Source organism: Pinus tabuliformis, chromosome Q, assembly GCF_031772625.1.
Source record: "Pinus tabuliformis cultivar Carrire ecotype Pingquan chromosome Q, CPIR1, whole genome shotgun sequence".
NCBI classification, from domain to species: domain Eukaryota; kingdom Viridiplantae; phylum Streptophyta; class Pinopsida; order Pinales; family Pinaceae; genus Pinus; species Pinus tabuliformis.
In genome coordinates this window covers 26675676-26819854 of record NC_142296.1, presented here as the reverse complement: position 1 = coordinate 26819854, position 144179 = coordinate 26675676, and positions in this window count along the sequence as shown.

Genomic DNA, 144179 nt, shown 5'->3' with positions numbered 1-144179 from the left:
TGTGTGTAGGAAAAATTCATGAGATAGGGAAGGGTGTGAGGGAGGGTTAGGAAGTGAAAGGGAGTGAAATGGGTGGGGTATTAGGGACTTTAGGGAATATATATGAGTGTGTAAGAGGGAAGGGAGATGAAAATGAGAGGAAAGTAGGGGTTTGAGGGTTTAAAAACCAAGAATGAAGAGTGCTATAGAAAAGCGTAGCGTAGGGGAAAAAGAGGAGGTTTACACCATAAAAAATATGAAATAAATTGATTGGAAAGGATGTGAGCCTTCAACTTACTTGATTAACCCTTTTGGAGACTTCATTTGCCCTTGAAAACCCTTGGAAATTCACCTGATGACCCCTGCAGAAAAATGCAGTGTTCACAGGAAAAAAGCATAGCGTTCACTGCAAAAGGCGCAACGTGCAGGAAAAAGCGTCGGGTGCCCAGTGAAAAGCACAGTGAAATGGATTAAAAATGAAACAAAAGAGCTGGAACTCAATTTTTGGAATGTCTTTGGTCCTATAAATGGTGAGGAAGTGATTGATGATGAGAGATAGCTTCTTTAGAAATGAAATAAATGAGAGAAATGGAACAATGATGGTCTTGTATAACTTGTAAAGTTGATTCCTTTCATAGTAATGGGGTGGCCCACACTATGCCTTTCTCACTTTTGCATTGGAAACCATGTAGCTTAGGAACCTTTGAATACAACTTGAGATTATTTGAAACTTATTACAAAATATTCATTTGAAATAAAACCTTTTTGAACCAATTTGTATCACTACTCCTTTACATGCCAAATTTATGAATGGAATGAGAAATTCAATGACTGAAACCCTAGTGACCTAATGGATGATAGTGAGCTGGATGAAGACCATGATAATGAAACTAAGATGACCATAAATATTTTCAAAGATGGCACATCCAAATGTATGATGACAGTGACCAAAACATGGCAATTTGTAAAGGAGTAATTGACAACCTAGACACACTAACTAGTGACCAAAGTTTTTGAATGGAAGACCTAGTGAAATGATAAAAACTTGACCTTAAACCCTAATGGACATTCTGAAAGAGAACATTTGATCACTGGTGGAAGGAAAAATTGACTGACACTAACACTTTCTTCATAGAAAACTATTTATCACATATCTCTCACATAGATCCCAGTCCCGACAACAAAACCATTTGTTGGCTTAAGGGGGCCTAACCCATGTTTAGAGTTTGTCGTGCCAACCAAAAAAACCCTAATTGTTGGCCCTTTCAGCAAAAACCTAAATAACACATGTTGCAGTCTCACCCGAAGCAGTATTTGGGGATACTAGAACTAGGTTTCCGCATCCAGGGACATGTGATAAACGGTTCTTAAGCTCTGACAATTCAGATTTTCCTTCACATAGATTGGTATCCTTCTAGTGCTTGCTACTGTAACTCTATGAAAACAACTTCTAGACCTTGAAAAGGTCTATGATCAGTCTTTATGGACCTTAAACAGGCAGCTTATCTACTTTTTCTCATCAATAAATAACCCTAGATCTGATTTCGTGAGGGTCTATCAATTCATCAAAAAACATAGCAGAAATAACCCTTTATCTTCATGAAACTAGATAGCTACTTAACTCATCCATAAATAAGATAAATTCAGTGATTTCATGCAACATTCATTTATTATTTCATAAAACCATATCATTAAGAGATAGAATATAACATAAACAGATTTGACAGAAATGCACAGTAATTCTTCATAACCAGTGTTTATTGATCTTCAATGTACATATTACAGACTCTTTTACCCTGCGCACTCAGCTACAAGTGTCCACACACTCAAATGCGGACTTACCAAGGCCTCTAGTGCACTCAACTGTAGGAGCCTTCCCCTTCTTGTCTAAGTATAGGAAGCAGAGCCTTCTTGCCTTAGCACTTTTCCAAAACAACAAAAACCATTCACCATTCACAATTTCTCATTCTAAGTTATCTCGAAGACTCCCTATGACTCAACTATTTATAACTTGCTTTCATACAATACCATGGTCCACAGACCATGGGAGAATCTTAAAACTGACCCAAAACAAGGGGCTAAGACCCCTTTGACTCCTATATACCTACCCAATCCGCATCTACATTTCATAGAGACTTTACATATTTTACAAAACTTATACAAAATTTGGGTTAAATACCCCCAAAGTTGACCCTAGGGACCCTATCCCAACAAAATTCCCACCTTCGCAAAATAGGTTTTGATACCAACTGTCACGACCTTAGCGATGGTGTTACAGGGAAAAGTGTCTACTCAGAACTGCTTATCCCACTAAGGTGTGATAGCTGCCTTAGAAACAAACAAAGTAAAGCTACTTTCGTTTTTCCTTTGTGAAGTATAGATAGAGAAGAACAAAGAAGACCAACCTCTGTCTTGCACTAATCTCCTGGTTCAATTCCTCTCTTTCTTGATAGTCTTTCGCTACTTATTCCCTTGCACGCCCAGCTTCACAGAGTACCTGTAAGATCACAGTAGCATAGCACTATACAAGAACATGGATCTATAATCATAAACAATCTAGGATCAGATGTAAATTGACCATACAAATGCAGCAAACATGAATGACACAAGAGTATGGAGGAAAACTTGAATAGCTTTTATTGATAAACAAGAAAGAGCCAAGGGGAGTTACAACCAGTTGTTCTGACCCAGCATCATCCTCTCAGCAAGGAAGCCCCTCTTCACCTCATACAAAGCTTAGATCACCCAACAATCTGATGTTTTATCTCAAGAAACCAACAACAATTCCTTACAATATGCAAAATTCCAGCCTCTGGATCTCTGGGATGAGGGATCCATATATAGATATCTGTAAGGGAGATGATTCAGCTTGTGATTTGATTAGTGTCTTCCCTCTGATAGTTCTTGCTTCCACTTGGAGATTGATGATCTCTTACTCATCCTTGGTCGAATTCAGAGAGGCAAGTGTCACAGGAGAAGTTTCTAGAAGTTTCCATGCCTCTCCACCTCGCGGAATGACACTGCCATTTGTCACTTCTCGCCCATCGCACCCCATAGAAGGGATTTTTGAAATGCAACGCACCCACACATTGTGTTTAGGTGAGATGCAACGCACCTTGCCTATGGAGCAGTTGAAATGATCCTGTTTTGACCAATTCTGAGCAGTTTTTCATGGAGAACTTCTGGGAGAAGCTGTAATCAGTTGACCTTGTTCCTTTAGGGGTTAGAACAACACTTTTAGGGACTTAGGAGCCCTTGGTTTATGGACATTTCATGCTTGGGGTTGTAGTGCCCAAAAATGTCTATAACAGTTGTCCCCTAAAGCATGAGGTCGTTAATCTTTTGATGTCGAGTGAAATGCTTTATTATGAGGATCCGAAGTTCTTTCAAGCTGGGAGGAGACCTGTAATAAGATACAATACAATACATTATCTTCATAATATTTTCATGATCTAGCTGAGGCGGGCATTCCCATGCTTAGCTTTACAAATTCATTTTCATGTACATAGGACAGACAATCGTTTGTGTGTATACTGATGATTCTGGTAGAGCCATCATCCCTTTAATTGGATGATTATCTGTGCAGCAATGATGTACATTTGATGTCTTTATTTCCCTGAATATATATCGCAGCCTGGATGGATGAAACTATATCCGGGGTCTTCAATCTCATTTGATCTTCGCTCGAAGTACAAGTCTATGCATGTGAGAGATGTTCTGGAGTCGAACATGGAAAGACATCGCTTGATTACCAGCCAATGATGTAAGTTGTTAACAAGCGCGAGAGGAATCACCGATAATGATAATGACCCTCAAGGTACTGCAGTAAAATTCACGTGGTGTGAATAAAGGACTTGGCGTCGAAAACCACGCAAAATATTTCGGTCTAAGGTCATTGATGTAAACCTGTCGTCGGAATTGAGAAACTTGCCCTTGAGGCATGCAAGCTTCAAAGTATTGAATGGGGTGTTCCTAGATCGACTTCTTGGATAATGAACTGATGTCGACAAGAAGCGATCCATCACAGGAGGGCCTTAATGAATCCCACATCAATGACACGGAACGGAGCAAATGATTTTAATGGAGGTGAAAACGATCTGGTGATATAAGGTTCAGGGTGGCGGTCATGAAAGAATGGAGTGTAAATGTATTGTAGCGGGTGAGACATAGGTGAATTCTCTGAATGACTTCTCTTGAACATATCGGCGACACTGACATGATGGATTGGTAGCATTAACCCCAAATGTGGATGGTGTGATGGGACCATGGTGATGTGACCGGTGAATGAAACAACCCAACCCGACTTGGATGCGGAGTGAAAGTGTCATGTTCAAGAGCGACTTGCTACCAACAAAGGTTCTTCAAGTTTTCTTCCCAATTTTTCCCTAGTCATTGCTGACCAATACCTCTTTATTTTTGTCAAGCTTGAGGAGGATAACATATGCTTGTTCTATAATTTTCTCTTCGGGCAAACCCATCGCTATGTTTTAACGAGCCTAGCGATAGTGAAACTCGTTCTCGTCTATAGACAAGTTTGTCGCTATTAAGTTTTAATGAGTTTAACGACAAAGATAACTCGGTCCTTTTCAATTTTAGAGAGTCTGAAAAGGAACGTAAAGGAAACTCCAAAATTCCTTTTTCTTCATCTAATCCCTTAAGTTCGAAAAAGTATAAAACAATACAGAAGGGATGAATTTTCGATCCTTTTAACGAGCCGAACAAAACAAGCGCTCGATCTTTTTGTGTAAGAATCCCTCAGGTCCAAAAATATTAAAATTTAGAGGAGGGATAGCACTTCCGGTCCCTTTAACGAGCTGGAGATGCCAATGGCTCGGCAATCTTTTCATATTTTACGAGTCAGTTGAAAAGAGCTTAAAGGAGACTCGTCTTTTGAGGAACGAGTGATAAAATTGGGTAGCAGCTGATTCCAGGTAAGGTTTAGAATTTTCCAATCACGGAAGTGTTACAAGGATGGCTAGTGAGATCACTCTTCGCAGCTGTTCCTCAAAAAGGGGTAAACAATCAAATGGAGGTGAATGATCGGCCAATACAGAGCGGAGGTGATTATGAGAACATGACCAAGGCTTTTAAAGGCTGAATACTACATTCACGATGGTTATTTACCGGGAAATCGGTTCATTTTTTTTTATTGAGCTTAAACACTGGGGGGAAACATTTGCTCATGACTTATGTTTATTTTTTAACGAGCTTGAAATATGTCCTAAAACTGCTTGATTAAATGGTCACTTCTTGACTTTACCATAAATAGCTTTGTTCTTTCAAATATTGTACTGTATTTTTAATTGCTTCATCAAACTAGTTAGAAATGAACAATATATGTTTGAAAAATGAGTTAGAACACTAATATTTTACTTCGAACTATGTAAAAAGTAATGTAAAAGTGCTTTTACCTCTCATTTTACCATTTCATTCGAACTTTGGTTTGTTGGAGCTTTGGAGGTGCTTTCCCCCCCTGATTTTCATCAGCTGATTTCGGGAGATTCTGTGGACGATTCTCGGCGCCGTCTGGACCAGGTAGGAGCTAAACTTGAGCTCTTTCATTTCATGCTTTCCATTTTGCATTCTGAGCTTGATTCTTGGTTTTTCTGAGCCTCTGGGGTTTGAAAAACTCGCTCTGCCTTCAGCGCACCCTCTGTGTATCGAAAGGTGCGTTGGATGTTGGCCTGTCTACTGGCCATTTGACATGCAACGCACCCAGAGCACTACTGTAGGTGCGATGGGCGCAAAGAAGGAATTTTATGCATAGTTTTTGATGGAAATTTTGCCTGTTTCTTACCAAAATCAGGATCTAACTCTTCTCTTGTTTGTTTTTTCAGAGATCTTTGGAGCAAGATGACTATTACATGGTGAGAACGTGAGCATGAAGAGGATGACATGCTTGCTTTACATGACCCGGTCACAGTAAACGCACTGCGGAACTGTGGCTTGCTGAAGTTTTTCCGCATTTCCAGCATGAGACAATAGATCAACTTGCTGCAGTATTTGCTCGATGCTTGGGATCCTACCAACCAGGTGTTCCAAATTAGAGAAAATCCATCCCCTTGACTGTAGTGGACATCTATTTCTTGACTGGCTTGTCGAGGCGGGGTGCCCCCATCTCTTTATCAGGTTCGGCCTGAGGAGGTGAATCTGTGAGAGATTATGTTCGCCGGTATTGCAGACAGGGATCTCAGCCGAGTAAAGACGGCAAGATCATCATCTGTGATATCACTGACAGGTCCCTTAGGACTATTCTGTTCACTTTTGGTAGGATGGGTGGTGGTGCGGCTCTTCATGTGGCCAACCGACCTTATATGCAGTATGCCTTGGAATGTCTCTAGCCGAAGGTGTTCAACTGGTGTGACGCAGTATTTCTTGTGATGAAAGAACAGTTGACCAAGGTGAAGAGTGGGAGGTTGAAGAACTTTGGTTACGATTCTATCTTGACCTCCTTTGCCTTGGAAAAGATACCACTGATGCAGCCGCAATATATTGCACTCGATTTACCTTCACCGACTGAACCACGTATGCAGAGATGGGTCGACCATATGTCTAGGCATGCTGGTCAGTCTCAGATTTCCTTTTCTGATACCTTCTTCGGGTGGTTTGATCGTCAGGAGATGGTTTATTCCGAGTATCCATATGCCGGTATGGACTTCCAGGGTGATCCAGATTTAGTACTACCGGCTGGCGAACAGTGGGGCGCCATTGGTAAATTCTTTGACCATATCCCTGTTTATCGTTTTTCTTTTATAATGTCCTTGTGCTTTATTCTATCAAGACTTAACCAAACTCATGTGTTCATGCAGATGTTGGTCCCGTTCGGCCAGTAGTATGCCTGAGAGTGCCAGCTGCCGCCCCAGCAGGAGAGGCTGTTGGAAGGGCTATCCTTCGCGACCTCGATGTGGCCGAGACTCTCACAGCATTATAGGAACAGGTTGAGGGCCTCACTCTTGGTATTCCAGATGTGAGGACTGACGAGCTGCCCTTGAGGTTGCAGCGGCATACTACTGGTGTGCCAAGACGATGGACTCGGCTCTTACGCATGATCGCATAGGCTGTGACTTGCTATCACGAGCATCATTAGACTAGGATGCCCCCTAGCATTTTGAGTTTTGGGTGATTTGACCAATTTTGTCTTGGTTATAGAACATTATGTGTAAACCATAAACAATTATATATATATTTGGATTTTCGAAGTTTTATTTTGGTTAAGTTACATGATCGGTGTAAACTCCAACCTTCCACCTGCAACTAGAGCATTGAGAAAAAAGCTATGATGAAAAAACTACATATATAAAGGCCACTACATGGAGGGAGTAGGGTTTGATCCGGGAACCCTAGGCCCTAGGCCTAGGTGATGTAGACAGCGCAGGTAAGGACACGCAGGTACGGGAGCGTTGGGTGCTGGCAGTCTAACGAGGCGTTTTTCTGGTAGACAAGTGGAATAGGAGACAGCTGGATAAAACTTTCCATTTGCAGTCTGGCGTCGGGCCCCGTTTCCGTTTTGGGCATTGTGGGGTTTTTTTACCTGGTGGTTTGTCCGTTTGCAACTTTCGTGGCTTTCTTTCGACTGTTTCTCTCCGTTGAGGTCAACAACTCTGTCTGCAAGCGGTTTTCAGCGTTTTCCCCGGGTAACGGCTGTGAGGAGGTGGCAGTTGTTACGGGGTTTTTTGTGTTTTTACCATGGTAATTCCCAATGAATCGGTGGAGCTTGACCCAACACCGGAGGATATACTCTCGGTCTGGGGAAAGGAGATCACGGAGCAGAATATTGGGAAGTTTTTTGGGAATTTCGACAGTCATGCATCGGCTTTGTTCTCGGCAGGAGGTACGCGAACTAACAAAGGTCTGCGGGACGAGAGCTGGGGTTTTTCAGGCGGGCTCGGCATTGTTGGCAAGGGTTCTGAGGAGGAAAATGCTCAAGCAAAGCTAGACGCATGGAGGAATAAGGCTATCGACTCTCCCAGCAGTAAGTCTTTCTCCCCTTCTAAGGGCTTTTGTCCTTCTGGCGGCCTTGAGGACATTATTAGCTCTGCTCAAAATATAGGGATTTGGAGGCCTGTCGGGGGTATCCAAATCGTCGGGAAAGAGGCGGGCGGAAAAAGCAAGACGACGCCTGTTAACAGGGGTCTCTTTGCCAAAGACTCATCCCAGAAGTCTGTAGGGGCGGAGGGTTTATATGCAGGTCTTGGTAAGGGTTTAAATCAGGGGAATTTCGCTCATCCCCTTGATTCCGGAAAGGCGATAGAGGATGGGACTTTGGCTGAAGGAGAAGCGGGGAGCCCTGTTGAAGGTTTGATTGAATCCCCTCCCAGACCTGGGATTAATCAGTCAACAGTGAATGGTGCTGGTTCGCAAAGGGCGGAAGGGGATCAAAACCTAAACTTCGGAGAAAAGGGTTCTGAGCCAGAAACTCAGAAGAAAGGGGAAAAAAGGAAGAAGCCTAAACCTCTGAAGAAGAAGCGCTTTGCGAACCTGGTCCTCAGGATGGACGTGCAGGCGGAGGATGTTCTTGTTGTGGCAGATAGTACTCTTGTGGGCAGAATAAGAGGACGCCCTATTTCAGGCAAATCTTTAAGGCAGTGGGCAGAGAGCCAGTGGCTGGGAACCCCGGCAAGCTCGTTCAAGACCAACACTCTGGTAAAGGGTTGGTTTATGGTCAGTTTTGACAGTAAGGAGGCGTTGGAATGGGTCGAGGGGAGGAACTGGACTTTCGGAAATCGACCTGTTTTCTTCAAAAGATGGTCCCCCCTCTTCGATGCCTCGAAAGAAAAGGTCGAAGAATTCCCTGTCTGGGTCAGGGCGCCTAGTTTTCCGCCCTTTCTATGGGTGGATTCTGTCTTAAAATCAATAGGGAATCTTTTGGGCACCTATCTGGACGCAGATAGATCGTTTCTCCATACCTATGAGAAAGCTGTGGCAAGGATTCTGGTTAGACTCAATCCGAAAGAAGGACTGGCTGAATCAATTACATTGCAGTACAGGGAATTTGTTTTCGAACAGCCTCTGGACTATGAGCTTCTCCCCTTTCGCTGCCACCGCTGTCACGAGTATGGGCATCTGGCGAGGGATTGCCCACTGGGGAGGAGAAGAAGAAGGACCCATAGCAAAGAAGAGGAATGGGAGGGGTCTCTGGGGAATGCTGAGAACCCTGTGTCGGGGTCTTCACCAAATGGAACTTCTTTGAAAGATCCCTCTCATCTGTCAAAAGAGGGAGACCCGCGGGAGGACGGAGAACCGGTTCGTGCTGCAGCTGATCAGCCACATTTGGATGCGTCTCTTGCTGATCCGGCCCCTGAGCCTGAAAGTGACCCAACCGGTAAGCAGTCATTCTCAATCTTTCCTCCCTTTTCCTCGGATAATTTCGTCGGGGGTAGTCCAATGTTAAATAAATGTAATGATGTTATGCAAAATTTTGAAAACCTTTCAGCTGCTATCCCCTCCTTAAATCTGAACTGTGAGGCTTCCCCCCCGAAACGTCAGGGTCCGGGTCCTTCCTCTTCTGTCTGTCATTATAACCTTAGATCCCTCAGTAAGAAGTCTGTATGTCCGACTAAAGTTTTGGAGCTTGTAGGTGGGCTAGGGGCTGAGGTTTCAAAGAGCTTTTCCAAAAAAGGTAGAGGTCGAAAATCTTTGTTCTCAAAAGCTCAAGCAAAAGCAATATTTGATGTAGCTGATGGTAAACAAATGTCGATTCCTGGGGCGCTTAGAGCAGCAAAAACCCCTGAGGCAGTTAAAAAATGATTTTTTTTTCTTGGAACTGCAGGGGTTTAGCCAGCAAACCCAAAAAACTGGCTTTAAAAGATCTTATTTCTCGTCACAACCCGGATATTGTTTTCCTTCAAGAAACTTTGGGAAAAAGTACTCATATTGAAGCTGCCCTTCGCTCCTCTTTTCCGAGTTGGATTTTTTTTGCTCTTGACGCCTCAGGTCATTCGGGAGGGATTGCTATTGGTTTTAAGGAAGGGAGATTGAAGTTGTTAAATTTCTGGGGTCTGCCAAATGCTCTGGGTTTGGAGGTCATCTCCCCTGATTTTTCTTTTCCCCTTCTGTTTGTCAATGTCTATGGTCCATGTCAAGGAAGGGTTTCTTTTTGGAACAATCTTCTTTCAAAGGGGCTGATAATGGATAAAAATCTGATAATCGGGGGAGATTTAAACTTTTCCATGGGTTTAGCTGAAGCCTGGGGGCCTCTTGCGAGGGAAGATCCTCTGACTGATTTTTTCCAAAATGCCCTTCGCTCGCATAAGTTGATTAATGTCAATATCATAAAAGCAAAACCTACTTGGAGGAACAGAAGAATAGGGGAGGATAGAATTGCAAAACGATTGGATCGATTCCTCATCAGTGCAAGGTTGTCCTCCAATATCCCTTTATTCAGGCAATGGGTGGGTGAAGGGGGGAATTCAGACCATTTTCCTATCTTGCTAGAATTCTCCAATCCCCCTCCTAAGTCGGCTGCTCCATTCAAATTTAATGCCTCTTGCCTACAGGAGGACTCTTTCATTCAACTTTTCAGAGATACCTGGAGACATTCGGGCTCTGGTCATGTGGAGAATAAAGGAGCCTGTTTCATGGAAAATCTAAAAAGACTGAAGAGAGCAACCATTGAATGGGCCTCAGCTAGAAGGAAAAAACAAAATGAAGATCTGGTCAATATTGACGAGGCCCTTCGGGTGTTAGAAGATCTAGATAATGATGCTTATGCAACCCAGGAGTCCAAAGAAAGAATTCTGGCTCTAGAAAAGAGTAGAGCCAAGATTTTATTGGATAGAGAAGAGGAGTGGAGACTGAAGAGCAGGGCTATCTAGCTGAAAGCGGGGGATGAAAACACAATTTTTTTTCATAATTATGCAAAAGGCAGGAGGAATGCAAATACCATATGGCAGCTGAAGGACCCGGAAGGTAGAGAGGCCTCATCTTTTGAGGATTTATCAAATATGGGTAAGAGACATTTTCAATCCCTCTTCGCTGATCTTGGGGGGATCTCATTAGCTGAAATCATCAGAACAGCCCAAGCTTTCCCCCGCTTTGTGGAGGAGGAGGATGTTGAAGACCTCTTCAGGGAAGTGACTAAGGAGGAAGTAGAAACTATTATTAAAGCTATGGCTAAAGATAAAAGTTCGGGTCCAGATGGTTGGACCACCGAGCTTTTCTCCCACTTTTTTGAATCAATTGGGGCAGAACTGACTGAAGTAGTGGAGGAATCAAGGAGGAAAGGAGAAATTTATGGTCCTTTTAACGCAACTTTCATTGCTCTCATCCCAAAAAAAGAGGATCTGGAGACCTTTGAAGATTTCAGGCCTATTTCGCTGTGCAATACGATTTACAAGATTATTGCAAAAATCATTGCGGTCCGTTTGAAACCTATTCTATCCATATGCATCTCAAAGGAGCAATTTGGTTTTTTGGACGGTCGCCAAATCCATGAGGCTATCGGGGTAGCTCAGGAAACTATTCACAGCATCAGGCAAACAAACAAAAAGGGGGTTGTGCTCAAAATTGACCTCTCCAAAGCATATGATAGGATCAGTTGGACGTACCTAAGGTTGCTCCTGACCCATCTAGGCTTTAAGGTGGAGTTTATTCAATGGATCATGGGATGCATCTCAAATGTAAGTTTTGTTGTTCTGATAAATGGGGCTGCTTCCAATTTTTTTAAAAGCCAAAGAGGACTGAGGCAGGGATGTCCTCTTTCGCCTTTGCTTTTCCTCCTGGCTGCAGAAGGTTTAAGTAGGTTGCTTTCTAATGCCAAGAGATCAGGTTTGATCAAAGGTTTGGAAGTTGCTGTTAATTTGTTCATTACTCATCTTCTTTTTGTCGATGATATTTTATTATTCTCAAGTGGGAACATAAATGAAATTAAAGAGATTAAAATCATTCTTGATCTGTTCCTAAAAGCTACAGGGCTTCAAATAAACGATAGGAAATCCCAATTAATTTTTGAAGGTTTCAGTAGACAGGAGGAGATCCTGATTGCTTCTTATTTTCCCTTCGGAACCTGTAATATGGAGCAGCCTTTCAAATATCTTGGGTTTTGGCTAAAGCCTTCTTCCTATAAGAAACAGGACTGGAACTGGTTGGTGGCAAAAATCGAACAAAGAATCTCCCATTGGAGTTTCAAGTGGTTATGGCGGGCAGGTAGACTTACTTTGATAAATTCCGTTCTTCAGGCTATTCCGGTTTTTTGGGCTGCTTTGACTTGGATCCCCAAAGGGATTCTCCATAAAATCAAACAGATTTGTAGCAGGTTCCTGTGGTCAGGATCAAAGGAGGATTCGGTTCTCCCGTGGGTGGCATGGGATAAAATTGCTAGACCAAAATACTGGGGTGGATGGGGCTTAAAAAGCCCCTTTGATTTCAGTAAATCTTTGGCTGCAAAATCTGGATGGCGAATTATAAGTTCGGAGAATCTCTGGACTAGAGTTGTAAGGAGGAAATATATTGACCCTGTCCCTCTTGAAGACTGGATTAGGAGGCCAAACAAAAAAGGAAGAAATTGCTCTGTTATTTGGAAAGCCACTACAAAGGCTTTTAAAGTCATTGAACAAGGTTTGGCTTGGCGGGTTGGAAATGGTGAAAGTTTGAGGATTGGCAGGGATCCGTGGGTAGGGTTTAGTGAAGGGTTTGCTCTATCCCCTGATTTGCTTACTCATCTAGATGATAGAGGAATCACAAGCCTAAATCAGATAGCAAATATGGAACAATCATCCATATGGGGGCAGTCTTGGAAATCTGAGGAAGATTTAGGCTTGGATCCCATCTGGAGGAATGAATGGCAGCTTTTTCTTCAGGAGCTTAGAAGATCAAATGTCAGATTAAAGGACAGACCGGACTCCCTGGTTTGGGCTCATTCTGAGACAGGTTTATATTCCCCTAAGGCCTGGTATAATTTTCTGATGAAGAAAAAAGGATGGGACCCTCCTGTTTGGTGGGCAAAGCCTCTGTTCAAACTGAAGTGCCCCAAAAAGGCTAGGATCTTCTTCTAGTGTGCTTTAAAAAACAAGATTCCTTCTTGGGAGATTCTACAGTCTCGTTTTAAACAGGGTCCTGGCAGATGCCCGTTATGTTTTGCTGATTCAGAATCCATTCCGCATTTGTTTCTCTCATGTCCTTTTACAAGGCAAGTCTGGCATGAAGCGGAAAAGCTATTGAATGTCAAAGTAAGGTGGGAGGGGGAAGTTATGTCAAATGCCTGGGAATATTGGTGGAGCCATTTTCATGAGAAGAATTTGAGGAACCTTCCTCCCATTATTTGTTGGGCCATTTGGTTAGCCAGAAATCGAAGTATCTTTAGAGAAAAATCCACCCCAGCGGCAGCCATTGCAATCCAAAGTTTTGCCATTCTTGACAACATTCCCGAGCCGGAAAGACCTTTAAAACCTGATCATCGGAAGGAGTTTCATATTAGAGATGGGATTCCGTGGGCTTTCTTTGACGGGGCAGCCCAAAATAATTCCACAGGAGCAGGGATCATTATTCACATCAGTCTTTCTCACTCACTTAAAGCCTTTGTGGGTCTTGGAATAGGATCCAATAACTTTGCTGAACTCTCAGCTTTAAAATTACTCCTCTGCTGGCTCATTCACAAAAATATCCTTGCAGTTTAGATTTTTGGAGACTTGCTGAATGTTGTAAACTGGGTTATTGGGAAATATAGATGCCAAAATTATATGTTGATGCCTTTATTAGAAGAAATTCAGAATTTAAAGTTGCAGTTTAATGTTTTTTCCATTGATCACATCTACAGGGACAGAAATGAAGAAGTAGACCGGTTTTCTAAAGCTGGTTTGCAGCAAGCTGTGGGCACATGGAGAATAACTGAACAGTTCCAGGACCAGATCCGTGTGTCGGATCTCCCCCCATATACTTAATGTGTTGTTTTTCCTATATATATATGCACTAGTTGTATCAGCTGTTTATATGATACTAGTGGCATATGAAAACTGTGACTATCTCTTTTTTGTTTTTCTGATATGCTCTGTTTGTTAGAGCGTGTTGTGATCTGTGTCTTTGTATCCCTGTTATGGGTTGTTCGTCCTCTCGAAAGGAGACTCAACTTTCCTTGAGACTTTCTTGTTTACAGTGCTTCTTGGTGTGGCTGTACAGGCCGGGTTCAGGAGTCAATAGAACTCTAGAGATATGTTGTTGATTACACAGAGGAGTTTATGCTCCTTCTCATGCAGATTTTGTAGAATGTTAACTCATATGCTTTGTAACTTTTTTATTCCTAATGAAAAAGTTTGATTTTTTTTTCCTTGGAAAAAAAAAAGTTACATGATCCAAATGCAAATATTGATGGTATGCTTCTTTTTATAAATGTTGCAAATGTCTATCTAACACATAATTTGCCAATGAGTCAGTTAATGTGTTTAAGTTTCTAGAAATATGATGATATTGAATAAAATCAAATTTCCTTTCCAAAATATTAACCCTTAGGAACATGCGATAAATAGCTGGATTTCAGACAGAGTAGATACCAGTGAGTTGTAGTATGACGAGTTGTGAGTCTAGCCTGAAAATCAGTCGGCGTATACCATGTGTGATGGCATCAGAGAGAAGTTCTATCAATGCACTATATTCAGCGATGTTATTCGTTGATCGACCAATACATACCCCTCTGAAACTTACTAACTCGCCGCTTGGATCAAAAATGGCCCAGGCCGCGAAAGATAGGTTCGGCGAACTACGACTCGCTCCGTCGGCATATCCAACACATGACTCCAATAGGTTTGACATCTGCAATAGATGTAAAAAGTGGATTACTTGACCAAAATAAACACTTTAGCAAAAACAAAAACATAACAAAAGCATACAGGTTACTATACTAAATCACGCATAATAACGCTTGAGGTACAACCCGTTACGAGGTTGTGCCAGTGGAATTCCGTCATAATCCATTAACTCGTAGGCTCCTTTTGCTAACACTCGCTTAACAATATAGGGGCCCATCCGTAAAGACTTGAATTTACCTACTCCCAATTTATCGGATTCTTGGTCATAAAGCAAGACCAAGTCGCCTTCTGAGAAGACACGGGGTGTTATGAAACCAGCTCAAGAAAAGATAGAAAAGATAGATCTAAGCCTTAGAATTCAGCCTCTTTGAGGGGGCAACCTCCTTTGCATTACATAAATGAAAAATTCTTGCATGATACAAATGAAAAGACCTCCTTTCTATATATAGGAGTGTAAGGGGTCATAACATAATCATAGCCAACATAACAATAATAATGTAAGGGCACAATAATAAAAATAGTGGGCTTCTATGGGGCACATTAGTAACAATATGGGCACTACATGGGTACATCAATATAATAAGTGGGTTGTACTAATAACAATAAGGGGTTACATTAGTAGTATAGGGGCCTAACATGCCCCTCTCCTTCAAAAAGAGTTGTCCTCAACGCTTGAGTCATTCTTGATGCTTCTGTATAAAATTCTTGTCCTCCCATGTGGAATCTTCAGCGGGTAAGTTCTTCCACTTGATGAGATACTCTGAAATTGATCGATTTCGTAGCTGTCGGGTTCTTGTTTTTGTGACTACTCCAGGTTCCAATATGATTTTTCCTTCCTTTTCAATATTTGGCAATATTGTTTGAATTGGGATCTTTTGCAACTTTTGAATAAGTGGCCATACTTCTTTGTCCTTCTTCCATTCATCCCTTGCTTCGTTTATCCAATCTGGTTGGATAATAGAAATAACACAAAACAATGCTTCCACATCCTCATCCTTGAAGAGTCTTCCCATTCGGTAAGGTCGCCATTTTTTAAGTGCATGTAGTATTGCCAACATTTCCTTCTCATAAATAGCTTGCTTTAGATGTAGTAGTAAAAATACCCAGTCGCCTACATCAAAACATTTTTCACTATGATGTTGATCTACCTGTTGTTTCATTTGATTTTGCACCGAAGTGGCGTTATCCTTTAAAAGTTGGAGAACTTGTTGTTGATGCTCGATGTGATCTTTCACTGCTTGAACCTTTTTCTTCTTGATATGTCCTTCTATCTTTAGAGTTTGAGGAGTGGTAATTTCTTCCAATCCTTTACAAGATATGGTCGGATTCATTTCTTGACGCTCGATGTGATCTTTCACTTCTTGAACATTTTTCTTCTTGATATGTCCTTCTATCTTGATAGTTTGAGGAGTGGTAATTTCGACCAGTGAATTACAAGATATGGCTCGATTCATTTCTTCTTTCTTGATGTGATCTTTCACTTCTTGCACCTTTTTCTTCTTGATATGTCCTTCTATCTTGAGAGTTTGAGGAGTGGTCATTCTTGCCAATAGTTTACAAGATATGTTCTGATTCATTTCTTCTTTCTCTGGGGTCGGGTCCTGGCATATATCCTCTTCTTTTGATGTTTCTTGATCCTTTTCTTCCTCCTCTTCATACTCTATGTAAAAATATTTCTTCTCAGCACACTTATGACCTTTAGTGCATTTGTTGTCACAATTGTAACAAAGCCCTTTTTCTCTTTTTTCTTCCAATTGTTGTGGTGTAACCCTTGTAGGTTGTGGAAGGCTAGGAGAAACAACACGTCCATCTTTAAAGTTGTGAGGGTTAGACTTCCTTGTTGCCATAATTTTACTTTCAAATATGTCACAAGGCCCTTTTACTCTTTCCAATTGTTGTGGTGTTGCTCTTTGTATCCTCATAATGTGCTATCATTTCCTCTGTGAGAATTGACCACGTAACAAGTTGTTTACGAGAACAAAGCCCTTTATACCATAAAAATTGATCCAGTTCTAAATATGAAGATGCAATACATACCTTTTGTAACAGTGGTACACCATGTAGATCAAAATATTGCTCCATCTAAAGTATCCAATTTACCGGATCCTTGCCATCAAACTTCCTCATCTTGCTTTTTATTGATTTTAGGACCTCGATCTTGAAACGACTGTAACTTTGTACTTTCGGATATTTAAGTTCTGAAATTGATACCTGTAGTATCCCTCTGTGTCCTCTTTCCAATGCCACCAGTCTGATCCCAATTGGATTCTCCAAAAAAGAGTTATGCACAATCTCCCAAGATGACCTGATTATAGACCTTTCCAGAAGAGTGAACTTGTATGAAGTGCCACGTGTCAATTTTTCGACCTTTGGCTCTAAAAAAGATATACAAGAAACTATAGTCTGTCCTATTTCTGTACCTTCTTATGAAATTTCAATCCAATGCTCAGAGAGAAAGTTATGACTATTTTCCCCATGTCACCTGTTTGGAATGTAATTAAGGAGTCTGCAAAAATACCAACTTCCTCAGATCATATCTCCGCAAATATAGCGCGAAAAGCTCTGAAATTCGGATCCAAGGTTCAACGCGATTTCTTCTCAAATGGGTTTGTTTTGCAACTTCTGAAACGTTGCAGAAAAAACGTTATAGCGAAAATGCTACGATGACCTGTTTGGAGCAGCGAAACCCTAGAATCCAAAGCTCTGATACCAAATGTTATGAAACTAGCTCAAGAAAAGATAGAAAAGATAGATCAACGCCTTAGAATTCAGACTCTTCGAGGGGGAAACCTCCTTTACATTACATAAATGAATAATTCTTGCATGATACAAATGAAAAGACCTCCTTTCTATATATAGGAGTCTAAGGGGTCATAACATAATTAGAGCCGACATAACAATAATAATGTAAGGGCACAATAATAAAAATAGTGGGCTTCTATGGGGCACATTAGTAACAATATGGGCACTACATGGGTACATCAATATAATAAGTGGGTTGTACTAATAACAATAAGGGGTTACACTAGTAGTATAGGGGCCTAACACGGGGTCTGACATTTTTGTCGAACTGCGCTTTGACTCGTTTCTTATGGGCTTCGTTAGCCAAAGCGGCATCACGATGGGTTTCATCCAATTGGATTAGTTCCAAGAAACGAGCTTCTTCTTCTGAAGTTCCGGGGAGAAGGTCAATTGCGAGTTTGAGGGACGAGATTTCACACTAGATTGGTAAGACTGCTTCCAGGCCATATACCAGTTGGAAAGGTGTAAACCCAGTTGCATTCCTTACCGATGTTCGGTAAGCCCACAAGGCTGAGTACAGGATTAGGTGCCACCTTATTTTGTGAACTCCAATCATCCTTTGCACCATGCGCTTCAGGACCTTGTTGATTGCTTCAACTTGTCCGTTGGCTTGCGGGTAATATGGAGTAGAGTTGTCGTGAGACAACCCTAGTTTGGCAGCTAATTCGACCATCATGTGATTGCGAAAATGCGATCCATGATTTGTGACTATAGTTTGTGGGACGCCGAATCTGGCGACTACATGATTGAAAAAGAAGAGGGCAGTTGTTTCACCAGTATTATCTAATGTAGGCATCGCCTCGGCCCATTTGGTAAAATAGTCAACTGCGACTATGATATACCCATGCCCCCCGATCGAGGTGGGGTTACATGTCATGAAATCGATGCCCCATTTGGCGAATGGCCCGACAACAACTATTGGCTGCAGAGGTGCGGGTGGTCTTCTGGTTTTGCTATCGAAAATTTGACAAGCATGGCAACTTCTGACTGCAGTTATGCAATCTTTGAACATTGTTGGCCAGAAGTATCTTGTTCATAAAAAAATTTGCGCTGTAGCATAACCGGATTGATGGCCCCCACACGCGCCTGAATGGCAATCATTCAGGACTTTTTCGGCCTCCTCATGGGTGAGGCATCTTCTCAGAACCGTATCGATACCACGATGGTAAAGTGTATCACCGACGATCATGTAGTCTTTTGCTTGGTATCGAATACATTTTTGTTCGGAGCGAGAGGTATTTGGCCTATATTTTTGGGTTTGGAGATAAATGATTATATCCCCATATGACTGCTTGCTTGAAGATATCAGAAACAATTTTTCGTCCACGATCGTTTCTTCAGATGTTTCATCGTTGGACGACGATGGGAGATCGCATAATAATCCTGCGAAAACCAGAGCTTTCTTTGACTTGGATTTTACAAATTCCAGATCAAACTCTTGTAGAATTTCTATCCATTTTGAATATTTTCCCCCAGCAACTGTTGCAACAATATATAAGTCATGGGGTTGCAATCTGACAGAATGGTAGTTTTTCGAAAGAGGACATAGTGTCGAAATCTCTGTATCACTTGAACAGCTGTGAGCGCTAGCTTTTAAACATAAGAATATTTGCTTTCTGTATCATTTAAGTTCTTACTTAAATAATATATAGGATGTTCGATTCCGTTGTCTTCTTGAACTAAAACCATTGCAATGGGCGTATCCGCTGCAGCCAGATACAGGTTAAAGTCTTTTTGATAATCAGGAGCGTACATTAATGATGCTTTCATTAGGGATTCTTTTAAAGCATCAAAGGAAGCTTGCGCAACCTGATCCCAGACAAAGGGTACTTCCTTTTTTAAAAGACGTGTATAACCTTTAGCAAGTTCGGTGTAATTTGGAATGAACCTCCTCAGAAAGTTTGCTTTCCCTTGGAGTTTCTGAATCTGAAGCAAATTTGAAGGTGGAGGCAAATTTATGATTGCCTGAACCTTACATGGGTCGAGACGAATCCGTCTTTCGAGACTACAAAGCCAAGTAAACGACCAGAACTGACACAAAATACACATTTGTGTGGATTGAGTCTTATTTTGTAGTGTCGGCAACGTAGAAATATCGCTCTTAAATGCTGCGGATGATCAGTCTGCTTTCGCGAATGAGTCGGAAGGTCGCCAAGGTATGGTTGAACGATGTTTTTGATGTCATGGAAGGCATAATTCATTGCCCTCTGAAATGTTGCCCCTGCATTCTTTAAACCAAAGGGTAATTTTCGATATGCAAACGTTCCCCACGGACAGATAAATGCAGTCTTTGACTGGTCCTGTGGGCGGATGTTTATTTGATTATACCCAGAGAATCCATCCATGAATGAAAAGATTTCACATCTGGCGCATTCATCAATTATCTGGTCGATGAAGGGTGTAGGGTAGTTGTCTTTTGGACAAGCTTGATTTACATCCCTATAAACGACGCACACTCTAATTGTTCCTTTTTTTCATAATAGGGACAATATTCGATACCCAATCGGTTAAAGGAATCGGGTAAATGAAACCAGCATGGAGAAGTTTTTCAACTTCTGCCTTAATGGCAGCGGCTTTCTTGGGGTGCACCTGCCGTAGTCGTTGTCGTACTGGTTTGACGTCTGGATACATCTTGATTTTGTGTTCAACGATACTCGAGTCAATGCCTGGCATTTCACTATACGACCAAGCAAAGACGTCTCTAAATTCGCGAAAAAGAGCGTTATATATTTCCAGTTCTGAAGGAGAACAACATTTGCCAACATAAATTTTCTCTACAACATCTGTTTTGGTTGAGATATTTATGGCGATAGTCTCTTCAATGTTGGACAAGTTTCGTTCGGAATCCACCGTGTTTACAGTATTTGATAGAAAATCAAAAATTGAAGGATGATAAAGGTCATTAGGAGTATTTTCTTCACAATCTGGAAGAAGGGAACGATGGTGGTAATCATCCCATGGTGCTCCTTCAATTACCATTGATTGAAAAATTCCTTCGTCGGTGACATGCACTCGCGACCAAGGATCTGAGGGGTACCATATTCCTCAGACCTATCTATCCAAATGCTTGATGAGCGTTGATTTGGGTTTGCCTCCCAGGCTAGGAACATTGATTGCTACAATATTTCTGTTGGGCTTGGAGGCAAAACCCGCGCATGAATAATGTCGATATCGTTTTCTGAGATCCTTTTAGAAGATATCATGTTGCAGGTTCCTACTGACGCTACTTCCGCCAAATTGATTGGAGGTGGAAGGGCAAAAGTTCCCATTAATATAGGGTCTTTTAGTAGGCCTACTCCGATATTTTGAAGCGAATGGGGGCTTCCATGGATCATAGGAATGCTTCCCGTAACTTGAGAACCATTGGGGAGGAAGTTTTGTTGATCGATGATTGTAATCCCTCCTTGAAAGGGAAATGCAATCTTCCTAAAATAGGTCGACACAACAGCAGCCATAGCATATATCCATGGTCTTCCTAGTAGGATGTTGTAATCGAGATTTCCGTCGATTACCTCAACATCTATTTCTACTGTTTACCCTCCTAGTTCAACCTTCAAGTTACTCAGAATACCATATGGGGTATATGTTCGTCCATCAAATGCTTTTAATGTCATCGAAGATCGCGACAAGGTTGGAGATCCTAAAGTTTTCCAGCAACTCATCGACATAATGCATGTACATGCCCCCTCATCAATAATTGTTCGATGAACAGTTTTGTTGAGGACTTTCACTTGAACGAGGAAAGCTAGTTGAGCTGGTAATTGACGATCGTATCCTTTATGATCGAAGGATACAAGATTGGAATCCTTTGGGTCTATCCCACCAATGGCTGATAACAAAGCCTGTTTTTGGGATGGGCAATTTTGTAGTACCTCAAGAGTCGACATAGCGAATGGCGATTGGGCCAAATCTTCCACTATATTATAATGTTGTGCTGCTCTAGCACGAGGATTAAATGTCGATTTGTGTACTACTCCCTTTGGCGGTTTTATTGTCAGTTCAGGAATGATGGGTGGCGCAACTTCTGTCGAAGTTGTTGTCAAACTACTAGGTTGATTTTTATCCTTGTTGTTCGACAACTGTGGATTCCCATAATCTTTGTTCCTTGTGGATATCAAAGCATCATTTTTCTGTTTTGAAACCGACAACATTAGCACTTGAGACGGGGAAGCATTTCCACTGTCAACCAGATTTGTTCCTGGGTTTGGAAACGGATCAGTTAACACTGCCGAGGTTTTTGAATTCTTGAAGAATTTTTTAAGCTCAGCTTTGTGTGGACAATCTGTTTTCCGATGATCCTCATCACATATCATGCATGGATATTTTAGTTTCCTATTTCAAGGAGGGTTTGCAGAATATTTTTCAGGTGATGATTCTTCCTGTTTCTTCTTCTTCCCCTTGCCTTTCTTCTTACCCCCTGGTTGCTTCGTTTCTTTGCCTTTATCCGTCGATACGGCATTTACTTCTGAGGCAAGAAGTTCCTCTTTTGCATTTTGACCGGAAATCTTACGGGCCTTTTTAGATGTAGCCTTTGTCAATTTCGTGTCTGTTGTGCCAATCATGCCATCACTGGCATGAGAGTCTTTGCTTGATTTAGGAGGAGGAGGAACTGAGAATTCCGGTCTAGGGGCGTCAGGTATTTTATCATAAAGCGTGTCAGACTGAGTGTAAATCAAGTCCAAATATTGCGCATGAGCGATAACTTGCTCTTCTATGACGACTCCCCCTTTTGCCACATCTTCCGTGATGGAGGGCAGTAATGACTTAATAAACCATTCAGCTAAAAGCTGATCGGGAACATACATTTTCACCATTCTACGATGACGTCACCACTCATGTATATGATCAGATATGTGAGTGGCCGTCATTTGTTTAAAGTTGGTAAGAAGTTCTGTTCCCGTTTCGTACCTTATCGGTAACTGAAAATGGGTTAAAAAGGTTGTGGCTAGGGTACTGAAGTTGTCGAATGAAGCTCTAGGCAATTCGATATACCATTTTTTTGCCAGATCAGTTAACGTCCTCTGAAAAAGGCGAAGCCTAATCGAATCATCGTTTAGGGTGTTTTATGAACACCACAGATGAAAGGTCATCACATGATTCGACGAATCTTCACCCGGATTTCCATTAAATTTAGGAATATTTGATGGAAGTTTATGCGGAATCGCTGGCCACCAAGGGGCGTAAGCGATTGGATCGTTTGTTAACCAATTTAAATCAGGTAACTCTAAAGTTGCCACGAAGGGTAACTGTTGATTCAGGTTAGGTGAAGCATACCTAGGATAAGATGGGATTGCCCGAGCAGTTGGTCTTTGCATACCAGCATAATGCATTTGATGCTGGTAACTTTGGTAAGGTTGGTGGGCATGACCATTGTAAAATGGTTGATTTTGACCATTTTGAATATACGGCTGCCCACTATTTGCAAAGATTTGTTGCTCAGAACCTTGGTATACTTGTTGGAACTGCGATTGTTGGTATTGCACTAGCCATGGTTGTGAAGCCATGTGCTGTTGCTCGATACTAATTGTTTGACCAAGATGAGGGGTAATTGTACCCGTTTGAACCTGTGTCATTCCACTAGTCGGTGATTGTGGTTGAGTTGCAGGGTCAAGGGGCTGTTGCATTACAACCTAAGAAACCTGAGGTTGGCATACAACAGGCAGCGCTTGAACTTGCGACACCGTCACAATAGCTGGCGTAGTTGGTATATTTGACATAGGTAAGCATTGTTGCATCGAATATACAACTCTTGGTTGCCGAGGTAGTATCAGTACCCAACCGCTTGAAGTAATTCCAGCACAACCCAAATTTTGTTGTGAACTCCCGTATGGCTGTCCTCCCGGAGGGGATAATTGTTATAGCTCCAAATCTCACTCTTATGGTTTGTGATGCTGTACTCATGGCCTAGGGTAATCCCTCCTTCCAGACCTGGTCCTAAAATTTAAAAAACAATGTTTTATCCCTTATACGCGATATTGCCCTGAGTTAAACGCGTGTATATGCGGGTCTGTGTATATCCAACCCGCGTGTATGTATTAAAACACTTAAAAAATATAAAATTCCTTCTTTTCGGGCGGATATCGCGGGTTTTACTTGCTGATCACCTGTTAGTGCCCGTGGCCCAACTGTTCCCAACCAACTCCTAACTAAAAAACTACTTTGGAGATGGTATAAAAAGACCTCAAAGGGAAGGCCTAAGAGGGGAGAATAGAGAGAAAGGTTATTATGCTGAGATTTTTCCCTTGACCAGGTCTGAAGTCCCTTGTGCCTTCTGCACTTCCCCCATTTTGTACAGGAAACCTTTGTTTCCTTGTGTGTTGATGTTCATCCACCATTTATGACATCATGGAGAGAGTCATGGAAGGAGTTTTGTTAGAGGCTTGAGGCTGGAACGGATCCGGAAGGAAGCTTTGCTTGGAGCCTGCTGAAGGTGACTCAGGTGAACATATTCCTTTTTTATGTACTTTATTTGTCTATAATAAAAGAAACAAATGTATTGGTTCCCGAAATGAATCTTCTTTATGTTAATGATATTCATGTTTTGAATTCATGTGTAAATGGTTGTTTAGATTTCATAACTAACTACCTTTCTTTATAACATGAAGATGGTTAGCCCCAAGAGTTAGCTCAATCGGTCAAAACAGTGCCTCGCCAATCGGGAGGTCACAGGGTCAAATCCCGAAAGCTCTTGGGGTTAGGTCAGTATAGGCCGAGGGTGTGCTCCCCTTCGGGGTCGAGCGCCCAGTTATTTCGTGGACGTAGCGGCTGCCCATTGACCATGGGTATCCGTGAACCACATGAAAAAAAAAAAAAAAAAAAAAAAACATGAAGATGGTTTCTTTATAAGTTTTTGTCCATGTACTGTTGTGTTCTTTGAATTGTTTGTTCTGCAGGACAAAAGACAAGAAGGGAACTCCAAGAAGGGTTTGGACCCTAAAGGCCTTCTCAAACGTAGGACCGAAGGTACGTACCCTTATCACAGAATTTGCTTATAATAGCATAATGGCTGTATGAATGCATGTTTCTTTGAATAGACAACTTTCAGTCTGCTAGGGTTTCACCCAAAAAGCCCTAGGGGAGTAATTCCCTCTACCAGAATTGGCGACTCCACTGGGGACAACACTCTTGTTGTTCCTAGTTTGGGTGTTTTTCAAGCCAATCAGGGCTCAACTGCCTTGTCTGCTTGTTGTTACTGTCTGGTCTGTTCTTGAACTTTAAGCTTTGCCAGTTTCTTCAGTTTGTCTTTTTTATTTTTCTTGAAGCTTTTCATATATGTTGTTTTTCTTAGATACAGAGGCGTATATACGCTTGTTTCTTTGAGTGAACCCGTGTATACGTAGGTTTCCTCAAACACAGTCGTGTATACACGCAATCTGCACTACAGTACAGTCGCGTATATATTCGAATTTTCAAGATTTGTAAATCTTTTTGGCCTCTGAAGGTTTGTCTGGTGGTTTGAGTCAGTCTGAAACAGTCATTTTCCAGTATCAGTTATTTGTTTTACAACGAGCATCTCGTTCTGAATTCTCTCTGATTATAAGGAGTATTGGTCTTGTTTTGTTGATTGCAAGCGTCATCGTTTTTGGCTAAAGCACGCAAGATTTCTTGCTAGGAATCTTGGCTGCTCTGTTTCATCAGGGTAGGAAGATTGAATTCAATCTTTGTGTTAATCTTGCTTTTGGTGACTTTTTGTTTGCTTGACAAAATCGCTTTTTGTGACCATCTACTTCTTTGTTTCATGAAAGTTTTTGTTTGACACTTTCTTGGAATTTGTCTTTTTGATCTTTTTGGTTTTCATTGCCAAGGCTTTCATTGCTGCTTTTGATTGTTAAGAGCAATTTCAAACACATTTATTTTTGTTGGGTTTTCATCCATTAAGTGGTGTTGATTTGCAAAAGTGTTTAATTGCCTATTCTTCAATCACAAGTTTCAGTGTTGTTGAGAGCATTTTTTGAAAAGACTTTTTTGTTTGTTGCTTTGAAGAAAATCTTTTGAAAATCTTAGTTTTTCTTTCTTGAACTTGCTTTTCATTTGGTTTCCTTTTAGAGAAGTGAAAGTGCTTTATGTTTGTCTTAGAACTTGTTTTTAGTGTTTAGACGAAATGAATGGAAACATCTCATATTCCATCTAGGCATCTTAAGTGGCAAGATAAAGTTTGATAAGCAAGCAACTTTCATTTTTGTTTTTCGAGTAGTTTTGAATCTTGCATCCACATATAGTTGTTGCATTAGGATAGATTTGCATCCCCTTTTAGGCATACATAGCTTTGTTAGCTTTTTTGAGTGTGAAGTGTGCATTAACGAAAAGAAAAGAAAAATTTGTTTTATTAGAAGTACCTCTGAACCCTATAGAAATTGCTCTTCATCGAAAAACAAAAAAGTGCATGTGCATGTAGTTAAGTTTTTATTAATTTCTTTTGCATCAAAAAACACCACTAGTTTCACTTCCGTTACCTTGTGACTTAAAGAACAGCCTAATAAAATCAAGCGCTAACTAAAATTCACTAGAACTTTTTGTTTTAGTCAGTTACACCAACAAGATTAGGATTTTAGGGCCTTGGATTAGGCGAGTGGAGAGTTAACTCTCCAAGGCCATATAAACGTCAAACGTAGGAGTCTGAATAACGAGATAAAATCCAATAGCGTTAGGAAGACCAGGAAAGCTCCGGATCTGGGAGTTAAGCACGAGGGTCTGTGAAGACAGGGAAGAGAGATACCCCCTCTCCTACTTGTCTGAACTTACCTCACGACTGTTCCGCCTGGCTTCTGCGACGAGGTTGTATCCATAGTTGCTTCTCCTAGGGAACTACACAGGTGGCTGCGGAGGGGAATCCCGTGGCACCTGAGGTTGACGTTGCATCACTCTCGACAGTACTACTGGAGGGCACCCTTGCGAAGCTTGGGGGCTTGCACCGGCGCAGGCTGTTGTTAGGAGGTCAGCGTAACTTCCTCTGATACCTTCGCTGATAGGACTGGGCCCTCATCATCCGAGACTATCTTCGAAAGGCCCCTTATTTCACTTTCTCGTATTTTGGTGTCCGGTCTTAATCTCCCGGAGCGGAAATACTTGGAAGTTGTTTGACTGGATGTATCTTTAAGGACTTTATAGTGTGTGCTCTGTGCTCCTAGTTGGCCTAGCTTTCAATTTTTTGAGTCTTTAGTTAGATCATAACAAAAAATTCAAAGTGGCTGACCGATCTCCAAGACGGTCTCGAAGACTTCGTGGTCTCTCGCCACCAAGTTTAGAGCCTTCTCCTAGAAGGCGCAGAGGTAATACTACCGGTGGGTTCCGTCCCACGCCGGTTGACGCATCGGAGATTGATCCTCCTCTCGGGGGCCTTAGCGGCCAAGCAAGGCTTGGCACTTCTGAGCAAGAGAGGGACACTCTAGTCCTTTCTCGAGTTCTCTTTCAAGTGGAGAATAACATAGAGGTAGAAGAACTTTCAGAGTCATTAGTGGCTCCAAATTCTCCACTACCATCTAGTCATCCAGACGTATTACAATACGTTGGGACTCCGACACATAGACTGTCAAGTCCAGGTTACGCTACGCACTTACCATTGATGACCACTACTAGAAGCATGGCTTCTACGAGTGCTATGACTATGCAAACCCCAACATCGGTGCAAGGGGGAGGAACCATTGCCATCCCCTCCGCTTCCTTGTTCGGATCTTTTGCTAGCACATCTTTAGTTGGGTCTACCTCCATTCCGTCCACGAGTGGAAATGCCCAAACCAATGCTTTTGGTACTGGATTCTTCCCTTTTGGCACCCAATCACAGGGTATTCCATCAGTTACGTTTAGTGCCGCTACGTCCATGATGGGCGGATCGGCTTCATTCCAAGGTTTTCCTTTCGAAAGTGTTCATATACCACATTCCAACCCGACGGTAGGATCCATGCCTTTTTCTTCTGTAGGACAAAGCAGCAATCCTTTCCAAGGTTGGAATAACCCTGGGGTTAGTAGCGCGGGAACTGGGAATCCGTTTATCGGCCAACAAGGGAATAGGCCGTACTCCACGGTTAGCATGTTTCAAAGTATTCCTCCCCTTGCTTCGGCTTGGAATCCGTATCAGGGGTTATCAACTCCCTACAATCCTTTAGGAGGAAACTTTGTTGGTTATGGAGGTTATACGGCCGGAGTTGGTCAAACTCGGAATTTTGCTGGACCACAAGGCTTGCCTTTCGGTTCAGCCGGTTCTACTGGTTACTTCAGGAAGCCTGGTGCCTTTCAAATTCTAGGACAATCTTTTCAGAGCTTTGGGAGTTCTGCCCAGTCTGGGTGGAATCCAAAAGGTCCTCCTAGGCTTCCGTTTCTGGCAACGTTAAACTTGCCAGATCTCACTAAGTTAACAAATGACCCAATCAAGTACAATCCGACCTGGCCTCCGGTCCCAACCAAACTCCCTTCGGACATTCCAAAATTCGAAGGGAAGAGTGGTGAAGACCCAGGCGACCATGTAACCACATTCCATTTGTGGTGCTCATCTAACTCCCTTATCGATGACTCGATTAGGTTGAGACTCTTTCAGCGCACCTTGACTGGTAATGCGGCCAAATGGTATATAGAGTTGCCAGGGGGCAGCTTTACATCATTCGCTGACTTAGCCAATATTTTCTTAAATCACTTCCAGTTGCCTGTCCGCTATGATGCTGGAACTGAACTTCTGGCCACCTTTCGTCAGGATAAGGCAACCCAAATTTCTGACCATATTCAGGAATGGAGACGGAGAAAGAGGCTCATTAAAGCTAAAATCCCTCCAGAGTACCGTCTCGAGTGGTTTTTGAAGTCTTTACAACCCGAGATCTCCAAGGATGTCTCCATGTCTGGGGTTTATTCTGAGGAGCAAGCCATTTTTAGGGCCCAGCAATTAGAATTGATCTACTCTCAGTCTGGGATCCTACAAAAGTACTTGCCAGATGCTCCTGGATCTAAGGTTGATGTAGCTAAGTCGAAGCCAGGTCCGCACGCGGATGGTATCGTCGAGTCAGTAGACACAACTACCGTGAACTTGTTGAATCAATTGCAGCAGTTGTCCTTGCAAACTGCTTCTAACAACCAAGTCACATCGTCTAATCCCCCCGCTTCCCAAACTTCTTCAATAAATGCCGTCCAATCTGATAATCCCAAAGGAAATCAAAATTCCAGTGGGGAAAAGAAAGGACGAGGTAAGAAAAAGAACCAGGATGGGAAGCCTGATGCAAATAAATCTGGCAACAACGGTGGTGGTGGTAGAAATGAGTCGAGAAAGAAAGTCAAGTTTCCATGCAAGTTGTGCAGTGGAGACCATCTAACTCATCTCTGCCCTAAGATTGAAGACACTCAACGCTTGTTAGGACAGCAAGGGACTTCTAGTTCTCAAGCTGTGTTAACCAACCCGTTTCCCCAAGGGCAGCAACTTCTTGCTGGCGCGAGTTCGAACCCTGGAACCTCCGCTGGGGGCAACCAGGAAGGGGAAAAATCGTCAAATGTTTTCATGATGGGTTCTAACGTCCATGTGGCTACTCGGTCACGTGATTATGGTGAAGCCGAAACTTCCAAGGACAAGACTGTTCCCGGAAGTACTGACCTTCATATTGAGCGACCCCCTATCGAGACTATACCACGGATACCGAAAGGTTCCGCTAAACGCGCGACGATTAATCCTAATGCTAGGGCCGCCCAGAATTACTCCATTGTGGAGGATCTGGCTCAGAGTCCGTGCGCCATGTCCGCTTTAGAGGTTCTCCAGTCGTGTCCAGCTCAGAGAAGCGCTTTACTCTCTGCGATTGGAGCAGTCGATCCAGCTAACTCTTTAGTGCTCACTTTTGACATGTTAAATGTCAAAAAGCGACTCCCTCATCATATGGCTTTTCAAATAAAGTCTACATACCGGAAAATCAATATTTTTCACACCATAGTAGATGAAGGAGCTTCCACATTCGTTATGTCGATGTCATGCTGGAAGGCTATTGGATCACCTTCGGTTTTTCCTTCACACACTATCTTGACTGCATTGGATGGTCATTCTCACAAGCCGCATGGTATTATCCCGGCCTTTCCTATATGTGTTGGGGGAAAGGTCGTCAATATTGAAGTAGAGGTCATAGATGCTAACCTAGACTATAATATCCTATTAGGAAGGAACTGGGTATACGAGATGGATGCCGTTTTTTCGACTCTGTTTCGTGTTATTTGCTTTCCTCATGAGGGGAAAATCGTTAAGGTTGATCAATTGGACTATTGTCCAGTTGATCCTCAAGCAAGCTTTGACTCTATTGTCCCTTTAGTGGATAACCCTCACCCGCCGACTGAGAATTTAGGAGTAGGGATGTATTCCTCATTGATGGGTACATTTGATCTTCCTCTCCTTTCACTAAAATTAATGCTATTTCATCATCTAAGGAGTCTCCTCGAGAAGAGTTCTTCCGAACTCATTATTTTTCAGATCCTTGGACCTTGCCTTCACCTACGATCACATTAGTTGAAGGACAAGTAAATGGAATGGCATTCCCTATATCTGCAGCTGAGCTTAGATATCAGTCTATCGTAGACTCTACAGACAACCATTCTACTCCTTTTTCCGAAGAGGAGTTAGATGGTCATGTGGCCCCGGCTTGGAGCCTTGATTCTACCTCTGCCTTGGACTGCTTAGATTTGGTTCTGCCTTCTGAAGAAGCAATCCTCGAAGTAATGATGGGTATAGATCGACCTTGGGAAGACTTACACCATCGTTCATACTTTCTTCCTCCATTGTAGGAAGTAGAATCTAGATTCTCCGAGCTCTTCACTAGTGATGTTTGTACGGTGTCGAACCCTTTGGCTCCAACACATGTTCGTGCCGAAGGTAATATGTCGGTAATTTCAAAAACGATACCTATAAACATCTCTAGGGACCCTAACGTCATCGAGAATATCTTCATCGGAATTGAGTGTTCCCCTGAAGAAATTCAAATTTACACCGACCTATTCAAGGAATATCGTGATGTATTTGCTTGGTCTTATGAGGAAATGCCTGGCATTGATCCTTCTATAGTTCAACATGAGATCAGGACGTACGAAAACGCAAAACCGGTTCATCAAAGGCTTCGGCCAGTTAACCTTAGGAAAGCAGCGGCTATCAAAGCTGAGGTTGAGAAGCTGCTAAGGGCGGGTTTTATATACCCTGTTCCTCTTACTGATTGGGTTTCTAATCCAGTCCCTGTGGACAAAAAGCAAGGAACAATCCGAGTATGCATCGATTTTAGGGACCTAAACAAGGCTTGTCCGAAAGACAATTACCCCACGCCATTCATTGATCAGATTATCGACGAGTGTGCGGGTAATGAAATTTTTTCCTTCATGGATGGTTTTTCGGGTTATAATCAAATCTCTATCCGTCCTGAAGATCAACATAAGATAGCTTTTATATGTCCCTGGGGTACCTTTGCATATAGAAAGATGCCTTTTGGTCTTAAAAATGATGGAGCCACTTTTCAGCAGGCCATGTCATAGGCTTTCCACGACATCAAACATGTCATCGAGTCATACTTGGATGATCTCGCTGCTCGTTATCGAAAGAGAACTGATCATCCTAGTCATCTTCGATTGGTTTTTGAACATTGTCGTTTTTATAAAATCCGGTTGAATCCCAACAAGTGCGTTTTCGCGGTTACATCCGGTCGGTTGTTAGGGTTCATAGTGTCCAATGAAGGGATTCAGGTTGATCCCTTCAAGGTTGAGGCAATAGTTCAGTTGCCTCCCTCGTCCTCAATTCGTCAACTTCGAAGTCTTCAAGGGAAGGCTAATTTCTTAAGACGGTTTATAGCAAACTATGCCGAGATCACTAAAGGGTTCATGCGTTTGCTACGAAAAGGAGTTCCATTTGTGTGGGACGACTTTGCGCAGCGGTCGTTTGATGCTTTGAAAAAGGCATTAGTCTCTGCCCCGCTTTTGAGTCCACCAGATTATAGTAGAGACTTCCTTTTATATCTCGCTGCAGCAGAATCAACCATTGGTATGGTTCTAGTTCAGGAGGACGATGCTCTTGCCGAGCACGTGATTTATTATTTGAGCCGAGGCTTAATAGGTCCTGAACTCCGCTATTCTCCGGTTGAGAAGTTGGCCTTGGCAGCTGTCCATGCTGTCCAGAGGCTCCGTCATTATATCTTGCTACGCAAAACTTTTGTCTTAGCGGTGGTCAATCCATTTCAATTTGTCCTCAGTAGGAGAGTGATTGGGGGCAAATATAATAGATGGATAGTCATTTTACAAGAATTCGATCTCGAGTTCTTGTCTGCTAAGTCTAAGAAATCTATGGTTTTCGCGGAGCTAATTTCTGAGCTTCCTTGTGGAGAGGATACTGTTTATGAGGAAAGTTTTCCCGACGAACATTTATTCCTCATCTCTTCACTCGACCCTTGGTATGGAGATATCATTGTTTATCTCCAGACTTCGAAGTTTCCCTCTACTTTCTCCAAGGATGAATGTCGCAAATTACGTCACCTGGCTAAAAACTATGTTATCATTGGTGACACATTATACCATCGAGGGATTGATTCAATCCTTCGGCGCTGTTTAACCTTAGAGGAAGCAGAGTCTGTGCTCAATGATTGCCACAGAGGAGCTTATGGCGGTCATCTATCAGGGCTTGCTACAGCCCAGTGCATCTTACGTGCCGGCTATTTTTGGCCTTCACTCTTTAAGGACTGTGTGGAAGCGGTAAAACGCTGTCACCCGTGTCAAATTTTTACTCGCAAGATGCGCGCACATCCAGCTCCCCTTTTTCCCGTTGTCACCGTCGGTCCCTTTACTAAGTGGGGTATTGATTTTACAACTTGTAATCCGCCTTCATCGGCGAATCACAAGTACATTATCATGGCTGTAGACTACTTTACGAAGTGGGCTGAGGCCATGCCTACTTATAAGAATGATAGTGACACGACATCTTTGTTTCTTTTCAATCAAGTTATCTCAAGATTCGGTATCGCAAGAGAGATTGTCACTGACCATGGCAGTCATTTCCAGAATCAACTAATGTCCGAATTGGCTCTTAAATTAGGTTTCCGTCAGGAGCATTGATCCCCTTATTATCCTCGGACCAATGGACAGGTCGAGGCGGTCAATAAAACTCTTAAGACGATACTCCAACGGACAATCGATAAGAATCGATCCAATTAGCACATTACGTTGTATTCAGCTCTTTGGGCATACCGAACCTCCGTCAAAACGGCTACTGGTTTTACTCCTTTTCAGTTGGTTTATGGGATGGAATCTATCTTTTTGGTCGAATGTGAAATTCCATCTCTGAAGTTGGCTGTTGAGCTTCTTCCTGAGACTTCGAGTCTCGAGGAGCGCCTAGTTCACTTGGAACATCTCGATGAGCAGCGTCGAGATGCCGCCACGATGAATGAGGCCCATAAGAAAAGGGTTAAAACGCAGTATGATAAGTCTGTCCGGCCTCGAGTCTTTTCTGAAGGTGACCTTGTCCTGGTCTATGACCAAGATAAGGACGCCTTGGGGGCAGGCAAATTTAAGCCTATGTGGTGAGGTCCTTTCATTATTAAACGAGTTTTAGAAAAAGGATCGTATGAGTTAATTGATTTCGAGGGAAACAAGCTGGCGGAGCCCCGAAATGGGCTCTACCTAAAGAAGTACTTTGCTTAGTTTTGGCCAGGCAATGGCTTCTTTGTATTTTATGTATATTTGTACATATATCATCGAGAGTTTTCTGATATCAGCAATTTTTGGTCTGCTTTGGCAGGTGTTGATGGATGATTTGGTTTATTTTGGGTTTGCCGATGGTGCTAGTCGGCACACTCGGAATCTTGCTTCTGTAGCTTGGGTACTCTATTATCCAACTGGTCAATTGATGGCATCAAGAGGCGTGTGCATCGGTCCTGCTTCAAACAATATGGCCGAGTATACTGCTGTTATTAATTTATTATCCGAGGCAATCTCTCATGGGATCGACTCGTTGGTAGTTTATCTTGATTCTCAATTGATAGTGTCTCAATTAAATAACATTTATCGGGTATGGGATCCATCTTTATATCGCCAGTATTTAAGGGTGAGGTTGTTGCAAAGATAATTTACTTATATTAATTATTTGCATATTCCAAGATCTCATAATTGGTTAGCTGATTCTATCGCTAATCAAGCATTAGACTGGCATATTAATCATTCATCACAATAAAATCAAGCATCAAAAAGTCAAACCGTATATATATATATATATATATATATATATATATATATATATCGTAAAGCGTCTCGAGTGTACATATGTGTGTCCAAAAAATATACAAAATTGGGACTCAAATGCCCATAATCATGTCCGGCATATCTAATGCCTTGGCTCAGGATGAGAGTCTAAGTATGTCACTATAGCATTGGCCATGCACCGAAAGATGCAAACCCAGTCACGTGGCATGCCAACCACATGACGCTGCATATCCTCAGGAAGGTCCTCTATGACGGCCATTGGTACTCGGCAGCTCAGTCTTGCCAAGTGTCGCTGGACGTTGTTTAGAGTCCGTTCTGTATCAGCAGCCGCCTCTTCGGCTCCTCGGCCACGCCGTCCATGCCGCAGGAATCCATCTGGTCGTACAGGCCCAATGTCTGGAACATGATCATTATATCAGTCATTTGAATCTCATCAAAAAATATTTTTCAAAATTCATCATTATATTTGAAAAATCCAAAAAATCAAAAAATCTTACCAATCTCGCCCCATGCTGCATTCAGTGGTAACGCTAAATTAGGATCTCCTTGGAAATCCAGTCCAGCATAGGGGTAGTCATCCACGGCGATGATCTGGTGATCCCACCAGGTGAAGAAGTCATCGTCGAAGGCAGTCCTTAGGACCTCCCCACCCCCCAGACATTTCATCAGATCAGCCCACCGGCCCATGCGTGGATCGCGTGGGGTGCTGATGGAAACTGCTACCCTGGGGCAGAGTGCGGGAACCTTCTCGAAAAAGAAAGTACACAAGATGCTTCCATATCCAAAGTTTTTAGTCTGACCCCTCCTGATAGAAGTGAGCTGGCTCTTCATGTTGGCCAGAAGAGGAGTACACCAGTCAAACACAGTAGTGAGATAGTCAACTGCCATGCTCATGTTTTTCCGTGATGCCTGATGCAGAGAGGATGATCCGTTCACCCGAGCCATGGTGAATAGGATTATCCTAAGTGACAAACTCGCCACATGTGTGATGGAAATCTGGCTCCCAACCTTCTTGGGATGTCCAGGGTAGTATATCTGTACATAGTCCTCTATCGAGAGGGCACTTCGTGACCTGCCCCGGGACTGTACTACCTCTCCCCTTCGAGAAAGGCCCGTGATAAAATAGATGTCCTCCACTTCTACCCTGAGCGGCATCTGATCGATCATAAAAGCTTTCTCATCGACATCCCAATAATCAATGAGCATCTCAAGCAATCGCGTGTTCGCTTTCATATTTGGAAATTTGAAAAATTTAAGCAAACCGCATCCCCGGGAGTGCATCTAATGCTTATATACTGTTCATAACTTCATTGTCTACCGCTGCGTGCTCTCTTTCGCGCCACGTGACAGGCATCCTGAGAAAAAATCGATTTTAAACCGTTAGTTTTTGTTTAAAAATGATTCGCGGCGTATACGCGGGTACCTGTGCACGCAGTCGCGTATAGGGCTCGCGTATACGCGGGTTCAATATTACCAACCCGCGTATACACCGCGAGCGAATTTTTGACAAAAGTTTAACGGTGAAACATCAATCATAAATCTTAAAACCTGTCACAATCAATTGCAAGCTAAGTATAAGGGTTACCTGGAGGTATTCGACGAATTTGAACGGTTGAATCTGGCTGTGGGAAGTTTGCTCCTTTTGCTCCAAATCTTTTGCTCTCAAACTCAAATGGTAAAAATGGTGAGTCCAAAATGCTTTTTATAAGTTTTGAAAATGCAAAATTTTTTCAAAATTTTATTTTGTTTGGCCTCATGTGACTTTTAACTTGGGAGCTTGGAATGTCGAGATTGGTTTGTTTTTCAGGACATTTTGGACGTTTTTCGACAGTTCGAGACGGTTCCATGACTGCTGACCCGTCATGGCAGGTATCGTGTTCTCACTGGCATATAGGTTAGGGACACCATTTTTCCGTTGCATTATGCATACTAGCCTCCATCTGACCGATACATCTGCCATAGGGTCGATCCCATCGTGTTATGGTTCGCAAGCCATCTTCACTCACCGATTCTTTAAATCATGACACGATGGTAGAGCCATCCTTTACATGGGCATCCTAGTTAGCACCTCACTAACATTTGTTGCCCATGCTGCTCTGATTTGAGTAGGCTCGGGAGTCCTCTGTAGTCCCGCCATGACTTATGCGTTGAAGACTCATTCCTCTTAGCTTCTTCGCTTTGTTCTGGCCTTTTACCCTAGAGGCTCCTTTGTGTTGAGTTGTACTACTGCATTGCATGTTGACCACTTGCACCTTTTGGCCTGGAGCCGGCTTCACTTGGACTCGTGTTTAAGCCAACTTTTGACCATGACGTCTGCAAAATCAACCTTGCATACCTTTGACTTCTGCAGCTTGACACACCTTGACCCATGGAAGGAACATACCTTTGAGTGTCACTGACCAGTTTTCACCTCCCTGCATTGAGCATAGGAATGTTCCTTTCCCGGGAACTAGATCATCTGTTTCACCGACACTCGTTCTTTCCACTGTACCATAGCATTCTTTTATTCTTTTTCCAGCTTAACAGAAAAAGACAAAAAAAATAAATATTCCAAAAAGAGCGGGAACGGGACATTATTTCCATTTATTGTTGGCAGCTAGAGTCAGTCGTGTCGCCCTTGAACAAAGCACTCAAAACAAAGTCTCCTCCGCGTGGGTGGGATTTAGTTTGACTTAGGTATGCCATAACCTTGTTATTGAGTCAGTTCTCCCCCGATTGGTTATCTCTTCCAATCATATGGAGGGTTTGTTCGTGCCTCCTGCATGGCGAACTTATACAGAGTCATCATATGCTGCCACACAGTCACATTGAGTCGTGCTTTTGTTCAAGGGAAGTTAGCCTGAGTCGGCCTCTCTGCGGTGTCTCTTGACTCATTTTTCAGTCGGCCATCCCTGGTTGTCAGTGTCATGTCTATCATCACATTAGTTATATTGGTCCTTTACTCGTGCCGGTTTGAGAAGGTCCCCATTGACTTCTTGCTGGCGGGTCTTGTCCTTATCGACGACGACGCCTGTCGTGGCGGAAAAAGTCGTTTGTGCGGACACAACTGACCTCCCTAGGAGTCTAAACTCTCTAGCGACAAACAAGACAAAATGGAGTGATCTTTCTCTAAATATACCTTTTAAAACATGAAAACTACAAGTGTTTAGGCTTACCTTATTCCAAAACGCGGTTGTTGTAGTCCGTCCTTGCCGATCCGGATGAGCTCCTCCTTCAAGTCAATTCCTGCAACCACAAACAATCAAACAATTACCAAGCACTTGCATTTCATATAATAAAACATATATTTAACATGCAGACCAAGGAACACATGAAATAACTCATTAACACAAGCTATTGAGAAAAATAAACCAGTTTGTATTAATAACGAAACAAAGAAACTCTTACAACCTGGCCTTGGTGTTGTGCAAGTTCCTCCCAGGGTCCATCAAGGGTTTTCCTCTACTTTGACAAAGCTCACCCACTTCCAAGTAGAATCAAGCAAAGACAATCTCTCCTCACAAGGTTCTAAATGGGAGTCCTAATTCCTGCAGCATTTACCCTTAGAAATGTATAGCTTTCAACCTCCCCTCCCTCTGGCTCAATGTCTTTATTTATAGTGCTGTAAAGAGGTTATTCAGGTCCACCATCAATGGGATAATCCCCCTCTTTGGGTGGGATAGCTCCCTTATTGATGGGATAAGTTCCCCCTTAATAGAGATACATGAACCAACTGGAGGCGCATCCAAATCATCAAACCGACCTCTAGAAAGTTCTAGAAGTAACCACAAGTAACTTTTTTAAGATGAAACTCGCGCATTTTGCCTTTTACAGAAGGACGCACCTGTCCCTTAACATACAGAGCGTCCAAGGACGCACCTTTTGTGAACATGGTCAGCGTCCCCGCAGGTAAGGCTAGAGAGAACCTGCGACCCTAGAGATAAACATATTTTTGACAAGACTTTCTCTCTTCTTTGAGTTTGAGATGGATAGCAGAGGCATAAGACTTGCCTAAGAGGGTAGCATGACTGTTGATTTGAGCCATACTAACTGTAAGTGGTCATGGTGACATTTTTTAGTGTAACAGATTGCCCCCTAAAGTGCGAAGCCTGGAATAGATTTAGGGTTTTGTAATTCTAGGAAGGGTGAAGCACTTTATCATTTCAAGGATTGTCTTGTGGATGGCCTGGTTGGAACCTGCAATTTTCAACACAAAATACATGGATAAGATTATATCATCACTGAGGTAGGCATTCCCATACTCAGATTCAAAACTTTAACTAATGGACTAACTATTCTGATACAGGAATGATCTTGCAGTACATCATTTTTATAGACTTTTGTAGACACAGTATGGACGCAGCCATCTGTTTATGATTAGTCTACATAGATAATGAATACAAAACTCCTCGCAGCCTGGATGGTAGAAACTAGATCCAGGGTCTTCATTTCTACTTCCCGAATTGGTACGATTCTAGCCATGTGATTAAATGATTCGATGTCGAACATGTTAGAAACCACTTGATTACCAGTCGATGATGCAAACTGTTAACAAGCGTGAGAGAAACCACCAGTAATGTCAATGGTTCTCAAAGTACCAAGCACAACCCGTGAAATGTGAATAGATGTTTTGATGTCGAACACTTCACGGAATCCTTTGATCGAAAGTCAATGATGTAAACTGACGTCAAAGGCGAGAATCCTGCCATTGATGCATGCAGACTTCAAGGTGCTGTCGATTCCTAAGTCATCTTTCTAGATAATGTGTCGATGTCGATAGAAAGCGACCCGTTGCAGGCAAGCCCGCAACACGAAATCATTGTTCAAGTTGAAGAAATGTTGCTGTAAGGACTGACTCAGGGATGGTCAAATGGATGACAAGTATTTTGCAGATGAAAGTTTTTGCTTGCAGACCTCTTGAACACATAACGACACGATAGATGGCTTGGTGACGAATAACTCAAAGTTAATCCCCGGAACCCGGTTAAAGACTTTCAAAGTGGTTTGGTCAACTGTGAGGTAAAAGATTTCCCAACCCAGGTGAATAAAAAGTGTCGTGTTCAAGAGTGGGAATAAAGTTTCTTTTGAGACAAAAGGTAACAAACAGGTTCATTCTTCTCTCTTTTCCCCCACCATTTCTGGCAAGTACCTCTTTATTTTTAACAAGCTTGACGAGGATAACATATGCTTGATTATAAGCTCATCCTTCGGACGAGTCCAACCTAGTTTAAATTCGAACCCTAGGAAGGAGTGGTTCGTTCCTGTTTGTAATTGAACAGGTCCTCTACTGTAAAAGTTTAACGAGCCCAGTATAGGAGAAACTCGGTGTTTTTCAATTTTAGAGAGTCTGAAAAAACTAAAGGAGACTCCACGTTGAACTTTTTCGTACATTTGTGTCCCTCAAGCCCGAAAAAGTATAAAATAATACCTGGGGGAACCGCTTGATCTTGCGACCAAGGAGTACTTTCATAATTAGTGCCACTGACCTAAAAAGTAAAAAGCGATCAAGGACACGTCGTTTTATTTCCGTATCAAGTTTGAAACGACAAAAACCCGACAATCTTTTCCTGATTTTACGGTCAGAAAAGAGCTATAAGGGGACCGTCTTTTAATTCCGTTTTAACGAGTGTAAAAGAAACGCTCGGCAATCTTTTCATGTTTTAGGAGTCTGAAAAGGGCTTAAAAGAGAACTCCAAGGTTTCACTTTTTCGTAAGTTTTAACGAGTTCGAAAAAGGGATAAAATGTACTCATGGTTTTCACTTTTTCGTAAGTTTTAATGAGTTCGAAAAAGGGATAAAAATGTACTCATATGGCCGACTTTCAATTTAATTTACGAGCAGGAAAAGACGGAAAGAACTCGACATTTTCATTTGTTTTACGAGAATGAAAGATAGCAAAATAATCTCGGAATTTTCATGAGTTTAACGAGTCTTGAAAATAACTGAAATTGACTCGAAATAGGTTTCATTTTTACAAAAGCTTGAAACAGATAAAAACTATGCTTTAAAGTAGTTTCATTTTTACACAAGCTTGAAACAGAGAGAAAACTGTGCTTGATGCCCCCTAAGCATAACTGCTAAAGCGCATGCCCCCCAGCTTCATTTCATTCAAGTACGGTGGATGAAATGAAGGTTCAAGAACGAGATCATTTGAAAGACTTGACCTAAAACTGTAAGAAAATTATGCAAAAAACTGAAATAACTAACCTAAAAACTTAACATTTATAAGATCTCGTCAATCTCTCGACTCAAGTAGAGGAGGATTTGTTTCATTTTTTAATGAGCTTGACACAGGAAAAGAACTATGCTCGGATTCAGTTTCATGTTTATGCAAGCTTGAAACGAAAAACTATGCTTGTTATAAGTTCACATGCCCCCAGCATAAAGATGCAAACCAAGGTACATGCCCCCCAAGCTTCATTGCATTCAATGAGGTGGATGGAATGAAGCTTTACTTTCAAGACCTTGGAAAGACTTGTGGGAGTTGTTTCATTTTTTAGTGAGGTTGACACAGGAAAAGAACTATCCTCAAAACCCTTGTTTCATTTTTTAAACGAGCTTGACACAAGATAAGGAACTATGCTCGTAACTACTCTACAATCTACCTAACAAAAACTCTACTCTAAAACCTTGATTCATTTTTTAACGAGCTTGACACAAGACAAGGAACTATGCTCTAAAAAGTTCGCATGTCCCCCAGCATAATGATGCAAAGCGAGGTACATGCCCCCCAGGCTTCATTGCATTCAACCGGCTGGATGAAATGAAGGTTTACTTTCAATATTTAACTTGAAAAGGGAGTTGTTTCATTTTTAAAGAGGTTGACACAAGAAAAGAACTATCCTCATACCTGATTCATTTTTTAACAAGGTTGACTCAGTAACAGGAACTATCCTCAAACCTGATTCATTTTTTAATGAGGTTGACTCAGTAACAGGAACTGTCCTCAAAACGCTACTTTCTACAATCTACCTAGCCTAAAATCTAGCTGATTCATTTTTTAATGAGGTTGACTCAGTAAAAGAACTATCCTCATACTAGCCTGTTTCATTTTTTAACGAGGTTGGCACAGGAAAAGAACTATCCTCGTTCCTGATTCATTTTTTTAACGAGGTTGACTCAGTAAAAAGAACTATCCTCATGCTAGCCTATTTCATTTTTTAACGAGGTTGATATAGGAAAAAACTATCCTCGTACTCACTGATTCATTTTTTAACGAGGTCGACACAGTAAAAGGAACTTTCCTCGTCCTCACTGATTCATTTTTTAACGAGGTTGACACAGTAAAAGGAACTTTCCTCGGACCATCCAATTTTATTTTTTAACGAGGTTGAAAAAGGAACAAACTATCCTCGTTCTCCTTGTTTCATTTTTTAACGAGGTTGATACAAGAAAAAACTATCCTCGCACACACTGATTCATTTTTTAACGAGGTTGACACAATAAAAGGAACTTTCCTCACACTCACTGATTCATTTTTTAACGAGGTTGACACAGTAAAAGGAACTATCCTCACTAATCCTACTTTCCTATATAACCTATCCTTGTTTCATTGTTTTAACAAGGTTGACACAAGACAAGGAACTATCCTCGAACTAACTGATTTATTTTTTAACGAGGTTGACACAGTAAAAAGAACTTTCCTCGGAACTCCTACTTTCTAACTATCTATATGACCTAAAAACTAGCTGATTCATTTTTTAATGAGGTTGACTCAGTAAAAGAACTGTCCTCATGACAGCCTGTTTCATTTTTTAACGAGGTTGATACAAGAAAAAACTATCCTCGTAACATTGATCATGGCTTCCAACTGGAGGAAAGACATGTCAATGGACACACCTTGATCATGGCTTCCAAGAGGTCTTCATCCGAAGGAAGAATACTTCTTTGGAAGGAACACATGTCAAGGGACTCAAAAGGGATAAGAACATCGTGTTCAAGTAATCCCATAGAGTTTTCCATGTCAATTACCGGATCTAAATCAACAGTGAGAGGCTCACTTACATCGGTAACTGAAAACATGGGACCAGTTGCCACATAATTAACCCGTGGCAGGGTAGATACCACTTTAGAATCAGGAACATTTAGGGGTGTCATATTATTGGTAGTTGAAACAAGACTAGGGAACGAAAGCTGGTCAACAGTCACAATACTGCCATTTTGAGGGAAAGACATCACGCGAAAGAGTGTCGATACGACAGCTTTCATTGCATAAACATAGTCTCGCCCAAGGAGTAAATTGAAATCCAAGGGACCTCGAACTACCATAAGATCAATACAGACGGTTTTACCTTCCAAGGTAATAGAAAACTTAGGAAGGATCCCTAAAGGTTCACTAATTGTTCTGTTAAAAGCTTTCAGATTCTGTGTAATAGGCGCAAGCTGAGGGGAACCCAAAGCTTTCCAAACAGCTGAGGATAAAATACTAACAGAAGCACCCTCATCTACCTGAGTACGATGTATGTCCCTACCACCAGCCTTGACAATGATTTGGAAAGGGATGGAGGAAGGAAGACGAGGTTCTGTCAGTCTATTCCAATCAAAGGAAAAGACCTCAGTGCTTGGAGGGGGTTCTATAGAAACAGGTGAAATGCCCCCCGGCATAGAAGAATCTGATGTAACAAGAAGAACCTGAGCGGTATGAAGTTCACCCTCCAAATGGAAAGTGGGATCGACCGAATGTGAAATTGAATCAACCACTTGATCAACTAACGGATCATCAACCTGAGTGACATGAGTTTCACTCTCCAATGGGAGAGTGTGATCGACTGTACTTGAATTTAAATCAATCACTCCGTCAGTTGACGGTAGGTTGGGAGAAAGTTTACGGTAACCAGTTGGAAATTCTTGCTGTGGAACAGTAAGTTTTTCCAACAATGTTGAGGCTTCATCCATGTGAGGGCAAATGTGAGTTTGATGACTCCCTTTGCATAACTTACAAGGAAACCTAACTTTACCCTTTTTCCCAGGAACCTGACTATCACTGGTTGATGGATCAATGGAAAGTTGATGAGATTTTTCTGACCATACTTCCAAGACCTTTGGAATACCAGGACAATTGACAAGGAAGTGGTCACCCTTACAAAGCCTGCAAGGGTATTTGGGTTTACGATGCATGTCGGAATTTTCCTCAACACAACTAACACTTACAGCCATGGTTGGTTGGTTGACTTCTTTCTTATCTTGCTTCTTCTTCTTCTTCTTCTTCTTTCCTTTCTTCTTCTTCTTAGCTTCCTGGTTACTAACATCAAGGCTTTTACCAGGCGAAGAGGAAGAAATGGAGGAAGAAAGATTAGGCGAAGAAGGTAAAGGGTCAACAGAAGGTTGGTGATGTTGAGATGGTGAACTCTGTTGAGGTGAAGCATCCGGTTGAGATGGAACAATTGGAGTATTTTGGGCCAACGAAGTTGAAAATAACCATATCGGTAAACCTATTGTAAATCCAGGTAATGACAAAGTAGCCATATAAGGAGGACCAACATTTCCAAAGTAAGGAAAAGTACTAGGATTCTCATTAGGAGGGGTTCCTAGGTTGATAAATTCCGGAACATTTGCCATTATATTCAACTTCAGTGAATTTTATTAACAATTTATATCTAAAATTAACAATTCACAATTCACACCTAACAATTAAAATTCACAATTCACACCTATGGTCTCTAAAAGTAAAAACAAACAAATTAACACGCGCTATCAAATCTAGGAGTCAAACCATACACAAACAGTAGCCTTCCGGACCGAAAACACTAGTTGGTGATGAAGCCCAACATCGCCGAATTCAGTACAGAAGTGGTGGGTGGAACAGTTACCCCGGCAACCTGCTTAATGAATAGACTAGACCAAGTTCCTCCACTTTAACCGTCTCGAGTGAAGTGAACCCCCCAGAAAATCCAAGTGAGTATAACCGACGTCTGCTCCAGGTACAGTGGGATCTTCCCTCCACCATCACCTTGGGTAGAATCCTAGAGATTATGGTCACTAAGGTTACCAACAGCCACAAGTACACCTGGGGGAACAGTCTAAACTCCGACAGCACGCAAGGGCAGAGTAGCAAGCTCAATCCCCTTACCGGCTCCTTGACAACAATCCAAGGTTTACCGATAAGTGACCCCTGGCTCCTCGACAATGGTTAATCCAAGGTTTACCGTTTGTAATACGTACTGTCTGGCGTTGTTCCCAACGAGGGGGGAATGATCCCCTCACTGGTTCGGACACGAGCTCGTGCTTCTCCTTTAAGAGGAGCTTTCCCAGAGTGCAATTGAAACAATTGGATTTATTCTACTGAAGATAAACTATCTGTTTGGTTTTGTAGTCTTGGAGAGTTAAGTACTCACCTACTCCAAGACACTAGCCTAAGCTATGTTGGTGTTTCAGAGCCCTAGAAATGTAAAAATTACTAGATGAATTTTAATTAAGCGCTGTGTTATTAAGGCTGTTATTACTCAAATGGGTAAATGGAGATGAAACCAATGGTGTTATGACCCGACTCAACTGAATGCAATCGAATATGATAATGTAATCTTTTCAATTCGATGAATCCTAACTAAAGTAAGGAGAGAGTTTCCATTCACTTCCAACAATGCAAAAAATTGATCACTAAGAGAAAATTTAACAAATTCTCTAATGCACTAATTTCATCAAGAAAAACTAATGCAAATCAATTCCAAACCAATTTTTTTATTTTTATTTTTGTGTAAATTCAAATCAAAGAAAGCTGATCTAAATCTACGATTGATTTTTCAGAATGTAAACTATGCAATGGTAATCTAAGCACAATTCACTTGAAAAGTATGCAAATGTAATCTATGCACATTTTTCATTCATATTCTGAAAGTGAGAATTCTAATTATGCAAATGTGATCTATGCAAGAGAATCCTCAAACACAAGATGATTCTAATGTAATCTAAGAACCAATCAAGTGCAAGTCGAGAAAATTGGGCGAGAGTTCCAAAGATCAAAAAATAAAAACACTCAAAGGCGATTAACACTCATACACAATTTAGCCCCCCCCGGCGAATGAGGGGGAATTTTTTTTTGCAAAAACCAAAGCAAAAAGATGCAAAATTGTGAAAAGACTGAGAGAAACCTCCAAGTAATGACCAAAGGAAATCAAATCAAGAATTTCTCAAAAAGAGACTCAAAACACCCAATTGATGAAAGCTAAAAGCAGGAATGCTAATGAAACAAGTTCATGTGAAAATTTTTGACAGGGTACTAAAGGATCTGGGCAGAAAACACTAAGGAAAACCAAAATCTAAAAGCAATTAAAGCAAAAATGGATTTTTCCTAAATTTTTACAGGAAGACGCAGGAAACCCGTTAGAACAGGCGCGGGCCCGCTCTGTGCAAACGGCAACAGCGCGTCCAAAGACGCACTGTGCAGTACTCAGAGGGTGCGTCCTTCTGGAAAAGTTAAGAAAAACCAAATCTAACTAAATCTAAAGCTAAGCCACCCAAATACTAATTCTCACAGTCAAAAACCAGAAAATAAAAATGATTTTCTCAGAGCAAAGTTTACACAAAGGAAAAGACTTTCACATTAATGGATTCCCCAGCGGAGTCGCCAATTTGTCGTGGCGGAAAAAGTCGTTTGTGCGGACACAACTGACCTCCCTAGGAGTCTAAACTCTCTAGCGACAAACAAGACAAAATGGAGTGATCTTTCTCTAAATATACCTTTTAAAACATGAAAACTACAAGTGTTTAGGCTTACCTTATTCCAAAACGCGGTTGTTGTAGTCCGTCCTTGCCGATCCGGATGAGCTCCTCCTTCAAGTCAATTCCTGCAACCACAAACAATCAAACAATTACCAAGCACTTGCATTTCATATAATAAAACATATATTTAACATGCAGACCAAGGAACACATGAAATAACTCATTAACACAAGCTATTGAGAAAAATAAACCAGTTTGTATTAATAACGAAACAAAGAAACTCTTACAACTTGGCCTTGGTGTTGTGCAAGTTCCTCCCAGGGTCCATCAAGGGTTTTCCTCTACTTTGACAAAGCTCACCCACTTCCAAGTAGAATCAAGCAAAGACAATCTCTCCTCACAAGGTTCTAAATGGGAGTCCTAATTCCTGCAGCATTTACCCTTAGAAATGTATAGCTTTCAACCTCCCCTCCCTCTGGCTCAATGTCTTTATTTATAGTGCTGTAAAGAGGTTATTCAGGTCCACCATCAATGGGATAATCCCCCTCTTTGGGTGGGATAGCTCCCTTATTGATGGGATAAGTTCCCCCTTAATAGAGATACATGAACCAACTGGAGGCGCATCCAAATCATCAAACCGACCTCTAGAAAGTTCTAGAAGTAACCACAAGTAACATTTTTAAGATGAAACTCGCGCATTTTGCCTTTTACAGAAGTACGCACCTGTCCCTTAACATACAGAGCGTCCAAGGACGCACCTTTTGTGAACATGGTCAGCGTCCCCGCAGGTAAGGCTAGAGAGAACCTGCGACCCCAGAGATAAACATATTTTTGACAAGACTTTCTCTCTTCTTTGAGTTTGAGATGGATAACAGAGGCATAAGACTTGCCTAAGAGGGTAGCATGACTGTTGATTTGAGCCATACTAACTGTAAGTGGTCATGGTGACATTTTTTAGTGTAACAACGCCTTGCTCTGAGGACAGGCCTAGAGCTGCACCCTGGCCCTATTTTCATTATTGATAGGTTACCTTGTGCTTAGCATCGATCAGTATCATGGGTCTTTGACTGAGTGGTTTCCCTTGTGTTCGACATTAGCTTACATTATCACACATTGGGATTCGTGCAGTACCTTGGTTTCCATTTGACCCTATTGGTGGATACCTCGCCTTTGTGTTAGCTTTCATTATTGGTTGGTTAAGAGGGTTTCTGCCGTGCGCTAGCCACATCTTGTGTACGCCGGAAACGTACTTCGGTTGGGTTACTACATCTTTTTCGTCTGATTCCTTCCACATTATTGGCCTACGGGTTACACTCGCGCTAGATTGATGGAGGATGCCTTAATGCCTTCCTTCTAGCGGATCTTTCCCTATCGACTCCGACTCATTGCTCTGGGGCAAAGATCTAGAGTCCATTTGGCAGTACCTTGGGGTTTGCAGTCATTAGTAGCAGATCCTTCACTATCGACAGTGGGAAACCATCATTGTCTCCTGATCGATAGATTCTTACAGGTGTTCGACTCCAGCTCATCTATTCACACTTGTTAGATTGTACTGGGTACCTTGACGCTCATTATCATTATCGGTGAGAAGTCTCGCGTTTGTTAACGGTATACATCAATGACCGATAATCAAACGATTTCTCACATGGTCGACTTCAGATCATTTATTCCCATGGTGTAGAAATGTACCACGGCGGTTGGTGAAGACCTCAGGTTGTATCAGCATTCATTGGTTCACTTGACAGTTGCTCCTGTTGCTGCTAGTTGATACCACTCCACTTTATATGTTGCAGTCAGTCATGGCGACATTCTATATGCTGGCACCTGAGTTTGCAGTGTAGTACCATCCTATTCCATCATGTTCAGTTGGTACCTTTTGGGATCAGTTTTTGATATCAGTGATCCGTTGCATCTTTCAGCATCATTGACAGTCTTATATGTGATAGTCAGACATTTACTTGTTCATTATGATCAGATGATCCATTATGTATCTTTCAGTCATTTATACTTGTATACTTAGTGGATCCGCTTGTAATTGATATGCGGACATGCTTTAATTTTTCTTAGCATGGGCATGCCCGCCTCAGACAGTGTTTCTTTCTGATCTCCTTTGGTGGCTTGGCAGGCTGAATTCTGGTGAAGTCCTCCATGGTTTTTGACAGACTTCCTTTCCATGTACTCGCATAATATATTTCGGCCATCATGTACCCCTTCTGACCTCATATATTAGTGGGCATCTGTTATAGCTCCAATTCTCACTCTTATGGTTTGTGATGCTGTACTCATGGCCTAGGGCAACCCCTCCTTCCAGACCTGGTCCTAAAATTTAAAAAACAGTGTTTTATCCCTTATACGCGATATTGCCCTGAGTTAAACGCGTGTATACGCGGGTCTGTGTATATCCAACCCGCGTGTATGTATTAAAACACTTAAAAAAATATAAAATTGCTTCTTTTCGGGCGGAGATCGCGGGTTTTACCTGCTGATCACCTGTTAGTGCCCGTGGCCCAACTGTTCCCAACCAACTCCTAACTAAAAAACTACTTTGGAGATGGTATAAAAAGACCTCAAAGGGAAGGCCTAAGAGGGGAGAATAGAGAGAAAGGTTATTATGCTGAGATTTTTCCCTTGACCAGGTCTAAAGTCCCTTGTGCCTTTTGCACTTCCCCCATTTTGTACAGGAAACCTTTGTTTCCTTGTGTGTTGATGTTCATCCACCATTTATGACATCATGGAGAGAGTCATGGAAGGAGTTTTGTTAGAGGCTTGAGGCTGGAACGGATCCGGAAGGAAGCTTTGCTTGGAGCCTGCTGAAGGTGACTCAGGTGAACATATTCCTTTTTTATGTACTTTATTTGTCTATAATAAAAGAAACACATGTCTTGGTTCCCGAAATGAATCTTCTTTATGTTAATGATATTCATGTTTTGAATTCATGTGTAAATGGTTGTTTAGATTTCATAACTAACTACCTTTCTTTATAACATGAAGATGGTTTCTTTATAAGTTTTTGTCCATGTACTGTTGTGTTCTTTGAATTGTTTGTTCTGCAGGACAAAAGACAAGAAGGGAACTCCAAGAAGGGTTTGGACCCTAAAGGCCTTCTCAAACGTAGGACCGAAGGTACGTACCCTTATCATAGAATTTGCTTATAATAGCATAATGGCTGTATGAATGCATGTTTCTTTGAATAGACAACTTTCAGTCTACTAGGGTTTCACCCAAAAAGCCCTAGGGGAGTAATTCCCTCTACCAATAATGAAAGGGCATACTGCCCCCCATACGGTGGCAATCTGGTACTTAAGGGAACGGTTTGCCCTTGAGGGCCAGACTGCCCAAATTGACCTCCAAATGGATCAATTTGTTGAGACTCAACATAAGAGTTTCCGGACATTATTCCGGATGAACAAACAAGAACAGACCATACTGTCGAAATGGCCCCTGAGTGGGCTCCTTCTAGCGATTGAGAGCTAGTTGGGACAGAAGGTATACCGGAAAACATTTTTGGAGTGATAGCAGGGAGTTCTGCCGTCGCTGTGTCAGACGACACAGTCCTAGATGTTGACGGTTGTTCAGACATTTCTAGTCTATCCAAAAGATTACCTAGCAATTCTACAGGAGCTTCCGCTGGCGGTAGACTAACTTCTGATGAAGAAGGATATAGAGTGATCCCGACTCCAAATTGCGATGGAGTATTAGATGGAGGATCTTCCATAATCTCTTCTATAGCAATCAGACCAGGTGGAAGGGGTAGACCGTCAGGTCCGTAGAATATTTCTGGTGCCGAAGAAGGTATGGAATCGGCAGCGACAGATGTTTGAGGAGCAACACTCTCCAAACTGGTTGTAGATGGAACTGGTTCAGTGACACAAGTGTTTACCCTCAGACTAGGATCAGTACCACTATCCTTCTGTGGCTGTTGAACTTATTCTGTAGAGGCAGGGATACCAGAAATGTTTGGAGTAACCGAAGTCTCTGATGTTGTTGGAACACTTGTTCTAACTTTAACAGGAGATTTGGAACCGGTCAAACGAGTTCACTTTGTCCGTACTAGCTTCGATTCCGGAGACAAAGACGGTTGACTCGTAAGCCTCCGCAAACGACTGGGTTTCAATTGACTTTCTTCCACGATTGCGGATTACTCGATCAACTAAAAATAAAGGGGAAGTATGTTTCCGAATTAGATGAATTTTAGACACTTTGACACAACTTGTTTTTTCAATTTTTAAGAGTCGAGAAAAAACAAAAGATGACTCTAGTCGCCTTCGATTTTTAATGAGCCTGAAGTGACAAGTGCTCAGATGGACCTTTTCCGTTAAGGAGTTTGAAAAGGAACGAAAGGGACTGCTCTGGAAATCTAGGTAAAGGGATTACCAAACCAATCGCAAAACTGCAGAATACTTTTTATAGTACGACAGTCAATCTTCCCGAATGCTGTGTTCAGTGCATTGCGATCGATAGGGCGACAGACACAGCTTCCTATGGATAAAGGATTAAGCCTATTATGGTCTCCCAAAATATACTCGACGGTACGTGGGAGCACAAGTCCGTACTGGCACTTATCGTCTCAAAGTGGAGGAATCACCCAACCATCAGTGAGAACAACAGTTACCAGGCTTTACGACGTCGAAATACGTCTCTAACCTAGACTTCTAAATGTTGTGCGTTAGGTTCCAAAGCATTGTTAGATTCATTGAATTTATTTTATAATTGATCTTGTTTATGGAGTTTGCCTTTTAGGTTCACCGCGAGATGTAGTATAATTCCTAAAATGCAATCTAAGATGATAAACAATCTTTTTATCTTCTTTGTGCAATGAAAATCCTAGCTACTAAGGAAAGAAAGACAGAATTCTTTCTCAAAGAGAAAAGAGCACACTCTAAATGCACTTTCCTAAATCAAACCAATCAGAATGTCTAAATGCAAATGCACATGCATGTATTTGTTTTCGACTTTCTTAGTATGTGAATGGTAAAAAGAAAGTTGATGCACAAATCGGAATTTCTTTTCAAGCGACAATTATCAACAAGTTTCTTTTCGAAATCAAAAATGGAGATAATCACAACATTTTACGATTTGGGAATGAATACTTGTTTTTGACACTAGAAAAACTACAAATTCAGACCAAAAAAAATAGTAACGGGATAATCGACTATCTACAGCAATCAAACTCTTTCCTATGCCTGAAAACGACACTTTTGACGCTTTCAAATCAAAGGACGACAATACGATTACGCTACTTTTGCAAAGGAGAACTGAAAATGACTCAACAAACACACAAAAAATTTTACAGTTCTTTTGTACAAAGGAGGTGGAATAACAGCAAGGAAAAGGGGTTTCAAACAGAGATATACTGATCACAGGCAGCAAAATTCATGAATAGAACTGGAAAGAATGAATCACAGAAATCAAAACTGAACAATGCCTAGTATGATCAGCACACCTGTAACACAGGGAATTTGAAATGCAGCGCACCTACTACACTCGGGAAGTGCGCTAAATTTCAGATTCTCAGAACAGTACCTACGTTGGGCCAGAGATGAGACTTTGTTTGGGTTCTGGGTCACAGTTTACAGTTCAGTCCATGGGTTTTGGCCGAGCAAATGGTAATCAGTAATGCAACAATCAGGGGCAGATCTAAGGAGGATCTAAGAGCTACCACAAGGGGCAATCAGAGAGTTTTTGAATTAGTTGTTTAAATCATAAACAGATCCTTAAGATTGACTGAAGCGGCATTATCTACTTTGCATTTGCATAGCAAATGCAGTTCGAAAGATACCTGGCTCGACTTCAGGCTCCGTCTGTAAGTTTATGAAATAGACAACAAGGAAGATAAACAAACAAACTAATTCGTCCCCAGCGGACTCGCCATTTTGTTACAGGGAAAAGTGTCTACTCAGAACTGCTTATCCCACTAAGGTGTGATAGCTGCCTTAGAAACAAACAAAGTAAAGCTACTTTCGTTTTTCCTTTATGAAGTATAGACAGAGAAGAACAAATAAAACCAACCTCTGTCTTGTGCTAATCTCCTGGTTCGATTCCTCTCTTTCTTGATAGTCTTTCGCTACTTATTCCCTTGCACGCCCAGCTTCACAGAGTACCTGTAAGATCACAGTAGCATAGCACTATACAAGAACATGGATCTATAATCATAAACAATCTAGGATCAGATGTAAATTGACCATACAAATGTAGCAAACATGAATGACACAAGAGTATGGAGGAAAACATGAATAGCTTTTATTGATAAACAAGAAAGAGCCAAGGGGAGTTACAACCAGTTGTTATGACCTAGCATCATCCTCTCAGCAAGGAAGCCCCTCTTCACCTCATACAAAGCTTAGATCACCCAACAATCTGATTTTTTATCTCAAGAAACCAACAACAATTCCTTACAATATGCAAAATTCCAGCCTCTGGATCTCTGGGATGAGGGATCCATATATAGATATCTGTAAGGGAGATGAGTCAGCTTGTGATTTGATTAATGTCTTCCCTCTAATAGTTCTTGCTTCCACTTGGAGATTGATGATCTCTTACTCATCCTTGGTTGAATTCAGAGAGGAAAATGTCACAGGAGAAGTTTCTGGAAGTTTCCATGCCTCTCCACCTTGCAGAATGACACTGCCATTTGTCACTTCTCACCCATCTCACCCCATAGAAGGCATTTTTGAAATGCAACGCACCCACACAGTGTGTTTAGGTGAGATGCAACGCACCTTGCCTATGGAGCAGCTGAAATGATCATGTTTTGACAAATTCTGAGCAGTTTTTCATGGAGAACTTCTGGGAGAAGCTATAATCAGTTGACCTTGTTCCTTTAGGGGTTAGAACAACACTTTTAGGAACTTAGGAGCCCTTGGTTTATGGACATTTCATGCTTGGGGTTGTAGTGCCCAAAAATGTCTATAACATATGGTCGCACCACTGCGGGCATGTAGCACCGATGAGATTTTGTATCAAGGCACTCATCTAATTTCTCTTAGACTATGCTTCTAGCTAATGTGCCTTAGTAGAATCACCTAAAGACTTTGTAAAATTAAGTTTTCTAAATGAATCTAGCATAATAACCACTTTCCTATACTTAGTCAATTCTTCAAGTTCACTTCTTTAACTTATCCTCCAGTTCATTTTGATCCAAGTGGTTATTGGTGGCCACCCTCCTATTACGCCTGGACCTCTAGTTGGTTTCATTAGTTTCCTTGATTATAGCACAATTTACTTTTCTTAACATTTTTTCAGGTCCTGAAATTTTAGAGTTGTTTTGATCCCATAAAAGACGTTTTCTTGAGGTTTGTAACAAGACCTAGCCATAACCCATAGCCTACGACTAGGGCCAGCCACAAATATTGTAGTACTCAGAGAGATATTTTTAACAAGGTATCATAAATGCCAAATGAAGATCATATTCGAGAGTTACGACCCTGGTGAGTTGGTTGTACAACTAACCCCAACAGGGCCCACAAACTCTTTGTGTTCCATATCCTAGGGTTAGGGTTTTGGTTGTTTAGGGTTTCCCATTGTTGTTAAATAATAAAAATGCCTTGAGCTTCATTATAGCACAATTTAAAGGCATGTAGCTGCCGCATCTCTTCTTAGAGATAAGATACCATTTCCCGAGCTAGTTTATTTCCATTCTGTATGTAAGCCTATTTCAATTCTTTGATATTAATGAAATGAAGATTTATTTCCACTGCATCTTTGTGTTTATGTTTATATATGTATTCTATTGCATTCTTACATCAATCCGAATCAATGGTATCAGAGTTGTCTGCTTTTTCTTTGTCTTTATGTGCATGTTTCCAATGAGGTCAGGGTATAAGGAGTTAGGGCTTGGACTGCTTGAACCTTTGCAAGACCAGCCTCACTGACCCCGACAACCTCCCATGGTGGAAGAAAAGAAAAATGAGGGAGCAGGATATTCTTTCAAAATAGTGCTCGAAGAAGCCTTGGAGCGACAAAGAAATGCGATGATGGACAACTTTTCTTAGATCCTTTGGTAGATGCCGACAAGTGACACATCTTCATTCAACAACCACTCTAGAGGTAACACTCCCTTTAAGGTATAAGTCAACTTTGACATTCCCATATTTGAAGAGAAGATAGATGCAAATGTCGTAGATAAATGGTTAAATCTATTGGAATGATGTTTTTCGGTTCATGATTTTTCCAATAGGGAAAATATTACTTTTTCACTCCTCTAACACACCCCCCACACCAAGGACTGGTAGGAAACCTACTACGAGTAGAGGGATGAGAGGGAACCCTCACAGTTTTTAGTTTCACCAACTTGGAATTCCTTTTGAGCTGTCATCAATGAATAGTATTACCCTATCAGGAGCTATGACAATAAGTACATACAATGGACTATGTTGTGACAACAAACAAATCAAGATGTTCATGAGATAATGAATATTTTCCATACCATGCACACATAGTTGGGTATCAAATATTTCGAGAAATATATGTTGCTCAGGTACTGTGGTTGTTTGCAAAAATACATTCAGGAGTAAATGGAGTCCTTGGGAATATCCTCGCTTGGTTCAACATACTCATATGCTGGCAATATTGAGTAGAATTTCAACTAGAAGAGAAGAGACTTTAGATATCTGAACCCAAAGTAGAGCAAAGGTGCCCCTAAGCCATAGAGAAAAGGATAGAGCTAGACAGTTACACCCCAGGACAGCTCCTTGAAGCTACAATTCAAGAATAACAAGAAGGTGAAGAAGGACACTGACAAATGGTGTTATTTTCATAAAACTCCCACTCACAACATGAACAAATGTCGCACAAAGTAGGCACTGGTGGCTAAGCTAAAAGATTTAGAGATTGATGCATGCTCTGATTTTGAGCTAGAACCCAACAAAGGAACCAACAAGGGAAAGAAGATCATTAACGCAGAATCCACTGTGACAGTGGCCACCACCAAGCTCCACAAGGTGGAACCTGAGGATCAATAGGAGGGGGCGTGACTCTTCAACTCACAGATGTGGGTAAAGGGTTCACCGATGCAGTTCATCATCGATAATGGAAGCCAGAAGAACCTAATTGTTGGCATTATGATATAGGTATTGTACTTGATGGAAACTCACTCAGATGAAAGATCACAGTATAGCAGGTAAACAACAAAGAATTACATATCAGTCTTCACATAATGAAGAAAGAGAGGTATACGCAGGTTCACCATTCACCAAGCTACGTATACACACAGGTTCACTGTATACAAGTTGCGTATATGTACACACGCACTTTCGCAAAAGGAAAAGTGTGTATACCTTGGAAATCTAAGTTTTTGGTCCAAAGTATTTGTTCCATGGTATTTTGATCCATGGTATTTGGTCCAAGGTATTGGTCCTAAGTGGTTTTGGTCCATGGTATTGAGAAAGGCCTAAAATTGTAAAAGGAGGAGAAGATCATTAGGCCAATGGGTGCAAGTATCGAATATCTGATGAAGTGTGAGATCTAGTATGCAGGTTATTAGGTTATGGTGCATTGCTAGATCTGAACCAAGGATGAACCTTAGTGGATTATGAGGGATTAGATCTATTGATGGATTGGGATCTTAAAGCGTAAAATGAACTATCATTATGTGTTTTTGCTCATGTATATTCTAGATCTGAATACTGATGCATATATTATTCTGTAAATGATATGATCTAGGTATAACTAAAGTCTAGAATAGCTCTGAATGTATATTTACAGATGTATATGCTGGTTGGCTTTGAGAAAAGCGTGTATACACGTAGGTTCAACACATGGAAGTAGCATATACTTTATAAAATATGTTTTAGCTGCTTCTGTTTGCTGTTGCAGAGTTCTGGGTTCTGGCTTGGGTTTTGGTTACTGTATTCTGGTGACAATATTTTGAATGATCAAATTGATGGGTTGTCAAAGTGATTGATTGATTCAGTTGTGGTTGGTTCAGAAAGTGATTGGTTGATGTAGATGTATTTGATGATTGAATTACAGTTATGATGTTGTTGATGGATCCAGTCTGAAAATTTATGAAACGTGGTCCCTGGAGGAAGAGAGAAGGTCATAGCCTTCTGTAGGTTGGCGCCTACGTACCAACAAGCATATCAGCTAGTACAAGAGATAGGGGGTTGTAGCTCCCTTCTAGTAGTAGCTAGAAAATTAGAGAAGGTTGCAGCCTTCTACGGGTAGAAGCCTGCGTACTGGTATAAGTCTGCACCATTACGAAATTGTAAACATAATTTTCTTATTATTAAATGAAGATAGAGACGACAACAGCAGGTGGTTTTTACCCACATTGGGTTTCCACCTTATATCTTGGTGTTCATGTGTGATGCTTATGCTTTATTCTGCTTTTACTGCATTGTCTAATTAATATATGATATATTGGTTAAAGTTCAATACATGATAAATTAGAAGTTATTTGCATATACATTGGTTGCTTTAATAACAGTCGCATGTACATGCTGGTTCACTTAGCTAAAGTAGCATATACAAATCTGCCTATGGAAATGAAAAATTGTTGAGTTACTAATACTGATTCACTCCCCCTCTTAGTATTATTTTCAACAATTGGTATTAGAGCAGGTACTTCAGAAGAAGCTTGATCGCTTGAAGGAAGATCCATCATCATGAATAATCAAGAAAGAGGGGGATCCATTAGACCGCAAATATTTGATGGGAACAACTTTGTTTATTAGAAGATAAGAACCACAACCTACCTTCAATCACTTGGAACAGAAGTTTGGGAAATCGTGGAAGGAGGATATACATTTCCATCAGCAATTCCTATAGATACGACAGGTAAAAAACAATATGAAACCAATGCCAGGGCTGTCAATAGATTATTGGGAAGTCTGTCACAATCAGAGTTGGTCAAAGTTATGTAGCTCAAATCAGCCAAAGAAATATGGGACAAAATCATTCTAAGCTACGAAGGAGACTCTCAAGTAAAGCATGCTAAACTGCAAACTCTCATAATTCAATATGAAACTCTTAAGATGCACAATGATGAAAGTATTGCTAGTTACTTCTTATGTATAGATGAGGTTGTTAATTGCATGAAAAATTTGGGTGAAGAGATAAAGGAAGATACCTTAGTTGAGAAAATTTTAAGATCCTTGTTTGCTAAATTTGAATCAAAAGTATTTGCCATAGAAGAAAAATAGGATCTACAGACTATTACTATGACACAGCTTCACAGAATATTAACTGCCTTTGAGATGAGAAAAGGAGGCCCATTAGATATGAGAGAAGCCGCATTTAAAGTTTCAGCAAAAGGAAAAGAAGAACTGAATGAATAAAGACATATTTCAGAAGAAGAAGATGAAGTAAACTTTGTCAAGAAGCTTCAACGGTTCCAAAAGTTTTAGAGGCAAACTACCTTTCAAATGTTTTGCCTGTGGTAGATTCGGTCATTATGCTGCCAAATGTCCTCATAAAGATAAATATGATAAAGGGAAGGAATCTACAAAATGGAATAGAAAAAAAAGTTTAAGTAAAAAGAGCTACTATACTCATGAAGATAGCAATGGATTATCAAATAGTGATGAAGATGAAAATAGTAATGACTATAGACTTCTAATGGCTTATGAAGATGATAAATTTTTGGATGCTTTAGAAGAAGATGAACTTCATGAAGAAATCTCTAAACTCAAAATATGTTTACAAGAAAAGAATATGATTATAGATACATTGACATATCAACTTGCTAAAAGAGAAAAACACAATGAAAAACTAGAATGTGAAATTGTGGGTCTAAGAAAGGATCTTGAGAAAACAAAATCTCTCAATCTTAGATTTGCTAAAGGATCAGAAACCTTAAATGAAATTATCAAAGTGCAGTGTTCTCCTCTGATAAAGATAGGTCTTGGATATACTGAAGAAGCACCTCAATCACAGAATCTGTCAACCTCCACTAAAATCTATCTTGATGCAGCAAAGAACAATGAACAGTATGACAATCGTCAGCAAAGGAATAAAGCAGATCACCAGGTAAATCAGGCTCAGTTTGCTCCAAGGATGAACAGAAGTCACAACCAACCTCAGGTAAATCATACTCAATTTGTTTCAAAGATGAATAGAAACTACAATCACCAGATCAATAGATTCGATAATCGCAGGAACTTCTTCAATGGTCAATGTTTCTCATGTCATAATTTTGGACACAAAGTTGCTCAATGTGTTTCTTACAAAACCATCATGACTAGAGAAGCACGAAATCAAAGAAATGTGACAGGGATCAAGAAGAATTCCTATAATAACTTTTCTCTTCTTGAAAATGAAATAGAATGCTCAATCTGTAACAACTTTGGCCATGAAGAATCTGAATGTAGGAGTCAATTTTGGAAAATATATCAAAAGGAGAAAACTCCATTAAATCCCAAAATATGGAGAAAGAAAGAATCACAAACATAAATATGTGGTATAGCCTTGTATGCAGAAGGACAAGAAAACCAGTGGTACATCAACAGTAGATGCTTAAAACACATGATAGGTGACAAAGAGAAACTACACTCATATAATGCCTTAGAAAAGGAAAAGAATGTCTCATTTGGAGATGACACTCTTGCTGTCATAAAAGGTAAAGGCTCTGTTTTCTTCAAAGAAAAAGTTAAAGTTGGGAATGTCATGTATGTTGATGGTCTAAAGCATAACTTGTTGATTGTGAGTCAAATGTGTGATTAAGGAAATGAAGTGGTGTTTCAATCAAACGGATGTGTTGTTCGTGAGCTTGATACAGGAGAAACCGTGATCAAAGGTACAAGAAATCCAAACAACTTATACATACTCAAGGGAGGACAACAACAATGCTATCCAAGCAAAAATGATGAAAACTAGTTATGGCACAGAAGATTGAGACATCTAAGAATTTCTCAAATAAGAAAAGCATGCAAATTCCAGGTTGTTTGTGATCTTATATATATCAACATTCTTGAAAATACTATATGCAAACAATGTCAATTCGTTACACAAACCAAATCTCACTTCATCAAAAAGGAAGGGTCAGCTAGTAAGCCTCTTGAACTTGTTCATACCGATTTATGTGGACCATCAAGGAAAAAGTCACTTCGTGGAGAAGAATACTTTATATTGTTCATTGATGATTTTTCCAGAATGTGTTGGATAGGTCTTCTAAAGCACAAAGATGAAGCATTTGAAAAGTTAAAAGCCTTCAAAGCTTTGGTTGAAAATGAATCAGATCACAAAATCAAATGCCTTAGATCTGATCGAGGAGGGGAATTTACCTCGGATGAATTTTTTGACTTTTGTGAACAACATGGAATAAAAAGGTAGTTCTCCATTGCAAGGACTCCTCAATAAAATGGAGTGGTAGAAAGGATGAATAACTGTTCAATAAATGGCTCGAGCTATGCTAGATGAATCTGAAACTCTTGCAACCTTCTAGGGTGAAGCCGCATTCGCCACCATCACTATTCTCAACCAAGAAAATGTTCGGGTAAACAGCACTCAAACTCCACATGTACTTTGGTATTGTAAGACTCATACTGGAAAATACTTCAAAGTTTTTGGAAGCAAATGTTACACCAAAAGGACTGATGAAAAACTTGGTAAGTTTGAACCCAGAGCAAATGAAGGTATTCTTCTTGGCTACTCTTCCTGAAGTAAAGGATATAAATGTTATAATAATATACTTGGGAAAATTATTGAAAGTATTGATGTTGTGGTTGATGAAGCATGCAAAAATCCAAAACAGATAAAAACCAAAGAGTATGACAATGAAGAAGATGAGGATCATTTTCCCACATCAAATCACAATGATTTTGAAGAAGAAACCAATGAAGCAACAGAAGAAGAGATAACGGTAGAAGAAAAGACTCCGTCCAGGTATGTTCAGAAAAATCATCTAGAATCTCAAATTTTAGGGGAAAAGGGGTAGGTGTGCAGACAAGAAGAACTATTACAAAAGCCTCAAGCTATCTAGCATTACTATCTTACATTGTGTTAGAGCCTAGATTTGCCTCAGGCTGAAAAGACAAGGTTCTAGATCCACATCAAACCACGCTCAGCCTCGTAGCTAGCCCTACGAGGACAGGAGAGGGCTCTCTCCGAGTCAATCTCAGCGAAAGATAATCAATGGGGCTTGTGATGACTGATTTAGCAACTGATCTTAGGCTAGGTATGAAGTGCAAAGTTATGATTTGAGTTTTTTGGGGGTTTTGTTGGAAAAAGGGACAGGAAAATTTTGGGTCTGGGGATGAGGGCCAGTTCTTGCAGAGTTCAAGTTGGGGCGAGAAAAGCAATGGTTAGGATGCCTTAAATTGAATGAATGGATAGAAAAGGATTGTTGAGAAGCTGAAGAGGGCAAGATTATATCAAGGATCCTCTACAAACTGAAGAAAACATATAAAACTAAACAAAAGTCAAAGGCAGAGCATAGCAATTTATGAATTCCACCTTAAGTACTCATCAGTTTAATTTCAGAAGCAAGAGAAGGGAAATGGAATACATAAACATTCATGAACTTAAAAATACATGGAGAAAAACACCATCCAAACACAGAGCCACAAGGATCCCAACAAGTGCTGCAAAACCCTGGTCTTTCCTTTGCCAAAATTGTAGAAATGAAATGTACAATAGAGTGCTAAGCAATCCCAAGTGTCCAACCCTAAAAATGACTTAGAAATTACATAATATAGACAAGCCAAACCTATTCTCTTTCCTCTAGTGTTCGAGCTCATAATTTTAGGAGCTGTTTCAACCAATTCTAAACAAGGAACTGAAATCTAGGTAGTCAAACAACTTACCCCTATATGCTAGGAAACTGATTCATTCACTCACATTTCACCTTTTGGTGAATGAATCTTCTAGAAAAAGTAAAAATGTGCCAATATTACATCATGGTTATCAAATTACATCATTAAAAGTCAAGAATAACCTCAAGAAGAAAAACTGGTCAAAACTGGGCGAATTTCTGAGCTAAACAGTGAAAAATGGGCAAAAATCCTCTATGCGCTACACCTGATTCTCTATGCATCGTGCCACTTTGGAGCTGATTTTGAGGCACTTCCTCAAGTCCAAATTGAGCCCAAGTGTGCTTGTTGGAAAGCCCTACCTGTCTACTTCCAACCCAAGTGGAATTTCTAGATTTGGATGTCATCTGCCCCTCAAAAACTTCAATCTCCCAAGACTGCTTCCTGTGTGTCAAAATAGGGGTAGTGAGGTCATTTTTTTGAGTGTTTTTGACTTCCTCAGGACTCAAAACTTTCCAAAATTTCTTGGCCATGCACCAAAAACCATGATTTTTTATGCCAAATTCAGAAATGTAAAGTTTTTGTAATTTGGAGCTCCCTAGCAAAAGCGCGTGCCACGTGGTGTGGCGCATAGGGAGGAAAACCCTATTTTTTAGTGCAAAAAATTTCAAAATGTCAAAAATTGCTCCAAATTTCTTGAAATCTGGGGTGGACCCTCTTCATTAAGTTTCATGCTGGGCTAAAGAGGCTTCACCAATATTCGAAGATGATCATGCTCCTTTTTCCTCTTTTGCTTCCTTATTGCCTTCTTTAATTTTGCCTTTAGATTCCTTATTCGTGCCTTGCAAACCTTGTTCCGCGCCATGTAGTTGAAAGCCATGTATCTCAGCAATGCTTTGTCTCTATCAGCCTTGTCTAGTAGTCCCTTAAAGTGTATTTTGACTCTCTCGAGCCAAGACTCTCGGTTGGCATTGATCTCCTGCTCAAGTGAAGTAAACTCCACCCTCCTCCTTTGGGCAGCTTGGCGATTCTCGAATATGTTTGCCACCTCTATGAGGCCTCCTGGGTGCATGTACCTTTGTGTGAGAGTCACTTTGGGTCTCCACTTCATAATCAGATGAATGATTGGATGCCATAATTGCTGATAGACAAATTGGTTTGAAGAAACAGGTGTTGATGTGTCAAACTCTGGTATACTGTTTTTATGATGTGCTTGATCTTTGTCACCAAGGGGAAAACAGTGAAACAAGGGACTGTTAGGAGAGGGGAAAAATAGTGGGAAATTTGGGAATGTTGGGATAGACTTAGTTAGGTAAGTATGGCATGTTATGGGAATTTTGTATAGGGTTAGGAGTTTTGTATAGGGTTATGGTTTGGGGACATTAGGAAATTTGGGAAAGGGAACTTGGGATAGGGGATGAATGAATTTAAAGGGTAGTGAACTTAGGGAATAATGAAAACAAGGGAAAAATGAGATGAGGGAGTGAAATTGGTGACAAAACAGTGATTTGAAACCCTAGCAGCAAGTTTCCTTGAGGTATTTAAAAGATAGGGTTTGATGTTTTTGTTTTAACCATTACCATCCATCAACCACCATACCCTAGCACAAACTTGGATGAAACAAAAAAATGGAGGCTCTACCTACTTGTGGAATGAAGAATTTGCAATTTGGAGGAATATTTCAATGAATTTCATGCTTTTTAGCCCAATGCGCCGCGCCTTCCCTATGTGTCGCGCCAATGTATTTTTGCACTGAGAAATGCAGCCCAATGCGCCGCGCCTTCCCTATGCGTAGCACTTTTTATAGGAGACTTTTGGAGGCCTTCCCGATGTCCAAATTGGTCGCAGGATAGCTCGTTGGAAATTTACTTGAGTCTAATTTCCAGCCTGACCAAAATTTTTCAATTTGGAGTTCATTTTCCCTATCAAAAATCAAATCTCCCAAGACTGGTCAAAATGTGCCAACTGAGGTTGCCTAAAGGCAGAGTGTTGTTGAAGTCAACGTTTGAATGCCTTCCTTAACTCCAAATTGAGCTCATGATAGCTCATTGGAAAGATATTTGTCTCTATTTATCATTTAATTCATCAAAAAATTCATTTGGCCAACCAAGCGAGGAGAAAACTTGATTTTCCTAAGGCAAATTCAGAGGTGCATCAATTCTCCCGAGGCAACTGTATTTTTGACGTTTCTCCAAAACCATGATACCTGTGTAAAAATTGAAGGAATTTTTTCTTCCTTGGCCTATTTTTGACAAAAACCTATCTCATTTTTCCAAAATTCATCTTTTCTTGCTCAGAAACATCATTGGAGTAAAACCTATCCCGATGTGTGGAACAAGGGATTTGTCGAAATGAAGCGAAATGAAGGGGATAAGGAGCTTCTAAATTCTTGAGAAAATTTTTGGAAGTAGGGAGGGATGTTAGGAAGTAGGAGAAAGTGGAATCTTAGAAATTGAGTGAGGGGAAGGGGTCCAAAAGGGCAAAACCCAGGCCTAGCCTAGAAAATAGGGTTTGTAGCAAGAAACTAGGGTTTGTGGAAAAATGAGGAATTTGGGGGATCTCAGTGATGGGAAGTGTTTAATAAGGTACTTTAAGGATAGGGGAAGGTGTATGAACATCAGGATACAAGTTTTGCCGATGATTTGACCATCCAAGAGAAATTGCCTTCAAAACCCTAGGAGAGGGAAATGAACCTTGCCTAGGCGCAACTGAAGCATGAACAAGGTGTAAAATGACCCAGTGGAACTTGACATGATAATGAAAACCCTCTGAATGATGGTACGCTCATCTGAACGGTGACATGGACCGACATTTGGACAACTTTGACAGGAGTAAAAGCAAACCCTAGACCTAATGCCTAGTGACCAAATTTTGCTTGAAGACTCACTGAAATGACAAAATTTGACCTTGACACCTTAAAATCACTTTGTAAGAGCATGTTTGATCACTGGAGGAAGGATGCAAAGATTGACACTAACATTGGCTCCAATGGGGATGGTGGCTCCTTGGAGGTGCCAAGAACGACAGATCTTTGGGAGAGCAGACAATGCCTTCATCCATTGGGCAATGGAGTAAAAAACTCAAGCTGAAATGCATGACTGAAAACTGATGACTTGACGACACAAATTGACTCTCACTCAACCAAAAACTGACTGAATACTTAAACACAATTGACAAACTAGAAAATATGCTCAATGTAGAGCTTATTCATCAAAACCTACTCTAATAGTTTCATTCACCACCCGATCAAGTGAAATGGAACAACCAATGCAACCATGTAAGCATCATGGCTGATATTTGATTTATTCCCAAATTCTTTCTAATGCGCGGGAAAAGGGAAGAATCGAAAGGCAACTCCCATGAAAACTTGGACTCAAGTTGACTATTGTTAAACTTGCAAAGCATGAATTGACTGGATGACTTTAATAATATTGCGAAAGGATCTTCATAAACATCGCTATTGATTTCCATTAACACATCACTGCTCTGGTCCAAATAATCTTCATAGCTGGATATTATGATTTTCCTCACATCGATGCTGTCTTTCTTTGGTGATAGCAGCAGGCTGTCAAAAGGGTCCTGAATTTCGTGAATAACCAAACTCTGTTGCTGATTCCAAACAGAACAAAAGTCTCCTTTATCAATCTCCTCATATGATTGCAAACCTTGGTATGGGGTATGCAATGAACAATATATTAAACAAGACAATGAAGGCGACTTTTGAATAAGATTATTATCAACATTCTTATCTGGCACATGGTTAGCCAATGGGGAAGAACTTTTACAGCAAACATCATCCAACACACGAGCAATAGAATCATCAAAAATTGGAGAAGACTGCTGCCAGGTATCCATTAAAACTTTATGACATTTTACTGGCTGTTCATCTTTTTCTTTAGAGATATTATGAAGATTCTTCCTTATAAACTGAAATGGTTCGAAACAAAAGGGTACAGAATCCTCTTGCATCATTAGATCATGTATTTCGGCTGCCACACCTTCATCTGTAATCTGACCTTCATCTTCAATATTAAAACTGAGAGATTGTTGATTTTCTATAAGTTGTTCATTTGAAGATTTACAATGTAATTTACCCTTCAAAAACTGAAATGATTCAAAATAGAAAGGTAGGGAATCTTCTTGTATTATTTGATCATATGTGCCAGCTTCCATGTCTTCATGTGCAACTTGACAATCAATGGCATTCGGGAGCTGTAAATCTGAATATGAAATGTCATTAACAAGGTTTTCATTGCCCTCAAGATGGTCCAAATCAAGACTTGTCGACAGTTGATTTCTGAGTGCATGAATGTTGTCTCTGATGAACTGAAACGAAGCAAAACAAAAAGGCAAAGATCCTTCACTTACTTCAAAATTTGTTGCACTTTCTTCGTCACTGTCATAGCTGATATGCATCATTTGATCACTGTACTTGAGCTTCTGAAAATGAACTTCCTCCTCCCACAAACTAGCTGTTGGTTTGTCTACAAGATTAGCTTATGTTTGGAGAACATAATCATCATCATCCTGATCGAACTGAGGAAAATCATCACTATAAAATACATCATCAATCATACATGTCATATCAACAGATCTTTCTTCTCCAAGATGATCTACAAAACAATCATTATCAGATCTATGACAACTGGGATAAGAAAGAAAATGTTTTGGATCGGCAACTTGGTCTTCTTCAATTAGCAAGCCATGGGCTTGAACATCATAATCATTTCTTGTGGTGATCTTTTGCATCATCTCTTCCACTACACTTACCAAAACGTCAAGCTTTACCTCTAGAGATGTCGATTTCTCTGGATCCACATTTTTCATCTCTTCTTCCTTCAACCTTTCCCTTCTAATCAGCAAATGAGCCCCTACATTTACTGCACTGTTCTGCATCTCTTCAAGTGTTGCAGCATTCCTTTCTCTCAGCTGAAACTCCATTTCTGGATCAAAGGCACCCGGGTAGTGCAAGAGAGTGGATTTAGGAGAAGGCCTTATCTCAACTGGCATTGAACAATAAAATTGGTTAAATCTGGCAGAAAATTGTTGTATTGTCTCCCCTGGAATTCTTTTCAGCTGGTTATACACTTCTATAATAAGGAAAAGGTTATGTCCGATCATCCACCTTTCGAGAAAAACTTTGACGAATTGCTGGAAATCTAAGATGCTCGCATCAAGCAGGGTTTTGAACCAACTCTTGACTTTGCCTTGCAAAGAAAGAGCAAAAAGCCTTATACTGAAATCTTCGCTATCAACTTCAAAAAGGTCTAGAAAAGACTCAAAATTCTGCACATGTTTCTAAGCATTGACATTGTTACATTCACCGTCAAATCTCGGCAAATATAGGTAATAATTTGCAGGGAAAGCATGGAGAACAGAAGGTAACACAAGAGTTTTATACCTATCTTGGACTATGAAAGGTGTAGGAGTATATACAAGAGCTACGGGATCAATTTTGTTTTCTTTAGGCTCATCATGCTGAAGAGAGTCATCATGAGATGTGGGAAAAGTAAGAAGGCCATGATCAAAGGGAAACTCAGTATTTACACTTTTTGAATAGATCGAGTGAATATTTTGATCACCTTTATCATACAAAAAAATCTGAAAAACTTTCAGGACAGCTTCAAGAACAGCAAAGAAGTAATTTACAAGAAAGCGGACTCGATCCTGAATACCATTCCACTTCGGATACCCGAACTTTGTGTAAGATCCTTCCATTTTCTCAGAGAAAGAGTTAGTCCTCCAGTGGAGTCTTTACATTGAGCCACCAAGTGAATGATTTTAGCCTTATTATGTTTGATCGTTGTCCACCATCAACCATCAGATCTAAACTTGATACATGTACTGGGGTGATATTTTAGATCATATGTTCAGTTTATAAACTAGACCGAAGATTGACTGAAGCAGCTTTTATCTACTTGCACTAATGCAAAGCAAAAGCATTTCGAAGGCTACCTGGCTAACTTTAGGCTCCGTTTGTAGTCTACAAAGCCAAACAATGAAAATAAACTTTCTTCCCTAGTACAATCGCCACTATGTTAGAGCCTAGATTTGCCTCAAGCTGAAAAGACAAGGTTCTAGGTCCACATCAAACCACACTCAGCCTCGTAGACAGGAGAGGGCTCTCTCCGGGTCAATCTCAGCGAAAGATAATCAATGGGACTTAAGATGACTGATTTAGCAACTGATCTTAAGCTAGGTATGAAGTGCAAAGTTATGATTTGAGTTTTTTGGGGGTTTTGTTGGAAAAAGGGACAAGCAAATTTTGGGTCTGGGATGAGGGCCAGTCCTTGCAGAGTTCAAGTTGGGGCGAGAAGAGAAATGGTTAGGATGCCTTAAATTGAATGAATGGATAGAAAAGGATTGCTAAGAAGCTGAAGAGGGCAAGATTATATCAAGGATCCTCTACAAACTGAAGAAAACATATAAAACTAAACAAAAGTCAAAGGCAGAGCATAGCAATTTATGAATTCCACCTTAAGTACTCATCAGTTTAATTTCGAAAGCAAGAGAAGGGAAATGGCATACATAAACATTCATGAACTTACAAATACATGGATAAAAACACCATCCAAACACAGAGCCACAAGGATCCCAACAAGTGCTGCAAAACCCTGGTCTTTCCTTTGCCAAAATTGTAGAAATGAAATATACAATAGAGTGCTAAGCACTCCCAAGTGTCCAACCCTGAAAATGACTTAGAAATTACATAATATAGACAAGACTAACCTATTCCCTTGCCTCTAGGGGTCGAGCTCATCATTTTAGGAGTTGTTTGAACCAATTCTAAACAAGGAACTAAAATCTAGGTAGTCAAACAACTTACCCTATATGCTAGGAAGCTGATTCATTCACTCACATTTCACCTTTTGGTGAATGAATCTTCTAGAAAAAGTAAAAATGTGCCAATATTACATCATGGTTATCAAATTACATCATGAAAAGTCAAGAATAACCTCAAGAAGCAAAACTGGTCAAAACTGGGCGAATTTCTGAGCTAAACAGTGAAAAATGGGCAAAAATCCTCTATGCGCCGCACCTGATTCTCTATGCGTCACGCCACTTTGGAGCTAATTTTGAGGCACTTCCTCAAGTACAAATTGAGCCCAAGTGTGCTTGTTGGAAATCTCTGCTTTTCTATTTTCCAACCCAAGTGGAATTCCTGGATTTGGATGTCATTTTCCCCTCCAAAACTTCAATCTCCCAAGACTGCTTCTTGTGTGAAAATAGGGGCAATGAGGTCATTTTTGAGTTTTTTTGACCTCCTGAGGACTCAAAACTTGCCCAAATTTCTTGGCCATGCATCAAAAACCATGATTTTCCATGCCAAATCCAAAAATGTATTTTTTTTGTAATTTGGAGCTCCCTAGCAAAAGTACGCGCCACGTGGCGCGGCGCATAGGGAGGAAAACCCTGTTTTTTAGTGCAAAAAATTTCAAAATGTCAAAAATTTCTCCAAATTTCTTGAAATTTGGGCTAGAACCTCTTCATTAAGTGTCATGCTGGGCTAAAGAGGCTTTGGCCAATATCCAAAGACGATCATGCTCCTTTTTCCTCTTTTGCTTCCTTATTGCCTTCTTTAATTTTGCCTTTAGATTCCTTATTCGTGCCTTGCAAACCTTGTTCCGCGCCATGTAGTGGAAATCCATGCATCTCAGCAATGCTTTGTCTCTATCGGCCTTGTCCAGTAGTCCCTCTAAGTGGATGTTGACTCTCTCGAGCCAAGATTCTCGGTCGGCATTGATCTCCTGCTCAAGTGAAGTAAACTCCACCCTCCTCCTTTGGGCAGCTTGGCGATTCTCGAATATGTTTACCACCTCTATGAGGCCTCCTGGGTGCATGTATCTTTGTGGGAGAGTCACTTTGGGTCTCCACTTCATAATCATATGAATGATCGGATGCCATAACTGCTGATAGACAAATTGGTTTGAAGAAACAGGTGCTGATGTGTCAAACTGTGGTATACTATTTTTATGATGTGCTTGATCTCTGTCACCAAGGGGAAAACAGTGAAACAAGGGACTTTTAGGAGAGGGGAAAACTAGTGGGAAATTTGGGAATGTTGGGATAGACTTAGTTAGGGAAGTATGGCATGTTATGGGAATTTTGTATAGGGTTATGGTTTGGGGACATTAGGAAATTTGGGAAAGGGAACCTGGGATAGGCGATGAATGAATTTAAAGGGTAGTGGAACTTAGGGAATAATGAAAACAAGGGAAAAATGAGATGAGGGAGTGAAATTAGTGACAAAACAGTGATTCAAAACCCTAGCAGCAAGTTTCCTTGAGGTATTTTATAAGATAGGGTTTGATGTTTTTGTTTTAACCATTACCATCCGTCAACCACCATACCCTAGCACAAACTTGGATGAAACACAAAAATGGAGGCTCTACCTACTTGTGGAATGAAGAATTTGAAATTTGTAGGAATATTTGAATGAATTTCATGCTTTTTAGCCCAATGCGCCGCGCCTTGCCTATGCGTCGCGCTAGTGTATTTTTGCACTGAGAAATGCAGCCCAATGCACCGTGCCTTCCCTATGCATAGCGGTTTTTGTAGGAGACATTTGGAGGCCTTTTCGGTGTAACAAATGGGCATAGGATAACTCATTGGAAAGGTATTTGAGTCTACTTTCCAACCCAACTATAATTTTTCAATTTGGAGTTCATTTGCCTTGTCAAAAATCAAATCTCCCAAGACTGGTCAAAATGTGCCAAATGAGGTTGCCTAAAGGCAAAGTGTTGTTGCAGTCAACTTTTTAATGCATTTTGCAACTCCAAATTGAGCTCATGATAGCTCATTGGAAAGCTATTTGTGTCTATTTATCATTTTATTCATCAATAAAGTCATTTTTCTAACAAAGCTAGGATAAAACTTGATTTTCCCAAGGTCACTTCAGAGGTGCATAAATTCTCCCAAGGCAACTGTATTTTTGACATTTCTCTAAAACCATGACACTTGTGTAAAAAGTGAAGGAGGTTTTTCTTCCTTGGCCTGTTGTGGACAAAAAAATCTCTCATTTTTCCCAAATTCATCTTTCCTTGCTCAGAAAAATCATTGGAGTTAAACCTATCCCGATGTGTGGAACAAGGGATTTGTCGAAATGAAGCGAAATGAAGGGGATAAGGAGCTTCTAAATTCTTGAGAAAATTTTTGGAAGTAGAGAGGGATGTTAGGGAGTAGGAGAAAGTGGAATCTCAGAAATTGAGTGAGGGGAAGGTGTCCAAAAGGGCAAAACCCAGGCCTAGCCTAGAAAATAGGGTTTGTAGCAAGAAACTAGGGTTTGTGGAAAAATGAAGAATTTGGGAGATCTCAGTGATGGGAAGTGTTTAATAAGGTACTTTAAGGATAGGGGAAGGTGTATGAACATCAAGATACAAGTTTTGTCGATAATTTGACCATCCAAGAGAAATTGCCTTCAAAACCCTAAGAGAGGGAAATGAACCTTACCTAGGCGCAACTGAAGCATGAACAAGGTGTAAAATGACCTAGTGGAACTTGACATGATAATGAAAACCCTCTGAATGATGGTACACTCAGCTGAACGGTGACATGGACCGACATTTGGACAACTTTGACAGGAGTAAAAGAAAACCCTAGACCTAATGCCTAGTGACCAAATTTTGCTTGAAGACTCACTGAAATGACAAATTTTGACCTTGACACCTTAAAATCACTTTGTAAGAGCATGTTTGATCACTGGAGGAAGGCTGCAAAGACTGAAACTAACACACCAAACCTTAAAATGTAAATGAATCATGCAAAGATGAATGCTGGGTCAAGGCCATGAATGAAGAACTTGAGCAAATTGAAAAGAATAATACTTGGGAATTAGTTCGTAGACCTCATGATAAGAATATCATAGGAACTAAATGGATATTCAAAAACAAGCTGAACGAAAATGGAGAAGTTATTAGAAACAAGGCCAGGCTTGTTTGTAAAGGATGCACTCAACAAGAAGGTATAGATTTTGAAGAAACTTTTGCACCTGTTGCCAGACTTGAAGCCATAAGAATGTTTCTTGCTCTTTCTAGTTTTTAGAAATTCAAAGTATACCAAATGGATGTAAAATATGCTTTTCTTAATGGAGACTTAGAAGAAGTCTATATTGAACAACTAGAAGGATTCTTTCTTAGAAATGATGCAAAACGTGTATGCAGACTCATAAAGGCTCTCTATGGTCTAAAACAGGCTCCAAGGGCCTAGTATTACCGTCTTGACAAATATCTCCACGAACAAGGTTTTTTAAAGGGGTCAGCAGATAACAATCTATATACAAATATTGACACTGATAAATTGCTAATAATTTTTTTTTATGTTGATGATATCATTTTTGGTAGAAATGAAGAATCCATGAGTCAGAATTTTGCTTCAGTAATGCAGCAACAATTTGAAATGTCCTCGCTTGGTGAGCTTAACTATTTTCTTGGTCTACAAGTTCAACAAAATAAAGATGGTATTTTTCTCTCACAAACCAAATATCTCAAATAGATCTTGAAAAAGTACGGCATGGAAGATTCTAAACCAGTATGTACCCCAATGGTAATAGGATGCGGTCTCATCTCAAATGATGAATCAACAGCAGTACATCAACCAACTTACAGATCCATGATTGGCAGTCTGCTTTATCTAATAGGTACCCGACCTGACGTCATGCATGCAGCAGGAATAGTTGGAAGGTTCCAAGAAAATCCAAAGGAATCACACCTTCAGGCAGTCAAAAGGATTTTCAAATATCTTCAAGGATCACATAACTTTGGTTTATGGTATCCTAGAGATACAAATCTTACACTTCATGCATATATAGATGCAGATTGGGTAGAAAGTATTGATGATAGAAAAAGCACTAGTGGTGGTGCATTCTATATGGGTTTCGGGTTACTGTCTTGGTTCAGCAAGAAACAAAGTTCAATTGCATTATCTATAGCTGAAGCAGAATATGTGGCTGCTGCATCTTGCTGCACACAACTACTTGGGATGATGCAAACCTTGCAATACATTCAGATCACATGTACTCCACCCATCTCCATTCTATGTGATAATACAAGTGCCATCAGTATTTCAAAGAATCCAATCATGCACTCCAAGACCAAGAACATACCCATCAAATATCATTTTCTACGTGAACAAGTGCTTGAACAAAAGGTCAAATTGGAATATGTTCCCTCCAAAGAACAGGTTGTTGATATATTCACTAAACCACTGCACAAAGAGACATTTGAATATCTTAGACAAAAACTGGGAGTAGTTGCTACACCATCCTGCTGTTAAATCCTACTTTTAAGAGAAAGGTGGTTATACGTGAGTTTCATGAAGTGTATTCGCGTACATATGCGGGTTTCTGTGGGCAAAATCGCGTATATGTTGGTTTGAAGAAAAGAAGTGGGACAGACTCAGGAAAAAGGGGTCTGTTATGGTTCTGTCAATTATCTGCTCTGTTTGATGATGGTTATAATCTGCTGATAACATGTGGAAATATATTGGTCCTCATAAAGTTGTTGATAACTTGATGTATATCTGATTGATGATGATGCTTTGATATCTCTTACTGACATATGCAATGATCAGATCTGACAGTGAACAGGTGGAACAGGTTCAGGGGGAGAACATGGTATGCTTCTAATAAAGCATTGTTGGCATTATGACTAGAAGTCCTTGGTACCTAATGAGTTCTTACTTTGTGATGATAAGTTGATACTCACATATGTTGATTATTATGGTTGATGAAGTGGGATGTTCCCTTGTGATGATATAATGAAGGTTCTTGTGGAAAGATCACGCAGTTCTTGATAAAAATGTCTATGGTGTTTTCACATACATATAATATGATTTTGTGCTACTACTTGGAGATATGACATATGCTTAGTTGATTCATGGAAGGTTATGATAAGGGAACGAAGCAAGTTGATCTTGATGACATCAAGAGGATGAGTTGATATATGCCGACATATTTTGTCACAGGTTGATGATATTTTGGGAACTAATGATGGACATATACAGGTTGTTGGTCTGGATGTTGTTGATAGATGCTATTGATGGTGCAGATCATATGATAGTTGCTGATGAATATCATGGTCTCGGTTAAGATATTTGGTATCTGTTACATATATCATGTATATCATTTAATGTAAAGGTCATGAAAAGACGTAATTTATAACCCCACTATGCATGGGATGGATGATGTAATTTTTCTTGTTTTTTTCATGTATAAACAATTGGTATATCCCCACTTGGTTGGGAGATGGATGTGTGTATGAGTCATTGGTGATAAGAAGGTCATTGGTGATGTATGTATAGAGTCATGTTATTCTTTTAGAACATCTTTTTGCAGACTTTGCTTGTGCTCAGGGGGAGCATGGACTCAATCATGCGAGCTCAATCAATACACTTTAGCATATTAGAGAATTCAGCATCTACTCAGGGACCCTTTGCCCTTGATATCAAAGGGGGAGAGTGACTTGGTGTGGTTGTTGCCATCAAGTCCAAAAGGGGAGATTGTTGGCATTATGATACAGGTATTGTCCTCGATGGCAACTCACTCAAATGAAAGATCACAATATAGTAGGTAAACAACAAATAATTACAGATCATTCTTCACAGAATGAAGAAAGAGAGGTATACGCAGGTTCACCATTGACCAAGCTGTGTATACACACAAATTCACTATACAAGTCGCGTATACGTACACACGCACTTTCACAAGAGGAAAATTGCGTATACCTTGGAAAACTAAGTTTTTGGTCCGAAGTATTTGGTCCATGGTATTTTGATCCATAGTATTTGGTCCAAGGTATTGGTCCTAAGTGGTTTTGGTCCATGGTATTGAGAAAGGCCTAAAACTATAAAAGGAGGAGAAGATCATTAGGCCAATGTGTGCAAGTATCAAATATCTGATGAAGTGTGAGATCTAGTATGCAGGTTATTGGGTTATGGTGCATTGCTGGATCTGAACCAAGGATGAACTTTAGCAGATGATGAGGGAATAGATCTATTGATGGATCAGAATACTAAGACGTAAAATGAACTATCATTATGTGTTTTTGCTCATGTATATTCTAGATCTGAATATTGACGCATATATTATTCTGTAAATGATATGATCTGGGTATAACTAAAGTCTGGAATAGATTTGAATTTATATATACAAATGTATACATTGGTTGGCTTTGAGAAAAGTGCGTATACCCGTAGGTTTGACACATGGAAGTAGCGTATACCTTATAAAATATGTTTTAGTTGATTTTGTTTGTTGTTGCAGAGTTCTAGGTTCTAGTTACTGTATTCTGGTGACAGTATTCTGAATGATCATATTGATGGGTTGTCAAAGTGATTGATTGATTCGGTTGTGGTTGGTTCAGAAAGTGATTGGTTGATGCAGATGTATTTGATGATTGAATTACAGTTATGATGTTGTTGATGGATCCAGTTTGAAAAATTTTATGAAACATGGTCCCTGGAGGAAGAGAGAAGGTCATAGCCTTTTGTAGGTCAGTGCCTACGTATCAACAAACATATCGGCAAGTAAAAGAGCTAGGGGGTTGTAGCTCCCTTCCAATAGTAGCTGGAAAACAAGAGAAGGTTGCAGCCTTCTGCAGGTAGAAGCCTGCGTACTAGTATAAGTATGCACCAGTACAAAATTGTAAATAGAATTTTCTTATTATTAAAAGAAGACAGAGATGACAGCAGCAGGTGGTTTTTACCCACATTGGGTTTCCACCTTATATCTTGGTGTTCATGTGTGATGCTTATGCTTTATTCTTCTTTTACTGCACTTTCTAATTAATATCTGACATACTGGTTAAAGTTCAATACATGGTAAATTAGAAGTTATCTGCATATATGCTGGTTGCTTTAATAACAGTTGCATGTACACGCTGGTTCACTTAGCTAAGGTAGCGTATACAAATCTGCCTATGGAAACGAAAAATTGTTTGAGTTACTAATACTGATTCACCCCCCTCTCAGTATTATTTCCAACACTAATCTCAGTCGAGGTCATTAACAGATTGAGGTTGCCAACAACATTGCACCTACATTTGTACACCATTAGGTGGCTCCACTAAGGGTGAGATCTCTATGTCATCCAACAGTGTCACCTGCCTTATATTATTAATCCCTTTGCAGATGAGGTATTGTGTGATGTTTCCCCTATGGAAGTTTGTGAGTTTTTATTAGGTCATCCATACGTATATAAGCATCATGTTGTATATGAATCTAAACCTCATTATGTTATTATTACTTTGGGTTGGAAATTATACAAGATATTAGAGGTAGTGACACCTACCACCTTTTCTTTGATCTCTACTAAAAGATGCAACAAGATAATTTCATAGACCAGGAAAATTGTCTTCCTTATAAATTTTCCTCAAAGAAAGTGGAATATTGTGGCCACATCCATAGCCTCCAGACAGTGCTCCTCTGCATGGAAGCAACAGATGGACAAGGTTATGGAGGAGTACAGGGACATCCACTTCACCAAAAGGGGTACCCCTACACTGTTAGGTCAAACATTCCATCAATTTGACCTCGTGTGCATCAATTCCTAACAGAATGATCTATCGATGTTATCTCTGGAGAAAGATGAAATCAAGAGGTAGATTCAGGAGTTGTTTCAGAAAGGACACATCATGCCAAGTTCATGACCCTATGGGAGCCCGATTGTGTTGGTACAGAAGAAGGATGGAAACTAGAGGATTTGTATTGACTATTAGGTGCTGAATAAGATCACTATTTGAAATAGGTATCTAATCCCACAGATTGATGACCTTATGGATCATCTCAAGGGGGGAAAATATTTTAGCAAGATTGACTTGAAGTCCAATTATCACCACGTGCCAATTGAACCCTCCAATGTGTGGAAGAATTCCTTCAAATCCAAGGAGGGCCTTTTCGAATGGTTAGTCATGCCTTTCAAGTTGATGAATTCCCCTGCAACCTTCATGAGGCTGATGGAAGGCATCTTGCGGCCCTTCACCAACCCATTCGTGGTATTGTATTTAGACGACATCCTGATCTTCAGCCAGAGTTGGGAAGAGCACCTTCACCATATTCGATAGGTCATCCAAACCCTGCGACAAAACAAATTGTGTGCCAATTTGGAGAAATTCACTTTTGGTATGACCCAAGTTCAATATCTGGGGTACATTATTGATGAAAGGGGTGTGCATGTGGACTTAGCAAAGATAAAAGTTATTTGGCATTGGCTAGCCCTAACTACTCTAACAGAGCTTTGCGACTTTCTAGGTCTTGCCAATTTCTATCGTAGGTTCATGTTGGGATTCTCTCATATCACTTAGGCTTTGAGTCAAGTCACCAAGGGTGGAGAAAAAGAAAAGTTATTTTGGTATGAACCCCAACAGAAGTCATTTTCTGAGTTGAAGCATCACCTCTACTTTGCACTAGTGCTCACATTACTAGACCTACAACAACAATTTGAAATTGAGACAAACACCTCTTACTATGCTATTGGTGTAGTTCTTACCCAGTAGGGGAATCCATTGGCACACCAAAGTGAGACACTTTTAGATATAGTTTGAAAGTATCCCAATTATGAAAAAGAGATGTATTCCATTGTGTAGGCCTACAAACAATGGAAGCATTACATTATGGGGAATGAAATGGTCATCCACATAGAGCACCGACCATTGCAGTTCATTCATACACAAGGAAAGTTGCAAAATTACCACCATCATAAATGGTCAACATATCTGCAACAATTCCATTTGAACATTAAGTACAAGAAGGGTAGCACGAATAATGTTGCAAACTTCCTCATCTGACCACCAGTTATGGTGCTAACCATAGTGCTCGACTCTTGTGGACATGAGAATTCGGGATGGCTATATCTTTACAAGAGTTAGCTAGAATTCAAAACCACATACTAGATGCTCTTGGAAGGAAAGCAAGTTCCAGACTTTCACCTCCAGGGCACATTGTTATACCACCTTGGACACCTCTGTGTTCCTTCAAATGAACGTGCCAAGATGATTTGGGAGGCACACTACAGTCGATTTGCTGGATATTTTGGGGTAGAAAAAATAGTAGTAGTGTTGCAAAAGTATTTTTATTTGGTTAACCATCGACAGGATGTCGGGAAGTACATCCCTTCATTTCCTGCACCAATACCAAACCTACAATTAAGAAGCAAGTTTTCTATATACCTCTGCCTACTTCTATCCAACCCTAGAAATCCATCTCCATGGATTACATGTCAGGCCTTCCTTCTACCAAGCATGGAAACGACTGTGTTTTCATGGTTGTCAAAAAATTCTCTAAGATGGACATTTTGGCAGCCTACAAGAAGAGTATCACAGTAGATGCCATTGCTAAACTCTTATTTGAACGAGTATGGGTACACTTTGGGATCTCGCAGTCCACTATCTCATATCAGGACAACAAGTTCCTAAGTACATTATGACTAAGCCTTTGGTTGTTGTTGGATACCAAGCTCACTGATTCCACGACCTTCCACCCCCAAAGTGATGGCCAAACAAAGGTCATCAATAGGATCATCATGCACATCCTGTGCATGTAAAACTCGAATCATCCATGTACATGGGATGAAATCCTCCCATATGTTCATCACAACTACAACAAAGCTCTTCGTAGCTCATCTGGCCACAACCCCTTTTAGGTGGCGTTGGGATTTCTGCCACTATCTCCCATTGATGTTGCCATACCACTTGCATATACTCAGACAAATTCAACTCATGTCCAGTCTGAAGCTCACAAAGCTACCAACTTCATTGAACGCATTTAACACATCCTCCAATAGGTCCATGACATATTGGACAGAGAAAATGCTCAGTACAAATAACATCATGATCAACATCAGGTGATACACAAGTTCTAGGTGGGTGAAAATGTTTTGTTACATTTGCAGAAGGACCGCCTCACTGGGGCCCACCGCAATCTTCGCCACTCCGATATGGTCCTTTGACCATCACTAAGGCTGTAGGAGACAATTATTTCGAGCTCAACATTCCATTGTTCCTTGTCATTCAGCCAGTATTAAATGTGGACCAACTACGACCATACTTTCCCCCATTGTCGAACACATCAAACATTGATGAGCAGCTGACACCAACAAAGCTCAACGCAAGATGTATCGAAAAGGCCATGACTAATAGGATCATGGAAACACAAATCAATAACACTTTCCAACATAGAATCGATCTATATTGAGTTTTCAAAGCAGGCCAACTCCTTCACCAAGGCAAGTGGCTCATCAAGGATCAAGTTCAACAGAAATTGAGCCAGGGATCAGGTTCAACAAAAAATTCCTCAACTCATGGAGGCTTTGCATGAAATGGGGACTGTTTCTTCCTAAGGGGGGAGGATTGATCCAATTGGATATTTGTGGTCACCCACCAATTCCACCTGGATCTCCATTTGGTTTCATCATTTTCCTTGATTATAGCACAATTTATTATTTTTTGCATTTTTTCGGGTGCTGAACTTCCAAATCTGTTTTGACACCCTAAATGATGTTTTTTGAGGTCCAAAACAACTTATGGCTATGGTCATGTCACAAATATTTTAGTAATCAGAGAGATGTTTCTAACAAGACATCGTACGTTCCAAACAGAGATCATATGACCAAGTTACAACCCTGGGAAGTTGGTTGTCCAATTAACCCCAATGGGGTCCACAAATTCTTGGTGTTCCATCTCCCAGGGTTAGGGTTTTGGTTGTTTAGGATTTCCATTTGTTGTTCAAAATAAAAAGGCCCCTGGGCCTCATTTTAGCACAATTCAGAGGCATGTATCCACCACATCTCTTCTCAGAGATAAGCTACCATCACCCGAGCTAGCTTATTTCCATTCTGTATGTAAGCATATTTCAGTGCTTTGATATTAATGAAATGGAGATTTATTTCTACTACATATCTATTTTAATGTTTATATTTGTATTCCATTGGGTTCTTGCATCAGTCCGGCTCACATTTACTTCTTTAAAATGTACAATGAACAACAACAACTATAAACCAACATGAAGAATAAACAATGCACAATAATATACATGGGAGAGGGACTCCCGAAAACAAGTTACCCTTTTATTTTATTAACTTAAAAAATTCAAGTATTGTAACACAAATTTACAAAGGGGCAGTTGTGTCTTAGACCAACCATTGCCCAAGTGTCCTTCTCATTTGCGATTTGTTCTTTTTCCTTAGCTATGATTTATGTGCTTCTGTGCTTTCGCTCATCTGTTCTTATGTGAACTTGTTTTCTTTGTGCCTCTCCATTGTGCACTTCTTCTTTAATTATATGCATATTTTCTCGACTTTTGGTTTAGGCTGACACCCCTTCAATACTTTGGACCGACTCATGTTGTGTGGGTGTGCCCTCCCAACTTTACCGAGTTAACATACCTTCAAGTGTGCCTGCTTATCACCTTGTCATGCATGCCAAGCGATCGTTAGTGCTCGGTAGCCCCAACTTCATGGGGGTGCCCCGAAGGGCACGTGTCTTCATTCCATGTGCCCAACGTAACATCCCATCACTGCTTCTTCATTCCAAATCTCTTATCCAGTTAGCTCACATGCTCAAAATGACACGTTCAATTGTGTTGGGCACCCAATGCCTTGCCTTCGTGCACGCATGCCCAAGGTGCATAGCCCATCCAACTGCTATTCTCCATGGCATGTCCAACCCAAACGAAAAATATATATCTTGCATTCCCTTCATTGGATTTACTTCATGTTGGGCGCACTTGTCTTCGTTTATGTGACCTCACCCCATACTTCAACATCTTTCAGATGTTGTTTAGGTGGGGTGTTCTCACATCATGTTGGCGTTTGATCCCACCACTTTGTATAAACCAACTCAACCATGCCTCTTGGGCGTCCTCAAGCTAGGGGCTTGACAGAACCCAAAGCATCAGGAGACAAGGAACCTAAGGGAGGCTATATATAAGAGAGGGAGAAGAAGCACATTGGTTATAGGAAAGAGGTGTATGAGATGGATTACCACTAGGGCTGCATTAAGAAAAAGGGCCATAACACTCTTGGAAAAATTGATAATTTAACTAAGCTTATGATTGGAGGAATGAAGCTAAAGAGAGATCATTATAAATATGTCTACATATGGATATGTAAATTTGGTTGTTATATCAAAGACTTGTAAGAAATCATGGACTTATTGGTACAATATGTATGATGCAACATGGTGAGCTTTGATGCATATCAGAGTGGAAAATTGGTGTTGCATCATGAACACACTAATATTCCAATTGTGCAAGTTGGAATTATGACTTGATTGCATAGTTAATGAAGTTTTATTGTGCTAATACATTATTTCACTTTCCTTGTGTGATGCACTAAACACACAAATTTTGGCATATGTGCACAACTCATCATCATTGTCATGCATGGAAGTTCAACAATGACAAGAAACTATCCTCCTTCCTTTACCTCTTCATCTTCTTAAATTTGTATGTTATGAAATTTAAAAGTGCATTACTTCATATTCATTAGGTAGATTACTTATGCTTTACCCTAAGATTTAAATTTGCGTTTTAAAACCTTCATATTATTTATATTTTAGTATAGATATAAACTTATAAATGAAAATTCATAGTTGAATTATTGTCTAATTGATCATGCCATTATGTGTTGAATATATGAGTTTATTTATTACATGTTGTTGCACCATAACTTGTTAAGGAATGTGTAGGCCCTTGTTGAAGTTCTTGTACCTTTTGTTGTAGCTCCATTAATTCAATTAGTCACAACCATTTGGATGAAACTACTATTATAGAAAAAAATTGCACATATTTGTTGGAGTTTATACATAGTTTATGGTAAAGAGTATCCAGTTATTGGTATGATATGATCATTACTTAATAGAGATTGTTAGCTTGAATTTCACTCAAAGGCTAAGGAGTTTTTTCTCCACCGTTCTCACCTCAAGATCATCCAAACAATGAAGCAAATCTAAGGCCAAACAACTTAAGTAAGGATTCAGTGAAAAGGAAAGGATAAACAAATTCAATCCCTTGAGCCTAAGCCAAAAGGGAAGAGAATAAGGATTTAAGACCCTATGGATAAGTAATATACTGAAGAGAAGAACCCAAATGTAGCCTTTTATTTAGACATTACCTACAAGATAGGGTTAAATAATTGTCTAGTCTAGGAACAAATTTATGAGCTTATGGAAATTAGTAGCTTTGAAGAAGAGTATGAACTAGATGGGGAGGATTTTGAAGACATCATAAAATCATGCCTACATAAAGTAGCTTCCAGGCTAGCTATTCTTTCATAGTATGACACAATATGTTGGGTAATATGTCATATCAATGTTAAGACCTGTACTATTGTCAATAATGCATATATGGTAGTAGGTTCTTTTAGAACTAATGATATTACTAAAATGTGTAATATATATGCCCCAAAGGTTTGATCAGATACTCAATTTTTGATCTATAAAGTTCCATGGATATTCCACTAGACAATTTGTCACAATAGATATATTAACATATAATGAAAATCCAAAAAATACACTATGAGGGCTAGTTTTTCCTTATATTTTTGGATTTGTTAATTATTGTGTCATGCTTATGGATGAAGTATATGAAATATTGAAAATAGAGAATAGAGAAAATTATAATCGCTTACAACCATAATAACACAATATGTAAGCTAGGAAACACTTATTGGGAGAAATCCCATCTACAAGGTGACACCGCTTTTCTCTCTTTTTCTTTGAATGGAAATGGATGCAAGTACGAAGAAGTGAGACCTGTGGCCTATGGGCTACTGTAGTTGGTCAAGGTAGCTAAGGTTCTTTCATTTTTGACATCATTTGAGTTTCCCCAAATCTTATTTTTTGTGTTTTTGGGCCAATATATGCAAGTGTTGGTTGAAGGTTTTCCACTCTCCAACTAAATACTTGACCTAGGATTATAATGAATTCATTTGCAAAATATGCTTCAATTTCATATAGAGAGTCTTTTGCAAGTGCTGGTTGAAGGTGTTCCATTCTTCAACTAAATACTCGGTTTGGAATTCTAATGAATTCATCCATGAAATATGCTTCAATTTCATAAACAAAGAGTTGGTTTGGAGCTCTTGAAGATTGAACTTACCTTCCATGTCTTGCACTTGTTTCCACATTATTTTCTAGATGGTCAAAAGAAATATTTACCTTGACCTACACCTTCTTCCCTTCCCATAGCCACTATCTCTCTTACTGCATCAACTTAGTCTCTAGTCCCTTCTCTTGTTTTATTTTCATGTCTATTGTTGTTGTTGCTCTTCCATCCCATATTGAATTCCTTCTATCAATGATTTCTTTCACTAACATTTGTTGGATTCTAAGTTTTTTTCAAGTGGATGATAAATATGTTGTCTAATTATTTAAAAGTGTTGTCACTGTGGCATCACTATCCATTGTTGTATCTAAAGATTTTTTGACCTTGTCAAATTAAGAAAAACCTTGTTGGATGACAAAGGATGCTTCATCATATCATGATTTCTTGTTATGTTATTTCAGTTGTTGAAACTAATTTTTCATCTGTTTTTTTATATAAACTAGTGTTGCACCAAAGATTTCATATCCTCTATTTGATCCTCTCCTTCTATGGGATTTGGATATGTAATTTCTTCTAGGTGAGTTGTACACTTTTCCCCCAAATAGCCTCTTATTTATCCTTCCGATCCATGGACTTTTCCATCTAATATAATATTCTTAAGAAACATCAAAAAGTAATTTAAAGATATGTGCATATGATACCTTATTTAGGTTAACTTGTGTAGTCGGGATCAAAATCAACTCTATCTTTGTCGACAATGTGATCTTTGAATTTTTATCCTTTTTACTTTAGAGATTTTTCTTATCTTTTCACTTTGGTAACTATAACTATTGCTACTCCTTTTCTCTTTACTACTATTGTGATGGGTAGGGAATGCACTCTTGTGGATATGGTTGATTCAGTTGCTGACGGTGCTTTGATTTTTGTGGAAATTTGATCAGCTATGAAGTAGAAATGTTTTGTCGTTGTTTAGTTGACTATGTGTCCTACTATTGTGGTTCTAAAATAATATTGTTTGGTAGAGATTTAGTCAGACGATTTGACTGATTTCTCTCTGAATAATATTTTTCTTCACCCTAGTCTTCTACTTTGGTGTTGTTTTATTCCTTTACTAGGGTGGCTAGGGGTGGAGGTGACTCTCTAGTTAGATTAATATGGATGAAATTTAATCACTTTGTCCTTGGACTTTTCATCTTTGAATCCTTACTAGTGTCACCTACTCGAGTGGTTTAACTAGTACTCTACTATTGTTGAGCTTCTCTTTCCTCTCTTTCTTGCTCCTACATCATCCTTCCTTTGATTTTGTCTATAAAGATTGTTTTATCATGTTCAATACTTCCAAGATTTGAGGTTTTATTGAGGAATCCATCATCATCTTCTTAGATTTCGTCTAACTTTTGGTTAACCTACCCTTTCTCAATATTTCTTCTAGCACCTTCTATTCTATCTTATCAAGATTTTTCATTTGTTTGGAGTTTCTAAGGAGATATCCTAAAGTACTTCCTAGTTGATTCCAAATTCCTTCTCCTAAACTTGTTATAGGGTCTACTCAACTTGATTCTTTTGTGTTTGTTTCTTCCTTGGTGATGTTCTTGTGTTTGTTAAATAAACTTTGAATGGTTTAGTGTATAATTCTACCTCCCTACCATCTTCTAGTTCTTCATTAGTTAAGGGGGTTATTAGTTCTTCATTAGGATGGATGAATCCTTCTACTATGTTGATCACTGTGTTGGTTGTTGTATCAATTCCTCAAAATGGCTAGTGCAATCAACTAATAGACTAACTCCTTAGGATGCACTTGGTCATTGTTCATGTAATAAACCTTCATTGTGTCCAAATTTAATTGAATATGGGATGAGGGAGGTAAGGGTTGACAAATATGTTGTGCCATTATCCATTTATGGGAAACATTTTTGAGATTACCCTGTAGTACCTAAATCATTTTCTGGTAGAAGAGATTCCATATTCCCTGACTAGTTTGTTGCAAAGCACTTATAGTTATTCATTGAAGGAACCATTCTTTTTGTGAATGTAATCTCCCTAGTTAGTGAGACTTGTGACATAACTATCTAAATAAAGAAGGAAATATGATCACCCCACTGTAATTTTGGAATTCCTTGTAGTTTGTCTTGACGATGTCTACAAGGTGGTCAACCTACTTTTATTGATTCCCTAAGCTAACTATCTAGCAAATTGCCTATAACATGTTCAGTTTGATATTTAATAGTCAACCTAACAAAGTAAGACACAATGCCACTGTGATGTGGGTCAATTTTATGTGTGGTTTGTTATTTGGTAGATAATCAATCCCTTTGATTTATTTTCATTTAACCCCCTCTTAAAATCCTAAATCCATTTATTTGAGTCAATTTCCTATGAAATTTAGTCTCCTGTATATGTAGGAGTAGTAATGCAGTGGATTATACCTACTGTTATTTTTATGGGGTAGTATAACCACAACACACCCTCATGGAACTAACTAATTATGACTTTTTTATCTTCTTCCTTCCAACCATTGAAATATTCTATAAGAGGAACACCCAAAGAGTCCCTAATTCTAGCATCAATGAGGAAAGTTGACTCCACTTTCCACTTCTTTTCTATCAAATACCATTTCCTAAAGCTCTTCTATTGTAATTTGTCTCATGGGATTTCCTTTAATTTCTCCTATTGAATATTCTGGAGATAAACTTCCATCTCTTTCTATGTCAATTTTTCAAACCTAACCTTGGTGAATGACTCTACTAAGGTTTTTGGTGATTGCACCCTACCCCTCATTCTTGGAATTTTGAAATATTCTAGAAATTCCTCAGTAGTTAGGCTCAAGCAAGTAAAAGTCATAAAGACTTGGCTCTGAAAACTTTGAAAACCTAGGGATTTATTTAAGCTCGCACCATTCATTTAGGTGCTTGATTCGCAACAGTGGTAAAAATGATGAGATGAGTAGGACTTTGTTTAAGTTTCTGGGTAGGATTTTCTCATTGATGTAGAATGTTCCCCATCACATTTGTTTTCTAGTCATTTTTAATGTGCTTGTGTATAGGCCACGTGATGGGATGTAGGTTCTATTTGTTAAACACACATGGAATGTGAGTAGACATGAGTGATAAAACAATGAATTACATTTTCTATTAACATTGATGTACATTTATAATACCTTCTTGCAACTGTTGGATTCATCTTCCAACATCTATTGGACTCTTTTGACTGTTTAACTTCCACACCATAACCATCAGTGCTTTAGGTGTCCAACATCCCCCCTTTTAATCCGAAGGGGTATGTGTGAGTCTAAGAAGAGAGCTGTAATACAAAAATTCATGGCACGACTAGGCTACATGTGATCTCTGAAATGTTGGTATAAGGTGGTGGTTTAAGGATGACCACCAACACTGGAATGCTTAGTGCAGTTCCCAAAACTCTTCCAAGTCTCACAAGAAGTTAAAATATTTTGTTGGAGGAAGTGTCCATAATGCTTTGGAGAGGGAGACCTTCAACCTGGAAAAGGGAGGTATACAACCTGCAGTGGTTTATGGAATACCACCAACTAAAGGAACACTTAGTGGGATTCCTGAAAATCTTCCAAAACTGGCAAGAAGTTGAATTCTTTTGCTAGAGGAAGTATTCCTAATTATTTGAAGAGGGAGAAGCTCAACTTTAAGAGGGAGGTCTTAACCCCACATAGATGGTTTATGGCAAATCACCAGCCAAAGGCATGCTTAGGGCCATCTCTGTCTCTGGCTACAACTCTAAATATGGTATTTGAGGTTGTGGCTCAGGCTCACTTGAACTTTAGTGTCTTTGGCTACAACTCTAAATTAGGTAGTAGGTTCAGGTTATGCTCAAGCTTGCTTGATGTGGCTTTGAAGCATGTAGATGACCATCACTTCCCCCCCTGTTAGATACAAAGTGAGAAGATGGAGAAAACTCAATTGCAAGACTGTTCAATACTCTAGAACAAGTTCTAACATATGATTGAAATATCTTCTTGGTTGTCGAAGCCCATTTCCAAGAGGCAATCCATCCAAGATGAATCTTTGTTCTCATAGGAGGATTATTTTTGAAGAATTTGTTTGAAGAATGAGTGGTTTTATGACAATTCTCACATGGATGAATATCAAAACAATGATTTTTCATATGGACAACTCTGTCACAGTGTTGGAATTTCATAATCTGTTGTGGTTGCTATGGAAGAGGACCAGAATCTGGAACAACTGAAGGTGAACTGTCATGAAGAAATCCAACACTATGGAAGTGGATGGGCTTTGAGTAATCTGTAATATAAAAGGACATATCCTTGTCATATCCAAGACCAGTTTTGTTTTTTTATTGACAAGTTGTTCCCATGGTTTGATGATGGGCTTGGGAAGTGCAAGCTGAATTTCTACATCTGCATGCAAGTTTTCTCCTGCAATGGGCACTGGAAATGAATCAACCTCTACTTAAACGAATTAACACACAATAATGAACCAATGCATTACCAATAACAATACAAAACTAATTCAATGCATAGAGGTGTATACAATTAACAATATATGTGATTCAACGCACACTAGTTCACTTGATGGAGTCTTCCTATGCAATTCGATGGAGGCTCGTGGAGAATTCTAAAACAAGAGTAATGGGGGTGAGATAGAGATCTTGCCATGGAGCGTGATAATATAGTCAGCATGGAAACCACAACTTGAGGAGGGCGATAGAGGAGAACTCGAGAGTAAGGAATCCCAGCCTAGTACCAAACACGTCACCAATTTCTTTTTTGTCTCCAACGAATCCTTCCTAGTACCAAACTCGTCACTTGATTTTTTGGTCCACGAACTGCGGCTCCAATGAATTCTTCATAGTACCAAACCTGTCACTCGATTTATTTGGTCCAATAACTGTGACTTTAACGAATGTAATTGGCCTTGGTGGAGTGGTACCACAAGTGTTCGATGATAATTGGAATATTTGCATTGATCACCGCCTTCTGTTTGATTCTTGTAGCATTTGTGTGGGAAGCGTTTCTGTGTCAGAAATTGAGCAGAATAGCTATATTAAGAAAGAAAAATTTGAATGTATTTTTTTTTGCAGAATAGCTAGAGCGGTTATAGGATAATGGCATACTTGATAGAGGTAGGATTGAGTGTATGGAAGTGATGACAGAGCGCCAGATTTTAAGAAGACCACATGCCAATTCGATCTTTAAGGAGGCTACAAAACCATTGGTTCACAATAATTAGGCAGCACAACATGCAGCTCTGATACCATGTTAAACACACATGGAATGTGACCAGACATGAGTATTAAAACAATGAATTACATTTTCTATTAACATTGATGTACACTTATAGTACATTCTCTGTGACTATTGGATTCATCTTCCAACATTTCTTAGACTCTTTTGACTGTTTAACTTTCACACTATAACCCTTAATGGATTGGGTGTCCAACACTATTTAATGTGGATAAATATTGAGTCAAGTTAGAAGTGTCTGCATGACATTTTCATTATAATTTTTTGTTAATTCCCTCTTGGTCAATTTTCAAAGTTTTGTTAGTTTGATTTTTTTGGTCAACTCATTTGTTTATGTCAAATTCCTCATGTCGGTCAACTATATCATGGCATTGTCAGTGTTTGTGTCTTCACTCATTTCTTCTAATAATTCGATAGTCTCAATGCTTCCTATCTTGATTATGCATCTTTTCATCTGGTAATTTATACATGTCTTGATTTTTTCAATCTTTAATTTCTTTGGTTGTAAAGGGACAACTTGAAGTACTTATTTTTGATGTTGTTGGTTACTGTACCTACTTTTATAACCAAATACTTTATTTATACATATTAATACTAATAACTGACTTAATTAATGAAAATCATCAATTATAGTAATTTACATTGATCAAGCAGATGTACTGCCACGATGTGGTTTTCAACCTTACTCATGCTTACTAGTGCCATAGGGGGATACTATGTCTCATTAGTATGCTGAAGGATCTATTCTATAGTCTCTACACAAGGGAATACCAGAGGATGTGTGGAAACTTTATGTAGACAAGACTTCTTCACATTAATGTAGACTTGAAAATCTTCTTCATCTTGTGGGATTTATTTCTTGGAGAAATTCGATGTATACATCAACCCAAGTCAAATCTATTGTCTTGCCAATGTAGCCTGAGGTGTCTGTGTATATGGGCAGTTTAGGAGGACTATCCACAACTCCTATGTTGCTGTCTATTCTCCCAAAAATTTTGTTGGATCCTCTTATAATGGGTGGAGCCATTTCACCAAAAGAGGAGGATATGCTGATATAGTCTAGATTGATAGTTCCTAACATCTCAAAAATATTCATTACCAAAAATAAATGTTTGATTATTCTGTAGCTAATTACTCTTTACAAATCCACAAAGAAAAACACAGTGGTTTAAGTCGTATTTTGAGAGGGAAATATTAGTCACAAATCACATAAGCATAGGCTAAGGATGGTCTCATCGCAGAGCCAAATCCTAGCTCAGTCATAAATCCAAGTTCTAGCCTAGTTGTATATTGAGATTATATCCTAGTCACAGATTGAGATTCTAGCCTAGTCGTAGATTGAGATTCTAGCATTAATGAGGTTTGCAAATTCGACTTGTGACTTCACAAGTGATGACACCCATACAATTTGCAAATCACATTTCTAGATAACAAGGGCTCTAAGTATCCATTGAAATTGTGACTTGTGACTTAGGATGAGGGAAAATCACATATTCATGGATGGAAAAGAATAGCATGAAGACTAAGATCACACTATGTGAATGGGTGACACTAATTTAATAGGATGGCATGATTTCAACTTGTGAACATGTTCTTAGAAGGCATAATATGAAAATTGAAGATCCTATGATGCTTTGGTTGATACCAAAATACTTATCCAATGAGATGAATACATCACAAAAAGAGAAACATGTGAAGGTTTGGAAAAAATTGATACAAGGTCTCAAAGTCGAGTAGAGACAAAAAAATCTTATGCAAGGGGCCGCATGATTTAGATGATTAAGGGAGAGAGCGAGAAGATCCATATCACAACTAAGCATAGAGAGGAATAGGAGAAAAAGTGTAGGATTTTATAAGTATTCGAGGGAAGAGGGTAGTTGAATCGATTGGGTGCCTTGAGAATGAGACAAAACAAAATGATTAGTAAGAGATACGTTACTTACTAGACTAAGTTGCAATTTTAGTCTTTAGCTAGAGAAATGGCTCACTTGTTCAACGTTGATGTGCACAATGACATGAGAAAGGGGATGTTTTCATTATATAACCAAAGTGCATGTGTGATGAATTTGCAGTGGGTAATTACAACTAGATTAAGTCACATGTGATAAGTCTAGATCATGTTTCTAGATTGTGATGAAGGGAATGACTAGTTGCTAGTCACAATTTGGCACCCTAGAGGCTAGGGGATATGTCATTAGGCACAATATTTGCAATTTGTGACTAGGGCGGTTTAGATCTACATTCTTGGTCTTAAGTCACAACTCTAGAAGATAGGTAGGGTATAACTACAAGTTGCAATTGCAACTTGCAACTAGTGACAAGAGGCACAAGTCTTTAAATCCTTATTGTTAATCATACAAAGATGCAATGCCAATTAGATTCAAGTCAAAGGATAGGAAAAGTTTTATGGATTCATGGAAAAAATTATAATAAAGTGCTAAGTAGGGAGGAACTCCAAATTTTGAAGCATCAAAAATTTAGGGTTGTTGTAGCAGCTACAAAACAAGCCAAAGTGATACAACTCCCACAAGTTGTCACACTGTCACCAGGACCCTCTGCAACAACACCCCTATATTGTTGCAACTTTCTTGAGCACACTGTTGCAACATTTTTGTGACCTTACTACTACAAATGATGGAGTCCAGGACCTTTGTTGTAATGTGATGTTCGAACATGTTTATTACTGCAACACCAGTGCTTCAACATGCCCTAAAAAAAATTGTGCCATGATTTTCTCGGTGCTATAACATTCCTGACTTGTGCTACAACTCACCAGAGATTCGATGTTGCAACTCACATAGAAACTATTACTGCAACATGGTGATAGTTAGATATTGGGCATAACTCCTGCAAGTCTTGAGAGCTAGCATAGCTTAGTGGTTAGTCAACCTCAAGTTGTCGACAACAAATTTACCAACAACTTGTGCACCTAATGAAGGAAAGTGATAGAGACCAAGGGTCATCCAAAAAATAAAATATGACCACACTAGGAAAGCGACCCATCTACCCCCTGTCACATAACATTTTTTTGCCTTTTGTATCTTTTTTGGAAATATTTATAACAAGGGGAAACAACCTAAGAATCTAAATACATGGTTGTCCCTTAATTTCCTAGATAAATAAAGATATAAAGAAATATGTATAAAAACCCATCTCCACTCGAGCCATAGGGAGAAAAGATTAGAAAAATATCCCAATTGTAATTTGTATTCCAAAATTTTAATATAAGCTCATGTTCCATTTCCATTTTATTTGCTTGAATGGTGAGTTGATTAATTAACATCCTACTTCTCTTGTAACAAGTGCCTCACTTAAGGAGGTAAGTACCCCTCCTTAGCCAGGTACCACTTACACACACACACACATTAGTTTATAGTATTTCTTTATATTTAAATTATATCAATAACAATTCTAATTATCATTCCTTACATTGTTGCAACTCACTAATCAGATAAGTATATCACTCTCTTTTTAGGATTAAGTTGTTTTATCTTTTTCCAATTTACTATGTTTTACATGAATTGCCATTATTATTTCTAGCTGTAATTAGATTCCTTACAACATAGCTATGGTTTGAATCTTCTACATTACAACTTGAGGTTTAATTAATTTATATTGTTACTTTCTAGAATTGTATCTCATGTGCATTTTTGTTATAGGATTCGAGATCATCTAAACCTTGAGCAAGTCACCTATTTTATGCCCATGGGATTTATTTCCTACCTATTTGATGCATTCTACCCATGTTGGAGGTTTCAACAAAAATATTACTAATCCCACTAGGTAGAAGAGTAATATTTCCTTTCTTGCAACTTAGATTAGTAATTCTACCTATGTTGGGAGTTACAATAATAAGCTTCCTAGTCCCACTCGTTAGAATTGTGCCATCTCAATTCTGCAGGTGTGGTTTTGATTGCAAGGTGGTTTGGTTTTCTAGGTGACTTGTGAAGGAAATTTAATATCATGTTGTGTGACATTCATTTAGAATAATACAACATCAATGGAAATTAATAATATTATACTAGCATATAAATTGCATGATAGTTTGGGAGGTCGGGAGGAAGGATGAAGACCGCGGCGCGCTCTGAGGCAAACCGCGAGGGTTTCGGCTAGGGCATCTTGAACCCTACTCTCGCATCCTGCAGCTTTCTGCAGCCACCTACGCTCATCCGACCGGGCCCGATTATTCAGGACAACTGTCGCGGTCGCTATCATCCATGGAGTCGGTTAACGAAGTCATGGAGACGGAGGAGGAGCTTGATTATTCCGAGGACTTGGACCCGTCACAGGTTTTTCCTGACCGCCCCTTTTTCGTTCCTCCGCCTGAGGCTCCGGTTTCCCTGTTCCCTGGGTCGCACCCCACACCATCGGTTTCTATCTCGGTCCCCCCCCCTCTGGAACGCCTGAGGGCACTGTCACTACCGAATCGAATGGTCTGGACCTCCCCCCTTTATCGCCGGGTACGCTTCGCTTCTTATCATCTGTGATCCCTCCATCGCCGCCGTTCGAATCACGACCTCTGTCCACCTCCATTCCGGCTCCACCCTCCACAAACCAGACTCCTCCATCATCTTCGGGCTTCTCGGCGCTTCTTAGCTCTCCTTCTGGGTGCTTCGAAACCCCAGCGGTCAAAGTTAGCACGACTAGGGCAAATCCGCCAGACTGCCTCCCGGATCCCCTGATTCACCACCCTGCCGCGCCGAGATCGGGTAAAAAGAGAACCAAGTGCGTAAAATCTACCACGAAGGACATTGCCATTTGGTTCAGTGAAGCCACAACCATAGCAGAGACCGCAGTCATGGCCAATACTATTCTGGTAGGTCATGTCCGGGGCCGTGCCTACTCCGCTACCAGGTTAACTCAATGGGTCAAAGAAATATGGGGAGGGATCTTAATGGAGCTTCCCGAAGTACAGGTCCTCGCCCGCGGTTGGTTCGCTCTGCATTTCGCCAAGGAAAATTACACAGATCTGGTTCTTGCAAAGTTCTGGCACATTGAAATGGCGCCGGTGTTGCTCAAGCGCTGGAGTCCCCTGTTCGATCCGGAGAGAGAACAGATTGGTGCAGGGCCTCTATGGGTTCGGTTGCCGGGTTTACCCCTTCAATACTGGAACGAAGAGACATTCATCCGCATTGGCAACGCTCTGGGTACCTACCTTGACCACGACCGCACTTTCGTGGAGTCTCGGAACAGAACCCTAGCTCGGATCCTGGTGCACCTGGATACCCGGGAAGGTCTGGAAGAAAAAATCACACTTCATTGGGGAAGGTACACTCGCGTCCAGATCCTAGATTATGAAGGCGTTCCTTTCAGATGTCGCCGCTGTCACCGGGTAGGACACGTCTTTAAGGATTGTCCGCTCAACCAGAGATGTGCAGATGCCTCTGATGCCACCATTCCCACCCCGCGAGCTTCATCTCCTGTTGCACAACAAGTTCCGGCTACGAGCATCCCCAAGGATACTGCAACACTGGCTCAGGGTACCTCAATAGGGCGTCCTACTGCACCGATCACCAGATCCCGGGCGGCTACATCTACTGCATCCGAAGGCATTCCGGGTAAATCACTATCTCCTTCATTGACTTTATTATCTTCATCTCCATCATCTGCACCTTCATTATCTGCTGCTATCTGTTCGATGCCTTCATCCTCTGTCATTGCCCCTGTAATCACATCCATGCTCCCACCCTCATCACCTGCATCTTCCCTCTCATCTCCCAGGGGCACAAATCATTCCTACTTCCTGCGGCCTCGCATCCACCCACAGGGCTCGCAATCCACACATATCGGATTAGGTATTATTACACCTGGTCCTTCCTCCCTGCCCTCGAGAGGGAGAAAATCTGATCTCACAAAGGCAATCCGGAGAGCTGGGGCAGAGGTCGCCACTGGGAGGCAATCCACCATAGATGGGGTACTTAGAGCGAAGAACACCCCGGGTCACCTTCCCCCATGAAGTGCCTCTCATTTAATTGCAGAGGCCTGGCTAGTGCCTCAAAGAAACTAGCCCTCAAGCGACTGTATGAATCTTCTCCAGTTGATATCATGTTACTGCAAGAAACCCTAGGACCTGCGGACTCCATTACGGCTGCACTATCCTCCATCTTTCCCGGTTGGCAGTTCACAGCTATGGACTCTGCGGGCCGATCGGGTGGCCTAGCCATTGGATACAACCCTGTCACCATCAAAGCACAAGGTTCTTGGGGTGGACCTGGCTTTATGGGGGTTGATCTTTTCTCTGCAGATTTGGGCATCACCCTCAGGGTTATCAATATATACGGGCCTTGTCAACAACGAGAATCCTTCTGGAGTAACCTATTGGGACTATCTATTTTATCTGTGGAACACCTAATCATTGGGGGGGACCTAAATTTCTCATTAGGATATGGGGAATCATGGGGAGCCTCTGCTCAAATTGACCCCTTGACAGCGTACATGACAGACCTATTGGATCGGCATGACTTGAGTGACGTCCCCATGATCAAGCCACTTCCCACCTGGAGGAACAGAAGGATCGGTGATGCAGCCCTAGCCCGCAGACTTGACAGATTCCTGATGAAGGGATCTCTGCTACAAAGACTTCACCATTTCAGACAATGGGTGGGAAATGGGGGTATATCTGATCACCATCCCATCTACCTTGAAATAAATGGCCAAAATAAAAAGCCAAAGGCTCCATTTAAATTCAATCATGGATGGCTTCAGGACCCTGCATATATCAAACTTGTCTCGGATTTCTGGCCCTTACATCCGATAGACCGAGCGGACTCCCTGGCTAAGGGTTTCTGCACGAATCTATTGCAGCTCAAGGAGCTCTCCATCGAATGGGCTAGGAACAAATACAAGCAGGAGGTCTCCGATCTCTTACGCATTGAGGAGGAGCTCACCAACCTCACTGATGATAGAGGGCTTGGATTCATATCGGAGACAGACAAATCCCATCTGGTGGAGTTGGAAAACCAGAAGCAAAAATCCTTAAGGAGAGGGAAGAATCTACTCGGCTTCGTAGTAGAGCTATCTGGCTCAAGGCTGGGGACGACAATACTCGCTTTTTTCATAATTATGAAAAAGGCAGAAAAGTCAGTAACACTATATGGAATCTCCCCATGCCTGAGGGTGGAGTGGCAGACACCTTCAATAAACTATCTCAGATGGGAACTGCACATTTCAGGAACCTATATAAACAACCCCCGGGCTCCAACCTTGCTGATATCATCAATATTGCAGGACACTTTCCCAGATTCGTTAATGCAGAGGAAGCCGAGAGTCTGTTTGATCCTGTATCCCTGGAAGAACTCGAGACCACTATCAAGTGGTTTAAAAAGGAGCGAAGCCCGGGTCCGGATGGATGGACCATCGAATTCTACATTGCCTTCTATGAGATGATCAAAATGGACCTCCTTCGGGTTGTAGAGGAATGCAGAATGTCTGGTTCCATGTACAACGCCATCAACTCCACTTTCATAGCTCTGATCCCAAAATCCGACTCTCCCTCCTCATTTGATGAATATCGCCCCATCTCACTCTGCAATGTTCTTTATAAAATTATCTCAAAAATCATTGCAAATCGCATGCGCCCCATTCTGTCTCGCCACATTGCCCCTCAACAATTCGCTTTCTTGGAGAACCGTCAGATACATGAAGCCATTGGGGTTGCACAGGAGGCCTTCCACTCCATTTGGACAAAGCAGCAAAAAGCCATCATCTTAAAAATTGACCTGGCCAAAGCCTTCGATAGGGTTAGTTGGTTATACATCAAAATGCTCCTCATTCATTTGGGCTTCCCTCATCAGTTCATCACATGGATTATGGCTTGTATCTCCACCCCATCTTTCAGTGTGTTGATTAATGGATCGGCCACACCTTTCTTCCATTCTGAGCGAGGTCTCAGACAGGGGTGTCCTCTGTCTCCTCTTCTCTTCCTTATAATCATGGACAGCCTCAGTCGCCTCATCGAAATTGCCAAGAGAAATGGAGACTTCTGTGGCCTTAAAATATCTGATGACTGGTTCCTAACTCACCTTCTATTCGTAGATGATGTTATGATCTTCTTAGATGGTAGTATTCGGGACTCGCTCTCCTTCTCAAAGATCATCACTCTCTTTTCATCGGCCACTGGGATGCTGGAAAATCACTCAAAGTCATCTATCATCCTAGCAAGAACCTCTGTAAATGAATCACAATTGGCTCGCCAGCTATTTCCTTACAGCCTTCATCCCCTAGACCAGGGTCTTAAATACTTGGGATTTTGGATCAGACCTATTAGTCCTAAAATTGCTGACTGGATCTGGCTGGTGGCCAAGTTGGAAAAGAAGTTAAACATCTGGAGCCACCGATATCTCTCTAGAGCAGGAAGGTTGATTCTGATTAAAGCTATTTTGGAAGCTACCCCAGTCTTCTGGATGGCATTAGCATGGATCCCTCGCAACATCCTAGCTAGATTACAGCAAACCTGTAATAGGTACCTTTGGAATGGGGCATCAGAAAAACGCATTTTCGCATGGATCGGATGGAAGAGGATTGCCATTCCCAAGAAATGGAGGGGATGGGGCCTCAAGGATCTCCCATCATTTGCACAAGCTCTGGCTGCAAAGATGGGTTGGACCCTCATCACTGGGGAAAATCTGTGGACTCACATGGTATACCATAAATACATATGGCCCCTACAGCTTATGGATTGGATTTGCCTTCCCTCTTGGCCCAATACTGGGATCTCCTCAGTCTGGAGGGCACTACTTCATGCGTTACCCCTTATCAGGGAAAACTTGATTTGGAGAATTAATGATGGCACACAGGTCAGGGTAGGGCTAGACCCTTGGAATGATTGTGGGGGTAGACACATCCTTCCGGAAGCACTCATACGATACCTTCACACACAAGGGATCTCTCACATTGTAGATATTGCAGATCAGCAGAACACCTCCATTTTTTAACAGTGTTGGAAAACTGCGGCCCAGATCAACTTTCCACCACAATGGCATCAAGTTTGGAGGTCATATACCACTGCACTTACGGAAGCTCACATCAGAATAAAACAAGGACCCGATGAGCTCATATGGTACCCCTCTAAGCATGGTATCTACACTCCAAAAGACTGGTATCTCTCCCTTATCTCTCACAAGATCCCGGATCACATCTCCTTTTGGTGGAATTCCATTTGGAAGCTCACGGCCCCTCCCAGACAAAAGTTATTTTTTTGGTGCATTCTTAAAGGTATAGTCCCCACGGGCGATTACCTCATGCGCCGAGCTGTATACGGGCCATCTTGGTGCATCATATGCAAACAAGCTGCTGAAACCAGCACACATCTCTTTCTGAAATGCCCCAATATGACCCACATTTGGCAATCCATATCCTCTGACATACAATACTCGGGTAGATGGGAGGGCGAGGACATAAATCTTACCTGGGAAAATTGGTTCAATCAGCACTGTAACTCCAAAATCCAAAGCCTGCCAATTATCATCTGTTGGTACTATTGGCTTGCCCGGAACCGTATGACATTTGAAGATAAAGTGGCACATTGGCCTCAGCTCATTGCAAAGATTATTGCTGTATTCAATGAAACACCAGAGCCTGCACAGCCTAAGTCTCGCCGCCCACATGAACCACCACACATCGATCAAAACAGGCCGTGGGCTTTCTTCGATGGTGCTGCCCAACAGCAAGGATGTGGGGGGGGTTTCCTACTATACAAAACACAACAGCATTACTACAAAGTCAAGCTGGGTTTGGGAGCGGGTTCAAATAACTTCGCAGAGCTCATCTCCCTTCGACATCTTCTACATTTTGCATTGAACCATCATTGCTTGCATCTGAACATATATGGAGACTCAAAGATTATCATAGATTGGTTCAACAATGTCACTACATGTCATACACACACACTCAGCAGCATATTGGATGAAATATTTTTATTGAAGGCACAATTTACTGATATATCATGCAAACACATTTACAGGGAACACAACAACAGTGCCGACCAACTTTCCAAGGAGGCTACGACACTTCCCAGAGGCGAGTGGATGATACTGGAGCAGTGAGGCGACAATGCTTACCAGTACTACCACCGTCCATACATAGATGCACAGTACCACAGGGCAGCCAGCCCATGATTGCATGTTTTTGATCTGATATTTCTTTTTGCACTGATTGGTATATAGCTGAAAAGGAACACTACTGATAGCCCTGCGTGGCAACTTATATACATGACTACACAAGAACATCACATGAGATGTATTTTTGCTCTTTTTGATTATGTACAGAAACTACAGATACTGCTATTATGGCAAAAGTATACAGCATATGCTATACGCATCTACAACATGTAATTTTTTCCAAATTAATGAAAAGATTACGATTTTTCCAGTGGAAAAAAAAAAAAAGTGCATGATAGTTTGCAAGTTCATATGAACATAAAATTGTTAATTAAATGAACAAGTTCCTTAGTTATCTAATAAATAATTAAAAGGTAACTAATAGCCATCATTTTTGGCGTCGTTATCAAGGAATATCAATCATATATATATATATATATATATATATATATATATATATATATATATATATATATATATATATATATATTTTTTTTTTTTTTTTTTTTCAATAGTTTGATTTAGCTAACCAATTTTTTTCATAGTAATCTGGGTGATATGATTCTTTCAAGTTTTTCTTTCCAAATATTTATTTTATAAAGAATGTCCTCTTAAGTTTTTTATGCACCTCTTATTTTTTTCATGCACAGAGTTAGAGACAAGCAAGGCAGATTATTAGTTCCACCAAAACCCCCCATAAAACTAGAAGTGCAAGTCAATCTCAAGAGGAAAATTTCATAGTCTGCCAAACTACTTGACTCTCACAGTAGGTTCCCTTACCAAGAAGAAACATAAAGCTTATGTCTAGAAACCTAAAGATGTACAAGATTCACCCTATGTAAAAATAGAAATTATAATCTCTAATGGTCTAGAAAGTGAGGAATTCCACTCCAAAGAGATAATTTTCCCTAACTCTCCTAAGGCATCTTCGAAAGAGGAGAACAAGTCTCAAGAGGAGATGGTCCACGGAGTTAAAGAAGAGACATACACCATTGGATTCCATATTTAGGAATTAGATGAGGAGAACAAATGAATAATATTCCTCACTCAGCCCTACCAAATCTTTCATGGTCTATCCAAGGCAGAACCTGACACCTTCCACTTCAAATTTGACATACTCTACAGACGTTATGATTATGTGTCAGGTATTTAGAAATTGAAACCTTTCCCTACAACACTCAAGAATGTTGCATTACATTAGGTCATGGGCCTTGGTAAGGAAAACATCCACACTTGGAATAAAATGAAATTTATTGGATAAATACCAAGATTGTTGTAAGGACAAATAACGGAAGGAGGAAGTCTACAAAATGATTCAAATTGAAAGTAAGAGTCTTGAAGATTACTTTGGAAGATTCAATTATAATTTTCATAGAGCGAGGCAAGAAAATTTATCTCTTGAGGTACTATGTATCTTGTTATTGAGAGGAATCTGTGATGAATGTATTTAACTTCCCAACTTGATGGGTGGAGGAGATGTATCTCAACAATCCTATGATGTCATCATTGAGATGTGCCAAAGATATTCTAGATGTATCAAAAAAGGATAGAGGAAACGTAGATGTATTGACAAGAGTTGGAAATTCTACTAGAAATGAGGTTAGAAGAGTAGAAATTGGGAATATGTTAAAAGATTTTAAAATGATATAATTAATTCATTGAGCTCCCAATTAGACACATTGCATATGAAAAAAATAAAGGGGAAGCAAAATTATCTTTGGAAATTTTCTGTCCAAAGTATAGAAGAAAGAACCCATTGAAGGAGCGTTTGTTAGACCATATTGAGATATGCAAAATCTACAGTGAGGAACATGCTACAAACATGTGTCCATTCCTCTACGATTGAAATTTTTCTACCAAGAAGTCAAGGAACCAGAGATGTTATGTTTCATCTCTAAAAAATGACCATGGTAGCCAAAAACTTAAGGTATGGTTCAAGATCAGTCATAATATTTTAATTCTTATTAGACTAACCCTTAGATGCAATATTCTTCTCCAACATGGTGCTTTCTAGCTCAACCATGGATGGCTCCTCCTCCCTAAAGGCAACATTGGTAACAAGGGTGGAGAAATCCAACTTTTGGAGGACCTCAATAGGTTGTAATGCAAGCACCTATGCAACTTCTTCCATCTTTTCAATTGAAACCATCCACATCATCCCTTCCTAAACCAAAACTACCTACAAAGCTCATTCCTAACCCTAATAATGGTAAGGCATCTCAACTAGCCCAAGCTACAGGGCTCATTACTCCCAACTTCATGTATTCCCTAATGTCCATGATATCCACTTAAGATTAGGGAAGAATTTAACTAAAGAAAATCCTCGTGTAGATATTGAAGACCTCAATGATGAAGTTTCAAATGAAGAACCAAAACTAGTTCCATCTCTTGATACCTCATTAAATGGATGAAGCTCACTTGTAACCACAAGTTCCTCCTTACATGGAGAGATTGGACCTAGGGAAATTGACTACCTAGCTTGAGTTTGATTTCTTGAGTGAGCTAAAAAACATGTGTTTACATATCATTGTTCCAAGGTATCGGTGATGTTCCTATTTATGTGAAAGAAATAAGGGAAGTATGTTTAAGGAGACCTAGTAGTAGAAGAAAGGATCCTGAAGTTGTCCATGTTATGGGAAAACTATCAGACCTTATGATGAGGAGAGTTATCATAGAAAAATATTTAGACCCTAGAATCTTGATAGCTAATGTCCATATTAACCATACACTCATTCCCAACACATCCATTGACCTTGGTGCTACCATCAATTTCATGACTCACAAAACCATGGAAGCCCTGGAATTTTTGGTCTTAGGAAGAACCTCACAATGGTACAACTTGTTGATAGATCAACTATCAAACCAAAAGGAATCTTGGAAGATGTCATGATCTCTATATATTCATGGGAGTATCATGTTGACTTGATGATCCTACAATCCAAGTTCTCTCTAGGAAGTTATCCTTTAATTTTGGGAAGGCCATGGAAGGCCAATACACATTATTACATTAGTTGTAGGTATAGTAACATGACCATCTCCCATAGGAGCTTGATGATATGAAGATGGAGGAAATATCCTCCTATCATAAAACGACCATCCTTTAACACTTTGCAAGTTAAAAAAATGGGTCTTTAAAGGTAAACGAATTTCACAACCTCTTTAAGAAATAAGAGTTACATTTTCACATGAAATTAAAATAGAAACAAATTGCATCTCAAGATGATAAACATGAAGAGAAGAAACCAACATTTGATGATGGATTTCACCCCTCTTGGGCTAAATCTCTGAGCTTGCTCCAGAAACTAAACTGCTATATTGATTTCAATAGTAAATGAGTACATACAACTTGTTAATAGTAGAGTGGATTGTTTCTCCTACAAAGAAACATTTTCCTAGAAAGAATTCTTACTCAGAAAAATGTCTCCCTATAACAAGTCATGAAAATGTCAATTAAAAAGGACTCTCACACAATATGTCCTTGTCCTCCATGTTGGTCCTCGATTTTGATCAATTTTGCTTATTAAAAATCCACTTAAATTCCATCATATTCCACTTTATATCATATATATATATATATATATATATATATATATATATATGCCTCACTTTGACCTTATTATGCATATTCAGGTAAATAAATTATGTTTTTCAATTTTTAGATATTTTTGTAAAAATTTGGTTTTAAGAGCATTTTTGGACAGAACTGGAAATTCCCGTAATAACTCTGTTAAAGTGATATATGCAGGACACCTAGGCTCGAGATGGATACATATTTGGAAAGATTAGGAACCAAGGATGGATGAACAACTATTTTCTCGTTCAAAATGAGAAAATATAGGTATGGTCAAAGTTGGTCAAACATGACCTATCACCTAGAAACCCCTATTAAAAGGGGCAATTTTAGGCTTTTTTGTAAATTTTCCAGATTTCTTGTAACTAATGGATGGCTTCGACCTGATGAAGTGGGATAACATTAATGATGGTTGTTTCAGACTTTTTAGCTTATTTGGTTATCATTTTTCCTATTTAAGAAGAGGCATTCATAGTTAGAAGTATGTAGACAAACTTATTATTTTTGAGATAATTGAAGACAAAACTTTTGATTCATGATTTCTTTGTGTTTTCTGGAGTAAATAAGTTGTTGTATCTAAGTATTTTAGTAGTGTACTAGCAAGGTTGGAGGCCCCCCATCCAAGCTAAGTACACTTTGTTGTATCATGTTTATATTTGTGCATATGCTAGCTTGATTTTCCATGTTCATAATATTCATTTTCTGTAAATAATTGTAGATATCTTTAATATGAATTTATTTTATGAAATGTGTTAAGTGAATATTGTTTCTTTTAGTGATTATCTTGAATGTGGAAGGACAACCAGGTCTCCTTGAGGGAGCCTCTTCTCCGTGAGCTAAAACTAAGACTGAACAAGATTCACTTCTTTCAAGTTTTCTTAGATTAAGTTTTTATGCTTTCATTACATTATTTCTTGCTTACTTAGATATTGACAATGTTATTATAGAATTTTTGAGGGAGGAAAACTAGGTCTCTTTGAGAGAGCCTCTTCCTTGTTTTTCTAAAATAGCCTAATTTCATTGACCAATAATGTATGCTTTTATGGAATAAATTTAGATGGTTTTTGCTTCAGTTGTGAGAAGTAATTTATAATATGCAGTTCCATTCTTAGAATGATTTATATTTGTAATATGCACTTCTGTTTTCATAAGTACTACCTACATTAGTTTTTATCCAAAAGTCCATAAATTGTGGTTTGCTTCAAAGATTACCAACCTAGATTGATAGTAAAATACAGGTCTTAATTTACACAATAAATTGAGCTGACATTTTGGTGTCATTGCTGGGGAAGCATATTTTGGATATAACTAATTAGGAAGAGGAAAAAACACATGAAAAAACATAGATAGGATTTTTCATTATGGTCATTTATGCCTAGGTATAGAGATGAAAAGGGTAGATACGTAAAACAAGACCCCCCAATTACTAAACCATTGGTAGAAGCAGGACTACCTCCATTTGAATTAACTACACCAATTGTTGGAAAACCAACTTGGGAAGAGTTAGAGGAAAAACAACATTCAGGACAAAGGTTAACTCTTGTAGAAAGAAAAACTTTGTTAGCCTATGAAGTGAAAAGAAGACAAAAACAAACAGAAATACCTTCCATAGGAAAATAAAAAGAAACAAGAAAACAAATTGATCAGCCCATTCTTGAACAAATAGATCAACCTATTTTTGAAAACAAAGAACAAGTTGAATCTCAAATTTCTATTGAAATAGTTGAAACTAATGAAAAAGATATGGTAGAAGAAGGGCAAGGATCTTGTAGAAAATCTGTGATAGGTTAACCTGATAATGCAATATAAATCAAAGAAGAATACTATAACCTACTTCTATTATCAATTTGCAGAAGCTTAAAGATCGAGCTAAATAATATAACCAAAAGAAGAAGAATCAATGGCACAATACACATGAAAATACTTTGGGGAAAGCCTCAGCTAAAACCCCCACACTATTGTATTATCATACGTGGTCGAAATACGTAGGAATTATACAAAGCCTTAGCTCCCACATCTATCCAGCTCACAGTACAATCCTCACAGATGTTCATAGGCAATCTTGGCTTCTCTATAACTTTCCTCTCTACCCTCCAAGCTCCTATTTCCTTGCACTGTTCCTTGTGGATGATTTCCTTTTACTAAGTGGATGATCAACCTTCAAAACTGTGCAATCCTCAAGGATGAATCCTTGACTACATGCATGAGTTTTACCCATGATGAAACACATGCAACTGATAGTACACTGTCCTTGAACATTAATCTCAACTGGTTCTTTCTTAGAATAGACATGCATGAGTTTCTGATGAGGGAATCTTCAGTTAACTGGAGTAGCACTAGTTGAGTGCATTAATGCATCAACTGACTGGTAACTCACTATTAGTTCCTAAAACAGTTTGGAACTAATTTAATTGGACTTAACTTAGTAAACTAAGTTAACTAATTACAACTCAAATATAACTCAATATTATCTCCTTAATTTAAGGGATAACTCTTGCATGACTTCAGAAAGACTTCTAACTTGAATTTATCCAACTAATTAATTTAAAATAAATTAATTAATTAATTCCAAGTAGTTGTTAAGACTAAATTCTATTTTAATTCACAATTTAATTCAAGGAAAAATTAATTGGAATATTCTTATTGCCATATTTCAACACTCCCTCTCAACAAGAAAGGGATTATTTTCCACCCTGATCATGTCTCTATGGAACTCGAATTTACACTTTGACAATGCCTTTGTCAAAATGTTAGCATCTTTCTACTCTGTCAAAATATACTGCAGCAACATGATCCTCCTCGCTACACAGTACCAGATGTCGATGTTCTTGGACCTATCATGAAATACTAGATTCTCAGAGAGTTTGCTACAACTCTGATTATTGCAATAGATCACAATTGGATCCATCCTCTGATCAAACAAACCAACTAGGATTTTCCGCATCCAGATGGACTCACATGCTGCCTGACTTGCAACCATGTATTCTACCTCTGCTGAGTTGAGTGCAACCAACCTCTGTTCCCTATTATACCAAGAAACTTCCGCTGACCCAAGGTTGAAAATACCTCCTAATGTACTCTTCTGATCTGATGGACTCCCTTCCCAATCTGCATTAGTGAATCCCTGTAGCTTCACTCCCTCTGTCTGCTTGTACCATAATCCATACTAAGATTTGCCTCTGAGGTATCTCAATACATGCTTTGCCACTTTCCAAAACATCTTGGTAGGGTGAACCATCGCTTGAATCAGTTGGTTCACCGCATAGCACAAATTTGGTAGTGTGTTCACTAAGTACATTAGTGAACCCACAAGCTGCCTATAGATAGTAGCCTCTACCACTTCTCTTGAAGTAGCAACCTCATTCCTCTAGTTACCTACTAGAGGAGTCTACATGGGCTTGCACTTCTCCATGTGGAATCTCCTAAGTATCTCGTTGGCATACTTGCCCTAAGACACAAACAACTCCCCATCCTTCTACAACACTTCCATGCCAAGGAAGTAATGCATGAGATGCATGTCTTCCATCTCGAATTCTCTTGCAAGGTCCTCTTTGCAAGATATGATCAACTAATCATCACCAATCAATATGAGATCATCAACATAAAGTACGATGATCAACAACTTACCTTCCACCACGATGTGGTACAGGTTCGCATCCGCTTCACTCTTTGTGAAGCCCAACCCGATGAAGTAGTTGTCTATCCTAGTGTACCAAGCACGAGGTGCTTGCTTCAGCCCGTACAACGCTCTCTTGAGTTGGCACACATGCGACTCATGATTGAAGGTCTCAAAACCTTCCGGTTTTTCTATGTACACCTCTTCCTCAATCTGGCCATTCAGGAATGCAGTCTTCACATCCATCTGATAGATCTTCCAACCCATCTGTGTTGATAGTGCCAACATAGATCTGATAGATGAGTACCTTGTGACATGAGAAAAAGTCTCATCATAGTCAATCCCCTCGACCTGTGAAAAACCATGGGCAACAAATCTTGCCTTATCCTTCTCCACACTACCATTAGAAGCTTGCTTTCCCTTGTAAAGCCAACGGGAACTCACAACTGACTTGTTCTCCAGTCTCGGAACCACGTCCCAAACACTGTTACGAATTATGGAGTCATACTTGTCCACCATAGCATCAACCCAAATCGGCTATGGCATTGCTTCCTCAAAGGAAGAAGGCTTGGTCTCAACACATTCCCCAGCAAGGGCCATGTATCCAGTGTACCTCTCAGGTGACCTCCTATGTTTGCGCCGAGAAGATGGTGCTCCCACATTCTGTCTCGCATCCTCCAACAATCTGTCAGCTTATCTTGTGCGCTTCTGTCCATCTCTGGAAGGCTCTACTTGAGTGGATGTCTCCACTCCTAGAACCTATGCATGCATCTGTTCCACATCAGTCTGAGGCTCCTCCTCCTTAGGAACCAACAATTCCTCTGTAGCCTGTAGTTGGAGCTCCCTCTCAAGGGAAAATCACATGGCCTTCTGCTCATCAAACTTGAGATTTCTGCAAACCACTGTCCTCTAATTGATAGGCAAGTACACCCGATAGTTATGAGTTGTATCCGTGTACCCCAAAAGTATCCCCAACTCTACTGTCGACTCAAGCTTCTTCCGTGCATCCTTTGTCACATGGAAATATATTGATGATCCAAAGATCTTGAAGTGACCCACATCTGGTCTCTTACCGGAGAAAGCTTCCTCTGGTGTCTTCATCCCAAGTATGCAATGCGAGCTTCTATTATGCAAATAGACTGTTGTGTTGTGTGCCTCAGCCCACAAGTGAAGTGGTAGGACTTGGTCATGCAGCATTGCCTGTTCTACCCCTACAATAGTTCGGTTCTTCCTCTTGGCCACCCCATTCTACTGTGGGTTATGAGGTGCCGTCAACTCTTCTTTAATTCCTTCCGCTGCACAGAAGTACTTAAACTCTTGAGAGACATATTCTCCACCGTTGTCGCTTCTCAAGGCCTTGATCTTCTTCCCTGACTCTTTCTCGACCAAAGCTTTGAATTCACAAAACTTTGTGAAAGTTTGGTCCTTCTTCTACATGAAATAAATCCAGCATTTACAAGAATAATCATCAATGAAAATCACATAATACCTTTTCTTCGCTGTGGATGTCATAGAGAATGGTCCACACAAATCAGTATGAACTCGCTCTAAGATAGCCTCTGCTCGACTGTCTTGATCATGAAAGGAAGACTTGTGGTACTTTCCTAAGGTACAACCTTTGCATGTGTCAACTTGCTCAAGTTTACCTTTGGGAAGTCCTATAGATATCTGTTGCATTATCTTCAAAGCCTCATGATGCAAATGGCCCAACCGCTTATGCCACAACTCGCCAATGTCTTGGCTTTCCACCAATTCTGCTTTCGTACTCAATGCTGCACAATCATCTACCTCTAGTTTATAGAGATTCTTCACCTGAATTCCTATCCTCTTGGTTTAACCTGTGTCTATGTGTCTTAGGAACGATTTTCCTTTATTGAAGACAACATTATAGCCTTTGCTTTCCAGCATCGTGACTGATACCAAGTTCTTCATCAGTCTAGGCACATACACCACATTTGTCAAGGTGAGAGGAGCTCCATGCTCCCTCTGAAAAGAAACCGTGCCCACTCCTGAAACACTATACCTTCCATCGTCACCCATATCTATGCCCATCTTCAGGTCTTTCTCCTTCAAGGCACTAAATAATTTTTTATCACCGGTCATGTGGAATGAGGCTCCATTGTCAAGATACCAAACACAATCCATCATCGATGACACCATGCATGCGATGAGGGTAAAGTCCATTTCGAACTGAGTGGCTAATGCCTCACCTTTCAAGGATCCCTTCTTGGACTTCTTCAATGGGAAATTAGCCACATAATGTCCCATCTTGTGACAATTAAAGCATCTTACTTTAGACATTTCACCCTTATTCCCTCCATGAGAAGAATTTGATTTGAAATGGGAAGCCTTTCCCATCCCTTTTCTTGCCTTACTTGCTAAGGCCAGATTTTCTTCATCATCATTCTTAGATGAAGAACCATCTCATGTGCTCCTCTTAATCTCCTCCTGCATAACATCTGACCACATTCATTCCCAATCCAATAGTTTCTCCCTTCCATTCACAGAGTCCTAGTAGCTGTTCCAACTCTTTGGAAGGCCAAGGAAAGTGCGGCTCCCCATGTCATCATCGACAGTAGTTATTCCCACACTACCAAGCTCATCTCTGAAGGTGGTGAGCTTGTTCAGATATGTTGAAATAGTATCGCCCTTCTCCATCTTGACTCTTCAAACCTTATCCTTGAGCGCCAATTTCCTCTGGTCGCTACTGTTCTGGTAGAGGTCCTTCAATGTATTCCACATTGAAAATGGAGTATCCTTCCCATGGAGACTCGAGACAATATGTGATGGAGGGAAATGCTCCCCTAGGGCTTTTTGGGTTGAAACCCTAGCAGACTGAAAGTTGTCTATTCAAAGAAGCACGCATTCACACAGCCATTATGCTATTATAAGCAAATTCTATTGTAAAGGGTAAGTACCTTAGGTCCTACGTTTGAGAAGGCCTTTAGGGTCCAAACCCTTCTTGGAGTTCCCTTCTTCTCTTTTGTCCTACAAAACAACCAATTCAAAGAACACAGCAGTATATGGACAAAAACTTATAAATAAACCATCTTCATGTTATAAATAAAGGTAGTTAGTTATGAAATCCAAACAACCATTTACATATGAATTCTAAACATGAATATCATTAACATAAAGAGGATTCATTTCGGGAACCAAGACATGTGTTTCTTTTATTATAGACAAATAAAGTACATAAAAAGGAATATTTTCACCTGAATCACCTTTAGCAGGCTCCAAGCAAAGCTTCCTTTCGGATCCGTTCCAGCCTCAAGCCTTTAACAAACTCCTTCCATGACTCTCTCCATGATGTCATAAATGGTGGATGAACATCAACACACAAGGAAACAAAGGTTTCCTAGACAAATGGGGGAAGTGCAGAAGGCACAAGGGACTTCAAACCTGGTCAGGGGAAAAATCTCAGCATAATAACCTTTCTCTCTCTTCTCTCCTCCCTTAGGCCTTCCCTTTGATGTCTTTTTATACCTCTCCCAAAGTAGTTTTTTAGTTGGGAACAGTTGGGCCACGGGCACTAACAGGTGATCAGCAGGTAAAACCCGCGATCTCCGCCCGAAAATAAGGAATTTTATATTTTTTTAAGTGTTTTAATACATATACGTGGGTTGGATATACACAGACCCGCGTATACATTCGTTTAACTCAGGGAAATGTTGCGTATAAGGGACAAAACACAGTTTTTTAAATTTTAGGACCAGGTCTGGAAGGAAGGGTTGCCCTAGGCCATGAGTACAGCATCACAAACCATAAGAGTGAGATTTGGAGCTATAACAGATGCCCCCTAATATATGAGGTCAGAAGGGGTACATGATGGCAAAAATATATTATGCGAGTACATGGAAAGGAAGTCTGCCAAAAACTAAGGAGGACTTCACCAGAATTCAACCTGCCAAGCCACCAAAGGAGATCAGAAAGAAACACTGTCTGAGGTGGGCATACCCATGCTCAGAAAAAGTAAAGCATGTCCGCATATCAAGTACAAGAGGATCCACTAAGTATACAAGTATAAATGACTGAAAGATACATAATGGATCATCTGATCATAATGAACAAGTACATGTCAGAATATCACATATAAGACTGTCAATGATGCTGAAAGATGCAATGGATCACTAATATCAAATACTGATCCCCAAAAGGTACCAACTGAACATGATGGAATAGGATGGTACTACACTGCAAAATCAGGTGCCAACATATAGAATGTCGCCATGACTGACTGCAACATATAAAGTGGAGTGGTATCAACTAGCAACAACAGGAGCAACTGTCAAGTGAACCAATGAATGCTGATACAACCTGAGGTCTTCACCGACCGCTGTGGTACATTTCTACACCATGGGAATAAATGATCTGAAGTCGACCATGTGAGAAATCATTTGATTACTAGTCATTGATGTATACCATTAACAAACACGAGACTACTCACCGATAATGATAATGAGCATCAAGGTACCCAGTACAATCTAACAAGTGTGAATAGATGAGCTGGAGTTGAACACCTGTAAGAATCTATCGATCAGGAGACAATGATGATTTCCCACTATCGATAGAGAAGGATCTGCCACTAATGACTACAAACCTCAAGGTACTGCCAAATGGACTCTAGATCTTTGCCCCAGAGCAATGAGTCGGAGTCGATAGGGAAAGATTCGCTAGAAGGAAGGCATTAAGGCATCCTTCATCAATCTAGCGCGAGTGTAACCTGTGGGCCAATAATGTGGAAGGAATCGGACGAAAAAGATGTAGTAACCCAACCGAAGTACGTTTCCGATGTACACAAGATGTGGCTAGCGCACGATAGAAACCCTCTGAACCAACCAATAATGAAAGCTGACACAGAGGCGAGGTATCCACCAATAGGGTCAAATGGAAACCAAGGTACTGCACGAATCCCAATGTGTGATAATGTAAGCTGATGTCGAACAGAAGGGAAACCACTCAGTCAAAGACCCATGATACTGATCGATGCTGAGCACAAGGTGACCTATCAATAATGAAAATAGGGCCAGGGTGCAGCTCTAGGCCTGTCCTCAGAGCAAGGTGTCGTCGTCGATAAGGACAAGACCCGCCAGCAAGAAGTCAATGGGGACCTTCTCAAACCGGCACGAGTAAAGGACCAATATAGCTAATGTGATGATAGACATGACACTGACAACCAGGGATGGCCGACTGAAAAATGAGTTAAGAGACACCGCAGAGAGGCCGACTTAGGCTAACTTCCCTTGAACAAAAGCACGACTCAATGTGACTATGTGGCAGCATATGATGACTCTGTATAAGTTCGCCATGCAGGAGGCACGAACGAACCCTCCATATGATTGGAAGAGATAACCAATCGGGGGAGAACTGACTCAATAACAAGGTTATGGCGTACCTAAGTCAAACTAAATCCCACCCATGTGGAGGAGACTTTGTTTTGAGTGCTTTGTTCAAGGGCGACACAACTAACTCTAGCTACCAACAATAAATGGAAATATTGTCCCGTTCCCGCTCTTTTTTGGAATATTTAATTTTTTTGTCTTTTTCTGTTAAGTCGGAAAAAGAATAAAAGAATGCTATGGTACAGTGGAAAGAATGAGTGTCGGTGAAACAGATGATCTAGTTCCTGGGAATGGAACGTTCCTATGCTCAATGCAGGGAGGTGAAAACTGGTCAGCGACACTCAAAGGTGTGTTACTTCCACGGGTCAAGGTGTGTCAAGCTGCAGAAGTCAAAGGTATTCAAGGTTGATTTTGCAGTCATCATGGTCAAAAGTTGGCTTAAACACGAGTCCAAGTGAAGCCGGCTCTAGGCCAAAAGGTGCAAGTGCTCAACATGCAATGCAGTAGTAAAACTCAACACAAAGGAGCCTCTAGGGTATAAGGCCAGAACAAAGTGGAGAAGCTAAGAGGAATGAATCTTCAACGCATAAGTCATGGCGGGACTACAGAGGACTCCTGAGCCTACTCAATGGAGTAGCATGGGCAACAAATGTCAGTGAGGTGCTAACTACAATGCCCATGTAAAGAATGGCTCTACCATCGTGTCATGCTTTAAATAATCGGCGAGTGAAGATGGCTTATGAACCATAACACGATGGGATCGACCCTATCGCAGATGTATCGGCAAATGGAGGCTAGTATGCATAATGCAATGGAAAAATGGTGCCCCTAACCTATATGCTAGTGAGAAAACTATACCTGCCATGACGGGTTAGCAATCATGGAATCGTCTCGAAACTGAAAAATGTCCAAAATGTCCTGAAAAACAAACCATTCTTGACATTCCAAGCTCCCAAGTTAAAAGTCACATGAGGCCAAACAAAATAAAATTTTGAAAAAATTTTGCATTTTCAAAACTTATAAAAAGCATTTTGGACTCACCATTTTTACCATTTGAGTTTCAGAGCAAAGGATTTGGAGAAAAAGGAGCAAACTTCCCACAGCCAGATTCAAACGTTCAAATTTGTCAAAAACCTCCAGGTAACTCTTATACTTAGCTTGCAATTGATTGTAACAGGTTTTAAGATTTTTGATTGATGTTTCACCGTTGAACTTTTGTCAAAAATTTCCTCACGGCGTATACGCGGGTTGGTAATATTGAACCTGCGTACACACGGGCCTTATACGCGACTGTGTGCACAGGGACTCGCGTATATGCCGGGAACCATTTTTAAACAAAAACTAACGGTTTTAACTCGATTTTTTCTCAGGATGCCTGTCACGTGGCGTGAAAGAGAGCACGCAGCGGTGGATAATGAAGTTATGAACAGTCTTGAAGCATTAGATTCCCTAGGGGGATGCGGTTTGCTTAAATTTTTCAAACTGCCAAATATGAAAGCGAACACGCGTCTGCTTGAGATGCTCATTGATTATTGGGATGTCGAGGAGGAAGCCTTTATGATCGATCAGATACCGCTCAAGGTAGAAGTGGAGGATATTTATTTTATCACGGGCCTTTCCCGAAGGGGAGAGGTAGTACATTCCCGGGGCAGGACACGGAGTAGCCTCACGATAGAGGACTATGTACAGATATACTACCCGAGACATCCCAAGAAGGTTGGGAGCCAGATTTCCATCACACATGTGGCAAGTTTGTCACTTAGGATAATCCTGTTCACCATAGCTCGAGTGAACGGATCATCCTCTCTGCATCAGGCGTCACAGGTCATCATGAGCGTGGCAGTTGACTGTCTCACTACTGTGTTCAATTGGTGTTCTCCTCTCCTAGCCAACATGAAGAGCCAGCTCACTTCTATCAGGAGGGGACAGACCAAGAACTTTGGATATGGGACTATCCTGTGTACTTTCTTTTTCAAGAAGGTTCCCGCACTCCGCCCCAGGGTAGCAGTTTCCATCAGCACCCCACACGATCCATGCATGGGCCGGTGGGCCGATCTAATGAAACGTCTGGGGGGTGGGGAGGTCCCAAGGACTACCTTCGACGATGATTTATTCACCTGGTGGGATCAGCAAATCATCGTCGTGGATGACTACCCCTATGCTGGGCTGGATTTCTGAGGAGATCCTGATCTAGTGTTACCACCGAACGCAGCATGGGGCAAGATTGGTAAGAATTTTTTGATTTTATGATTTTTTTTGGATTTTTCAAATATAATGATGCATTTTGAAAAATATTTTTGATGAGATTCAAATGACTGATATAATGATCATGTTCCAGATATTGGGCCAGTATGACCAGATGGGTTCCCACAGCATGGACGGCGTGGCCGAGGAGCCGAAGAGGCGGCTGCAGATACAGAATGGACTCTAAACAACGTCCAGTGACACTTGGCGAGGCTGAGCTGCTAAGTCCCGATGGCCGCCATAGAGGACCTTCCTAAGGATATGCAGCATCATGTGGTTGGCATGCCACGTGACTGGGTTCGCACTTTTCGGCGTGTGGCCACTGCGATAGTTACATACTTAGATGCTCATCCTGAGCCGAGGCATTAGATATGCCGGACATGATTATGGGAATTTGAGTCCCAAATTTTGTATATTTTTGGACACACATATGTACACTCGAGACACTTTATGATATATATATATATATATCTATATATATATATATATATATATATATATATATATATATATATATATATATATATATATATACAGTTTGACTTTTTGATGCTTGATTTTATTATGATGAATGATTGATGTGCCAGTCTAATGCCTGATTAGCGATAGAATCAGCTAACCAATTATGAGATCTTGGAATATGCAAATAATTAATATAAGTAAATGATCTTTGCAACAACCTCACCCTTAAATACTGGCGATATAAAGATGGATCCCGTACCCGATAAATGTTATTTAATTGAGACACTATCAATTGAGAATCAAGATATACTACCAACGAGTCGATCCCATGAGAGATTGCCTCGGATAATAAATTAATAACGGCAGTATACTCGGCCATATTGTTTGAAGCAGGACCGATACACATGCCTCTTGATGCCATCAATTGACCAGTTGGATAATAGAGTACCCAAGCTGCGGAAGCGAGATTCCGAGTGTGCCGACTAGCACCATCGGCGAACCCAAAATAGACCAAATCATCCATCAACACCTGCCACAGCAGATCAAAAAGTGCTAATATCAGAAAACTCTCGACGATATATGTACAAATATACATAAAGTACAAAGAAGCCATTGCCTGGCCAAAACTAAGCAAAGTACTTCTTTAAGTAGAGCCCGTTTCGGGGCTCTGCCAGCTTGTTTCCCTCAAAATCGATTAACTCATACGACCCTTTTTCTAAAACTCGTTTAATAATGAAAGGACCGTACCACATAGGCTTAAATTTGCCTGCCCCCAAGGTGTCTTTATCTTGGTCATAGACAAGGACAAGGTCACCTTCAGAAAAGACTCGAGGACGGACAGATTTATCATACTATGTTTTAACCCTTTTCTTATGAGCCTCATTCATCATGGCGGCATCTCAACGCTGCTGATCGAGATGTTCCAAGTGAAGTAGGTGCTCTTCGAGACTCGAAGTCTCTGGAAGGAGATCAATAGCCAATTTAAGAGATGGAATTTCACATTCAACCGGAAAGATAGATTCCATCTCGTAAACCAACTGAAAAGGTGTAAAACTAGTAGCCGTTTTCACAGAGGTTCGATATGCCCAAAGAGCTGAATACAACATAACGTGCCAATTGGACCGATTTTTATCGATTGTCCGTTGGAGTATCGTCTTAAGAGTTTTATTGATTGCCTCGACCTATCCATTGGCCTGAGGATAATAAGGAGACGAATGCTCTTGGCGGAAACCCAACTTGAGAGCCAATTCGGACATCAGTTGATTCTGAAAATGACTGCCATGGTCAGTGACAATCTCTCTCGGGATACCGAATCTTGAGATAACCTGATTGAAAAGAAACAATGTTGCCATGTCACTATCGTTCTTATAAGTAGGCATGGCCTTAGCCCACTTCGTAAAGTGGTCTACAGCCACGATAATGTACCTATGATTCGCCGCTAAAGGCGGATTACAAGTCGTAAAATCAATACCCCACTTAGTAAAGGGACCGACGATGACAACGGGAAAAAGAGGAGCTAGATGCGCGCGCATCTTCTGAGTAAAAATTTGACACGGGTGACAGTGTTTGACCGCTTCCACACAGTCTTTAAAGAGTGAAGGCCAAAAATAGCCGGCACGTAAGATGCGCTTGGCTGTAGCAAGCCCTGATAGATGACCACCGCAAGCTCCACTGTGGTAGTCATTGAGCACTGACTCTGCTTCCTCTAAGGTTAAACAGCACCGAAGGATTGAATCAACCCCTTGACGGTATAATGTGTCACCGATGATAACATAGTTTTTAGCCAGGTGACGTAATTTTCGACGTTCATCCTTGGAGAAAGTAGAGGGAAACTTCAAAGTCTGGAGATAGACAATGATATCTCCATACCAAGGGTTGAGTGAAGAGATGAGAAATAAATGTTCATCGGGAAAACTTTCCTCATAAACAGTATCCTCTCCACAAGGTAGCTCAGAAATTAGCTCCGTGAAAACCATGGATTTCTTAGACTTGGCAGACAAGAACCCGAGATTGAATTCCTGCAAAATGACTATCCATCGATTATATTTGCCCCCAATCACTCGCCTACTGAGGAAAAATTGAAATGGATTGACTGCCGCTAAGACAAAAGTTTTGCGTAGCAAGATATAATGACGGAGCCGCTGGACAGCATGAATAGTTGCCAAGGCCAACTTCTCAACCGGAGAATAGCGAAGTTCAGGACCTATTAAGCCTCTGCTCAAATAATAAATCACATGCTCGGTGAGAGCATCGTCCTCCTGAACGAGAACCATACCAATGGTTGATTCTGCTGCAACGAGATATAAAAGGAAGTCTCTACCATAATCCGGTGGACTCAAAAGCGAGGCAGAGACTAATGCCTTTTTCAAAGCATCAAATGATCGCTGCACAAAGTCGTCCCATACAAATGGAACGCCTTTCCGGAGCAAACGCATGAACCCTTTAGTGATCTCGGCATAGTTTGCTATAAACCATCTTAAGAAATTAGCCTTCCCTTGAAGACTTTGAAGTTGTCGAATCGAGGATGGGGGAGGCAACTGAAATATTGCCTCAACCTTGAAGGGATCAACCCAAATCCCTTCATTGGACACGATGAACCCTAACAACCGACCGGACGTAACCGTGAAAACGCACTTGTTGGGATTCAACCTGATTTTATAAAAACGACATCGCTCGAAAACTAATCGAAGATGACTAGGGTGATCAGTTCTCTTTCGAGAACGAGCAGCGAGATCATCCAAGTATGCCTCGATGACATGTTTGATGTCATGGAAAGCATATGACATGGCCCGCTGAAAAGTGGCTCTAGCATTTTTAAGACCAAAAGGCATCTTTCTATATGCAAAGGTACCCCAGGGACATATAAAGGCTGTCTTATGTTGATCTTCAGGACAGATAGAAATTTGATTATAACCCGAAAAACCATCCATGAAGGAAAAAATCTCATTACCCGCACACTCGTCAATAATCTGATCAATGAATGGCATGGGGTAATTATCTTTCAGACAAGCTTTGTTTAAGTCCCTAAAATCGATGCATACTCGGATTGTTCCTTGCTTTTTATCCACAGGGACTGGATTAGAAACCCAATCAGTAAGAGGAATAGGGTATATGAAACCCGCCTTTAGCAGCTTCTCAACTTCAGCTTTGATAGCTGCTGCTTTCCTAGGGTTAACCGGTTGAAGCCTTTGACGAACCGGTTTGGCGTTCTCATACGTCTTGATCTCATGTTGAACTATAGAAGGATCAATGCCAGGCATTTCCTCATAAGACCAAGCAAATACATCTCGAAATTCCTTAAATAGGTCGGTGTAAATTTGAATTTCTTCAGGGGAACACTCAATTCTGATGAAGAGATTCTCGATGACGTTAGGGTCCCTAGAGATGTTTATAGGTATCATTTTTGAAATTACCGACATATTACCTTCGGCACGAATGTGTGCTGGAGCCAAAGGATTTGACACCGTACAAACATCACTAGTAAAGAGCTCGGAGAATCTAGATTCTACTTCCTGCAATGGAGGAAGAAAGTACGAACGATGGTGTAAGTCTTCCCAAGGTCGATCTATACCCATCATTACTTCGAGGATTGCTTCTTTAGAAGGTAAAACCGTATCTAAGCAGTCCAAGGCAGAGGTAGAATCAAGGCTCCAAGCCGTGGCCACATCACCATCTAACTCCTCTTCAGAAAAAGGAGCAGGGTGGTTGTCTGCAGAGTCTACGATAGATTGATATCTAAGCTCAGCTGCAGATATAGGGAATGTCATTCCATTTACTTGTCCTTCAACTAATGTGGTCGTAGGTGAAGGCAAGGTCCAAGGGTCTGAAAAATAACGAGTTCGAAAGGACTCTTCTCGAGGGGACTCCTTAGATGATGAAATGGCATTGACTTTAGCAAAAGGAGAGGGAAGATCAAAGGTACCCATCAATGAGGAATACATTCCCACTCCTAAATTCTTAATAGGCAGGTGAGGGTTATCCACTAAAGGAACAGTAGAGTCAGAGCTTGCTTGAGGATTGACTGGACAATAATCCATTTGATCAACCTTAACAATTTTCCCCTCATGAGGAAAGAAAATGACACGAAATAGAGTCTAAACAACGACGTCCATTTCGTATACCCAGCTCCTTCCTAATAGGAGATTATAGTCTAGGTTATCAGATTGGACGACATTAATTGAAGAAGTTTGGGAAGCCGGGGGATTAGATGATGTGACTTGGTTGTTAGAAGAAATTTGTAAGGACAACTGCTGCAATTGATTCAACAAGTTCACGGTAGTTGTGTCTACTGACCCAACGATACCATCCGCGTGCGGACCTGGCTTCGACTTAGCTACGTCAACTTTAGACCCAGGAGCATCTGGCAAGTATTTTTGTAGGATCCTAGACTGAGAGTAGATCAATTCTAATTGCTGGGCCCTAAAAATGGCTTACTCCTCAGAATAGACCCCAGACATGGAGACATCCTTGGAGATCTCAAGTTGTAAAGATTTCAAAAACCACTCGAGACGGTACTCCAGAGGGATTTCAGATTTAATGAGCCTCTTTCTTCGTCTCCATTCCTGAATATGGTCAGAAATGTGAGTTGCCTTATCCTGACGAAAAGTGGCTAGAAGTTCAGTTCCGGCATCATAGCGGACAGGCAACTGGAAATGATTTAAGAAAATATTAGCTAAGTCAGCGAAAGATGTGAAGCTGCCCCCTGGCAACTCTATATACCATTTGGCCACATTACCAGTCAAGGTGCGCTGAAAGAGTCTCAACCTAATCGAGTCATCGATAAGGGAGTTAGATGAGCACCACAAATGGAATGTGGTTACATGGTCGCCTGGGTCTTCACCGCTCTTCCCTTCAAATTTTGGAATGTCCGAAGGGAGTTTGGTTGGGACCGGAGGCCAAGCTGGATTGTATTTGATTGGGTCATTTGTTAACTTAGTGAGATCTAGCAAGTTCAACGTTTCCATAAACGGAAGCCTAGGAGGACCTTGGGGATTCCACCCAGACTAGGCAGAACTCCCAAAGTTCTGAAAAGATTGTCCTGGATTTTGGGAGGCACCAGGCTGCCCAAAGTAACCCATAGAACCGGCTGAACCAAAAGGCAAGCCTTGTGATCCAGCAAAATTTGGAGTTTGACCAACTCCGGCCACAAAACCTCCATAACCAGCAAAGTTTCCTCCTAAAGGATTATAAGGGGTTGATAACCCCTGATAAGGATTCCAAGCCGAAGCTAGGGGAGGAATACTTTGAAACGAACTAACCGTGGAGTACGGCCTATTCCCTTGTTGGCCGATAAACGGATTCCCAGTTCCCGCGCCACTAACCCTAGGGTTATTATAACCTTGGAAAGGATTACTGCTTTGTCCTACAGAAGAAAAAGGCATGGATCCTATCATCGGGTTGGAATGTGGTATATGACCACTTCCGAAAGGAAAACCCTGGAATGAAGCTGATCCGCCCATCATGGACGTAGCGGCACTAAACGGAATGGATGGAATACCCTATGACTGGGTGCCAAATGGGAAGAATCCAGTACCAAAAGCATTGGTTTGGGCATTTCCACTCGTGGACAGAATGGAGGTAGACGCAACTAAAGATGTGCTAGCAAAAGATCCAAACAAGGAAGCAGAGGAGATGGAAATCGTTCCTCCTCCTTGCACCAATGTTGGAGTTTGCATAGTCGTAGCACTTGTAGAAGCCATGCTTCCAGTAGTGGTCATCGATGGTAAGCGCGTAGCGTAACCTGGACTTGACGGTCTATGTGTCGGAGTCCCAACGTATTGTAATACATCTGGATGACTAGGTGGTAGTGGAGAATTCGGAGCCGCTAACGACTCTGAGAGTTCTTCTAGTCTATGTTATTCTCCGCTTGAAAGAGAACTCGAGAAAGGACTGGAGTGTCCCTCTCTTGTTCAGAAGTGCCAGGCCTTGCTTGAACACTAATGCCCCCGAGAGGAGGATCAATCCCCGATGCGTCAACTGGCGTGGGACGGAACCCACCGGTAGTATTACCTCTGCGCCTTCTAGGAGAAGGCTCTAAACTTGGTGGTGAAAGACCACGAAGTCTTCAAGACTGTCTGGGAGATCGGTCAGCCACTTTGAATTTTTTGTTATGATCTAACTAAAGACTCAAAAAATTGAAAGCTAGGCCAACTAAGAGCACAGAGAACACACTATAAAGTCCCTAAAGATAACAGCCAGTCAAACAACTTCCAAGTATTTCCGCTCCGGGTGATTAGGACCAGACACCAAAATACAAGAAAGTGAATTAAGGGGCCTTCCGTAGATAGTCTGGGATGATGAGAGCTCAGTCCTATCAGCGAAGGTATCAGAGGAAGTTACACTGACCTCCTAACAACAGCCTGCGCCGGTGCAAGCCCCCAAGCTTCGCAAGGGTGCCCTCCAGTAGTACTGTCGAGAGTGATGCAACGTCGACCTCAGGTGCCATGGGATTCCCCTCCGCAGCCACCTGTGTAGATCCCTAGGAGTAGCAACTATGGATACCAACTCGTCGTAGAAGCTAGGCGGAACAGTTGTGAGGTAAGTTCAGACAAGTAGGAGAGGGGGTACCTCTCTTCCCTGTCTTCACAGACCCTCATGCTTAACTCCCAAATCCGGAGCTTTCCTGGTCTTCTTAACGCTATTGGATTTTCTCTCGTTATTCAGACTCCTACGTTTGAAGTTTATATGGCCTTGGAGAGTTAACTCTCCACTCGCCTAATCCAAGGCCCTAAAATCCTAAACTTGTTGGTGTAACTGACTAAAACCAAAAGTTCTAGTGAATTTTAGTTAGCGCTTGATTTTAAAATAGGCTGTTCTTTAAGTCACAAGGTAACGGAAGTGAAACTAGTGGTGTTTTTTGACGCAAAAGAAATTAATAAAAACTTAACTACATGCACATGCACTTTTTCGCTTTTCGATGAAGAGCAATTTCTATAAGGTTCAAAGGAACTTCTAATAAAGCAAAATTTTCTTTTCTTTTCGTTAATTCACGCTTCACACTCACAAAAGTTAATCAACTCTATGTATGCCTAAGAGGGGATGCAAATCTATCCTAATGCAACAAATATATGCCGATGCAAGATTCAAAACTACTCTAAAAACAAAAAATGAAAGTTGCTTGCTTATCAATCTTTATCTTGCCACTTAAAATGTCTAGATGGAATATGAGATGCTACTATTCATTTTGTCTAAACACTAAAAACAAGTTCTAAGACAAACATAAAGCACTTTCACTCACTAAAAGGAAACCAAATGAAAACCAAGTTCAAGAAAGCAAAACTAAGCTTTTCAAAAGATTTTCTTCAAAAACAACAACAAAAGTGTCTTTTCAAAAAATGCTCTCAACAACACTGAAACTTGTGATTGAAGAATAGGAAATCAAAAACTTTTGCAAGTTGACACCACACAACGGATGAAAACTCAACAAAAATAAATGTGTTTAAAAGTGCTCATAACAATCAAAAGCAGCAATGAAAGCTTTGGCAATGAAAACCAAAAAGATCAAAAAGACAAATTCCAAGAAAGTGTAAATCAACAACTTTTCATGAAACAAAGAAGTGGATGGTCACAAAAAGCGGTTTTTGTCAAGCAAACAAAAAGTCACCAAAAGCAAGGTTAACACAAAGATTGAGATCAATCTTCCTACCCTGATGAATCAGAGCAGCCAAGATTCCTAGCAAGAAATCTTGCGTGCTTTAGCAAAAACGATGACGCTTGCAATCAACGAAAAACAAGACCAATACTTCTTATACTCAGAGAGAATTCGGAACAAGATGCTCGCTGTAAAACAAATAACTGATACTGGAAAATGATTGTTTCAAACTGACTCAAACTACCAGACAGACCTTCAGAGACAAAAAGATTTACAAATCTTGAAAATTGCAAGATATACGCGACTGTACTTATGTACAGAATGCGTGTATACGCTACTGTAACTAAGGAAAATACGCAGGTTCACTTAAAGAAACATGCGTACATACGCCTCTGTAACTAAGAAAAACAGCGTATATAAAAGGTTTCAAGAAAAATAAAAAACAAACTAAAGAAACTGGCAAAACTTAAAGTTCAAAAACAGACCAGACAACAACAGCAAACAAACAGGTAGCTGAGCCCTGATTGGCTTGAAAAACACCCAAACTAGGAACAACAATAGTGTTGTCCCCAGTGGAGTCACCAATTCTGATGGAGGGAAATGCTCTCCTAGGGCTTTTTGGGTTGAAACCCTAGCAGACTGAAAGTTGTCTATTCAAAGAAGCACACATTCACACAGTCATTATGCTATTATAAGCAAATTCTATTGTAAAGGGTACGTACCTTAGGTCCTATGTTTGAGAAGGCCTTTAGGGTCCAAACCCTTCTTGGAGTTCCCTTCTTCTCTTTTGTCCTGCAAAACAACCAATTCAAAGAACACAGCAGTATATGGACAAAAACTTATAAAGAAACCGTCTTCATGTTATAAATAAAGGTAGTTAGTTATGAAATCCAAATAACCATTTACATATGAATTCTAAACATGAATATCATTAACATAAAGAGGATTCATTTCGAGAACCAAGACATGTGTTTCTTTTATTATAGACAAATAAAGTACATAAAAAGGAATATTTTCACCTGAATCACCTTCAGCAGGCTCCAAGCAAAGCTTCCTTCCGGATCCATTCCAGCCTCAAGCCTTTAACAAACTCCTTCCATGACTCTCTCCATGATGTCATAAATGGTGGATGAACATCAACACACAAGGAAACAAAGGTTTCCTGGACAAATGGGGGAAGTGCAGAAGGCACAAGGGACTTCAGACCTAGTCAGGGGAAAAATCTCAGCATAATAACATTTCTCTCTCTTCTCTCCTCCCTTAGGCCTTCCCTTTGAGGTCTTTTTATACCTCTCCCAAAGTAGTTTTTTAGTTGGGAGTTGGTTGGGAACAGTTGGGTCACGGGCACTAACAGGTGATCAGCAGGTAAAACCCGCGATCTCCACCCGAAAATAAGGAATTCTATATTTTTTAAAGTGTTTTAATACATATACGCAGGTTGGATATACACAGACCCGCGTATACACGCATTTAACTCAGGGCAATGTTGCGTATAAGGGATAAAACACTGTTTTTTAAATTTTAGGACCAGGTCTGGAAGGAAGGGTTGCCCTAGGCCATGAGTATAGCATCACAAACCATAAGAGTGAGATTTGGAGCTATAACAATATGGTCTTGAACTCCCTCAAGGATGATCCATCTCACCTTCACCACACACTTCTTCCACTCAGCCAACTCTTGTGCATTAGTTGAAGCTGGCTTTGGGATGTCTTGATCAATGAATTCCTTCAAGCCATTGTCTTCTAATATAGCCTCCATTCTATCTTTCCATGCTATGTAATTCGAGCTACCTTCCAAGGCATACCCAAGTCTCAAGCCATAGAATGCCATTGGCCAACCTTGAAGTATGATATGAATTCGATTTGCACCTGCAACCTTGAACTTCAAAATTCAAATTCTCTTCTTAGTATATTGTTCATTTCTCTGATACCATGTAGAAAATTTGTGATAGGTTAACCCGATAATGCAATATAAATAAAAGCATAATACTATAACCTACTTCTACTATCAATTCATGGAAGCTGAAATATCGATCTGAACAATATAACTAGAAGAAGAAGAATCAATGGCACAATACACATGAAAATACTTTGGGGAAACCCTCAGCTAAAAACCCCACACTATTGTATTATCATACATGGTGGAAATACATAGGAATTATACAAAGCCATAGCTCTCACAGCTAGCCAGCTCTCAGTAAAATCCTCACAGATGCTCACAGGCAATCTTGGCTTCTCTTCAACCTTCCTCTCTACCCTCTAAGCTCATACACTATTCCTTGTGGATGATTTCCTTTTACCAAGTGGATGATCAACCTTCAAAACTACGCAATCCTCAAGGATGAATCCTTGACTACATGTATTAGTTTTATCCATGATGAAACACATGCAATTGATAGTACACTATCTTTGAACATTAATCTCAACTGGGTATTTCGCAGAATAGACATGCATGAGTTTATAATGAGGGAATTTTCAGTTAACTGGAGTAGCACTAGTTGAGTGCATTAATGCATCAACTGACTATTAACTCACTATTAGTTCCTCAAACAGTTTGGAACTAATTTAACTAGACTTAACTCAGTAAACTGAGTTAACTAATTACAACTCAAATATAACTCAATTTGATCTCCTTAATTTAAGGGATAACTCTTGCATGACTTCAGAAAGACTTCTACCTTGAATTTCTCCAACTAATTAATTTAGAATAAATTAATTAATTATTTCCAAGTAGCCGTTAAGACTAAATTCAATTTTAATTCACAATTTAATTCAAGGACAAATTAATTGGAATATTCTTTTTGCCATATTTCAACAGATCTACCATCATCACTCCTGAACAAAGGTTACAATATGAGAAACAACAAAAAAAATGGCAAAGGAGAAGAGAAGAAGAAGCTAGAAGAGAAGCAGAAAGGAAAAGAGAGGAAGATCTCAAAAGAGAATATGATAATACAAGAAGACAAGATGAAGAAAATGATGAAGAATCTACTTTTGGATTTCCAATTGTAGATACTAGAGCAATTCTAGGAGAAGAAGTAAAAATGAAGAATATTCCACCTTCAGTTTTACCAAACTTCTATGGAATGTCTACTGAAGATCCTGATTCTTTCATGTTCAAATTTGACATCTTATGTAGAACTTATGGTTACACTAATGATACACATAAGCTTCGTCTTTTTCCTGCTACTCTTAAAGAAGCTGCATTAAAATGGTTTATGGGATTACGAGAACACTCTATTACTTCTTGGGACAAATGAAGAAAATCTTTCTTAAGAAATATCAAGCCTATTGCAGGCCTAGAGATTCAAAAGAAGATATTTTTAGAATGTCTCAACAAGAAGATGAGAGTTTGGAGGAATATTTGGAACGATTCCTTTACAACCTACAAAAATCCAAACAACATTCTCTAAATCCTGATACCATTAGAACATTTTTTCTTAAAGGAATAAGAGATGAGTATCTTGATATTCTAAATGTAATTGGTAAAGGAGATATTTCATACATACCAGTTGATGAAATAGCTGAACTATGTCAAAAGTACTCTAGAGGAAGATCCAAAACAGGAAAAAGAGATGTAACTTTTAGAGCTTACAAATATGTAGTTGGAGGAGTGACAAGAGCAGAAATAGGGAGTTTGTTAGAAAATTTTAAAACAAATCTTTTGAGTACCTTAGGAACACAAGTTGATGTATTAAAAACAATGAATAAAAAACAAGAAGAAGAACAAACAATGTCAATCTTTTGTCCTAAGTGTAGGAAGAAGCACCTTTTATGAGAATGTCCTTAGGATAATATACATGTTTGTGGAATATGTACAAAAAATCATATTACAGATGATTATCCAACATTAAAAGAATTGCAAGCAAGTCAAATAGAAGAAACTCAAGGATTTTATTATATGGCACCAAGAAGAACTTGGAAACCATGTTTTGCAGGTACATCTCAACAGTTTCCTCAACAAATTCCTCAAAATTTTCAATATCAAAATTCATGGAATACTCCTATGCCATAGACGGTTTGGCCTCCTCAGCAAAACCAAAACCAACCTTCACAAAATCAGTGAGGATATGCTTATGGAGTTCAACCTCCCCAACAATTTTACCCTCAATAATATCAATCTTATCCATCATATCAACAGCCATATCCACAACAATCATTTCCATATCAACAATTCTAGCAATCCAGTCAATCAAATCCATTTACTCAACAATAAATGCCTGCACTAACTCAACCTCAATAGCTTTATCTACCTTCTAATCAACAACCACCAAGACCAACTCAATTACCAGCTCAGATAGTATAAAATCCGAGTAATAGAGTGGAAAGGCCAGCATATAATATGGAAGAAACAACATTATTTCCTACATATTCTATTCTTCCTATACAAGATGTCCACTTAAGGTCTGGGAAAGTATTACACAAAGATTCTCCACCAATCATTGAAGAAAAAACTAAACAAGGAGAACAATCTGAAAAATCTCATCCAGAAAATCAAATTCAGAAAGGAAAAGCTATTATGACTCAAAAACCACCTTATCCAGAGAGGTTAGTAGAGCAGAAAATCAAAAATCCAATTTCTTTTCCTGAATTTGATATTGTAGAAGAATTACAGAATGCTTATGTTAAAATTCCTTTGTTGCAAGCTATTAAGGAAATACCAATTTATAGAAAAACAATAAAGGAATTATGCATTAAGCAAACTGGTAGAAAGAAAAGAGATCCACCCACAATTCAAGTCATTGGCAAATTAGCTAGTCTCATGTCTACAAAATCAACAATTGAAAAATATATTGATCCAGGGATACCTATGGTTACCATTTCAATCAATAATTTTTTAGTTCCTAAAACTTTAATTGATCTAGGGGCTGCTATAAATGTCATGATGACAAAAACAATGAAGTATTTAAAATTTCCAAACATCCGACCTACTACTACAATTTTAGAACTAGAAGATAGATCTAAAGTTGTACCGGAAGAAATACTTGAGAACATCATTGTTTCTTTAGATTCATAGGAATATCCCGTATACTTTTTGATCTTGCAACCAAAAACAAATTTAGGAGGCCATCCTTTAATTCTTTGTAGACCATGGTTAGCCACAACAGATGCTTTGATTGGATGTAGATCAGAAGGCATGATCATAGCACATGGAGACGAGAGGAAACATATTACACTCTATCCTCATGCTCAATCTCCTTCTTTACTATCATGGCTTGATGATGAACAAGAAAACACCCAGCCTATTTTAAGCATTAGTCAAGCCTTCAATTTTAGGTAAGAGGAAGAAGATGATGGTTTAATAGATATTTTTATCTCAGAACCTGATATTTCTGAACAACTAAGAATAACACAATATGAAGCCACAAATCATCTTTTAAATCAATCTTTTCAGAAAAATTGTACTATTCAATCATTGCAGAATTAATTTGAAAGCATTTTTCCTGTTAATTTAGTTACCAATTCTCAAAGAAAAATTGTTGAAATAAATCCGGGAAAGAATCTAAATATTGGTAATAATCTACAATCATCACAAGAACAACAAGTAATTGCAATATTGCAATAATATTCAAAATCTTTTGCCTGGGACTATACAGACATGTAAGGAATTCATCCAAAGACATGTATTCACCATATTTATACTAATGATCATATCAAACTAGTGAGACAACCACAAGAAGAATGAATCCTATGATGAAAGAAATAGTGAAAGAGGAACTACAAAAACTATTACAAGTAGGATTTATTTATCCCATTTCAAGGGATTCACCCTTAGTTGTGGTGCCAAAGAAAAATGGCAAATGGAGAATATGTGTAGACTATAGGGAACTGAACAAGGCAACATTAAAAGATCACTTCCCATTACCATTCATTGACCAAGTACTGGATTCACTAGCTGGAAAGAAATTCTTTTCTTTTCTTGATGGGTTTAGTGGATACAATCAGATTAAGATAGCATTAGAGGACCAAGATAAAACCACATTTACTTGTCCATGGGGAACATATGCATACAATGTTTTTCCCTTTGGGTTATGTAATGCACCTGCTACTTTTCAAAGAGCAGTCCTTGCAATCTTTGCTGATTTAATTCATGAATGTGTAGAGGTTTATATGGATGATTTTACTGTATATGGAAATACATTTGATGATTGTTTGAAGAATATTGAAAAAGTTTTAAATAGATGCATAGAGACAAACCTATCCCTCAACAATGAGAAATGTTTTATGATGTTAACTAAAGGGATAGTGTTGGGACACCACATTTCTTCTTCAGGAATCAAGGTAGACCCAACAAAGATACAAGTTATTGTAAACTTAATGCCACCAAAAACACAGAAAGAAGTAATAGAATATTTATTGAAAACTTCAGTAAGATAACTTTACCCTTGTTTAAACTGCTTGCAAAAGACATTGAGTTTTAATGGACTACCAATTGTCAAAATGCATTCGAAAAATTAAAAGAAAAATTGTCTATAGCACCCATTCTCAGAGGACCAAATTGGTCACTATCGTTCCATATATCTACTGATGCATCAGACACATCAATAGGAGCATCTCTAGTACAAAATGAATATCAGTTTAGATATGCCATCTATTTCATAAGCAAAAATTTAACACCGACAAAATTAAACTACACAGTAACAGAAAAATAAATGCTAGTTGTTGTCCATGCAATTAATAAATTCAGGAAGAAAAAACCATGGTCGGAGGCTGCGTGCTTAGGGTTTTTGCTGGTCCTTTCGCTGCCGCCGCCGCCTCCACAGTTGTGTTCGACGCTGCAGGTCCATACGCTGCCGCCGACGCCTCCACAGATTTGGTCGATGCTGGAAAGTGCTGGAGTCTAACTGCGGGATCCACAGCGCGCGATGAAACCCTTAGGATCTGGGATGGATCCATTAACGGAAAGGAGCCACTGGTATCGAATCAAAACAATCAGGTATTTGAGGTTATTCCCCCTTTTTTGGCTCATTTCGGCTTCCTCAGGGCGTATCTGGACACCCCTCTTCATTGCCAGGGGTTTTATGCTTCCAATCTATCGACCCCCACACAGTCTCAGGATGACTCGCCCTCCTTCGCGGGTGATTTTCCCTGGAGAGAGTGCCCTGTCTGCGTCACCAGGAAACAGAGTCGATTCCCTATTCCTCTGCCCCTGCTTGGCTTCCCGAGGCTGCATGGTTCAGATCTGCCCTTCCTAGCCCACAAAGACAGCAGATCTGGGCTGGATCTAAATGCCTCTGTGACTCAAATAGTAGCAGGTTTAGGAGGAAAAAAATCTAAGCTAGGCCACAAGGACCCAGAACAGGATCGAACCCAAATTTTCATCAAAACCCTGTCAGGGAAAACTATATGCAAGCAAATCTGGACAGGAATATTGATAAAAAATATAAAGGATGAAATACAGGCAGATACATGCATCCCATCTAACCTGCTAAGTTTGATACATGCAGGTAAAATCCTGCAAGAAAATTTTACAGTACAGCACTATGGCATTGGCCGAGACTCAACTATATCTCTAAGCACAAGGCTGAGAGGAGGAAGCTCGGGTTCAGGCCCTAAAGGTTTTGGTTCTTTTAAAGATGCTGTCAAAGGGAAGGGGGAAGTCAAAAACAAGTCATCAACACCTACAGATCTTCCTGGTCCCTACATTGTGGAGCAAACATCCCAGAATCCTGTGCTGCAAATCGATATGCCGGAGGTAAAAAATTTTCATTCTGATCTTTCTTCATTGGATGTTATATGCAGATTCAACGGATTTTGGCCTAAATCAGATGCTTTAAGACAATGGATCTTCACCTCATGGACCCCAAATTGTGACATCCACTTGTGCTCCAAAGGGTTCTTTATTGTAAAATTCGACACAGTTAAGGAAAAAGATTTCGCCCTCCATGAGGGGCCATGGTTCTGGGGCAATGCTGGTCTTTTCATGACCCCCTGGTTCCCGGGGTTTGACCCCTCCACTATGGTGGTTTCTAAAATGCCGATTTGGGTCAGGCTCCACAACCTTCCATTACATTTCTGGTTTCCTAATGTTTTGGCAGCAATAGGGAATGCTATAGGTACTTTCATCAAGCAAGATATGGAAAGAATAGACAGATGCATTCATACTTTCGCCAGAATCTGTGTGGAGGTCGATCTTAGTCAAGGACTTCCGGACAATATAATTCTAATCCATAACAATTCTCAATGGAAACAACCTCTGGATTATGAAAACACGGCCTTCAGATGTCGAGGCTGCCAACAAACAGGACATCTACATAATAACTGTCCGCAAAACAAAAGAAGGAACAAGAAACAAGTTCACAAACCAAGAGGTTGGCAACGCACAGTGAATTCAGAAGAAGAAACAGAGGACGAGGGGGAGCCTATCTTCCCACCTGAACAACATGAAGACCATCTTGGGGAGAATTCAGGGGCTGCCTCCCCTATGGCAAACAATCAGGAACATTTGTCTACAGACTCCGGAAAATTTACTACACCAGCAAGCAAGAACAAAAAGATTCCCCAAAATCAGGCAGAGATGACAAGTGGGGATCCAAGCATGGGAGGCATCAAACGGAAACACCACTCAGATACTTCAGACTCAGACAAAGAAACAGGCCTACAGAATGTAGATTCTCAGTTAGTCATTGCTTCAATCGAGCCCACTCAAGGGGAGTGGCGCAAGGTTGAAAAGAAGAAGGGGAGAAAAACTTGAAGTGCTGGAATTCAGTTTTTTGCCCCTTCTCTCTCTCTCCTATTTTTCTTTTTTCTTATTCTTTGTGCACGTTAGTCCTCTAACGTTGCGTTGGGTGCGAAAGCACCCGAGCCCATGTGGCAGCTTATGGAAATGCTTTATGCATCTGCAATTGTAACTTTTCATTTTTTAATAAAAGGTTACAACTTTTTCCACTGGAAAAAATTAATAAATTCAGGAATTATATATCATGTTATCAAGTATTTGTCCATACAGATCATTCAGCCATTAAATATCTAATGAACAAAACAATTACTAATGGGAGAATTACTAGATGGCTATTATTAATGCAAGAATTTAATATCACTATTTTAGATAGGCCGGGGAGAGAAAACCAAGTAGAATACTTTCTATCAAGGCTTGATTCTACTGATGACCTTATACCTGTGTCAGATAACTTCCCTAATGAGCATTTATTTTCTATAAAAAGTAAAACCCCATGGTTTGTAGATATAGAAAATTATATATCATCTAGAATATTGTCATCACATTTCACAAGCAAACAAAAAAAGAAAGTAATTAGAGATAGTGCAGGATACACTTGGATTAATGGAGATCTCTTCTATACAGGACCTGATCTTATAATTAGGAAATGTATAAGAGAAGATGAAATCATTGATATTTTAAAAGCATGTCATGACGAACCATGTGGTGGTCATTTTGCAGGGAAGAGGACAACATACAAGGTCTTAAATCAAATATAATATTGTCCACCGTTATTCAAGGATTCAAAGACTTATGCTAAAAGATGTGATAGCTGCCAAAGAATAGGTAGACCTATAGTTTGAGATGAAATTCCACTGAATTCTCAAGTACTAATTGAGACATTTGAACAATGGGCTCTTGACTTTGTGGGACCTATCAACCCACCATCAAATGGTAAGAAGTACTTCCTAGTATGTACTGATTATGTAACAAAATGGGCAAAGGTAAAATAATTGAGCACAGTAACAGAAACTACAGTAGTTACTTTTCTTTGTCAAGAAATATTTGCAAGATATGTCATTCCAAGGCAGATAGTCACAAACCAAGGTACACAATTCACCTCCAAGCTTGTTTGAGACCTGATAGAGAAATACAAGATTAAGCATAGAAAATCAACTCCATACCACCCACAGGCAAATGGACAAGTTGAATCAACGAACAAGGTACTTGAGAAAATTATGACAAAGACAGTTAACATTCATAGAAAATATTGGTTAGAGAAGCTGAATGAAGCACTATGGGCTTATAGGATAACATGGAAAAACACTACTGGATTTAGCCCATATCAGCTTGTTTATGGAAAAGAAGTCTTGTTTCCAATTGAATTTGAGATTCCTACATACAAACTTGCAGTAGAATTGGGACTAGACCTGACTGAAGCACAACAACAGAGGATCATGCAACTCAATGAACTAGATGAGATCAGAAAACAAGCTATGGAGCATACATCTCTAGTTCAACAACAAAGGAAAAAATGGCATGATAAATTCATTAAAAACAAAATATTTCATATAGGAGACTGGGCACTACTTTTTGACTCTAAGTTCAAAGATTTCAAGGCAAAATTTACTACTCATTGGCTAGGGCCATATGAGATAGAAGAAATCTTTGACAATGGAGCAGTAAGGATAAAGACAATAGATGAAGCGACAAATTCTTTTTTGGTTAATGGCCATAGATTAAAAGTTTATCATAAGCCTATAAACAGAGAAGACTTTTTGAAAACAATTTTAGAAGACAATGATATGGAAGTATTGGAAAAGCATAGCAATATGCCTTCCCTACCTCCAGAAAAATTTAAAAAATAAAAGTTAAAAAATAATAAAAGAGTTTGGTTGTGAAAACCAAGGAAACTGGCACAACACAAACTCGAATTCATATCAAAAAACCAACATGTTTGGCCAATATGAATTCTTTTTCATGTTTTTTTTTGTGCTTTTATAGGATCACTCTCCAAAACTTAACAGACTTGAGGACAAGTCTAAAGCTAAGAAAGGGGGGAATATTCGCAATAATTCAACAAACCATGCTATGGTTTGATATCAAACATTTGTTTATCATAGGGTACTTGAAATAAAACAACATCAACCAACATTGGAAGGGACCTGTCATTATTAAAATATATAGAAGAAACCTACATCAAACTAATGTCAAAGGGACTTGAAACAACATTGTAGAAGGGACCTGAAACATTATTCAAAAGATCATTGCAGAAGGGACCTGAACAACATGAAAAATCATTAGAAGGGACTTGAATCAATCATAGATGAAAAAACATGAAACAAAATTAAAGGGATTACAAAAGCAGATACAAGTGTCTACATTCCATCCACATCTATCTTTGAATAATTATCATCATCAATGAACATTGAGCTAGTATGCGAAAGAAGAAGTACTGTAAGTAAAACAAGTGTATTCTTAAAACCTTTGATTTTTCAAAAATTTCTAGAATTGTTAGAACTAATTTAACTTGGATATGCATCCATTACTTTATCCTACCTATATTTATCATACTACATTTATCTTTCCTATAATCCTTTAACCACATCCTACCCTCACCATAATCCTATTCATATCCATTACCCTACAATACATTCTACATTATTTTTCTTTCCATAATCCTAAATTAACCATATAAGTTTCCTACAATAATTCCATATACATCATCCTATAAGCATTTTGATTGAAGATTGAGGACTTAATATCTTTGCCATAAGAATTTTTGTTTGCCCTATTAGTGTCATTATAAGAAAATTGATTTTAAAATGACCTATCATATCGTCATTGCAAAACCAAATTACGAAGTCAGCATATAAAAAATGACAAAGCCTAATGAACAAAAATCGAAATGCAATATATGAAAGTGGAGGGGATGAAAAGACATATGAATTATTGCATATACAACCAAAGGTTGGCATGCAACGAAATAAGTGAAGTCACAAACAAAGAATGAAGACATATATATCATTGTATATATAACCAAAGGTGGGCATGTAACGAAATGAATGCAGTCATAAGCAAACGATGAACTTCACAAAACATGGGTAGTGTAGCTATGCAAACATTTGTAGAAATTCCCACTGTAGATCAACATATTATGCAATATACTAAAACACAATACAAGATCTACTTCTACAACACTTTGCGGAAGCTTAATCGAATTGAGCAAGATCAAGAGAACACATATAGCTAAGAATTAGAAATCAATCACACATAACACAGAAGAAATAACCCAGGGAAAGCCTCAGCCTAAAACCCCAATCTCTATATTGTCATACAAGTGGAAATCTTTTTCAAGTTACAAAAAGAATCAGCTCTCAAGCTATCGTGCTCTCTCTGTAATCAAACAATACAACTCACAAACTGAATAGACATAGTATATGTCCTCCTCAAGCCCTCCAAGCCTCCTATTTCCTTGTGCAGTTTTTCTTGGGGTCTAGTGAAGCCACATGTGTGAATTGGCCTCATCACACTGACAAAACCTGAAGAAGTAACTGTGCAATCCTCAAGGAAAGAATTCCTTTTGCATGCAAGGAATATTCATAATGGAATATTCTAGCAACTGATAGTACACTGCCCCTCCATCTGATCTCAACTAGGTCTCTATATGAACTAACATGCATGAGTTATTTATGAGAGAATACTCAGTTATCTGAAGTGCAGTAGTTACATGCATGCAAGCATTAACTAACTGAACTTACATTAATTCAAAAAACTGTTTGAATTAATCTAACTACACTTGACTCAGTTAATTGAGCCAACTAATTACAATTCAATATTACAACTCATCCTTATCTCTTTAACTGATGGATAAATTCCTCAATTAATGGAGAAACTGTTGCATGTCCCCACATTGACTTCATGTTTGATTTTCATTAACTAATTAACTCAATATGAATTAATTAATTATTTCACAAACAGCTGCTAAGATCAAATTCGAATTTTATTTCACTATTTTAGTTTAGGGACTGACTAAAATAGGAAGGTATCCCAAAATTCTATTTATAGAATGCTATTTTTAGCACTTCCATTTTTCATCCCTTGTTTCTACGTTCAACACTGGCTAAACTACTATTTATAGCAGTGCTATTTTTAGCATTTCTTGTTGCTATTTTCAACAACATTATGGTGATAGGACATGCATGTAAAGCCGTGAATGAAGAGCATACAAGAAGACAGAGGAACGCAGCCAAAGTAGAGACACATGGGAAACCACGGGTGTGTAGGTTGAAGTATGAGTTGGAGTGATAAAACGGTCAAAACATAGTCAAACAAACTCTTTGTAATGCTATTGCCTTCATTCACCATTTCAACGCTAACCAGGCTCGGTGTTAAGCCTTTCTTCCACCATCACAGCTAGATTTAAGCTCAGAAAGAAGAGGCGAACAATGTGCACTTATATGCATGCATATAGCACCCTCGTAGAAGGAGAAAATAAGCAGGAAAAACGTAAATATTGGAGAGAGGGTTGCATAGAACAGAGTTCCTGAATAGAGGAAAACACTGCATAAGAAATAGGAGAGGAAAATCAGAGAAGTTTGTGGAGAAATAAGGGAGGAATGCATCGGTTTTAATGAGAGAATTAAAGCTGAGATCTCCTATTTGCCAAGTCGACCGAGTTTACCAACAAACTCCCGGAATTTCGCAGAGAAACAAGGTGAGAAATCATTTCCGTATTTTCATTAGTAGTTGAACGGATTTCTTCATATATGGTTTCATATGAAAACGGAGTCTCATTTTTATATACACAGTGAAAATTTTCCTACACATAGTGAGAAAAATTTTCATATATATGGTAAAATCTTTGTATATACAGTGAGTGAGATTTCATATATACAGAGAGCAAATTTTCCTACACACAGTGAGCATTATTTTTCTCTATTTTTCATATATACAGTGAGAAAATTTGTTCCATTCTCATATGCACAGTGAAATTTAAAAAAAAAATAGAGAGGGTATTTTCATAACAAAACTTTGGAAATTAGAGATTGGAGCATGAAGTTTAAAAGCAATGAGACATTGTTATGATATTTTTTACATCTCTTTACATAGTGAGACATTTTTAAAAGAAAAATGGACTTCTTTTTGGCAGCAGAATAGGGAATTGAGAAAGATTCAAGCAAGGGAGTCATTTTGTTTTTTTTCCAAGGAACTCCAGAGATCAGGTAAGCCTATTTGCTATGATCCATAAACCAAAATTGCATGAATAAAGAAGCAAAGATATATCTATATATGTAATTTTTTTTTGACTATGTTAATAGTCTAAGGGTACATTAATTGGTACACAGAACATATGGAAACCAAAACTGAGCCAAATGAATTCAAGATAGAGAATTGGGGGAAAGAAAGCATAGAAATATTGTATCAGGCAGGATTGATAGGATTTCTTCAAAATTTTAATGGGCATAATAAGAAGATTACTCAAGAATTCATAGATCATTATGAATAGGGACAAACAAAAGTAGGTGACCTATCCATACCATTAAACCCGGAATTCCTTTCTCAAGCTTTAGATCTTCCCTTAAGAGGAGAAGAATATCATAAGGGCTTACACTTCAAGGAGAAAGGATGGACATTATTTTTGGAGAAGCAGAGAAAATGATATTTTGATAGATCTAAAGGCATTCAAAGGGATTGGTTCAAGGAACATTGGTCTGAAATAGTTTTAATCCTTCAAATATACTTCACTTGTGACAGTAGGCATAACCTAGTCTATCTCTACCACATTAAGATACTGCAACACATAAAGGGAGAATCCAAGATTAATCTACCCTATTTCTTCTCTAAAAGATTGAATAAAATGATAGAGTGTCAAAAATAAAACTAAAGTGAAATAAGCACATGTTTATCATGAGGGGTTGATCAAAATACTCGTAGAACATCAGGTGAGAAGTAAGGGATTGATTTAGAGAGAATTCTTGGTTCAACATCATATGGAAGAACAAACAACAGAAGATAAATTTGAACAAATACATCTTACTAGAAGCATATTGAACTCTCCTATGTATCCTAGGACCCAATCCAAAAAGAAACAGGATAGTGGTATGGTTGAAAAAGAAATATCTTTCATATATGTTCCTAGAAGGCCTAGGAAGAAAACCCAAGAAGAGCCAGGTGAGAAAGAAAAGGACCCAGAGGTAGAAATTGTTGCACCTCCAACAGTATCAAAGGAAGTTAATGAGATATTGCAAAGGATGGAAAGGGAAATTCAAGAAGAGCCTTTGGAAAAGGACTCTTACTTTGAGCATGCATGGATAGGAGATACATAATCACATTCATTTGCCAAGGAAACTGTAAGAGAAGAAAAAGAGCTACAACAAGAAGAACATCTTAAGAAGATAGAAGAGTTGACAAGGGAGTTGGAAGTCAACAAGATTTTGGAAAGGCATTTGAAGAAAGAAAACAAGATGTATAAACAAAAAAACAAAGCTCTCATCAAAGAAAATGAAAAACTAAACAAGAAAATTAATAAGCTTGAAACAAAGAACATTTTGATTTCTAAACAAGCTTACAGATGGCTCAATGAAAAGAACACATGGAAATACAAGTATGAGAGATAGAAGGTGATGGCTACTATCTACAAAGAAGGGACATGTGAAGGTACTGATTGTCTTCTGCATGAAACACATCAAGAGGCTTCAGGATCAAGGACATTAGTTACATCAGCACTTATAAGATCAAAGAGAATAAAGCAAGCACGTGGACATGCTTGGAGATCAGCAAGGGGGAGATGCTAGTCCTCGATTTTGATCGATTTTGCTTATCAAAAACCCACTTAAATTCTATCATATTCCACTTTATATCATTTTATTTTTGTAAAAATTTGGTTTTGAGAGCATTTTTGGACAAAACTGGAGATTCCCGTAATAGCATCGCTAAAGTGATATATGCAGGACACTTGGGCTGGATTTGCATACATATTTGGAAATATTAGGAACCAAGGATGGAAAAAAACTATTGTCTCGATCAAAATGAGAAAATATAGGTCTGGTCAAAGTTGGTCAAACATGACCTATCACCCATAAATCCCTATTAAAAAGGGGCATTTTTAGGATTTTTTGGAATTTTTTCTAGATTTCTTGTAACCAATGGATGGCTTCAACCTGATGAAGTGGGATACATTAATGATGGTTGTTTCAAACTTTTAATCTTATTTGGTTATCATTTTTCCTATTTAAGAAGAGGTATTCATAGTTAGAAGGATGTAGACAAACTTATTATTTTTGAGATAATTGAAGACATAACTTTTTCTTCATGATTTCTTTGTGTTTTCTGGAGTAAATAAGTTGTTGTAGCTGAGTATTTTAGTATTGTACTAGCAAGGTTGGTGGACCCCCATCCAAGCTAAGTACACTTTGTTGTATCAAGTTTATATTTCTGCATATGCTAGCTTGATTTTCCATGTTCATAATATTCATTTTCTGTAAATAATTGTAGATATATTTAATATAAATTTATTTTATGAAATGTGTTAAGTGAATATTTCTTCTTTTAGTTATTATCTTGAATGTGGAAGGAGAGCCAGGTCTCCTTGATGGAGCCTCTTCTCCGTGAGCTAAAACAAAGACTGAACAAGATTCACTTCTTTCAAGTTTTCTTACATTAAGCTTTTATGATTTCATTACATTATTTCTTGCTTACATAGATATTGGCAATGTTATTACAGAATTGTTAAGGGAGAACAACTAGGTATCTTTGAGAGAGCCTCTTCCTTGTTATTCTAAAATAGCCTAATTTCATTGACCAATAATGTAAGCTTTTATGGAATAGACTTAGATAGTTTTTGCTTCAGTTGTGAGAAGTAATTTATAATATGTATTTCCATTCTTAGAGTCATTTATATTTGTAATATGAAATTCTATTTTCATAACTACTTCCTATATTAGTTTTTATCCAAAAGTCCATAAATTGTGGTTTGCTTCTAAGATTACCAACCTGGAGTGATAGTAAAATACATGTCTTAATTTACACAATAAATTGAGCTGACACTCCATCAGAAATCAAAATCATAAACATATAACTCTCCCACAATGAAGAGTCAAAAGGGGCTTCTCTCCTTAACACATTGAGAAAATACTTAAAAGAGCTGCTCTACAGAAGTAACAACTATTGTAGATGAAACTGGAAGGCTGGAAAACCTCTAACTAGGCTCTGTCCATGCTCAAATATGCCTCCAAATTGCTTCAAAATTGACTCTAACTCTACCATTAAAAGAATTTATTATGCAAAAATTCCATCATAAAGTGCTCGAATCAGAAAACTAAGGCTTCCATTGAGTCTAGGACACTCAAAAACCCCCATCTAGGCTCTTCTTGAGCTCAAAATGGTTAAAACTTGAGCAAGATATGCTTCTCCAAGCGAAGCTCTGTGATCTGTCCTGCAAATTGGGAAAACCTGCTAAATGCATGAAAATTTGACCCTTTTCTCAATCTTCCAAGTGACAATTTCACCCGAGGCCAATGAGATTCCCACCACAAAAGTATAATTTGTTGCCTCTTTAACTTTTCCAATAACCTCTATGTGCAAAAACTAGGTCACGTGGAGCGCATAAGGTTGGGGGCTAGGGACAACTGTCTGCCCCCGACGATTTTAGATCCTTTTATGTTGGGATAGGGTCACATGCTGTCAATGTGGCTAGGGGTCAGGGCCAACTACCCACTCTCATCAGCGCTGCACCACCTCTCTTGGTGAGTGGTCACATAGTTGTCCATAGGTATGGGGGCCAAGGTGAACTTCCTGCCCCCGTTGGCTCCGCCCTCTACTCCATCACCAATGGTCATATAACAGTCATGGAACTAGGGGATAGCATTTATCTATCTGCTCCCTCTGCCTAACTATTTTTCTGCAGTTGTATGGGCTTCCATATGCCTAGGGATGGAGCTCTGACTCCGTCTAGCTCTCCTTCATGAAGTTGATAGTCTTGTGGTTGATCATGGGCATGGGCTAGGACTTACAACCCCTCCCTCTATACCAAGCTACTTCTTATGGAAATATGCAAAAAGCATGACCTAGGGGGCATGGATAGATGCCTGGACCCTCCTCTCAACATTAAAACATATTGAATTTAAATATAGCTCGATGACTATGTATGTTGAGAAACACTTTGTAGTCCACTGGTCGAGCACGGAGTTTGGTTGTGTTGAGATTGCAACAAGATGATGGAGCTTAGTGAAAAGAGTTGCCTTCACTAAGTGGGCCCGCAGGCTATTTTTGGCGCAAGTCTATTTTTAGACTATGTCTATTTTTAGACATATGGATCATGTCTATGGATTGCAGGTTGCTGTTTATGGATGATTGATCAAGTTGGGAAAAAATAGATGGACTTCTATTTTTGATGAAAGTGTGAGTGATCACAGTGTGAGTGATCAAAGTCTATTTTTAGACTGGTTGTCAAAAATAGAAAAGTCAAATATTATTATCTCACAATAATATTTGGACTATAAACTTAATCTTATTCTCTTGGAGCACTTCAGTTTGAGCTACAGAGGTGGCACATGCAACTGTCAGAAGGAAATACGCTTTTCTTATGAGTCAGTTGAGTTGTTGCATGCATGACTTCAGTTAGAACTCAATCAGTTGAGTTTGGTGGAGTTGATTGTGGAGTTGATGGAGTTGTGTTCAGTTTAGCTTTGTTAAACTGGTTGTATTTAGTCTAACTGGCAAATAGACTAGAGATGAGTTGGGTGAATTAGTTATTAATTAATTCACAAGTTATTAACTCATAATACAACTAATGAATACATCAGTTAACTCAGTTGCATGTCAGTGCATGTTCAGTTCAACAGGGACAGGTGGTAGAGAATCAGATTGCTATCAGTTGTGACTATAGTTGTGCACCAGATCTTGCACAATCAAGGGATTGAGTATGCCAATGAGTTTGCTCACGTATTTTCCCACATTATAGCTTGTGCTCACGTCCAGCAAAGAGTGAGTGACTATTTTGCAGGTGAAAAACGAGTTTGGTGAGCCATTCTCATCAGTTCTTGAGCAGGTATTGAGCAGTGGAGGCAGGCAAGCAGTGGAAGAGATTTGGAGATCAGATCTGAGCTGTATTGTGTGTAACAGAGGTGGAGATACTTGTGAGAAGTATTATGCTGTGTAATGTTACATGACTCAATCATTAATATACAGATAGTTGGGGTTTTTAGTGAGATGCTTTCCCCGGGATACATATTGTGTTAATGTGTGAATGCACTTGATGTTTTATTGTTATTGATGCTGCTATATTGATGATCAACGTAGAGGAGATTATGTATTGTGTATTCTTTCCGCAATAGTACATGATCAGGATAATCTCCATTGAATATGTGTTAAATTATTCAAAATTTCTACAGGTTGTGGTAGGTCGAAGGGTCAAACCCTACTAAGGCCTTTGAGTCTTCTTACAAAATTTTTGACTAAGCATAGAGGGCCACGTGGTGCCCTTTGATAGGGCCATGTGGTGGCCTCTCATTAGGCCACATCACAACTACACAGACTGATATAAACACACCAAATGCACCTTGTATGATGATGCCACGAGTCAACATGGGATTGGATCATCTGACACCATACCCTGCAAAGTCAGTTGATGACATCATCTGTACAGAATGCCTAGTCAACAACCAAGCCAACCTTGTTGTTGACTTTTTGGTCGTTGATAAAAAAATTTAGAACATCATAACTTCTTCACATGACGTCGGATTGAGGCGATTCAAGCATCGTTGGAATAAGGAAGATGAACACTAAGACTTGACATAGGTTTGGGGAGATTCCAAGAAATTTAATTTTTAATCCTATTTTTTTATCTCCAGATCATACCTCCACACTAGGAACTTTTGGACCTCCAAAAGTTTATCATGTGTCAGTAAATAAGTGAGGAAAATTCTCATTAACTTTCACAATCTCAATCCTTTCTGTTCTATTTGACTTGGTGCCTTAGAGCTCCAATCAAGGTACCCCACCATGCCTCTACATGAAGTCCTTATCTTCCTATCAAGAATTAAGCCATAATTCTTCTAAACATACAAGAATAAAAACTTCAATGGATGGACTCTGAACATTCCCTACTATTGTAGTGGCTACAACCAGCCTCCAAAATTTTACCTTACCTTTGTTTCGGAGCCTCCCTACCAACCTGTCATAGCAGCATGTCTTGCCTTTTCAAGTACACAAGCTTCAGTGATTTTCTTGCAGAATGACAACGTGTCCATCAAAGCTTGTTGCATCCCCCTCACAAGCTATTTCACTGGACTTGGACCAACTGCAAGTTGAGCATCTTCCTCAAGAACTTGCACAATTCTGGAGGGAAACTAGCCTTCCCTCCAAAAATTATGCAATTCTGTCTGGCAGCCTACTGGGCTATAGAATTATGCAAATCTTCCTGTCACTATTCACTGAGAAAATTTCGCAATTCCTCCTAGCAGGGCTACTCAACCCATAAATTGCATAAACATTTTGGGTAGCCAGCCCAGATCCCTCCTAGAAATGCACAATTTTTCCCCTCAGTTGAGCAAACCGATGCATGTGCCTTCAGGTTGACCAGTTCCCTCTAGGACTGAGCAAAATGATTAGCATGAATGGATTGCCTCTCCCAAGACAGCATGCAAAGGCATCCCTTTATTTAGGGATCTATTTTCAGCAGCTGGAGGTTACATGCAAGGATCATTTTAGAAACCTCCTGCCAAATGTCACTTTTCCTATATTTATGGCATGCGCATCGCAACTTAGATTTGATCAAAAATCATCAACTGGATGTTGCAGAGCTCATTCCTCACATCGACCTTGCAGCTCTAACATCCCACATTGCATCTAGGAGTTATCGACACTTTCAGCTCAGTTGTCTTGGGGTAAGCCCGCCTTTCATGTCTTGCATTACATTTTTGTCGTGTTCTGTGTTTTGCTTTGTGTGAGTGTTGTCTGCTTGATTTCAGTGAGCGCATGCTGTCGTCTCGATGTATGTTATCTTGTAGAAGCACCATTTCAGTTTTCGTTTGCATCTCACTGTTGTCACATGCTTGACACTGTTTTTACACGGATGGTTGTTGGCACAGCTATTAGTGTCCGAGTGTGAATGTTATGATTCAACCCTTTTACCACATTAATATGTCAATCTGTGGTTGTTTGTTATTGCAAGGATATCATGCACTATATATGAAGGGGAAAATTCATAATCCAACAGTTCATCAGGAGTTCGATTAATTAACTAAACATGCAATCTGAAATAATAAATAAACAGTAGCAGCATAATGATTCACAACATCAACTGTAACAACAATACGTTTCACAGTAAAAGGAAAATAAAATGCATAACTAAAACAATACACACATAAGAACACAGGCATAGCACCTGATCAAGAGAGTGGGCCAAAATCCCTGGTCAAGGATGTGCTTAACTCATAGATTCGCGAAGAAGATCAGAAAGCTAGAGGTTGCATTAATATCAAAAGTAACTGTTACAAAACTCAGAGATTTCTCACTAACCCAACTTCCCAGCTAGAAATCCCCTTTTATACAATTACATCCAAACACCATGGTGGTTGTTTGCCTAAAATTACATGATAGTTGTAACAACAAAATTGAATCAAAAGATAGACAAAAAGGAGATCTGCGACAATTACATTGTAACAGCTGCATGTTAACAATAGCGTCGCCAGCTTTGGTAATGAATCTTGACCCTGTGGCTCCAAATCTGCACAATTAACGAGATTAGGATCCAACCGGTGATGATTCCTTAGACTTAAACATAAATGACTAAATGACTTGTGAAACATGACAATGGTTTTACCTGTAGGACTTTTAGGCACAAAAAAGGTAGTATGAAAGTATAATTCGCAAGAAACAAGGTAAAGAGAGAAGTAAAACAAGGTAGTTTTGGGCCCCAACATCTCCCCCCAATATAATTTTTTTCATGTCCTCATGTTGTCCATCGTCATCGCAAGTCTGGGTTTGCCTGACTGTGTTCGGCATGCAGCTGGGCAAGGTCATACTTTTCAGCCATCTCAGTACTAGCTAATTGGTATCCTCAGGTTAATAAAACATCCTTGCACCAGTCACTGCTCACCTCATAGGCTGGCGTGTATGTGTCAGCTGGTAGCCAAAGAAATGGGAATTGAAGCTTGAGACCTATCCAGTGAACCCCAGTGGTTTGTAGACAAGCCATATAGCGTGGCATCCTTTCTAATGCCTTGGCATAATTGTGGGTTCCGAAAGGCTCTCTGAGTCTCACTGCAGAGGAAGATAACATCCACCTCCTTTGACAGGCATCCTTAGCCTCTTCCTGACAAGAAACTATTTGAGTAGTGCATAGTTGTATGCACCATTTCTGTATTGCAAGCATTTGTTCCTTCTTCCCTTTGATGTTTAGAAAAGTCCTATGCTTATTAAGGATACTATCAGATGGGCAGTGTTCTCTCTGAACAAATAATAGATGAGTGGCTTGGTTGGACTCAAAAGTATCAAAAGAATTTTTCCACCTGACTTGATTGATAGTATAAGAGGTGAATGCTCTAAGTTGGATGTCTCCCACATAAGGAACATGATTAAAATTTTGATCATCCTTCAAGTAATAGTCATGCAGATAAAGTTCACAAAGATGTTGGTCTAGAATGTCATGCACTCTCATGATCCAGAGGAACTACATTGAGTCTTCGATCTTATGACTAATTTCATGAAATATACTCTTCAGACAAAATAAAAGATATTGTTCATGAAATAACAGTGCGTAACTATGAGCTGGAGGATGACAAGCAAGTACCTATTGTGCAAGATCAAACATTTCTTCCTTATTTTTCTTCAAGATGCGCACTTCTTCTTCCAGCTGTGTAATTCTTCTCTGTTGTTTCTCATGCTTCCTCCTCTCTCTATATTCCCTATCAATATAACTAGTGACTACCCTTGCTTCTTGTTCTCTAACTGTCTGAATTCCCTTCTTGTGATCTTCTACTGAAATAGATCCTTGTTGTAAGCACGTGGAAATTTCCTACCATTTTTGAACTTCAACAGTCAAGAAGAACTCCCTGCTTTCAAATAACCATTCTATTGGCTTAGTCTGTGTCGCAGCAGAAGTGGTAGGAGGGTCTTCAGCTTGGGCTGCTACAGGTTCTTCTGCTCAATTTTCAAGTCCATCTTTGAGGATTGCAATCTTTCTCCTATATCTTCATGCTTCCCTCTTTAATCGACAAATCCTCTTTTTCAGTCGAATATTTTCAATCTTCAACTGCATGTTTTCATTGAATTGGGATTGGTATCTCTCCTTGAAGGAGGACTTCTACTATGTGTTGTAGTTAATGAATTCCTATTTAATGGTAATTTCTCCCACCGGTTTTGTGGTTGTTGTGGGGCCTGGTGGATCATCAGCATCTATTTCAACTTGCTCTTCCTTAATTCTTACTTCCTCGGCCTTTCCATCAACTCGAATTCCATCCTATGGTTCCAAAATTATTACATCAGGAGGTTCCATATGCACGGCTTCTATTTCTATCACCTGCTTATCAATTCCAACAACATCCATCTCAACCCCTCTAAACTGTTTTGGGACTGTCACAGCTGGAATTTCAATGTTCACAACATCTTCCCCCACCGTCTGTATATCCTCTTGTGCTAGAATTGTCCTTTCATCTTGAAATTTAGCTTCAATCGGTGGGTCCTTTTTCTGTGTTCCTATGTCATCTGGCAGGATGTTACCCTCAATACTTTGTTCTTGTACTTGATGATTTATTGTTGGACCTTGAGCTGCCTCATATTCTTGTGACTCATTCTTAGCACAAGTCTCTTCCGCCACTAATTCTATAGGACTGCCCATATTTGTGGTTTCTGCCATTGACGTGTCAGTTGGCACTAGTTCTTGTGTAGCAGTGCTTGTCTCCACACCTTCAACCATATTTTATTGTTCTTCGATGAGAGTTTGACTTGAGTGGCAGCTTCTACCAGAGTATTTCCTCTTATTGACCTTCAGAATAGGTGGCATCGCCTTCTCAACCTTTGAAAAAGGGGTGTTTGAAATTTTCTATCCCCCCTCAGTAGGCTTGCGGTGAAAGGTGACTGAGATAAATTTTCCTTGGTCTCACCTGTACATGGAAAATAATCTTGTTTGACTTTTGGTTTCACTAACTGAGTGACTCTCTTTGAATTTTCTGCTGGTTCTTAAGAAGCATCGCTAACCACAGCTTCTGCCACTTGCACTGGTTCTGGTATGATTTGTGTGGGTGGTGCTGGTTCTTGTGGGGTAGCACCACCTACACCCTCTTGTTTGGCCCCTGGAATTTCTATGGCAAGTGTTTCTTGTACATCATCACTAGCATTACCGGCATCATCAGTTTCCATTCTGTCTACTTCCATGGCCTTCGTGGTCGATGCTGGTTCTTGTGGTTCAGCACCAACTATGACATTTCTCCCTTCTGCATCTTGTTCGTCGATTCCCTCCTCCACCGATAATAATCCTTCTAGTTCTTCCTCTGCTAATTCAAAAAACTGTAGCCATGACACTGGAGTTTGGGCCAATGCCCGGATAACTAATAGTTGGACTAAACCGTGGTTGGTAAGGACTCCCAAAACCTTCCCAGAATGGTAAGAAGAATGCACCACAACTGTAAACTTTTCATTAAGAAAAATGACATATCTATCGAGTAAATTGGGGCATGCTGATATCGTAGGGATGCCAAAATCCTAAAATGATGTTTGAACAAATAGAGAAATTCCCTTCACAGTTAATATACCTTGATATGAAATATGTGACTTCTCCCTAAGGATAGGATAGTGATTTTCGGTCGTATCCCTTGCCCCTTTGAGCTACTGTCTCGTCGGCTTGCAAAAATACCTTTGGATATTCTGGCAATGGGGCCTTCTGAGAAAACCATTTCTGGCCCCCTTGTGGCAATCCGCTGGTAGCTGCAATGGCCTCCTCTGTAACTAGAACTCTCAGCCCCCATACCTTGGAGTATTCACCTTCTAAATTCAAGGAAAATTCTACTATGAGTGTTTCATCAAATCCTTGTAATATTTGAAGGTACCTGTCCTAACCTACATCCAGGAAAATTTGCCATACATTTGGTTTAATATGAACTTGCACTATCATCACTGGTTCATATCACATAGCAAACCTCCCCATTCCTGCTTAGGCTCCAGTAATAGCATTCAGACTAGCAGCGAAACCGTTAGAGGGAGTGTCGACAGGCTAGTTCTTGTAGAAAAGTCCAGGAAATAATATCATGCAAAGGGGTGTCGAAATACATAGGTATATAAAGCGAAATATCCACAACCAATCATAA